Genomic DNA, 144,179 nt, shown 5'->3' on the forward strand with positions numbered 1-144,179 from the left:
TTATGTTATTGTATGTTAGTGTGTGCAAATGTGATAACAATTTTGCGCAAAAATTCCGTCATTTTCATTATTGATGGAGGGTATTATCCGACTCTCTCCCCCAAAAGGAAAAATAAAAAGGAAAAATAAAACGGAGAGAAAGGCTGATTTTTGAATTTTAATATAAAATCCAAAAAAGGAAATTAAAATTAACTAAAAATAATTGCTATATTTAATTAATTAAGAAAAGGATAGAAAGATATTTAGAAGAAATTAAAACGGGGCCATAAAGTCATTAACCGACTCCAATTTAATATCAAAACGCAAACTGAGCACGCGCGGCTGTCTTGCTGACTTGGCGCCAGCTGGCGCCAGGCGCTATTTCTAGCGTGTGGCGCCAAAAGCTGATGGGTGACGCCAATTCCCGGTGTGTGACGCCAATTGAAGCTGACTCCGTATTCCAGTCATATTGAAATTCCTCGCAATTTGTGCATAAATAGCCCCCTGCTCAGCCGATTCTTCACATAATTCCAGCGAAAATAATTATTCTTCTCTTTAGAAAAAATAATAATCATCATGTCTTTAGCCACTAAAACCTTCACCCAATATTCTCATGAATGGTGTCGATCTCTCAATGCTAGAGAAAGAAAAGAATTGGATTTATTTCACTTGGGGGGAATTTATGGTATTAAAGGGGTAGATCTAGACATAGACTTCATACATACCGCTTTAGAATATTGGAACATTGATACACATTGTTTTAGAATAGGGTATGATGAAATTAGCCCTTCGCCAGAGGAATTTGGTGCTATTTTAGGCTTCCCTACAATAGACCTGGTAATAATCCCTAGAGTAGATGCATATTACTATAAGGATTTTGAGCGCTTTTTTAACTTGAAGGAAAGGGATTTATCAAAGATAGTAGATGGCAACGTAGTGAACTTAAAAGAATTCGCACGCTATTATTTTGATAAACCGCTTTCTGAATCTTTTCACATATATAGAAGAAGGGCGTTCTTATTCTGCATGCTTAATCAATATTGTCTTAGTAGTGGTAAAATTAACGAGGGTCAATCAATTATAACCACTGTGCTAGAACAAATTGAATCAGGGAGAAATCCAATGCCATTGATAGTTGGAGAGACTATGATTAGTCTAGATGAGTTGAAAAGGGACCCAAAAGCACCTCTTCGCGGTTCTCCAATTTTATTACAGGTAGAAAAATAATATTTTTAATTACAGAAATCCAAAAAATATATTTTTGTATTGTAATATTAATTTATTTGCATTGGAATTTTTTATAGATGTGGCTAATGGAGAGGCTAGGATTAAGTAGCCCTCCGGACGACATTGAAAGTTATACGCCCTCTTGATTTGTGAGAAGAAAGAAGCGCATCCCTAAAATTGGGCGCCATGGGTGGAAGAAAGTCTTTGAATCACGTGATTTCCCTATCAAGTGGGTCATCCCATGGTGGAAAATAAAAAGGATGATTGGTGTTAACAAGCAACCTTTCTGCCGTCTTCCAAGCTTGTCTCGCATGACATATTATTACCCCTGCAGAGTAAAGAGACAATATGGCTTGCTTCAAAATATTCCTTCCGGGGATCTTCGTCCTCCCTATGAGTATACCACATCTCAAGAAGTAGATAAATTTGACACTTACTGGAGCGCTAGACCTTTATGGGAAGTGATTACCCAAAAGGTTCCCCCTTCTTTACCTAATGATGTAAAGAAGTGGTTGCTGAAGAAGTCTTCAATTGATCAGGGTAGAACCGATGTGAAGAATCGTCTAGGTGACAGGGTGACACCGGCTAAGGAACGCTTAGGTGCAAGAATTGAGTTCAAGACACCTACAATGCCTAAGAAGAAGAATACTACTAAAGACAAGGGGAAAAGGAAAGCTACAAACAAGAAGGCTTGGGTGGAAAAGAAGCATGGGGTGCTAGCTGAAGGAAAAACTATCTATTCTAAAATTGAATGTAGGTCCTCTAAAGGATGCCTACTGGCTAAAGTAATGGATGAAGAGGAGGAGGCGGAAAAGAATTGGAAAAGAGGAAAGAAGGAGAAGAAAGACTAGAACATTGCTTAGCTTTAGATTTATTAGATTCTTAATTTTTATTTAAAGTTAATTTATTTCAGCCTTTTTTAAATTCCATTAACAATGCAATTTTATTTCATTAATGAAATTTCAGCTTTCAATTAAATTGTTACTTTAAATTTATTTTATTAAAGCAATGAAAAACCGAAAAAAATTAATTTTCGGAAATCTTTCGAATACGGAAGTCGAAAATTTTCCGAAAAAACACCGAAATTCGCCCAGATTTTATGACTAAATTGGCGTCAGTAATTGCAGATTGGCGCCAGCTATTGAGGTCTGGCGCCAGGCGCCAATTCCATCGTCTGGCGCTAATGGCTTTTGGCTGGCGCCAGACTCTGTTCTGTGACGCCAGTTACTTTTCCGACTTTTGTTGACTTTTTGTTGATTCTGGAACGCGGAGATGTCAAAAAATAAAGTGGCCGCACCCGTAATGGGTTGCCTACGTATCCTTTCCTAAGGAATCAGGCCGAACGTAGCTCTCTTGAGTGTCCTACTCAAGTAATTATGGGTAGTATTTTTTAAGTTGGTCAATATTGGTCATGTTTGAGAATTCATTGCCATCCATGTCAGTTAATTTTGATGCACCACCTGACAGGATTGTTTTGACAATGTAGGGGCCAGACCAATTAGGTCTAAATTTTCCCCTTGGATCTAAAACATTTTTTCTCAGTGCTTTTAATACCAAATCTCCTACTTTGATATTTCTTGTCTTGACCTTCTTATTAAAATGTCTAGCCATACGAGTTTGATAGCACTGAGTGTGCTGTAGAGCTTCTAGTCGTTTTTCGTCGAGTAGGATCAATTATTAATATCGTGCCCTAGTCCATTCGACTTCATCGAGTTTACTTTCTAGCGCAATACGTAGAGATGGTATTTCTAGTTCGACAGGTTGTACGACATCCATTCCATATACCAAAGAAAATGGTGTATTTCCTGTTGACGTACAGATTGACGTGCGATAACCCCACAATGCAAAGTGAAGTTTGTCAGGCCAATCCTTATAATTTTCTGTCATTTTCTCGATGATAGTCTTCAAATTCTTATTAGCTGCCTCGACTGCTCCGTTTTCTTGAGGTCTATAAGGGGACGAATGATGATGTTGGATACCATATTTATGTAGCAATTCTTCACATTCGGCTTGAAAGCGAGTTTCATTGTCACTTATCATTTCATGTGGGACTCCATATCGACAAATGATATTTCTCTCGATAAAAAGTGCTACATGTTTTGCGGTGAGTTTAGCATATGATTGTGCTTCAACCCACTTTGTAAAGTAATCAATTGCTACTAGAATAAATTCATGGCCTCCTGTCCCTGGAGGAGCGATCTTGCCAATTATGTCAATTCCCCATGTAGAGAATGGCCATGGTGATGTGTAGGTGTAGAGCAAAGATGGGGGAACGTGTTGTAAATTGGCATAAATTTGACACTTAGGGCATCTTTTCACATATTGATGGCAGTCCCTATTCATGATAGTCCAATAATACCCTTCTCGCATTATTTTCTGGACTAACATTTTGCCATTTATATGAGTTCCACAGATTCCTTCGTGGACCATTCTCATTATTCTTTGTGCATCCACCTTCCCTACACATAGGAGGGCTCGACCTTTAGGTACCCTTTTATGTAGCTCGTTGTCTATGAGTACATATTGAGAAGCCAAAAGTCTCAAGGCTCGTTTTGCTCTTTTGTCAGCATGAGGAGGGTATTCTCCATTGGTGACATAGTTGAGAATGTCTGTGTACCATGGTTCTTCTTCTTGTTCTTCATCTTCGTCTTGGACTGGGTCGTCGTCTTCTATAGCCTGTATATATGTCGGTTTGTGCCTTTTTTCTATAGTTAGAGGCATTTGCTCGATATCTGTGGGAATCCTAACCATTGAAGCTAATCTTGCAAAGGCATCAACAAATTGATTTTCTTCTCTAGGTAGATATGTGTATTCCACCTTCTCTAACTGATCGGTAAGAGTTTCCAGATAAGTTTGGTAAGGGGCTAGGCTTTCGCTCCTTACTTTCCACCTTTTAGATATCTGATTGATGATTAGAGAAGTGTCTCCGAATATCCTTAACTTCTTTACTCCCAATGCCAGGGCTGTTTCAAGGCCTACCACACATGCCTCATATTCCGCAGTATTGTTGGTAACGTCGAAATCCAGCTTTATTGAGATTGGGACGTGTTCTTCTTTAGGTGATACTAGTAGCACTCCGACGCCACATCCCTTTTGGTTTGAGGCTCCGTCGAAATACAAGGTCCAAGTATCATCTTCGGTGACCATCAAATCTTCGTCTGGAAATTCATTGTCCTGTATTGGTGTCGAGTCTTCTATTGGAAACTCTGCCAGAAAGTCTGACACCACGGATCCTTTAATAGCTTTTTGTGGCATAAACCGCACATCGAACTGGGCTAAGTTGACTATCCATCTTGAAATACGTCCATTGAGTGTTGATTTCTCGAACAAGTATTTGAGTGGATCTAATCGGGATACCACGAAAACGGTATGCACCAACATGTAATGTCTCAACTTAGTTGTGGCCCATACCAAAGCGAGGCACAATTTCTCGAGTGGTGCATAGCGTGTTTCGTATTCGATCATCTTCTTACTTAAGTAATAGATTGCATTCTCTTTGTTTTCTACCTCTTGTGCTAGCATGGCTCCCATTGTCTCTTTGGTAACCGTCAAATATAACCTAAGAGGTATTCCGGGAAGTGCTGGCGCTAATACGGGTGGATTTGCAAGATAGGCTTTGATCCGGTCAAAGGCTTTTTGACACTCGTCATCCCATATTACTGGTACATTCTTCTTGAGCTTTTTGAAGATTGGTTCACATATCGTTGTTAGTTTTGATATGAACCTACTTATGTATTGCAACTGGCCAATGAATCCTCGAATCTGTTTCTCAGTCTTGGGCGGTGGCATTGACATGATTGCTTTAATCTTGGTTGGATCTATCTCTATTCCTCTAGAGCTTATGACGTACCCCAAGAGCTTGCCTGAGGTGACTCCAAAAGCACATTTTGATGGATTCAACCTCATATTGTATTTTCTTAACCTTTCGAAAAATTTCCTTAAGGCTACTTGATGACCTGGACGGTCCTTTGATTTCACAATCATGTCATCGACATATACTTCAACTTCTTTGTGCATCAAGTCATGAAGCAAGGCAGTTGCTGCACGTTGGTAAGTAGCACCTGCGTTTTTCAACCCAAATGGCATTACCGTGTAACAGTAAGTGCCCCATGGTGTGATGAAAGTTGTCTTCTCCATGTCTTCTTCCGCCATGAGAATCTGATTGTACCCTGCGTATCTGTCCATGAATGAGAGAAGCGCGTGATTTGCTGTGTTGTCTACCAGAATATCGATGTGTGGCAAAGGGAAGTCGTCCTTTGGACTTGCCTTATTTAGATCTCGATAGTCGACACACATCCTTACCCTTCCGTCTTTCTTTGGAACTAGGACGACGTTGGCGACCCATTCGGGGTATTTGGATACCTTGATGAAACCTGCAGTTATTTGTTTTTGAACTTCTTCTTTTATTTTAAATGCTACGTCGGGTTTCATTCGACGTAACTTTTGTTTTACAGGTTTCATTCCTGGGATTAATGGTATAGTGTGTTGAGCTATTTCTCTGTTAATGCCTGGCATATCTTCATATGACCAAGCAAATACATCGATAAATTATTTAAGCAAGTTAATTAAATCGGTTCTTTCTTGTTTATTCAATGTTAGTCCGATTTAACTTCTCTTTTATGAGTTGAATCATTTGAGATGTTAAGTGTTTCAGTCTCTTCAATTATCGGTGTTTTCTTTTCAAGCGTTTCCATTGCTTTAATAAATTCTTTATCTTTTTCATCGTTAGCTAAGCAATGTTCGTCATCTTGGGTTAGGGAAGAACACGAGAAGTAAGGAGAATGAGCGATATTATTATACTCTGAGATCATTACATCAAAGAGCGATATGTCCTCAGGGACTGGATGACTAACTATCCTAGGAGAGGAAATAGGAAGAGGAGGCGTTATAGCTAAAGACCCAGAAGTATCTACAGGGAAAGACTCTGACTCAGACTCTGACTCTAACTCTGACGATTCTTCAAACATTGGCCCTTGTCCTGTCGTGATTGATATCTTCCTCCCACTCAGAGTGGTCACCTTGATAGTCTTGTGCCACCCTTGCAGTGATCCTTTAGCTGGAGTAATTAGCTTTGAGGGGTCGAAGTTTTCGCTTTGTAGGACCGTTTGAATGAGTGAGAAGTTATCTTCCTCATAAACTGGCTCATTCTTTTCTTGCCCAAACAGTAATCCCATGACGTTAAAGTCAAAGCATGGTGGTGTATTCTCCTTATGGACAGGAGTTGGGATTTCGTCAGTGAAATAGAAATCCAAGTCGTATGCCATTTACAACAAATGGTTCGGGAAATTCATGGCATGGATAGTCCTCTCCTTCTTTTATAAACTGACCATTAAGCGTAAGGGGGTACTGATCCATTGGAATTGCTTTCTTTTGAACACGAGCGTCTCTACGCGCTTTCAATTTGTCCTGGGCTCGCTTGAGATCTTTCCGAGTTGGTTCGAAACCAAGTCCGAAAGTATCTAGTTTAGGGAGGCCAGGTGACTCTATCGATTTTGCTATCCCCTTCTTCTTCCCTAAGGTCATCCCAGGGAAGTGTCCTTGTTTCTTTAGCATAGTGTTGATAATCATGTTGGAATGGGGGTCGTGGCAAAGAGATGTCCTTTCATCCTCTTGGATTAAGGAGACTTCTTCGTTAAAGCCCCATAGGTCTTCATCATCTTCGTCATGCTCCACGTTGATGATTGGATTCTCTATTGATTTGATCCTCATTGGCGAAGCATCAATAGTGATGGGTATTCCTCCAACTATGGATTTCACTTGTTGGTGGAGAGATGAAGGGACGGCCTTTAGGTCATGGAGCCAAGGGCATCCTAACAACATATTGAATGAGGCTTTGATGTCTACCACTTGAAAAGTAGTAGCATGTTCTATTGCTCCCGCCGTCACATTTAGGGTTATTTTGCCAAGAGCTTGACGTCGAGTATTATCGTAAGCTCTTATTCCTTGTGTGGACGGAGTTAAATCCTCATCCTTTATGCCGAGCATCCTCGCAGTCCTAAGTGGATAGACATTAATAGCCGATCCATTGTCTATAAGAGTCATGGGAACATTCATTCTTTTGCAGACTACTGTAAGGTTTAACGCCTTGTAGTGTTTGTCACCTTCCGGGGGTAAATCTTTATCAGAGAAGGTGATTAGATTAATTGGACTAGGGAGATCACTCGTGAGGATTTTAGCTAGTCCCTCAGGAGTGGTGTCAGAATCTATCCCGATTTTATCCAAGGCATTCATCACAGCTAACCTATGTTCTCGAGATGTTGCTAGAAGCTTCCATACATTCATCTCCACTTTTGTCTTCTTGAATTGTTTAACGATGTCATTGTCTTCGATGACAGGTATGGGAACTTGTTGTATAGTAGGCATAGGTTGTGTTGAAACGGGAGGTTGTATTCTTCCGGATCTTGTGAGGACGTCTATTGATGAATCTTCTTCAGCCCAAATGTCGTCCATGGTGTATGATACAGAAGGTGAAGGTCCTAATATGTCTTTTAGATAGACATCTTCTTCATCACTGTCCCATACTCCATTAACATTTATGTCCTCTTCTTGTTGAACTTGGACTAATTCCTTTCTATCAATCATTTTCTGCACCAAATCCTTGAACTTGAAGCAGTTTTCTAGGGTGTGTCCTCCTGACTAATGGTATTGACAGTAATATCTATATGTCCTTTTTAATGATTCAAATGGTCTCGGTTCGAGAGGTTTGATCTTGCCATTCTCGGAGAGCATTTCAAACATTTGTGTATACGGGATCCCAATTGGAGTATAAACTTTATTGCTCTTCTTGGGTCTTTCGGTGACTTGTAAGGGAAAGTGTTTTGCCTCATAAGTCGTTTTTACTGGTGTGAAATTCTCTCTTAGGTTCTTCATCATATTCCTTGTGAAGTTCATTCAAAATTTTGAGAGTTTCATGTAACAGTTGTGATGTCTCCCTCAGATACAGTGTGAGTATTCGTATCTCTACCTCATTTGCTGGTTCTGGAAGATTATCTTCGACATCGAAAAAGGTCTCTTCTTCTTCCTCTTCGACGTTGGTTGCTTTGACAGGTTTAATGAGGGATGAGGGGTCAACTTCGCTTTCTTCATCGGAGATAGCCAATGTGTGAGCTAGAGGTGCATTGTCAATACTCGGTTTCTTACTGGCAGGAGGCAACGGCAGCTTGTTACTGTCAATTAGGTCTTGGATAGCTTCCTTAAGCTTCCAACAGCTTTCAGTAGAATGGCCCCTACCTTGATGATATTTGCAATGCGCATTGGGGTTCCAATTAGGCGACCTCTTCTCGACTGGTGGATCTCCAAATGGTCCAATGGGAGTTATAAGACCTTTTGCATTTAGCCGATCAAACGCGGTGTCATAACTCATGCCAATAGGAGTGAAGTTTCTCCTAAACGGTTTCTTTTGTCCTTGGTTGTTCATGGCGAGGACTTCTCCCAGATTAAAGGCGCTAACATTATTTGAGTGGGCGGTTTTGGAAGAAGAAGGATTGTCGTTCTTCTTTCCTTTCCAGCCACTGCTGGAAATATTGTTGGCAGCTTTAGATTTAGCTAAGTCATCTTCAATATTGATCCCAATATCATAAACAGCCTTAAAGGTATGAAGGTTATTTTGATATTTAAGATGTTTTGAATATTTTTCTTGGAGATTTTTAATGAACAATCTCACGGACTCTTTTTCACTTGGTACCTCAATCATTTTAGTTGAGGTTTCACTACACTTGTTATAGAAAGATGTGAAGCCTTCATTCTCCTTCTGTTTGAGGATTTCAAGTTCTCTATGGTCAGTTTCGACTTGAACGTTACACTTGTACCTATCGACGAAAGCGTTTGCTATGGATTCCCAGGTAGAGGTCTTTTCTTTTTCAAGAGAAAAGAACAATTGTTGGCAAACGGTCTCGAGAGATAGCGAGAACAGAGAAGGGAAAACTTTCTTATCGATACCCTTGATACTCATTATGGTTACAAACGCTCTTAGATGGAAGTATGGGTTGTCGATTGCCCTAAACTTTGGGATGTCGTTGGCGTTGAACTTCTGCGGAAGAAGATCCTTATCCACCGAGACCCCTTGGGATGTGAGTTCTTGAAACTTGTAGTCGCTGGACAACTTGCTTAGGCTTTCTTGCATGAGGTCCATTTGTTGTTGCTTCGCGGGATCCTCGATCTTAAGTGCGAGAAGCTTCAGTGTCTCAGTTATAGTAGCCAGTTGGTTCTTGAGATCGTTAACTTCTTCCTGAGTTGCCATTATAACTCTTGCTTTCCTCTTGCGAGCTATAGGTTTGTCAAAAAGTTGGACTTGTACGAAGAGGTTATCTTTGATTAATCGTCCTTCCTTTCTTGACCACGCGCTGTAAATTAAGCCAGCTTGCGTTTTAATTATTGACTCGAATCAAATTTACTTTATGGTTTTTATTTTAAAAAAAGGGTATGCAAAAAGTATGCATATTTTTAGGGAGCAATAATGTACATGTGTTTAGGGAACTTAAGTATTATTATTTATTGGAGGATTAATATCCGACTTACCCCCCTAAAAAATGACGAAAAATAACGCGCGCGCACACAAGACTCCCTTAATCATGGTCAAGACATGTGTATTGGTGTGTGTATTGAGTGTAAGTGACATGCTTGGACTCTTGTGTAAGACCATGGGACTTAGTGCCTAAACTCGAATATTGATTCAATTAAGCATTATTGCCGGCAAAATTAACCGAATTAAACAGGAAACTGATTAACTAGACATTAGGTGATGACTCGACAAATAATCCAAACTGTCGGCCAAGCGACAGGACTGGCGTCACAATATGGTGGTTGGCGCCAGACTGTTTAGTAAATGTCTGGCGCTACACACCATGCAGTGGCGCTACAGCCCAGATTTTGGCACCAATAATGGAGCCTCGGTCTGGGACTGTTTTCGAAATTATTAGTCACCTAGGGTATGCCTAAAGTCGTACTAGGTCAATTCCGATTAAAAGAAGAAAAAAAAAAACTTTATTGACTCGAATTAAATAATTAATTAGGCAAAGTTCTTTGAGTCATTAATTATAATCTCAACACAAATCAACAACGGTTAAGAAGATCATAGGATATATATGCACAACAAAAAAGGCACAATTAGGCAAGTAGGCACAATATGATGCAATGAGTTTGCAACCTAACCATGGCTCTAGTTCTCTAAAGTTCGGGATATGGTTTAGTCAAATAGGGTCCATGGTTAATTGTCCAGATGCACCGCATAAAAGCCTAACCGTGAAGGGTTAACGCGTGTGGATAGAACACCGCGAGTTTTTTTTAGAAAAACTCACTTCCATGGTTTGGTGAATTCAACCTCTCAGATGTACCCTTTGTTGCCAGGAGCGTTCAATCTGGTAGATAGAGCATGAATTCCCAGAGGGTTATGTCCATATGTAGAACACATATGGGTTTCAGAAAAGTGAGAAAAAAAAATTCAATCAGGAAGTAGGATCAAGCAAACAATACGAAAAACCGGTCGAAATTAGAAAGCATATTTCTGCTCAGTATTGGGGGAAATTGGCGCCAGAAAACAGAGACTGGCGCCAACTTTTAACTGTAGCGTCTGGCGCTACGGCAAAAAGTGTGGCGCCAAGCTCTGGCCCCTGACGCTACTTCCCACATGCCTCAGCAGCTTTCTGTGCTCAATAAAATCATCCAATTTCGCGCGGTGTTATTTCAGTCCTAGTTGTGAAAGACATTTCTCAAATTTCCTACGTGTAAAATCCTTATGTTTTTGACTCATTACGGATGGTCTTTCCAATGAGAACCTTTTTATGCATATGACAATAATGTTAATCAAAATTACGCACATGAAATACTTAGAACTTTTCGAGTCTCATCCACTCATTCTAAATCATTGCCGAAACAAATTCAGGAATTAAAATAGAAATCCTCCCCATTGAAGTCGCCAAAAACTGTAGGGAATATTTTCAAGCCTTTAAATCCCACTAGCTTGAACCCCACTGTGATCATACACTAAAGTACGGTGGCGTCCAAAAGGGAAGAAGATAAAGCAAAAGAGTCGCCAACAAGTTTTTAAGGAACTTGTAAACCGTTCACGAGGTCAAGGTTACACCCCTTAACGATCCAAGAGATCGTCAAATCCATAAGGTCATGAACCAAATAAGGGTCCGGGGATGATGGTACAAATCCAACCTAAAAGAGATTGAACCTGCCCTAATAATAGGCCTCTACTTTATTCTGCTCGTATTCATGTGCGCTTTATGACTAACATACAATCAATAGATTTAACCCTAAACCTGTTTATCTATGTTGGTTGAATATTAATGCACAAATAAACTATTATTGGCGATCACTTGAATTATAATCACAATTAACCTAACAAGATTATTAATTATCTTATTAAGCGTGTTTGCAAATACCAATTCCCTATAAACATGCAATAAAAGGTGATCAAGCAATAACAATAAAAAAATATCAAGCAACATAATAAATAATAATAATCAATCATAATCATAATAATCATAAATATTAGGGAGAATATAGGAAGCATCATACTTTTAATCATACTTAATATTAAAGATACCCTAGACATGATACTAGGAATCAAAATAACAATCTAAACATGATTTCTACATCATAATATCAATTAAAGCACTTACTTGGATGCCTCGTACCTCTTTCTAGATACAAAATACACGTGTTAGTAACTTCAAGGAAAATAATAATCAAAACAATTAAATTAAATAATTGAAAGAGAGATTTGGGACCAAACCCTCAGAAATTAAAACCTTTCACGTCTAGGGTGAAGGCAACTTCGAATATGGCTAGGTGTTTCTAGATCTTGTGAATGCGGAATTTTGTATTAAAAAGCAAAGAAAAGAAATAATGAATGAATTAATGTTATTGAAAATTGATGAATGAATGATGTAGATGATGAATGAAAAGAATTAATGAATGGTAATCGATGAATAATTTTGTGAATGAAGAGAGTTGATTATTGGTAATTGATGATGAAAACGGAGTATTTGATACGATATTTATAGAGAAAATCATCCAAAAAAAGATAATTTATCAAAACAGAGTCTGAAGACCACAAAAACACATTGGCGCCAGCCCTGGCTCATTGGCGCCAGGACCAATGGCTAGCGCCAGACGCCAATGGCTGGCGTCTAGCGCCAGTCCTGATTCCAGGCGCCAAGGCCTGGGGTTGGACGCCAATTTGTATTTCAACGCGTTTTCGAAAATCTGATAAATTTCCCGTACTGGAAGATAAAATAATATAATTTTAGTCGAAAATGCTATTTGATCTTGATTAAAACTCTGAAGAATCCTAATTGAATTAAGAATGATAAGACCTTCTAGAATTTTCTAGAAGACTAAAACCATTCCTAATTACATTAGGAATGATAAATCATATTAGGCCCTCCCCTAGATCATTAGGCCGTACTTAAAGCTCAAACCGGGCCCAGTTTAGTAAATTGGCCATAAATTCCTCAATATTCATCGGAATTGGGCTTATAATATATCGTTGGAAAGGTCTTTACAAGCCCCATCCAACTACACCACTATTGGACCCATATCATGGACCAACCAAACTGGATTGGTTGTTTTCTTAAAATAAAGTTTTCAAAAACAGAGAGAAGAGAAAAGAAAAGAAATAAAAACTTTCCGCAACACTAGACCTTTTCACACTTTCGTTTCATTAGCCATGTCTGGCGCCAAGGTTGTTTTGCGATCTTCAGACTCTGTTTTGTTAAATTATCTTTTTTGGCTGATTTTCTCTATAAATATTGTATTAAAAACTCCGTTTTCATCATCTACAATCATCATTCACCAATTTTCCTGATTTTTCATCAACTCTCTTTATTCACCAACATCCTTCATTATCTACATCAATTCTCATCAACTCTCTTCATTCATCAAGGCTTTTAATTAATTCTCTTTATTCATTCATCATCTTTCATTCATCAATTTTCAATAATTCTTTATTATTCTTTCTAAACTTTGCTTTTTAATACAAAATTCCGCATTCGCAAGATCTAGATACACCTAGCTATATTCGAAGTTGCCTTCTCCCTAGACGTGAAAGGTTTTAATTTCTGAGGGTTTGGTCCCAAATCTCTCTTTCAATTATTTAATTTAATTGTTTTGATTATTATTTTCCTTGAAGTTACTAACGTGTGTATTTTGTTATTAGAAAGAGGTACGAGGCATCGAAGTAAGTGCTTTAATTGATTAATTGATATTATGATGTAGAAATCATATTTATATTGTTATTATGATATTCCTAGTATCATGTCTAGGATATTTTTAATATTAAATATGATTGCTATGATGCTTCCTATGTTCTTCCTAATATTAATTCATGTTAGTATCATGTTAGGGCTAAAGATTTGATTTTTATCGCTTAGTGACATGCTAGGGATTGTTATTAATCTTGTTAGTATCATGCCTAGGATCTTGCTATTTTTATTATGCTTTAACATGATTATGAATATTATTATTGTTATTAATGATGTTGATTATTTATTATGTTGCTTGATATTATTTTATTCTTTATTGCTTGATCACCCTTTTATTGCATGTTTAAAGGGAATTTGTATTTGTAATCACGCTTAATAAGATAATTAATAATCTTGTTTAGGGTTAATTATGATTATAATTCAAGTGATCGCCAATAATAGATTTGTTTGTGCATTAAATTCAACCAACATAGATTAAACAGGTTTAGGATTAATCCTATTGATTGTATGTTAGTCAGAAAGCGCACATGAGTACGAGCAGAATAAAGTAGAGGCCTATTATTAGGGCAGGTTCAATCTCTTTTAGGTTGGATTTGTACCATCATCCCCGAACCCTTATTTGGTTCATGACCTTATGGAGTTGACGATCTCTTGGATCGTTAAGGGGTGTAACCTTGACCTCGTGAACGGTTTACAAGTTCCTTAAAAACTTGTTGGCGACTCTTTTGCTTTATCTTCTTCCCTTTTGGACGCCACCGTACTTTAGTGTATGATCACAGTGGGGTTCAAGCTAGTGGGATTTTAAAGGCTTGAAATTATTCCCTACAGAGGGTTAGAACAGAAAATGCTTTAGAATTGTGTGAAGGTGATATGAAAGATTTTTATCTAAAAAAAGGCATAGAACATCATAGGAGTTGTACAGACACCCCTCAACAAAATGGAGTTGTTGAGAGGAAGCACAAGCATTTGTTAGAGGTTTCTAGGGCCTTATTTTTTCAATCAAAGCTACCTGTTAAGTATTGGAATGAATGCATTCTTTGTGTTGTTCATCTCATTAAAAGGATGCCTCTAAGTGTTTTACAGAATTGTAGTCCTTATGAGAAGTTGTTTGGTCGTTCTCCTAATCCGGACTATCTTAGAGTTTTTGGGTGCTTGTGCTTTACTTCTACCCTCAAACAAGGAAGGAGTAAACTGGATCCTAGAGCTAAACCCTGTGTATTCATTGGTTACTCCCCTGGTCAGAAAGGGTACAAGGTTCTTGATCTTGATACTCATACAATTCATGTTTCTAGAGATGTTTCATTTAAAGAACATCATTTTCCCTTTCATTTTGCCTCTTCTCAAACACATTCTCAAACACATTCCAGTCCTACACCTTTCTTTCTTCCCACTCTCACTACTTTCACTCCTATTCATGATGATCATTTACCTGAAATTTTTCACTTTCATCATACTGTTCTTGATGATATTACTCCATCTATTACTGATTTCTCACCAATAAGTCATGACACACCTTCTTCTTCTCTTTCTCCCACTTCTTCTTCTTCTTCTTCTTCTTCTTCTTCTTCTTCTCCTATTTCTCTTCCCCATTCTACTCCTTCTCCATTACCTCAGGATTTATAGAGGTCTGATAGACCTAGAAAGCCACCTGCCTGGTTGGACAAGTATTATTGCAATACAACTCAGTCTGGTGATCAGATTCACTGCTGCAACTTTATTTGTTTCTCTGCTTTATCTGATGATACCAAACAATTCATTGAGAAAACTGAGTTGTTATCTGAGCCAGCTAGTTACAGCGAGGCTGCTTCAGATCCTAGGTGGATAGATGCTATGCAGAAAGAGCTTAAAGCCCTTGAAGACAATAGAACTTGGGTAGTTGTTGATTTACCAGCCAAAAAGAAATGCATCAGTTGCAAATGGGTTTTTAAGATTAAGTTGAATGCAGATGGGTCTGTGGAAAGATTTAAGGCTCGTTTGGTTGCCAAGGGCTTTACTCAGAAGTTTGGTATTGACTTCATTGAGACTTTCAACCCTGTTGTCAAAATGACAACTATCAGATGCATTATTGCTTTTGCAGTCAGTAAAGGGTGGTCTCTATTTCAACTTGATGATAACAATGCGTTTCTTCATGGTGATTTACATGAAGAAATCTACATGATATCTCCTGAAGGTTATTCAGTTCCCCCTGGTAAAGTGTGCAGACTTATGAAGTCTTTGTATGGTTTAAAACAGGCATCAAGGCAATGGTTTGCCAAATTGGTCAGTGAGCTTAGAGTCTTGGGTTTCACACAATCCAAGAATGACTATTCTGTCTTTCTCAGATCAGATAATTCTCTTCTCACCATAGCAGCTATTTATGTTGATGATGTGCTTCTCACTGGTGATGATGTTGCTGGTATTCAGCTTCTAAGAGCTCATTTGGACAGGGTTTTTAGCATCAAAGCCTTGGCAAATTAAGTTATTTTCTTGGTCTAGAAGTTGGTTCTTCAGGTGTTACTTTGTCACAAAAGAAGTTTACCAAGGAGTTACTGGCAGATTGTGGTGTTACACACTTCAGAACTGTAGTCACTCCTCTTCCATTAAACCTTAAGCTGAGTGCTTCTGATGGGGAGCTATTTAATGATCCCAGTTTGTGTAGATGTCTTGTTGGTAAGCTCAATTTTCTTACCCACACAAGACCTAAATTGAGTTACACTGTTCAACATCTCAGTCAGTTTATCACTAAGAATTCCTCATTACAATGCTTTGATTCATGTGATGCATTACTTGGCTTCTACTCTAGGTCAAGGGATCCTGCTGAATGGGTCAGATTCTCTTGTTCTTCAAGCTTTTACAGACTCTGACTGGGGGGCTTGTCTGGACTCTAGGAGGTCTATATCTGGCTATATCTTGCTGTTGGGTGGTTCCCCTGTCAATTGGAAGTCTAAGAAGCAGGGTATTGTTTCAAAAAGTTCTGCTGAGGCAGAATACAGGGCCATGTCCTCTGCTGCTGGAGAGGTAAAGTGGTTGGTCAGGCTACTGGAGGAGTTTGGGGTTACTGGTTTAAGGCCTGTAACTCTCTACTGTGATAACCAAAGCACGATTCACATTGCAAAGAACCCTGTGCAACATGAGCGTACAAAGCACATTGAGATTGATGTGCATTTCACTCGAGATAAGATTATTGAAGGTCTCCTTGAGGTTGTTTATCTCCCTACTTCTGCTCAGTTGGCAGATCTATTTACTAAGATACTTCCTTCAACTCAATTTAGGGACTTACTGTCCAAATTGGGTATGATTTCTACCATTCCCAATTTGCGGGGGGTGTTGGGGCATTGACTATTGAGCAAGTGGAAGACACGTCAGCAGAAGTTAGTTACAACTAACTTTGACAAATCATAATTAGTGTAATAAATATCTTTCTTTAAATTGTTGTTTTTATCAGATATATATAAATACTCTGATGTAATCATTATTACACTAAGTAATATCATAATTTTCTTCTTCTCTCCCAACAATACTTTCTCTCTCTTCTTTCTCTCTCTATAACTGATTTTCCTCCATTGATGAATGTTGAAGTTTCAGACTGCTAAAGTTGTCAAATAGTGATTGAAGTTTAGTGAAAATTGTATAGATTTGAAGATTCAAATCTGATCTAATTTGATTTCGAGAAATTTAGACCAAAATATCATAAATGGATAAAGAGAGCAAATCTCGAATAATAATAAATAATAATAATATCATAGTCAATTTAAATTGTTGCAATCTTAAGAAAACATGGACATTTGATGGTGATATAAATAGAGTTTAATACCAAGTTCTTACATGCAACCTTTTAAAACATTACCAACAAGATTAGTTGGCATCAACGTCGACTGCTCCGTATGACAACAAGATCTCCTTGCTCTTAGTTTGAGGAAGTACAAGTATGCCTATATATCAATTTCAACCCTTGTTGCAAGTGACATAAGAAACTTAACAAGATAAAAAGGGCCAATTTCCTTCCTTATTTTGTATTAGTTCAGTATCTGTCGTTTAGACTTTCCTCACATGTTAACATACCCCATCTCTTTCACTCTTCTTTGTGTTTCAAGCTGCCAAAACCAAAACTACACAATACCAATTGCTTCTCCCCTTTCCCTATGTTTCAAATCACTTGCTATTTTTAGTAATATGCCTTGTAAAACACGTGGAGTAATTCAAAAATAACGTACTACGGGCCCTCTTCGTTCCTAAGAGATGTTCTCATTTTCTTTTGGCACATTTGTAATAGTGCATAAAAATTGATTCTAAAATTTAACCATCAACTTAACATAAGCTTTATGTTGAGTTGGTATCTTGATAATTTGATTGGTCTTTAATATCGAAATGAGTCAAACAATATTTCACGTGAGTTTTTTTAAGTAGTGACGGGATTCTAAGATCAATTGATTAATTACAGTATGTTAGAGATATCGGAAAATATATGTGTGATATATTTTCCGTAGATATCATTTAAGAGAATAATATATTTAATTAGGATATTTATGTTAAGATATTATTTTGAGAATATATCTTTAGGGTTTATGGTTAGACATATATCTTTTAGGAAGATTGTTTCCTATCTTATTAGCTTAGGTTTTGTATAAATACTCAACTTATTGATGAATAATAATCAAGCAATACAAAAGCCATTCTATTCTCTATTTCTCTCTAATTTGTCATGGTATCAAGAGTAGGTTAAATCTTGGGACCGCTCACAAAAATTTCCCCCCTGCCGGTGGGTTAGAAAGTTAAACCCACCGGTGGGATTCAAAATTTTGCTTCTGCTATGCAATATTAATACTCTTTAAATTTTTTTTTTTTTTTGGGGTTGGTACACGTTAATCCATATGTATATGTGAATTTTTTTTATATGTGTGATATATTTTCCGTAGATATCATTTAAGAGAATAATATATTTAATTAGGATATTTATGTTAAGATATTATTTTGAGAATATATCTTTAGGGTTTATGGTTAGACGTATATCTTTTAGGAAAATTGTTTCCTATCTTATGAGCTTAGATTTTGTATAAATACTCAACCTATTGATGAATAATAATCGAGCAATACAAAAGTCATTCTATTCTCTATTTCTCTCTAATTTGTCACAATACTAGCTAGATTCTATATAGCTGGCTCCTGGCTGTTGGGAAATTGGTGGAGAACAAAAAATGGAGGCCTAAAAGAGGAGAACGCATCAGATGATTTGATAGGATAGCAAGGCTGGCATCTACCAATATTGCGGCATTGACGAAAACAAAGCTATCATAGTACTACTACGTGACTTAGCTAGCAATGTGTCCAATCTCCTCGTCTTCGAAAGGGAAATTGTCTATGAAATTTTCGTACGCCAACTTTTGCAAGTGGTGATATACTGATATAAGAATTTTTAAGTCATAATGTCTTAATTATTAATTTAGAGGCTTATGTAGTTATGTGATTGTATCGTGTTAGTATTGCGTATGTTATGAGCTTGAAATATAAATAAATTGATTTTACTAGATATAAGATATGATAGGGACTCTCAATTGAAGAAGATAAGTTATATGTTGGGTGTGATTACTTGCACAGTTGCACCCACGCCTAAATTACATGTGACATGCACAAAGATCATTATATTATAGTAGTATATATCTTAATAAGCAAATTACTAATTCAAAAATGTATAAGTACATCCGAATATAATTTTCGTGTTGGCATGATAACACTAATCTCAATTATCTAATCCTCTTACATACTAATCTTTCTCCATCAAAGCAATCATTTCATCCTAAACTCATAAATCAATCACTAATCATTCCCTTAAAGCAATCTAATTAATTAAATTATGCTAATCACACATCATCATCATTACCTAATTAAGAAGAAAAGATGACTAAAATAACAATAAAAGGAAATCTAAGCAACTTTGCTCAACTAGTTTGTACCTTTCATTTGTACTATCTCCTCTCCCCCGCCTAAAAAGGAAAACCCCCCCCCCCCAAAATTAAAAGAGATTGTAATAAATACCTGCCAAATTGCCAACTCATCAAATCTCTACGTGTCTGATCCCCAAATGACCGTCGATAAAGTGGACCCACTCAAAGATACCAATCTGACGGCTATTAAACCCAGATGTATCTCTCTCTATTGTAGCACTGTTGTAGCAGATCATGTCTAGTCTTGTAATCCCTCCGTTTTTAAATGTGAAATGCTAACCGCAGTCCAAATTTATCCCCACCGCCATCATTTCGAGCAAAGTGACAATTTTTCCCTTATTAAATCCAAATTCATTTTTCAGCCTTATTTTTTTCTCTCCCCTCAAACACCAACCACTCACCTTTCTTACCACACGACACATATTTGAGAATTACCGGGAAGCAATTGGCGGCGAGCTCAAGCAGTGATGGCGACTACGACGGCGGAATGGGTGGAAAGGAGGTAAATAGTTTCCATTTTTTTTATGTAATAGGTGGCTGGTAACCAAGGGTGAAAACCGGTTTCCAGATAACCGGCGACCAAATTCGGTTGACTGCAGCCGTTAACCGGTTTTCACCTCTGGTTACCAGCCACCATATTAAAAAAAAAATTGAAGAAAACTGACCCATTTTTTAATTAAGCTCCGGTAACCGGTTGTGGCCTCCGGTTACCGTGGATGGTAACCGGTTTTGGCCTCCGGTTACCGTCCACGGTAACCGGTTTTGACCTCCGGTTGACCGTGGTAACCGGAGCCCAAATCCGGTTACCATCCACGGTAACCGGTTTTGACCTCCGGTTGATTGTGGTAACCGGAGCCCAAATTCGATTACCATCCACAGTAACCGGAGGTCAAAACCGGTTAACGTGGAGTTGCGGTTGACCCCCGATTCTTTTTCCGTCGAGCCACCTCGATCACCATCCATTTCTCATCGACTTTCGCGGTCGTTGTGGCTGTTCGGTGTAGAAGGTGGTGGTTGACACGGTTGTGGTTGATGAACTAATGTTAGAGAATGAAATGGAAAAAAAAAAAGTTAGTAAGGGCAATATCGTCAGTTTGCTTGAAATGATGGCGGTGGCGATAAATTTGAACGGCGGTATTTAACACCCCCCTTTTAAATACTTAGGGTGAGTTTATCCCCGCACCCGGACCCAGACCATATATATATATATATATATATATATATATATATATATATATATATATATATATATATATATATATATATATATATTTAAAGGGGAGATTTTTCCCAAGTTTTTAGAGAGCCATATAGAATTTAATTTTCTTAACGCGCTACGTGAATTATAAATTTTAATTGTAGCCAATAAAATAAGAGATTATAATTTATTTTAAAATTAAATAATTCAAATGCCACGTAAGAAAAATTAACGAATGAGATTTTAAAGTTTAGATTAATTAAATACAAAATATTATCTTTTGAGATTAGGAATTTTATCTAATATTTTAAAACTAATATAATAACAATTTTAATCACATATATAAGAAAAATATTTTTTTTTTTAAAAAAAACTAACAAACCGTGCGATTTCATCTAGTACTTTTATATTATCCAGATTCATACAAGACTTTCTCCAAATTCACACATTATCCCAAGACTCACTCCAAACTCATTTAATACTTTTCAAAATATTTTTATTTTTTTGTAAAATATCTTTTTATTTTTTAAAAAATTATTGTAAACTTTTGGTTGGCAAGGTGGCTAATTTTCATTGGCCTTGCAAAGTCTTGACATGGGTTTGGATTTTCCAAACTCCATGTAAGACTTATGTGAGTCTTAAATGAGTTTATTGCAAGATTCTTGAGTAAGACTCATGTTGAGACTTTGCTCAAGGCTTGCAATAAACTTACCCTTAGTTCCATTTCTCCTAAAATTCTATGCATGGAGAAAAGAAAAGTGGAGCAAATATTTAAAAAGCGGAGAAATTAGAGAAAGTAATAAAAATAAAGATAGTGGGGTAGGTAGAAGAATAAAAAATTGTAAAAAGCAAAAGTAGTTGAGAGAATTGAAAAAGCGAGAATATAAAATTAATACTCCGTATAATTTATGTTGGATCCACTAGTCGATAGAAATGAATTAAATATTGTAACAACTTTCCAAATAAGGAAATAGGACAAATATTTAAAAACAGTCAGAAAAGGAAAGTGGAGCAAGTATTTAAAAACAGATATAGTATTATTTTTTTCCTCTTTCCCTATATACTCCAGACGAAGTAAACGCTACGTAGTACTTGTTTTGTTATGTAATAATCGCAACATTTTTTATTATTTGTTGTACAATAATTGCAACACTTTCTTATTTAGTACTACTATGGATCTAGTATTTATATTTTATTCCTTTTTATATATATATATGCTAGAGATTAGATTGTGCGGAGTTCTAGGAGATTTAATAAAATAAGATGTTAGTGGGGTAGATAAGGTTATTAGTTTATTGAAAAGTAAAGTGGTATGTGAGGGAGTGGAGAGTTGAAGACCATTAGAGGAGTGAGAAATAATAAAATAAGAAAGAGTGGGGACATTAGTGAGTGAAAATATATATTAAATTGTAAGAAATTTTTAAAAATGAAACTCTGCCTTATAAAAGAAAACGAATGAAAATGATAACTCCATTAAAAAAAGGTTATTCTATACAGTGCCCCTGGGGTATTGACTTTTCCAAGCTGTGCCCACCCATTTTCAAAATTCTACACTGTACCCTCAAGTTACTTTTAGCGTCTACGATGTAACCCTATCTTAATCCCTCCGTTAAATTTCCGTTAACTTCAAAATAAATAAATTAAAAAAAAAAACAAAAAAAACCCAAACACCTCTCTCTCCTCCCTCACAACTACCCACCACTACACCTCCACCGCACCACCACCGCACCACTGCCGCACCCCCAGCCGCACCACCAAGCCGTGCGCGCTCCTCTCTCCTCGACCCACCACCGCGCGCGTCACCCTCCTCTCTCCTCTCTCAACCGAGCCATGCACCTCTCTCCTCGACCCACCAGCCGCACCACCGCGCGCGACAGCCCAAATTTTCGACCAATTGAACTATATTCGTGTAGATTTTTATTGGAAAAATCAATTAAAACAAGTTTTGTGTATTGAATCTCAATCTAATTGAACCAAAATTAATGATTTAACAATTAAAATCAAATTGGGGAAAAAATTAGGGTTTTCTATTATTTTAAACCAAATTCTTTGATTTCAAAACAAAAACAACAATTAACAACTTAATTTTGCAATTAGAATCCAATGAAATAAAAGCCCTAAACCAATTTGTCAAAATTTCACTTCGAATTCGAATTCCTCCATTGCCTTGTCCAATAGTTTCTTTGGTGGTGCACTAGGTGGTGACGCGCGGTGGTGGGTCAAGGAGAGAGGAGCGCGGCTCGGTGGTGCGGCTGGGGGTGCGGCGGTGGTGCGGCTGGAGGTGCAGCGGTGGTGCGGCTGGAGGTGTAGTGGTGGCTGGTGGGTAGTTGTGAGGGAGGAAAGAGGTGTTTACGGTTTGTTGTCGTTTTTTTTTTAAGTTAACGGAAAGTTAACTTAAGTTAACGGAGGGATTAGGGCAGGGTTACATCGTAGACGCTAAAGATACTTCGGGGGTACAGTGTAGAATTTTGAAAATGGGTGGACACAACTTAGAAAAGTCAATACCTCAAGGGCACTGTATAGAATTAAAAAAAAAAAGAAAAAAAAGGAAGGAGTATTATTTTCCTCCCTTATCAACTCCACAATACTACTTCTTTTTTTTTTAATTTATTTATTTATTGTTTTCTCTTCTAGTAACAGTTACTCATAATTAAATACACTCCTAAAACTATACTTTATACTACTTACGAGTATTAATTCTCTTTTTGACCCTACCTTATAGTTTTCTAAAACTATGTGCAACACTTAGGGCATGTTCTGATTAACTGAATTGAACTGAATTGAACCTATTGGAGCTGAACTGAACTAAATATTTTATGAGAGAAGGAAATTAAGAACTAAACTGAACTGAACTTATTGGAGCTGAACTGAATTGGACTGAAAATAAGCTGAAGAGAACAGCCCCTTAATGTTGCAATTATTACAAAATAAAAGATGTAATTTATCTCTGTTTCATATTATGTGCAATATTTAATAAATTTAGACGATACAAAAGTATGTGAATTTGAACTTGTGACCTAATTATACAAGGTGTCAAGCTAAAGTATTAAGTCAAGGCTCGTTAGTATATCTTGTCTATACCTCTATATTTTTATAATATGAATGAACTTTTATAATTTGTACATTTTAGGTATCCCATTTTGACACACATAGGTGTTATGTTGTTATTCCAATGTGAAAACTTTGTACAATGAAACATGAAAATTTAAATTTGCATCAATTAATTACTCGAGTATTTAATTATCAGTAAGCTAAGTAAGGGGCAATTCTTACAAGTACTAGCATGATTATATTTTATATGAAAATTCAAAAATAGGATACAAAAAGGGAATGAATACTTATTGATGATTAATGAAATAATTGGTTATAATTTTGTATTATCAAATTAGAGCAATTTAAAAAATAAAACGAATATTCTTTAACTTTATTAAAGGCATTTCTCTTCCGCTTAATTTTTGTTCAATTCAGTTTCTAATTTTCTTCTCTCATAAACAATTCAGTTCAGTTTAATTCAGCTCAGCTCAGTTCAATAAATGAGAACATCCCCTTATTCTAGTGGAAAGAATTATGAGTACTTCGTATCTCCTCGACTCTCCAACTATGTAACATACATCTCGTTGTAGACACCTTTGGTGTTCCCTGAAGATCTAAGGAATATTATTTCTAGAGGTAATCATCACTGGTCTAACCTGTTAATCCAATCTGACTCCGTTTATAAAAAAAAAGGTTTAAACAAGCTTAAAAGCGTAACTTTAGTTCAAAGCCTGAGCTCGAGCCCGAACCAACAAAAACCAAAAGGTTTGCTTTGATATGATTAGTCCGACATTATTTTACAGGTTTGAACACAAATTTTATTCTTAAACCTTGCTCGGTCTAACTTTTTTTTTTTTTTTTTTTTTTCAGGAACGTGTATCACCTCTAAAAACACCATATTACGCTAATCCTGACCTTGGCCTAATTTGATTTGCTTTATACTCGGTATTAGATTCCGATTTGATAGGACGCCTTCTTAGTTTCTCCGTACCTACCCAAAAAGAAGGAACTAAAAAATTGTCTATAAGTAGTACTGTACTTTGTACAATTTTCTTTTAGCTTCCCAGAATACCTCACTCAAAAGTCACTCTTCTTCTTCTCACTCAACTCTTTCTTTAAGCTCAACTCCCGAGGACAACTTCCATTTTCTCTCTCCTCCCCATCCGTTGAAGTTTTAAGATATTGAACACCTTCGAATATCATATTCTTATATCATATAGTATTACATGTATGTTAAATTTATATTAATATATCTGGTATTGTAGCGAGATTTCGAATGGTGTTTTGAATTTAGCAGTTTTAATAAGGTGTAATGGATCCGCAGACGACGCTGATGAATGAAACGGCGTCGTTTAATCTGTCGGAGATCTGGCCAGTTCCGTTGAACGGTGTCGCTGCGTCAGGATTAGACCTCCGGAGAAACCCGTTCGGGCCGAGTTTGGCCCGGTTTGTTGACCCCGGCCCGAATCTCGAAGTTTCTGGAAGCGACGGCGGTGGTTGTGGTGCGGCCCGGAAGAGGAGAGAGAATGTTGCGGATGATGATTCCGTCAAGGGTGTGTGCAATGGCATGGTATTTCTATTTTTCCTTTTTAATTTGCTTAAATATCATCAACTCATTTTTAATTTACTTCTGATGATTTTGCTTATTTTTCGAAGATTTCTGATTTAATGACAGAGTTTACTTACCTGCAGATTAGTATGAACTGTTGATTTATACGAATTTTAATTGAGATAACTATTAATCACGTCCAAAATATTACTAGCAATATTTATTTGATTGAATTTTGAATTTTGGTTGATATTTTTGTACGTGCTAAATGTGATCAATGATAATCATATTGATTTTAGGCTACTTTAGGTTATCAATTATGATGGCAACAAGTTAAATTAGCATTAATTATAGAGTTTTGTAATAATATTGCACTGGGTTAGGTAGTCACTGTTATTTAGGTATTAGTTAGATATTTTCGAGATTTTGTTAGTTTTGGTTGATTTAATCAAAATGAAATTAGATGGAAAAATCGAGCAAATTGTTGGATTGGATAGGAATTTACATGATGATTGATGAATACTTGAAATCGATTGTGTCATCATTGTTGAACCTATTATCTATGGATTGCTGAACTGTTTTTATCTAGTATTTCTTGTTGTAGTTCTGTATGTAATGCAAATATGCAACAGAGAAGACTTTACACTCAATTTTCTGTTTTGACAGAGTGATTCTGATGGTAAAAGGCTCAAATCAACAGGATCCGGAGATGAAAATCAAAATCAGAAAGCTAATAACGAAACAACGTCTGGAAAAGGAGGTGAACAAAAGAGTAAGCCAGTTTCTGATCCATCAAAGGATTATATTCATGTTCGAGCAAGGAGAGGTCAAGCAACTGATAGCCATAGCCTTGCTGAAAGGGTATTTTCTTGCTAACTTGTTTTCGCTATTTTTAGGCCTTCATCATTTTTTGTAAGTCTAAATTTATAACCTCACAGTAAAATTGTCTATTATGTGATCATTTAAAGAGATTATGTCAAAAAATAAATATATATTGTATTTATCAATTTCTTGTAAACCATTTGCTGTCAGAGATCTAGGAATATGATACAGTTGATAAGATATCAGATATTTATTTTTTTTTGCTGGCAGGCTAGAAGAGAAAAGATCAGTGAGAGGATGAGAATACTACAAGATCTTGTCCCTGGGTGTAATAAGGTTCGACCTGCTGCTACGATTATTCCACGTATTGCTGTTGTCATTATTATTGTCATTTGAAGGGCTGATAAACTGTCATATTGATTTTTGCAATTGACATGAGTATTAATTGGACTGAATTCTCGGTCCACTTTTCTCTTATTGCATCTTATCAACTTATCTAGTTACGCAGTAAAATCCTACTAAGATTTTTGGTATTTGGCGGTGTTTGAGTTTTCGAATATGTTTGAAGAGGTTCATGATCAGTATCCTGACCAAACTTCTGGGTTCAGGTCATTGGCAAAGCACTGGTACTTGATGAGATCATAAATTATATCCAATCGTTACAGCGTCAAGTTGAGGTGTGTAATTGCTGAAGCTGTTGGTTGTATGTTCTTTCTGTTGCCTTCTTATTGAGCTGTAATGCTAACCCTGAATGCTCGTTGCAGTTTCTATCGATGAAATTAGAAGCTGTCAATACGAGAACTAGCCCTGGTGTTGAAGGATTTCCCTCAAAAGATGTAAGTAAAAAGACTACAAACTATTGTCTCTACAAAGAATGAGCTGTGGCAATGTATTTTTTTTTCCGTCATCGGATCCTTTTCCTACTGCTTTGTTAAATATGAAGTATGTGATACGTGTAACATTGGAATGTAAGTTTTGCAGCAGCTTGCAAGCTTCTGATTGGCCTTAGCTTCAGAAAATTAATCGGCCCTTCCTCTGACTGTGTTCCCCTGCCAATCTGCAATTCAGAATGGCATTTCTCCTTCTTCTGGCATATCCTGGTTTTTATCAGTGTTTTCAAGCTCAAGTTCCCAATTTTATTTTTTATGGGGGAAAATCAGTGACTGATTCTGCCAAGATACAGCTGGCTTTTGAAGAATACCAAATCAAGTTTTATTCTCCCTCCGCCCCTTAAAGTTTTCCCCATCCACATTTTTTCACTCTATTAAGAGTTGTGTTTTGTGATTAGGTAGAGCATAGACTTATGTGGGGTAGTAATTAAAGTAGAGACTGATTGTAGGGATCATATTAACATATAATGGGCCAATAGGGTAATCTTTAAATGATGGAGGGAGCATTTAAACATTAATTTTGGAAATTCAGTCTTATACGCCATTGAAGTGATCGTATTACTTGCTTGATTCATACCTTTATTGTATAGAAACAGGAATGGGGAAGTAAAAGTCGTGAAATGAGTTTTCATACTATTGGGGGGTGGGATGTGTAATGCAAAGTCTAAAACACATTTTAGTTAACTCATTCAACTCCATTTTTTTGGAGTTTTTATTAACAAATATTACTAAATAAATTAGAGGTTTTCATCTTTACTATACATGATGTTTAGAAAGAAGAGGTCATGTTGTTACTATGCAAATTTTTTGCTGGTCAATCATAGACACGGAATTGAGTTTCCATTTCTCCACTTCCTGTTTCGCTCTCTCTCTATGGTTTGTTTATTTTATTAAATGCTAATTCAGAGTACTAATGGTAGGGACAATTGCTACACATGCTCTGTCCTATAGGTAATCTTAAAAAGCTTCATCAGATGGAAGAATTTGTTATCTAACTTGCTAGGAAACCATTACGGAGTATTTGTTTAGCCTTATTCATGCAGATGTCACATATTTTTCTCATTAATGTTCTTACGATTGCTTCAGCTGTAGCGTCATTAGTTGGATTTTTTTTTTTTTTTTCCTACTCAAGTGTATCCATAGAGGAATTACCATTCATATGTTTACTTGGTTTTGCAACCTCTATGTGACTTTTCAGTTTGGCCAACAAGCTTTTGATACTTCTGGAATGGGATACGGTGCACAAACCCCAAGAGATCAGTATGGTCGCGATACATCACCAGAATGGTTACACATGCAGATTGGTGGTGGTTTTGACAGACAAACATGACAAAAGTCCACTGCTTTTCTCTCTAGCCCGGAAATAAGATCCATTTTAGCTAGAAGTAGCTCATACTCCTTCAATGACTGTAATATTGTATACCAGTCTACTAGTACCTTGATATAAACACAGACCTTACATCGATTACTGAATCAGGCGTGAAGTGTACTCTGTGTTTGTAAGAATACTTCAATTGAATTTACACATTCCCCTCTTTATCACTTTCCTCTTAAAGCATATGTAATACTCCGTACTTGTAAGAATGTTCCCAGATCAAAGGCTAAGCCTAAAAGTAGTCTTAGCGTCTCTTAGAACAAGACAGGGAGTCAGGGATACTGATGACTGACCGTCTGACCCTGGGTGTTTTCTGAATAATACGAAGTAATATGTTAACATGCAGGCCATATCCAAGTGGGGGTTATTGCTTGAAGGCCTTGAACCCTGATTAATAAGTTACAGACCATTGTCATACGTTAATCCTACTGCGACTGCCTTGTAGCTACTAAACTCCAACTAATCCGAGTTCTAAACGGGTTGGGCTATAAATAGCGGAAAAAAACTAAATTTCATGGCTTGTGGTTCTATGCTGTAACTACAAGACCTATATTCTTCACTTGACTGATTAAAAGGGTTAAATATTCTGAGGATCTTCTTATCGCTGTCAATGAAACTGTTAATTATGAATCTGCTAGTAACTGCTTTACAGGGTATTAATTTGGAAGTTCTCTCTTTTTTTTTTTTTTTTTTTTTGATGTTTAGAGAGCCACAAGGGCGGGACGAGAGTCAATCCCAGGATCTCTACAAACCGGGATGAAAGCTCTAACCACTTGAGCTATCCCTTACTCTCATAAAACTCTTGGAATCGATAGGGAAATTCTATAAAGTACGGAGTACTTTGCAACTAGTCCTTGTATACAGAATTACAGATGGAACTCCATGGAAGTGTTGCATAGTTTATAATTTTAGCCATCAGCAAAGCGGCTACCGGGACATGTTTGGTATATGGTTCAACTGTCCAACCAACCAATCTCGAATAGTAGCTCATCAGTCATCATTTCTTTGGCAGTCGTTCCTTAAATCTAGAATACACTTTTTTTTTTTTTTGACATAGAGAACTATAAATGAAAAGCAAAATTACAACCTAAACTAAGTAAAGAAAGCAAGATTACACGATAAAACATTGGGGGTCGGACCATACAATTTCTTATGATTGGGAAACCAAGTATACCCGATGGGACAAGAAGCTATTCTCTTAGAGCCGCTTAACCTGCAAAACAAAGAGTTAGTAAAAAGCACGGGAGACCTACTTTGCAGAGTGGCGTATTTTCGGGGAGACGAGACAACACCCAACAAATTTTCAGAGGAGGACGTTGTTGGGTGAACGGAAGCCTACAAAGGGGAAGAAACTGACGGAACTGGTAGGAGTGTCAACGTAGCCTCACATGATGAATCTTGACTTGCCATACCTATGGCTGGATCTACTTGCATCAGAACTGGAGTCGTTTCACACCTAACATGCCAGAACCTTCTTGAGTTTCACCACTATCCATCTTTCTCAAAGGATTGGCTACTCGGATGGTAATGAAATTCTTTTGGGAAGAACAATAGTATTGTACTGTTCTCCCTTTGGAAATCACTCCATACATTGTTGGAGTGAGATGCAAATAGGAATCATATCGCTTTCGGCTTGAGAACCGAAAACTTGACCCTGTCAGATTTGAGTTTTTTGTTTCTGAAGTTTCCTTCGGGACACAATTGTTATCTATAATGCCGGGCCTAAGATCTTGGTTGGTAGGGTTGACTTTACCCTCCAAATCCAAAGAATTGTCGTCAACATTCTTATCCATGTTGATGTTGTCTGTCACACCTGTACACCTTCAAACATTACCATCACCACGACCATCTTCTACCTTTCTTTTCCCTTTTTTCCTTAACTTCTTACTATTATCTTCTTTCCCCGAATGAATATAATCTCTAAACCTATCATTATCCCTTGTTACTGCAAGTGCCTCGTCAACGAAATCTAGAGTCCAATCCAATAAGGATATTACCTCCTTTAATTTTTGTTGGAACTTAGTGTTTTTAGGATCTAATTTAAGGGCTTGTGCAAGATCCATGAAAGCTAAGGAAGGTTTATTAAGCTCTAACGCTGCAATCGCTCTTTTGAAGTAAGCTTTCACATTAGTAGTATCAAAACACAAAACTGCTGAACATAATTGACCTACTCTGTCATAGTCTTTAACCTTGATGAAGCAAGCACCCAAGTTTAGATTAAGGGACACAGCTATGCTCGAAAACAATAATATATCCTCATCACTACAAACTGAAGCAAAGGACAATATTTTTAGAGCAAGAGAGTATTTCGCAATAGCAGACCCTATTTGGTTTTGCTTGTAGAGATTGTTTCTAATTGAGAATACCAAAAGGATTCTCCAATTGTCCAACTAAAAACTCCAACTCATGAGAAGAGACATCATTCTCTTCAACATGTGAAATACACAACATCCCCCTTAGTTCCTCAAAGCTAGCCATTAAAACTTAAACACACTTATTAAAACACCAAAGACAAAGTTAAACTAAACAATTATGCTTCCCTTAATTACACAAAAGGGTAGACCATACCAAGACGATGAGCAGGCCGACGATACGGAAACCCGAACTCCACTTCGTCGGTGGGACAAAGAGATAACCGGTGGCTCAAAGACAACGTCGAACTACCTGCGAACCTTGAAACAAGTCACCAAAGGTACCGAAGAAGAAACCCCCAATTGAAACCCTAACCTACCAAAACTCCGAAAAAAACCGAATCGTATGGATTGGTGGTAGGCGAAACAAGTCTAATCAAGCGCAACCCTTCAGAGACTGCTCGCCGGCGACCGTATAAGAGTAGCGACGCTCAGGTCACCGGCGGCAGGGGAAGATCATGGGGTGGTGAGTGTGGCTCTGTTTTGAGGAGAAAGGCAGAGCTTCTTTTTAGAGAGAGAAAGTGCAACCCTTTTTTTTCTTTTTTTGAAAGAGTAGTAACATTTACATGTTGCAGCTATTTTTGTAAGTAACCAAAATATTATAAAATTATTTTTGTCTAAGTATATATATCTCGTGCTTTAGCATGAGTACGTTCTAGTAACAATAAATAGGAGAGTGCTTGAACGCACGAGGAGCGAGTGTTAAAAGCTGCTCTTTAAACCTTTTCTATACGAGATCTCAATTGCCTATCCTAGATTGCTAGCCATAATGATCTTAACCCAGGTGATGAAATAAGTAACCCATGTGCACGAGTAGTGTCACTTAAGATCTCATTCGGTAGCACATTAAAAGTAGGAAAATTGAAAATTCCCATGAATTTATGAATGAACTTGTTGTGTCACAATAAAAATACAAAAACGGAGGAATTGAAAATGCGTGGGAATTCAAATGTCCTACAAAAACATGGAAATTAAACATGGAAATGTCAGCTTAATTTTAGTTTAGTTCAGTCAGTTCAGTTCTTAATTTCCTTCTCTCATAAAAAATTCATTTCAGTTCAGTGCAACTCCAATCACTTAAGTAAATCAGAAGAGGCCCTTAGTCTCCCTTAATATTTTTAATTTTCCCTCAAGTTTATCTTAGTACAAACCATACAAGATATGAAAATGGCCATGAATTTCATGTGGGATTTTTTTTTTTTTTTTGACGAGAAGAAAAAGGATTTCATTGATGAAAGATAGTTAAACGACACTTACAAACAATTTCTAGAAGCACTAATCTAGCCTTTCAAACCAATTACCATGTGTTGTGAGTTGTGACATCAATCTTACAAACTTGGATTTTTTTTTTTAGGATTTAAAACTTGGATTTTTCTTTTTCTTTTTATTTTTTTATGACGGGAAGAAAATATCATCATTTGTGATTAGGCATACAACATCTACAATAATAGTATTAATCTACAAACCACATATTTAGAGAAAATAACATAACTTTTACAATCAAAATCATAACTATTTTGCCGACATAGTTCACACTCCACTACCTTAAGCTTTGGCGTGAGTAATAATTTTTGATGTCTTTACGCTTTTTGAAATAGAAGCCTTCCAAATTTTCGCTGATATTTTGATTGTAAAGTTAATGACAAACCCTAAATCCATATGAATCCAAATCACCTTCCCAATTAACCAAACCCTAAAAATAATATTCTCTTCCCAATTAACCAAACCCTAAAAATAATATTCTCCTCCATGGATGAGAATCAAAATCCTAGAAAATTGGGACAAACTAGCTCTCACAAACGGAGAGAACAAAGCAAAGCGAAAAGAAAACAAAGCAAACACCTAAACTATATTCAAATGAATAGTTACAGCCTAAATAACCCCCTAAAAATTGAAAACCTTAAAAAGGAGAGAGCAAAAGGGCAAACATGCAAATAACTACTACCTCCGTTAAATGTTATGTACAACTTTTGAATTTTTTATATTCGCAAATAATACCTCAAAGTTGCACATAACATTTAACAGAGGTAGTAAAAAAATTAATTGGATTGAAGTTAAAAATTATTTCATATGCCCCAAAACATAATTTTCAATTCTATTTGACAGGTCATTAAGTTGTATAGTAAGACCCCCGTTCTTTAGAGCTACTCTGCTCTGCTGAGCCTTGCTCTGCTCAAATCAAATCTGCTCTGCTCTACTCAAAAGAAATCTGCTCTGCTCTATTTTCAAATAATAATTAATAATAACAATAATAATAATTAATATTCAATAATAATAATAATTAATATTGTATTGATGATAATAATTTATTATTTTGAATAATTATAATAATTATTAATATTAAAAATAATTTTAATAATTAATAATTATTAATAATAATTAATATTTATTAATTATAATAATAATTATTAATAATAGTTATTATCATTATTAATATTTAATAATTCAAACTATTAAGAATTAATATTTATGTTTTAAGTAAACCGTTGTCTTTTATCTTTCTACTATTAACATATCTTAAATATGACATACATATATTTACAACAACAACAACAAAAACAACAACAACAATATTAATAATAATAACATTGTTTGTCAAAAAAATAATAATCACATTAATACTAGTAATACTATCCCCGGTTTATAAGTGGAGCGGCTTTTAGTGGAGAGAGGGCCGTTTTTTTTTTTATATTAGGAAGTGATGTACACGTTCTATACCATATTTTACCCTCATTTTATAGCTATTTCCGTATGGTTTTTGAGCTCTACGGAGCTATTTCTTGCTAATATTTTGTTCTCTAGCGTGGCTTGGTCTATTTAATTGATGTTGTAGGCACATGAAGATTTTCGGATGATTTGGACTTATTTTGGATAGCCATGAGATCTTATTAAGATGGAGAGAATTTTACCCGTGTCCGCCCTGGAGGGCAACATTGCCATGGCAGCCAGGGTGAAGAAGGAAATTAAAGAAGAGAAGTCATAAGAGATGGAAGTGTGAAAATGTTCAACTTCCATCCGCCCGGACCGGGCAGCATTGCCCTGGCAGACTGGGCGGACAAATTATTGTGCGAGGAAGCTAGATAAAGAAGCATTGGGCGAATTTGCTTCTCGCGCCCGACCGGGCGGCTTTGCCCGGTCAGACCGGGCGGAGTGTCGAAGACCGCGTTTTCCGATTTTTTCGGGTTTTTCGGGTTTTCTTAATTAAGGGATATAAATACCCTTTGTAAACCCCGACTTAACATACTTAGTTATTATTTTCTAGCTTTAAAACCTTCATTAGAACCCTAATATTCTCTCTAAATCTAGATTAATTTGCACTTTCAAGTTTTGATCTTTGTTCATCAACAATTGGTACTTTTCTTCATTCAAGCAATTGGTATGCATCTTTATTTCTTCTTTTACTTTAATTACTTATTAATCATGTTTTCTTCATTGATTATTGTAGGCGTCGTTTGAAGTGCGCCTACGTTAAAAGCATGTGGTGAATATGCTTGGCACTCATAGGAAGTAGGAATTGACATAATACGATTAGAGACAAGGAAAGTAGGGAGCCGCCAACAAGTTTTTAAGGAACTTGTAAACCGTTCACGGATCATAAAAGGCAACCACGAATAAGGGACAACGAAGGCAACAACGATTGACCCGTGAAGGTTACACCCCATTCATAATCCATGAGATTACTAACTCCATATGGTTCGGAACCACGAAAGGAGGATCGGGGATGATGGTACGAAGTGAGTCATGGAGTCACATTCGCCCGTATTGGCCTCTACTCGATTCTTATATTGAAAAGCATTCCTGTGATCTCAAAGGCATACAAACAATAATTCAATTCGCTCCAAACTATTATTTAACTAAATTGGTGGAACATTAATGCACACATAATTCTAAAATATTTGTGATCACTTCAATTAATAATAAGATTAAAAGGATCCTAAACCGATTGTCCAAATTATCTTATTAGGCGTGATTTTCAATTACATATTCCCTTTAAACATGCAATACGGTGATCAATAATAGAATAGAACAACATTAATATTAAGACCAAATTAATCACAATTCCAACAACATAAAATCGTTAGAAAAATAATAAAAATAAAAGGAGCATGATCCTTACTTTGATTCTGTTTGTTTGCAACTTTCACGCCTTGGCTTAAGGATAGAACCACGAGTAAAGTATGGACTCCTTTGAGTACTTGAGGAAGGAATTTTGAAGTGAAAAGGGTAGGCTAGTGTTTAGGCTAAAGCATAGAAGAGAGAAAATAAAATAAGAGAATTACTCGGTGCCCCGTTCATCAGAAATGAGGGGGTATTTATAGGGAAAATGTGCTGAGGGAGCACACGGAACCCTAAAATGATAAAAACCCTAAAAAAGTATCCCGTGACACGGTCAAACTGTACCGTGACACGGGAAGCTCCACCGTCAGACGGTACACTTTCCCGTGACACGGTACATTTTTGGTGTGACGCGGGAAATTTTCAGAAAACGGGATAAAAAACGCGTTAAGGTTTTACGCGGAAAAGACACGGAATGTCCCGTGTCACGGCAAACCTCCCGTGTCACGGGAAATCCCACCTAGGGCTGGCAAACGGATCAGGTCGGGTCGGGTTCATGTTCGGGTCAGTTAAAATTCGGGTCAAGACCCCCTAACCTGGACCTGGTCCATTTAACTTTTCGGGTCAAAAAATTCAACCCTAACCTGATTTTTTCGGGTTCGGGTCAACCTGAATCTGACCTGATTTTTTTGGTCATTGATTTTTCGATTATGAATTATCTCAAAATTTCAGATCTAACATTTCCCATTTCAGTTTTTAATATTAGCATCTTAATTTTATAGAGAAATCATTGATTAAATAATCAAATTAATACAATCAACAAATTAAAAGTGTAGATATATAAGCTACAATAAGTTAATAACCAAATTAAATTACAATACATAAGATCTAAAATAAAATTGATCTCCAAGATCATTGATTTGCAGAAATATCCTTTAGTTATTGTTCACTTGATGACCTCGTGCTTGCTGATGCGAGATTGGTCAAGTAATATTGAAGCAACGAAGAAGTGAAGCTGGTGAAGCAAATTAAAGAGAGAGCGAAGATGCAACGGTGGTGGAGAAACGCCGAACAAAAATTAATGAGTGGGGTGAATAACCACCATGAATGAGAGTAATGAGAGAGAAAGGGTTGAAGAGAGAGAAAGTAGAAGTAAGAGTGAAAGAGGCAGAGACAAGAAATCTAGAATAAGCAATAATTTATACTTAGGGTTAGGAAAATTTAGGCTGGTTGGTGTAGTTGGACGGCTGGGAGACTCATATAGGATTTTAGGGTGTTACTTCTATTAGGTGGGTTTTGTCGTGTTTTACTTTCTTTATTTTTTAGATTATCAGATTTTTTTTCGGGTTATGTGGGTCAATTTCGGGTTGAGATTTTGAACCTTAACCTAACCCATTTAAATTTCAGGTCGGGTTCGTGTCAACCTAGTTAAGTTTTCGGGTCAAAAACCTCAACCCTAACCCGCTATTTTCAGGTCGGGTTCGGGTCGTGTTTTCGGGTCGGGTCATCTTTTGCCAGCCCTAATCCCACCGTCAGACGGGAAGGATTTCCGTGACACGGTAGGTATCTGCCGTGGCGCGGGAAATTCAAGCCTGTTTTTCCGTCTAAATACATTTTTAACCCTAATTTCCTTCGGCATTTTAAGTGCCGATTGATAATTTCGGGCCTTTCTGACTTTTTATTATTCGGGCTAAAATAAGAAAATAATTAAATAAAAATAAATAAAGGGTTTGGGCCAAAATAAATAATAAAACAATAAAATAAAAAGGCTTGGGCTAAAAATTAATTAATAAGTTTGGGCTGAAATTAAAACTATGCTTTTACCAAACATCAAGACTAATCCATGGACTGTTCAAAAATATGAATTTAATAAAATACGATTTTTTAAGCACTCTCGGGATTAAATACTAAACCCGACCAATAGTGGCGATGAAAGGTTGTTCATCATCGGGTTTGGTTTTGGGGAGACATTTTTAGATGTCTACAGAAGCCCCCATTTTGACTAAGTTTGTAGAAACGCCAGTTTCGAAAACGATAGTCAAAGTAGCCGATAGGGACGGAGAATGATTAAAGACGTTCTGCGATCCTAAATCATTCTGTATACGCCAATACCTGTAGAAAAATGTTAGTTCTACAGATAAAAGATTAAAGGGATATAATGCTTATCTAACACCAGTGTATTGGTGGCAAATGAGCTTGGTAGCTTCCTATGCTTGAAGGAATCCACCGGATGACGTCTGTTGAAACGCTTTCCATGCCTGAGGAAAGCCGACTGAGGAGTTTGGTAGTTTTCTAAGCCTGAAGAAACCTACCGGATAATACTTTCCATGCTTGAGGAAAGTCGACGTATGAATTTGGTGTCATTCTATGCTTGAAGAAATCCACCGATGATGCTTTCCATGCTTGAGGAAAGCCGACTTGGCGGTTTTCTATACTTGAAGAAAAATCCACCGATAACGCTTTCCAAGCTTGAGGAAAGCCGACTTGGCGGTTTTCTATACTTGAAGAAAAATCCACCGATAACGCTTTCCAAGCCTGAGGAAAGCCGACTGGTGAATATGGTGTCATTCTATGCTTGAAGAATTCCACCGATAATGCCTTCCATGCTTGAGGAAAGCCAATTTGGCGGTTTTCTATACTTGAAGAAAAATCCACCGGATAATACTTTCCATGCTTGAGGAAAGTCAAAAGATGATGAGATTGCAAGTCTCTGTGTATCGAGAACCTTGCGTCATGAAATGATGGTGGTCCGCTTGTCCTCGGAGTGGGCTGTAGATGGTCCGCTTGTCCCCTGACGTGGGCTGTAGATAAGACCTGCAAAAATAAATTTGCCAATGGACTCGTATATACTGTGATTGACTTGACCACTAACTTGACCAAGTTTGACTTGGTGTGACATGACATGTGTATGACTTATGAGTGTGTGTGTGTGCATACACAAGCAAACGAAGATGCAAAAGCAAAAATTTTCCGTCAATTTTTGTCATGAGTGGAGGGTACCGACTTTCTCCCGAAGAAGAAAGATGTGAAAACTGAACTTTTATTTTCGAACTTCCTTCGATGAAAACTTGGAAAAAGTTTTTTTGAACTTCCCTAAAATAAAATAATGAAAAGGGAGAGAAGTTTTGAACTTCCTCCTTGAGCAAGAAGAAATGAATCGTATGGATTGAATTGTTTGTCCTGAAAATAATGTATGCATGATGCATGTTCTTAGGCCAGGAGGCTAAGGACAATTACATCATGTGACACGATAGATGAATGAACTTAAGTCATGGAGCTAAACATCATATATGGTGTAAAGAAGCGATTTTGAACATCACATAGGTCTGGAAGCTAAGCACGTATAGTGATTATTGCATAATGAACGTTGCTTAGGTCAAGGAGCTAAGCACGATATGCTTTTTATGATTAAAAATCATTGATATATAAATGTTTCTTAGCACATTATGCGAAACAATGAACATTGCTCAGGTCAGGAAGCTAAGCAAGTATACAATGTTTCTTCTACTGAATGTTGTCTTTAAATATGATGAAACATGCACAGTGTTGAAACAAGATTTCATGATAAAGGGCTCTTAAAGGGAAGGATGATTGATATGGATATGGATGTGTGAGTGAAGTGTGTGAATGTGATACTAAGGCTGGCTGCAAGGGTTATAGCGATGGAAAGAGATGTGAGAAGAGTTAAAGATGATGACTCTTCAGGCTGGGTAAGCTAATGTGATTTGGGTTCAAGCCCCCAAGTCTAGCTCTAAATGGGTAGGGATAAGCATTGGATATTCTTTGACTTGATCATGCATGGATATGAATATGAATGTGGCCGCACCTCGATGTGAGGTTGCCTACGTATCCGTTAGGAATCAGGCCGAACGTAGCTCTAACCGAACTTTGCACAAGTGTATGTACACCTCAAAGAGGTCTTTCAAGGGTTGTAATGTGGTTAAGTTGATGGTTTAAGGAAGAAAGGGGTAAAAGGCTCAAGACCCGAGAGAATCCCCAAGATATGCAATTATGTATTTGAAAATTTTGAATTTTGCAAGTTTATTTTCAACATATTTTTTTTTTTGCTTTGAACTTTTTTTTTTCATTCTTTTGAATCAATGTAGGCAATCTCAGATCATGCGGTCCATCACTCACTTAGCATTCATGTTTCTCAGGCACGGTACCGAGCACTCGACGAGAAACGCAATTTGAGGCGTCGTTTGAAGTGCGCCTACATTAAAAGCATGTGGTGAATATGCTTGGCACTCATAGGAAGTAGGAATTGATATAATACGATTAGAGACAAGGAAAGTAGGGAGCCGCCAACAAGTTTTTAAGGAACTTGTAAACCGTTCACGGATCATAAAAGGCAACCACGAATAAGGGACAACGAAGGCAACAACGATTGACCCGTGAAGGTTACACCCCATTCATAATCCATGAGATTACTAACTCCATATGGTTCGGAACCACGAAAGGAGGATCGGGGATGATGGTACGAAGTGAGTCATGGAGTCACATTCGCCCGTATTGGCCTCTACTCGATTCTTATATTGAAAAGCATTCCTGTGATCTCAAAGGCATACAAACAATAATTCAATTCGCTCCAAACTATTATTTAACTAAATTGGTGGAACATTAATGCACACATAATTCTAAAATATTTGTGATCACTTCAATTAATAATAAGATTAAAAGGATCCTAAACCGATTGTCCAAATTATCTTATTAGGCGTGATTTTCAATTACATATTCCCTTTAAACATGCAATACGGTGATCAATAATAGAATAGAACAACATTAATATTAAGACCAAATTAATCACAATTCCAACAACATAAAATCGTTAGAAAAATAATAAAAATAAAAGGAGCATGATCCTTACTTTGATTCTGTTTGTTTGCAACTTTCACGCCTTGGCTTAAGGATAGAACCACGAGTAAAGTATGGACTCCTTTGAGTACTTGAGGAAGGAATTTTGAAGTGAAAAGGGTAGGCTAGTGTTTAGGCTAAAGCATAGAAGAGAGAAAATAAAATAAGAGAATTACTCGGTGCCCCGTTCATCAGAAATGAGGGGGTATTTATAGGGAAAATGTGCTGAGGGAGCACACGGAACCCTAAAATGATAAAAACCCTAAAAAAGTATCCCGTGACACGGTCAAACTGTACCGTGACACGGGAAGCTCCACCGTCAGACGGTACACTTTCCCGTGACACGGTACATTTTTGGTGTGACGCGGGAAATTTTTAGAAAACGGGATAAAAACGCGTTAAGGGTTTACGCGGAAAAGACACGGAATGTCCCGTGTCACGGCAGACCTCCCGTGTCACAGGAAATCCCACCGTCAGACGGGAAGGATTTCCGTGACACGGTAGGTATCTGCCGTGGCGCGGGAAATTCAAGCCTGTTTTTCCGTCTAAATACATTTTTAACCCTAATTTCCTTCGGCATTTTAAGTGCCGATTGATAATTTCGGGCCTTTCTGACTTTTTATTATTCGGGCTAAAATAAGAAAATAATTAAATAAAAATAAATAAAGGGTTTGGGCCAAAATAAATAATAAAACAATAAAATAAAAAGGCTTGGGCTAAAAATTAATTAATAAGTTTGGGCTGAAATTAAAACTATGCTTTTACCAAACATCAAGACTAATCCATGGACTGTTCAAAAATATGAATTTAATAAAATACGATTTTTTAAGCACTCTCGGGATTAAATACTAAACCCGACCAATAGTGGCGGTGAAAGGTTGTTCATCATCGGGTTTGGTTTTGGGGAGACATTTTTAGATGTCTACAATTATTGTTTTTGTTTTCATTAATATGTGTGAGTAGTTTCTTTATTCCAAGATCTAGCGGAACCCGAATATAATTAATGCATGATTTAATTCTTTAAATTCTCTAATAATAATTGTAATTGATATGCTTAATTGATTATACTTACGTAAATACTAGGTTAGGGATAATTGATATTGTTATTAATCCTTTGTTTTAATCGCAACGGGAGTTGGGTTTTGACGGATTTGAATAAATCAATTAAGGGTTTGAAGTTCATCACGAGAGTAGTTGAATGGATGATTAGGAAGTTAGAGTAATGTGCTTAAGGTCTTTAATTTACATGATTCTACGGAAGTAGGCTTGATTGTTATTAGAGAAGCCATTGATAACTCGGGAGAAACCATTGGTATTATTCATGGATTACTTTTCCTCATTAATCAATTGAATTATGTGTTAGGGGTAGAACGACTATTGCATTAATTGTATTCGTGGTGATGCTTGATCTTGGATGTTTTTAGCATTGATTTGTCACATTGCTTTGATTTAATCGTTTTAATTAGTTCTTTAGTAATTGATTCTCACTTATTTTATTTGATTACTTGCTTAGTAATTGCTTGAGTCTATTTAATTAGTTGAACCATAGTCTCTTGGGATCCGACCCTTGCTTGCCCGTCTACATAGTAGTGGTCTAGTTAGGTTTATTTTTGTTAGGTACGCGACACGCCTATCAAATTTTGGCGCCGTTGCCGGGGACTAACGGTTTTATTCTAGTTATTTGTGATTCGTTTTTACTAAGCATATATTTTGTTGCTTCGGCTATTGTTACTTGTGTCTTTGATCTCCCGTTTTAGTTTCTTTGTTGCATGAAAACTTGAAGTTCAGGTTCTGATGATTTAACACCTTTTGATTCTGAGATCGAAGCTACTGCGAGAAAACGAAGAGGTAGAAGAAGGAGAAATCGAAATACAAGAAACATGGTTGATCTGGGAACAAAATCTCTTTTGGAGTATGGTATTCCGGATACAACAACCGAATTTCTCTCCAGTATTGTTAGACCACCTGTCACAGCTCAGAGTTTTGAGTTGAAGCCCCAATTCATACAGTTCATCTCCAATGATTCTTTTGCGGGCTCATCGAATGATTGCCCTGTGCCTCACATTGATAGTTTCCTGGAGAAGTGTGACACTATGAAGCTCAATGGTGTCACTGATGATGTTATTAGACTACGCCTTTTCCCTTTTTCACTACGGGATAGAGCCAGGGAGTGGTTACAAGATGAAGGTATTGGTTCCTTTGATACGTGGGACAAGCTTGCTAAGGCCTTCCTAGTAAAATTCTTGGGGCAAGAGAAAACCGCGAAATTAAGGAACGAGCTATCTACCTTCCATCAATCTAATGATGAATCCTTATTTGAGGCATGGAGAAGGTTTAAGCGATTGCAGAGACAATGCCCTCACCATGGTATTCCAGAATGGATGTTGATCCAAACATTCTATAATGGTTTGGCCCATGAGTTTTGCATATATATTGATGCTGCGTCTGGAGTATCTATCATGACAAAGAACCCAACCGATGCAAAGGATTTGATTGAGAAGATGGCGGCTAATGATAATTACCATCCAAGGGGACGAAATTCTATCAACACACGTAATAAACATGATGTTGATGCTCTAACCATGTTGACTAGTTCTGTGCAGGCACTAACTCATAAAGTCAATCAACTCCAAGCTGAGTCCCCTCGACCCTCGATGGAAACTTGTCATATGTGTGGATTGCAAGGCCATAATGCACGGGAGTGTCAACCCAATTATGATGGAATGACAATTGAGCAAGCTAATGTTTTCTATACCACGACCTCCACAAGGCCATTTGATGAAGGGTGGATAAATCATCAAGGGTTCTCGTACAAGAACACTCAAGCTATAGCAAATCCTCCACCACCACCAGCTTTTCAAGCTATGGCACCTTTCAATCATCATCCCACGCACCAACCACCACCTCAATCTTCAAATCTTGAATCCATTATGGAGACTTTTGCTACCTCCCAACACCAACAACAAGAGCTTATATCAAAGCAATTTGAGTTACAAGAAAAGCAGAGTGAATATTTTGAAAACTCGATCCAACTGCTCGTTGCTCAAAATAAGAGGATAGAAACTCATCTTTCTCAACTATCACAACAAGTGAGTCATCTATCAACTCTTCAAGATCAATCAAAAGTCCAAACGAAACAATGTAATGCAATTTTTGTGAAGAAAGATGGATTGACTACGGGGGATTAGAGGAGAAAGTGTGCAATCTGGAGTCAAAAACTAAAATGCGTGAAAATGAAGGTCCCAAATATGTTGCTCCACAAGCCTATGAGGAACCGATGCCTTTCCCGCAAAGGTTATCAAAAGACGTGCTCGATAAGCATTTTGGGAAGTATTCTGAGACTCTTAAGAAGGTATATGCTACCATTCCTTTTTCCGATCTTGTAATTCAAATGCCTCAATTTGCAAATTTTGTGAAAGGAATTCTAGATCATGATCATAATGATAAGAAATTAGAAAGTTTGGTAGTAAAGGAGAAATGTCCTGATCTTTTACATGATAGCTTACCACCTAAATTGCATGATCCTGGTAGTTTTACTATCTCTTGTATGATAAACGAAACATATTTTGATAGGGTCTTGTGTGATTTAGGTGCTAGTGTTAATTTAATGCCTTCTTCAGTGTATGACAAATTAGGTTTGAAAAACCTTAAACCCTCTCCTATATCTCTTCATATGGCTGATAGAACTGTTAGACTCCCTAAGGGTGTAGTTGAAGATGTATTAGTTGGGATTGGTGAACTTGTTTTTCCTGTTGACTTTGTTGTGGTGGATATGAAAGAAGACCATAAGATCCCACTCATCTTTGGTCGCCCTTTTCTTGCTACAAGTCAAGCTTTAATAGATGTTCCTAAAGGACAAGTGACCATTAGAGCTCAGGATAAACAAGTTGTGTTTAAGCTTTTCAATGACCATAATTTTACTTTTGATGGTGGTACTTGTTTGAGAATCGATGCTACTAACCTTTTGGTTGATAAGTGTATTTCTAATAGAAATCATGTGAGCAAAAAGGACAATATTCCACCACATTATGGGTTTAGTTACATGAAGGTCCATTCGAATACAAAGCACATCAACTCTAATTTGAAGGAGTCGTTTGGAGGTGGATATATTGATGAGAAATACCACAGAGTATCTTCTCCGTGTGGTGACCCAGGTTGAGCTACTAAAGAGGGGTCGAGCTAAAGACCTTAAACAAGCGCTAAATGGGAGGCAACCCATTCCGTTTTTTATTTATTTTATTTTCCCTTTATTTATTCATTTATTTATTTTTCCTTTTTTTAGTGCCTTGGGGTTATGATGCGATGTTATTTTGAGGGCGGTCCCAGCTTCGCCCTTAGGTATGATCCCTCCTCTGTCATTAGGGCCTAGTTTTCTTTTTCCCTTGCTTGTTCTTATTCGATATATGTTCACATCGAGGACAATGTGAAGTTTAACTTGGGGGAGTAATTACTTTTGGCTTTGGGCGGTTACTTTATAAATCATGACGATGAATAGCTAGTAAACTACTTCACTGTGCCCCTATCCTTGATTATTTAAAGGTTTTTGGATTGATTTTGATTGAAAGACTTGCAATGCGGATTAAATGATCATGATCTGATTTTGGATTGTCTTGGCCTAATGGAAATCAACTTTGTGCAACTGTGTATGAATCTGGAGCTTGACTGTGTTAACTGTGAGGCTTGAGCCTTTATTTCTTATTTATGTGTGTTAGTTCCTAATGTGACATTGATCTTAGTTTTGTCTTGAGACTTCTAGTAGTGTGTCATGATACATTGCACATGCATGAGGAGGAGGATGAAGGCCATGTTTGCTAGGTAGCCTCCAGATGAATTTAGAAATGTATGTTCCCTTCTTGCTTACCCATGTTGTAGCCTTGTCCATGTTATTCATCTAAGTCACAAAATTAACCTATCGGCCCCAAATTAGTAACTTATCCCAAGTCTAGCTTGGGGGAGCCATCTATCTTGGTGTTCTCTATGGTTTGTGATGATGTTATGGAGAAGGTTAATTTGAAGCTTAAGGTTATTTTTTCTATATGATCTATTTTTTAAGCTCTTATAGTTTGTTATAAAAAAAAAAGAAAAAAGAAAAAAAAAATTCAGCTTCTTGAATGATAAATAAAAGAGCTTCAAAAATAAGAATCGATGAATTGTTATGTAGGGTGAATAAGGTGGTAGTTGCTCTTAATTCAAGTTATGTTTGGAATGTGTATTCTTGTGAATTAGTTCGATGGGATTTTGATGTGTATTGTTCATTTTTTATGGCTTCCCTGAAGGACTATATTTACCTACATTTTCCAAATTTTTCCTACCTATTTTCACCCGACTTTCATTACAAGCTTGAAAAAGTCCTTCTGACCTTTGTGCATAGTATTGTGTTCATGTGAAACGAGTCTTTTGTCAAAATGCTGGAGTATGTGTCACATTTCGAGTCGACTTTTGACTAGGTTGAGCGAAATTATTACCCTTTAAACACGCGAGTGTTGCGAGATAAGGGGGGTTGTCATCATTAGTGGGGATGGAGAGAGATCGGGCTCATTTTTAGCTCGCCACATTAAATTGTGCGGAGTGACCACTAAGTGAGATATTCTAGTCATCGATTCCTTATGTGTACATGGTTGACTCTGTTTGATGGCCATTCAGGTTGATTGATAGTGTGAATGAGGTGATTGGTTAGCTAAGATGCTTGTGTGTCCGATTTCGATTTTGAGTATGGTATTTTCAAATGTATTATGGGGTGAAGTATGTTTATTTGGTTGTTTCTAGTCATTGATTGTCTTGCTTGAGGGCAAGCAAGAAGTTAGCTTGGGGGAATTTGATGTAGACGTTCGATACCATATTTTACCCTCATTTTATAGCTATTTTCGTATGGTTTTTGAGCTCTACGGAGCTACTTCTTGCTAATATTTTCTTCTCTAGCGTGGCTTGGTCTATTTAATTGATTTTGTAGGCACATGAAGATTTTCGGATGATTTGGACTTGTTTTGGATAGCCATGAGAGCTTATTAAGATGGAGAGAATTTTACCCGTGTCCGCCCTGGAGGGCAACATTGCCCTGGCAGCCAGGGCGAAGAAGGAAATTAAAGAAGAGAAGTCACAAGAGATGGAAGTGTGAAAATGTTCAACTTCCATCCGCCCGGACCGGGCAGCATCGCCCTGGCAGACCGGGCGGAAAATGTATTGTGCGAGGAATCTAGATAAAGAAGCATTGGGCGAATTTGCTTCTCGTGCCCGACCGGGCGGCTTTGCCCGGTCAGACCGGGCGGCTTTGCCCGGTCAGACCGGGCGGAGTGTCGAAGACCGCGTTTTCCTATTTTTTTCGGGTTTTCTTAATTAAGGGATATAAATACCCTTTGTAAACCCCAACTTAACATACTTAGTTATTATTTTCTAGCTTTAAAACCTTCATTAGAACCCTAATATTCTCTTTAGATCGAGATTAATTTGCACTTTCAAGTTTTGATCTTTGTTCATCAACAATTTGTACTTTTCTTCATTCAAGCAATTGGTATGCATCTTTATTTCTTCTTTTACTTTTAATTACTTATTAATCATGTTTTCTTCATTGATTATTGTTTTTTTTTCATTAATATGTGTGAGTAGTTTCTTTATTCCAAGATCTAGCGGAACCCGAATATAATTAATGCATGATTTAATTCTTTAAATTCTCTAATAATAATTTTAATTGATATGCTTAATTGTTTATACTTATGTCAATACTAGATTAGGGATAATTGGTATTGTTATTAATCCTTTGTTTTAATCGCAACGGGAGTTGGGTTTTGACGGATTTGAATAAATCAATTAAGGGTTTGAAGTTCATCACGGGAGTAGTTGAATGGATGATTAGGAAGTTAGAGTAATGTGCTTAAGGTCTTTAATTTACATGATTCCACGGAAGTAGGCTTGATTGTTATTAGAGAAGCCATTGATAACTCGGGAGAGACCATTGGTATTATTCATGGATTACTTTTCCTCATTAATCAATTGAATTATGTGTTAGGGGTAGAACGACTATTGCATTAATTGTATTCGCGGTGATGCTTGATCTTGGATGTTTTTAGCATTGATTTGTCACATTGCTTTGATTTAATCGTTTTAATTAGTTCTTTAGTTATTGATTCTCAATTATTTTATTTGATTACTTGGTTAGTAATTGCTTGAGTCTATTTAATTAGTTGAACCATAGTCTCTTGGGATCCGACCCTTGCTTGCCCGTCTACATAGTAGTGGTCTAGTTAGGTTTATTTTTGTTAGGTACGCGACACGCCTATCAGGAAGCCACGGGTTTTGAACTAGTGGGAATAATTTTTCCCCGCCGGTTCGGTTTGAACCGGTGGCAATACTATCCCCGGCCATTTTTTCCTTTTTTTTGCCACTGGTTCTTAAAAACCGGTGGCAATTGAGCGGTGCATTTTTGCCTTTTTTTTACTAGTGTAGTAATAATAATAATAATAATAGTAGTAGTAGTAGTAGTAGTTGTAGTAGTAGTAGTAGTAGTAGTAGTAGTAGTAGTAGTAGTGTAGTGGTGTAGTAATAACATTAATTAATAATAATGTTGAAATCTGCTTTGCTCGGCTCGGCTCTGCTCTTCTATCCTGAAATCTGCTAGTAGTAGTAGTAGTAGTAGTAGTAGTAGTAGTAGTAACATTAATAATAATGTTGAAATCTGCTTTGCTCGGCTCGGCTCTGCTCTTCTATCCTGAAATCTGCTCTGCTCTACTCTGCTGAAATTTAATCTGATCTGATCTGCTCTACTGACCCCTGCTCTGCTCTGCCCAGAAGCTCAAAAGAACAGGGCCTAAGTCAGCTCTGCTGAAATTTAATTTGATCTGCTTTGCTGACCCCTGCTCTGCTCTGCCCAGAAGCTCAAAAGAACAGGGCCTAAGTCATTGACCATTTTACAAAATTATAATTATTATTTATTTTTATTTTTTTTATTTTTTATTTATTATTATTATTATTATTATTATTATTATTATTATTATTATTATTGTGTTTTGTGTTTTGTGTGTGTGTGTGTTGTTGTTGTTGTTGTTTAGGGAGCCACGAAGGGTGGGGTGACAATCGATCTCAACATCTCCTGAAATCGGAAGAGAATCTTTAACCACTTGAGTTATCTGATTGCCTTTCTAATACAATTATATTGCCACTTGAGATAACAAAAAATAATATAGCAATCAGAAGCTTTAACAACTATATTGTCTTTTCAATATAGCAATCAGAAGCTTTAACAACTATATTGCCTTTTCAATATAGCAATCAGAAGCTTTAACAACTATATTGCCTTTGTTATCTTAACCAACTATATTATTTTTTGTTATCTTAACCACTTGAGTTATCTGATTGCCTTTTCAATACAATTAGGTAAGAAATTGAGTATATGACGTGGCACAATGAGGAGTTTACGTGGCATATAGACGTTTTTAGAAACGTCTTTTAATATATTAAACTAGTGTGTACCCCGGGTGATGCCCTGGGTTACTAGTTTGTGTAGTTCTTTAATTTAATAATTATGTTTGACCATTTGTATAGTTAGTGTGTATAGTGGTTTAAGCGTTGTCTCGGGTGTCACTTTTTTTTACATTATATGTATTATATATTCTAATCTTATGAAAAATAAATTAATTATATTGCCTTTTTACTTAATAAATGAAAGGAATATATAATATTGAAATTAAAAACATTAATATAAGTTGGTTAAGATGGTAAATGTATCACTTGTATATATCAAAGATTAAGGGTTCAAATCTTGTACAAAGCATATTTTATCTTGCTAAATGAAGTAGCTAGCTTACGTGGCACATATACTTTGATTGGTGACGTGACATTGTGACATGACACACATATTGTGAAGAGTGCCACGTGGCACCGTTCCTTTAAAAGGAACGCCTTTTAATATATAGTATAGATATATAGTATAGATAAAAATAAATTGAAGTATAAATTAGGAGTACTAATGCTTCTTTTGACTTTTTGCAACTATAATTGATTGTTGTTGACCTTTTGCATCGCCCGGGGTACACACTAGTTTAATATATTAAAAGACGTTTCTAAAAACGTCTATATGCCACGTAAACTCCTCATTGCGCCACGTCATATACTCAATTTCTTAATAAGCCATGTAATCAACTCAATTCACCTTCAATATGCCACGTCACCCGTGTAACCAGCAATAACACTATATAATGCCTCAACTTAATAAAAAAAATGTGGACGAAGAGGTTCGAACACTCAACCTCTAAGAAAAAAAGTCATTGTTTAACCATCTAACTAATTCTCACTTATGTTACAGTCTTGCACACAAATTTATGTTATACTATAAAAGTATTGAAAACACATACAAACTATTAAATATCTTTAAAAAATTAACAGTTGCATAACTAAAAAAAGTAGCAAACGAGGCAACACCCGGGCTATACGCTAGTTTTAATGTTTAAAAGCACAAAACGAAGATGCCACGTGTGCTCCTCCCTTTATACCTTTCTATATAATTATTCCTTTTCCTTAAATTTATAGAATTTCTCTAGGTCTCTCCTTTATTTCTAAATAACTCTATATATTATATAAGCTCCACTCAAATTTCAACAATTTGAATTATTTTATCCTTTTCCTCTTTGCCCTCCATCTTTCAATTTAATTAAACAATAATGAAGATAATGATTGAAAAGGAAAAAAATGAGGGGGGACTTAATTTTGTAAAGAAAATAATGAGTTCTATAAGAATATTATAAAAATTCCACATCATCATATGTCTTCGAAGAGATGGAAATTTCATAACATAACATTGCTTGCATGTCATTGGATCATTATTTTCAAGATATTTAGCGCACTCTACTAGAAAAAGATTTAATAATAAAGGAGAATTTTATTTGATGTAAAACATATCTATTATATAATTGCAGAGTCACTTCACCACAACCCTCCAAATCAACAATACTCAAATCTCGTGCATTTGAGGTTTTTTTTTTTTTACTACTACTGTTGATACTGCTACTGCTACTGCTACTGCTACTGCTACTACTACTATCGCATTATTATTATAATCATTAAAAATTAATTATTATTATTATATTAATTATAATAATAATTATTATTAAATATTATTTAATTATTATTATTATTATTAAAAATTAATAATTAGTATTATCTTTAAATATTAGTTATTATCTTAATATTAATTGTTATTATAAAAACCAATTATTGTTATTATAATTAATATTATTAGTTATAAGTATTATTATTACTATTAGTATAATTACTATTATTATTATTATTATTAAATATTAATTATTATTATTATTATTAAATATTAATAATTAATTATTATTATTCTTTTTATTAAATATCAATAATTAATTATTGTTATTATTAATATTAAGTATTAATTATTATTATTAAATATTATTTATTTATTATTATTAAATATTAATTATTTATTATTATTCTTATTAAATATTAATTATTATTATTAAATATTAATTATTTATTATTATTATTAAATATGAATTATTATTATTATAATAATTCAATATTAAGTATTAATTTTAAGTAGAGCAGAGCAGATTGAAGCAGAGTAGACCAGAGCAAATTTCAGCAGAGCAGAGCAGAGCAAAGTAGCTCTAAAAAACGGGGCCTTAGTAGGTCTTCCACAAACAATCCCACCTTTTGAAATTCCGGAAACAATCCCACCTTTGACAGGGATCTTCCACTAATGATCCTTTTGACCTACAACTTGTTATACAGGTTATTTTTTTTCTTCTTATTTTTTTTTCACTAAATCTCTTCTCCGGCCACCAATTCACCACCATGGCCATCCCAACCATCACCCTTTATCGCCACCTCATCCTCCAGGCCACCACGAAACTCTCCAACGGTCCAACCACACCGAAAAACCCTATAACCATCCCCAAAACCCATCCCCCACCCTGAAAACTCCACCCATTGCCCCTAAACAACCCCACCTAGCTTTAAAAACTAAACCCCCAATAGTGGAAGATTCATGTTCGAGGTGGGATTGTTTCTGTAATTTCAAAAGGTGAGATTGTTCTTGGAAGAAAACTAAAGGTGGGATTGTTAATTTTCATTTTCCTATTTTTATATGTTAAAACATGAAGAAATGAAGTTAATCAAGTAATTTGTAAATTTTATGTATAAATGATAAGTTATACACAATTCGTGTGTAGAACGGGCAAAAAAGCTAGTTTATTTTGAAACGAAAAGAGGCTAAAGAGTGGAATATTTTCGAGTAAGTATAGGCCCATACCTGGTGTGGTCCATACCAAATTCTTTTTTTTTTGTTTCGATTTATACTGTTATTATTGATAAATATATTGTTATTTTATAATTTGTACTGTTATAATTCAAACGAGATTTCCAATGGAGAAAGTGGGAAAGAGGAAAGAGTGAATCTTTATATTATGCTGTTATTTGTTGTTTTACTGTTATTGTTGATTTTATACTGTTTTCACTTCTTGGTATGGACCATACCTGGTAGCGGCCCATCACGCCTCGAATATTTTCCTAGGGAGTATTTTTGTGTATCTCTACCTTAAAAAAAGTACAAGATTACTCTTATGAATAGTTGTATGCCAATTATATCCTTTAAAATGTGTATTAACATATATATCCTCACTAATATGTACAATTTTTTTTAATAAATAGTGTTTGGACAATTATACCACCTAAAATATTTATTTACTTATTTGCCTATATTATTGATAATTACCTTTTTTTTTAATTAACTCTTAATAATAATGTATGAACATTTGTACTCCCAAATATATTTGTTTATATATTTTCTCTCATTATGCTTTCAATAACTAAATCAATCAATCAATAATCATCATAACTATATACTAAAGACGAATTAAAAATGACACGTGGCAAAATCTGGTTAAATAATTTCCCCCCACTGTTTTTTTCCCTTTTTTTGTCAGATTTTATTAAGCAATCATCATAATCATAACTATATAGTAAAGGCGAATAAAAAATGACACGTGGCAAAATCTGGTTAAATAATTTCCCCCACTTTTTTTTCCCTTTTTTTGTCAGATTTTATTAGGCAATTTTAATACACTATAATATTTTCTTTCCTACTTAAACGCAATCTTTCCGTCTTAAATTCAATAAAACATTTTTGTAATAACTTATAGAAAATTTAAACAAAATAACATTATTTAAAAAGATATGCATAATTTTCAATATAATTAGCAGAATATCGAATTTTTTCATACTTGTTATAAAAAAAATCATAAAAAAGTTGTTGAAATAAAAATATTTATGAATTTTGGTAAATCCGAGCATTGCACGGGACCATAAGCTAGTTTGTGATATAAGACAAAGCCAAAAGAGATTATGTATATGACTAGTTATGGCGCGCGCATCGCTCGTGTTAGCTACCCATAAGAGAAAGGAGAGTGATACAAGTATTGTCTCCGTCTCTAAAAGAATGACCCTTATGACATAAATCTAGTTCCAAAATGATAATTCTCGCGCGTGTTAGCTTTTTCATTTTTTTAATACCTGCGAATCAGCCCAAAAAAGTCGTTCTTTAAGGGAGGGAGTAATAGATATATTCTCACGCGTAGAGAGTCGCGTCGGCGGTGAGATTAAACGCAGAAGATAAAATCCTCAACGCCGTTAAACAATTAGCGAAGACCGCAAATTCAAAGGACCTGAATCATAAAACCAAAAAAGAATAATAAAAAAAAAAAAGTCTGGGGAAGTTCTTCGAACTTGAAAACCAAAAACTTCAACCCGACCCATTCAACCCTGACGATCGAACTACCAACATACTCCCTAAATTAAATTAAAAATGGAGGGTGAATCTTTTGGTGTTCCCACTCATTTCTGAACAACATCCTTTCATCTTCCTCTTCAAATTTCCAAATTGAAATTTTAAAAAAAATTTAAAAAATATTGAAAATTGAAAAATTCCCATAAAGTTCCGCCATTGTTGAATTTGATTGGAAGCTGTTGAATTCGAAGAAGAAAGAGAGAGTGGGTGATGGCGGGATGGGATAGGATTGAATCGTCATCGAGATCGGGTTTCGGCAGGAATTCTTCTGGGTTGGATCGTTCTTCTTCCACTCGGACGGTTCGACTCGGTCGTGTTCAACCTCAGGCTCCTACTCATCGCACCATCTATTGCAATGACCGTGATACCAATTCCCTCGCCAAATTCAAGGTTTCATTTTGCTAGATTTTTTAAAATTTTATTTCATTTTTTGTGGTTTTAATTTGCAATTTTGTGATACGGAGTACATTTTATGATTTGCAATTGTGTTTTAAGTTCTTATTATGCTGGTTGAGATTGGATGATGAATTTAGGTTTGCATTTGTTTTAATTTTCGTTTATTAAAGTATTTTTTATATGGATGTCAAGTTGGCAATGCACCCTTTATAAAGCCTCTGGAATTGCTGATTTGAAGTCTGTTGGACATGTTTTTAACATTATTGGAACAAATAAATGGTGGTTGACCACTCGTGGCGAATTCGAGTGTGTTTTAGTTTTTGTTCGGCTCTCTTTTTTTGCTAAATGAGAAATGGGAGTGGATTGGAGGTTGAGTTTGGATTGTTATAAGACTATAATGTATGCACAGAAGTTTAAGAGAGTTCTATAAACTGATACTCACGTATTAAATGGGGAAAAACACGTTAGTTACATCCACCGAGCAGAAGAGAGGAGGTTTTATTAATCTTGAGGATTTAGATTGTAGAAAGAGGCTACGTGTAGAGTAAGGAGGTTTATGTATTACTTTTTGAAGCAGAAATTAATTAGGCACAAAAATTTGATGACTTAGCCCAACACAACAAGCTGAATTACAAGGCGTTGCCTGCAATACCTGAATTGATTATTGTGCTAGGTCATGCGGAGGCCAGAGTGCTAGATTCTATCCAAACTTCTCTGTTCTTTTAAAGGTAATGATTCTATTGTAAGATTTGCTGTTGACTCACGGACTCTTTGTTCTTCCTTAGCAAATGTGTTTTAGATCTTGGCTTTGGTCTCAATCACTAGTTTGTGAATCTCTTAATGGAAGCAGTTGGAGTTCGAGAAGAAACTTTTAATCATTCTTTTTATGGATTGATGATGCTACTTTATAAACCCCATACATCTTAATACAGCTGTTTGTGGGTCATAAGGTTTGCTAAATAAAAATCCAAAATTAAAACCTTGAAAGATGGAAATTGAATGGTGGTGAGTGTTAATTGTCTGTCACTTAGTACAAAGGAAAATGAATATGATTTAGTAACTCTTGTTGTGCTCTTTAAGAGATGCAAAGGAACGAGGATAAAGTTTTAGGTGTTAAAACTTTCAGGCTCTTGCTGACGAGAGTGCCTTTATATAATCTGTTAATCTTACACTTCGTTATTGTTATGATAAAGTGGCTGGTATCAATTAATTCTTAGAAGTTAGATTTATGGGTGTTGATTAATTCTTAGAAGTTAGATTTATGGGTGTTGAGTATAAGTTGATGACCTTGGGTGAGAAGTAATGTTTGCCCTAACATGTTAAGTGAGCAAACATGATGACTTTCAAGTTTTTTCAACTGATGTTACCTGCATTTTTTGTTGTCATGTGAGATGTGAAGTACTATGTCTAATATTTGGACATGAAGATATGTAATGAGACTTGGATGTACCAGTCAGCTATAAGAATTTACTGCATAAAAGTCTGTAAAGGTCACCTGCCCTACTTTTGGGAAGTAGGGACTAGTGGTATACGTGAACCATACCTCTTAAATGGCTTGTGTCAGGCATGTTGAATATCTTCAAATTCAACTATCTGGACTTTTGTTAGTTGCTTCTGGAATTCTTTTTATCATATTTTTTATACAAGAAAAGAAAAAATAAATCAGTTGATGGAAAGAGTAGAAAACCAAAAGGGAAATTAGAACTCTTTAACCTAATTTCTGGGAACCTCTCCAATCGAGTTACTCTCCTCAATTGCCTTAATGTTGACATGTAACCTATTTTCAATATTTAAATGATTTTTTGGACTTTTCATTATGTTTTATAGGCTTTGCCAATTGCCGTTCAATTGGGAAACTATGTAATTACGAAATATATCTCATTACGGAGTGATGATTTATGAATGAGAGTTATCTATTGTTATCTTGCTTTAATACTTGTGCTGTGTTTTAGGCTTTTATAGATTTTGTGGTGCCACTTGTTTTAAAGCACCTCAAATTCCGATAAACCCTCATAATAGATATATTCTCGTTATCAGCCATGGTTGTGCCTGCCCGTTGCTCATACAAGCACCCTGATTGACCTTCATCCCTTGCTCTTGTCGCCAATGGACAATTGTGTCCCTTCTAAATCAAACACTCAGTTGTGCTTTTACGAGCTCTAAGAGTTTTCTCATTATAAGGCTTGCGCCCTTTTCACCGGGTAGGCCAAAGCACGTTGCACAATTTAGTGACAAGACACGTAGACTGTGACTGTGGCGCTTAGCGATGAAGCTAAACAAGTGACTTCGTCCAAAACAGTTGAGAAGACAAAAAGACTTGTGAAAGGACCCTTGAGATCTGCTTTGCCATAGAGACCAAGCATGCTCTTTGAGAGTCCTGACAAAAACTTCTCTTACCTTTACTAAACCCCTTAAAATCTGAATTGCAGCCATTTTACAATCTCTAAAGGAAACCAAGATTGTTTATGCAATAGTTTAGAGGTTTCTTGCAATGCAATGTATAAATACCACAAGACTGATAGCAGTTTGATGGTGTTTGTAAGAACTGGTACCAAGTGATACAAAATGACTTGAACTGGACACGAAAAATTGGGTTAGTGTTAAGGGTTTTCAATCCGTCTAGGTAAATGAGTCAAAACGACACAACATTGCTTAATGAAGTAGATCGGATTAATGTTCGAGATTCCTGACGCGAAACTAACTCTTTTTAGGGTGGTTAATGTCTTCGAAACTAACTCCTTGTAAAAAAAAATGTTTTCGAAAAATGGAAAAAATTGTTACTCCCTCCTTTATTTTTTTTTTTTTTTTTTTTTTTTTTTTTGTAATAGATCAACCTAAGAGGGGTAGTATAGGTATTCTACTATTATTAGCTCACTAGGTTAATAGTCCTTAGTATAAATAGAGAGGGAAAGGAAGGAAATAGGTAGGAAGAATTTTGGAATAGTTCATTAGGAGAGTTGTGACCTCAAGTTACTCATTAGAGAGTTGTGAGCTAAACTTAGTAAAGAGCTTGATAGGCTAAACCTATCGATTGTGTTAACCGTTATTTATGTTAATTAAAGCCGTTATTTATGTTAATTAAAGCCTCAATCTTTCTTCTATAGCTTTCTTCTCTGTTATTGGTTGGTTGTGTCTGGTGAGTCCATAGCACGAAACTTTTGACTTTTTACACTATTCATTTAATCCGCTTTGACTAATGCCAGTGATTTATAGATAAGAGAAAAATATTGCTTTGTGGGTACTTGTTGGTATTGTTTCAATAAATAGTTTATTAATATTTTATTGTTATAAATTTTACATGTTGATAATTAAAGATGATATTGGTCAAAGTTTTGCATTAGCATGCCTGCCTACGAGAAACGTTTCACTTAAAAAAGCAGGGGAATACTTCGTTAGTGCTATATGTTCCGTGTATACACTGATTAACTTTAGTTATGGGGCTGTTTGGTTTGCTTATGAGGAAAGGAAACAAACCAACTAAGTTTATTCCTTTATTGGAATGATTTGGATCCACTCCATTGAGGCCATTGTAATTCAGAATTATTGTATGCATTTCCTAGTTAAATGTAGATCTTTTTTAATTAAGAAAAAGGGAATATATGGTCGTTTGTGTCAACTTCACATAAACCAATACTTCCTCATTCCCCTACTGTTTTCAACACAGTACGGATATCTTAAACTGCTTTTTAAATAGTTAAACCTACTTATACAAAAAAACAATAATGGGAACAAAACTCAATTTATGTTTTGTTTTATTTTTATTTTCATCCCTAAGATTGCCACGTGCCCCACTATCTATTTTTAAACATTTCAACTATCACATGGTGTGGCCTTAAAATTTGTGCCCAATTCTACTGTGGAAAACAATAGAGAAGAAGGGAGTATATCTTTTATACTGGTATGTATGTATCACTCATATTTTTAGATAAATGAAATAGTTGTCCCAATGTCTTTTGGCAAAAGAGATAATTTATGAATTTGTGTAAAGGAGAACATCGGTGTACGATATGCAATTATGAATGTTAGTTTTTGCAACTTGGAAAGTAACTCTCTATTGTTATGAGTACCTTGACTTCTTAGTTTGTCTCAGGAGTATATTTTGTTTTCTGTGAGGAGAAGGATAATTTTTTGACACTATTGCCGTGATTTTTTCAGGGGAATTCCGTGTCAACTACAAAGTACAATGTTCTTACCTTTTTGCCTAAAGGGTTGTTTGAACAGGTATATTATTACATCCTTACATGGAAGATTACTAATTGTTACTCTTATATGTCTTGTACAGTTCATTTTCTCTGACCTGATGAAGTGTTCTTTTATCACTATGACAGTTTAGACGGGTGGCCAATTTGTACTTCCTGACAATATCCATTTTATCTTGGACACCAATGAGGTACAGTCTTCATTGCAAACTGTGGAAACTTCCGCACATATGTACTATAAACCGTTGCAAGTGTCGTCATGAAATTGCCTGGCGATTACATTAGTTCTAATTGATGAGTATTGTTGATGTACTTTTTAACTATGTAATAATAATCAAAATATCTATGTGGAAAATAATATTAGACCTTCTATGATCAATTCAGCCTGCCTGAAGGATAAGAGATAGGCCTGACACATTTGCATTTTTATGACTGCCGTTTTCCTTCAAGTATTTCTCATTTGCCTTTTATGTCAACTGTTGTTTCCTTTATTTTCTTTGATTGATTTATTCTTTTATGCTTCTTTGTAATTTGCTTACCCAATTTTATATTTGGTACTTTCTAAATGACATTTATGAATTTCATATGGATGTGATGATTTCGTTTCTATTGTTGCAGTCCCGTGAGTCCAATTACAAATGTGGCCCCTTTAAGTATGGTGCTTTTCATTTCCCTTGTGAAAGAGGCATTTGAAGATTGGGTGAGTTTTCACTCAGTTTTTACTAAAACTACTTTGTCTTTCATAGTTCTGGGTTTCTGAAAAGATACCCATTAGATTAACCTGTGGTCAATCTTTTCTACTCCTGTTCTGTGTACTTGCATTTTACCTACTTGCTGTCACTGATTTTCATAATAAAATTTTCTTTGTTTTTTTGGATTATGTTTGACAGAAGCGATTTCAGAATGATTTGTCCGTAAACAATACCCTTGTAGATGTACTACAAGGACAGAGGTGGGAACGTATTCCTTGGAAAAGGTTGCAGGTTGGCGATATTGTCCGTGTAAGTGTTAATCGATTTTTTAAATTTTATAGGATTCAAATATATATATATATATATATATATATATATATATAGTATCAAAGACGACTGACCAATTAGAATGTGATAAGTACCCCCCCCCCTGACGAAGCACTTGATGGGTTCCCTTGAGGTTGTAGCAAAATTCTGAGTTACAAGATTTAAATAGCCATGGAGTCTTGTAAATTTACACATATATCTGTAATATCCAAGTGTCTTTTTTTATTTTTATTTTAGAAACTATATAATTGTGTCAGCATATGATCAAAGTATTGTCTTTCTGTGTCACTCTTAGATCCATACCTGTGTTTTACATCTGCTTACAAGTCCACACATCATAGATTTGACAACCACAAGCTGTCATTATCTTTGTCAAACCATACACTTCAAAATTATAAAATCAAAATAGATCCTGATGTTTAAATTAAGTGAGTTACTAAGACTGTAATAGACTAAGTAGTTTTAAATTTTCTGTTTGCAGGTTAAGCAAGATGGGTATTTCCCGGCAGATATTCTTTTTCTTGCAAGCACAAATGCAGACGGCGTGTGTTATGTTGAGGTAAAATTATGTTCATGAATCTAATAGTCAAGCAGTTATGTTGTTCTATATGAAATATGTGGGACTATATATTTTGTATAACCTCGTTAGTGGTCTGTCTTATCGCTTTCTTGGGTGTATATATTTTGTAAAGTACCATTTCTTTCTATTTCAGAACATTTAGATTAGTATTTTTTTATTGCAGACGTCAAATTTGGATGGTGAAACAAATTTGAAGATTCGGAAAGCTTTGGAGAAGACATGGGATTTCTTGACGCCTGAGAAGGCCTCTGAATTTAAAGGTTCAAAATGACATTTTTTCTTTGAAAGTTGAAAGTGTTAATATTTCTTATGCATGTTTTCTCTCAAACACTGAAGTAATGGTTGTGTTACTGATGCATGACTAAAAAAAAATATGAATTGTGCTATTAGCATGTTGCATGTTATTGCTGCGGACAAATTGAATCATACCCCCTTTGCATTACGCTTTTTTTATACTGTAAGATTTAGAATCTGTCAACTTTGAGTTGCTTGATGTGTTTCTTTAGCTTGTGTTTCAGAGCTGTCCCTGTTGCATGTTTGAACACTTTTTTTTTTCAGTACCATAGATTTAAGGTAGACGGTACACCTGATCATAGTTGGCCCAGCCTGAAAAATGTCGGGTTTGGGCATAATTATTGGGCCTGGCCTGGCTTGTTAGTGAATCATTTATTTACTTTAATAGAACCAAATGTCTGCTGCCTGGGATGTAGCTTTGCTGCCTTGGTGCATCCTTTTTGCATCTTATAATGTAGTGTGTTTGCTGCCTGGAAGGAATTAAACAGATCTAACAAATAGGTTATGATTTGTCTAGTCTTGTGTGTGAGTACTTTGTCTTGGTTGTTCACTTGCTTATCAGGTCATTTTTTTCCCAGGTGAAGTACAGTGTGAACAACCTAATAATTCCTTGTATACATTCACTGGCAACCTCATTATTGAAAAGCAGACTTTACCTCTGTCGCCGAACCAGCTTTTGCTCAGAGTATGACCTAATATATTGATCATATATGTTGTTGTACTGTATCTTTATGTTCAATGCCTTGATTTTTTTTACATGAGGAGTGGATATGTTTGGCCCTTTCTTCCCTGACAGAATGGGCATTGACTCTTTTATTTGATTATACAAAAGGGTTGCAGTTTGAGAAATACTGAATACATTGTTGGTGCTGTGATATACTCTGGGCATGAGACTAAGGTATGTGCTTGTGTCGCTTGTGTTTGAGATTCTTGGCAGATATGCTCATTCCTTTTCATATTATAAAGTTGGCTGTATTTCAAGAGAATTTTATTGGAATGTCACTATTTTCTTCACCTGCATGGTTTTCCATTTTCTCTTACAGATAGTGTATTGCTGTCTGTTGAGATCTATTAAGGGTAACCCTGGTTCAATTGACAGGTTATGATGAATACTATGAATGTTCCTTCGAAGAGAAGTACCTTGGAAAGGAAGCTTGACAAATTGATTCTTGCTCTTTTTGCTACATTATTTATGATGTGCCTCATTGGATCTATAGGCAGGTAGAGTATGCTGTGTATAAGGATTATTTTTTTTTTATTTTTTTTAATGAGTTAATGAACCTGTTTTCTCTTTGCCCTTCAACTTTTTAACTTGTAATTTTTCTGAAATCATTTTATGTTCATACCTTAAAACTTTTGTGGTGCCTCAGTGGTATTTTTGTAAACCGCAAGTATTTTTACTTGGGACTTCTTCAAGGAACTCTGGATAGAGCCGATGAACGTCAATTTGATCCAAGCAACAGATTTTTGGTGTGTTTTCTGCTTTAAATTACCATACATACACTTCAAAAAGAAGATTACTTTATGCTTTTGTGAGGGCACACTTGCATGTCATTTGTATCTATTAATCTGTTATTGTGATGTTCTTCTTTGCTTTCAATATTTCCTCTTTCCTGGCTTAATTTTTTAATTTTTTTAATTTTTTATATGCATGGTTATTGCAGGTTATGATCTTGACAATGTTTACATTGATCACCCTGTTTTCAACTATCATCCCTATATCACTTTATGTTTCAATTGAGGTAACTTGGATGATCTGTGAAATTTCTCTCCAAGATCTTATTACTTGTAGATGACTAAGCAAATCTTTTTCTTGGCATTTCAGGGGATTAAGTTTATACAGTCCCTTCAGTTTATCAATAATGATTTGAATATGTATCATGCTGAAACAAACACCCCTGCATTGGCTAGGACATCGAATCTTAATGAAGAACTTGGACAGGTATATGATCTTTGGAACTAGAAATTTTCTAAGATTTTATAGGATTTAACTCTTTACTTCTGTTCTATGCCATTTTGTTATTAGATCTTCTGAGTGGGCTAACTCTTCATCACTGTTGTGTAGGTAGAATACATATTTACTGATAAAACTGGGACTCTTACACAAAACTTGATGGAATTCTTTAAATGTTCCATTGGAGGTCAAATCTATGGAACTGGTATAACTGAAATAGAAAAGGGTTTGGCTGAGCGCATTGGCACTAAACTTCCGGAGGTATGATTTGCATATTCAAACTTCAAATATATATATCGATCAATCAAAGCCTTAATCCCATAAGTGGGATCGGCTACATGATCTTTTTTTTTTCCTTCCTCTAATTCAACACAGGACTGTTATGATAGGTGCAAAAGTCAGCTAATGCAATTCAAGAAAAAGGGTTCAATTTTGACGATGTTAAGCTTATGCGTGGTGCATGGAGAAATGAGCCTAATCCTGATCTTTGCAAGGTAATATTGATTATATGAAAAAACATAAACATGAATTTGTTTAATTTGAGTTGCATATTTTTTTTAATTTTTTTTTAATGGTGTCTAAATAGGCTATTTTGTTTTATGTGGATCAAGTTTTTAGCTTTGGGCACAAGACCTAGTTTGGCCATATTATATGTAGCTTGTCATCACCACTACAACTCCCATCTAGTGAATACATGGCCTTACTTTCATCAGTCCAAAGATTCTAAAAGAGTGTTTCCAATATAGCGGATATTTTTTATTGCTTAAGGAAACCATATGGAGCTATGGGACTTATGGCTCACTGTTTTTTAAGTTTCACACACCCCTTATGAAGCTCGCAATGGGAAGGAAAAGTAAATGATAAACACACTACCTGCATGTCTAACGTTAGGCGTTAGGAGATAGAATTTAACTGTTGGTGAACTGCCTGTATTTTTTAGCACGTGGCTGCTTCCCATCAAGAACCAAGTCCTCCCTTAGTTGTATATGAGCCAGATTCGGATTATATTAACTCTTCGTTTTTCTTTGAGTATACCTAATCTTAAAAGTTTTATTAGAAAGATATGTAGTTTCATTTGGGTTGTCGACTGCCTCTTGAGTGAAATGAGTACCCACAACTTTGAAGATGAATAGGACAAAGCGATCAGCTGTGGGATACTAATAATCCTGAACCTTTGAGGTCTCACTTTTCACATCTTTCCTTAAACGTACATATCTCTTCCTTGGGGTAATTGCTATCTTAACCACGGACTTAAAACAATCTAATACTAAGACTAAAAGGCTTAGGATAACTCTTTTGGCTTTGTAATTTGTATTGTAGTTTGTTCTTGTTGCTGCAAATGTATATCCAGTTCTTTGTGCAAATATGATAGGTTGTCGTACACCTATCAAAGATAAATTCCTAACAAAACCAACTAACAATGTAGTAGGGTAAGCAGAGTCGAATCCTATAGAGATGACTTTTAATCTAACCTCCCAAAAATTAGAGAAACTAAATTATATCACGAAATTAGGATAGAAAGTTTGAGCTAATGAAAATAAGAATACAATCAAGAAAAAGGCCGAGGGTTATGGTTCATCATGTTTATAGGTCTAAATCTATCAACCATTAACAATTCAATCAATCAAGTATGTAGAGCAATTACTAAGCCTACGATAGGATCTTAACACTCTTAATTCAACATACGTAGTTTAGTCGCTAACATAATCTATTAAAGAAAGCATAATTAAATGAAAGTATGATATTTTAATTTAAAGACTTAGTAGCAATAATTAATCAGAAATTGATCAAGTTGCAAGATTAACAATAAAAACACTATCAATAAGAGAAATCAATGATCAAATATTAATAATACCAATCAAGATTCATTGTATAAGCATAGATTCTCAAACCCTAGAAATAAACCACTAAAGTATGAAATAAATAATTAAAACTAAATCTATTAAAGAAAGCATAATTAAATGAAAGAAATAAAATACCTCGAAGAATTAACGTAACAAACTCAAGAGTAATCCATTGAATTGGCCAAGAGAAATTATGACTAGAGAGAAAAGAAAACAAACGTAGAAAAATAATAAAAAGCATAAGGAGAAAATAAATCACCTTGAATATTTATAATTCCCTAAATTCTAAAATAAAGATCAATAAATAAATGAAATAAGAAAATATAAATTACACAAGTTGTCAAACGATTGTACAATAGAAGATGTCATGGCAAGACGCTTGAAGACGGCCAACCGACCCAAGAACCAAGCCTTAACGAGCATATGTAATCATTGATACTTGTGTAAGCTTGTGGGCTTGGGAAGCAGTGAGCTATCGCTCGCGGCTGCTGTTGCTTTCGGCATATGCGAGCTAGCTTGCGACCTGTCGCCCACTCGCACTGCAGGCGCAATGTCAACTTCACGGGCTTATAACTTCTGATTTATATGTTGTAATATGCGTGTTGGAAAGCTCTTTAAGTCAAGTTTCCAACGCAACTTGAATCACTTCAATCCGCTTAGTAGAACTCAAGTTATGATCAAAAGAGTACCAAATGAGTGAACAAAGGTCAGTTTTGCCACTTTTTAAACCATCGTTTAACTTCGTTTCTAATCCAAAATCATTCCCTAAAGTTGCATATCGGCCCTTGTGGATGCTATTTTCATTCCTCATGCATACAATTCTCAAAATCAACATCCACAAACATATAATCTTCGATCAACAAACTCAGTCAATCGACTTTCCATCTGAATATCACCCGAATCAACTCTAAACACTTCGAAAGCATTCAAGTGATTATAAAATCACCTAAACTAGGGGTAAGCATAATAGGACACCCTGTTAAATTTCATGGAACCAGAACCGAAACCTGTGGTTACTTAAAATGAATGGAACTTGCAGGTTGCGGTTCTAATTTAGGATTACTTTGTCTTTTAATATATTTTGTACATTTTTGCAAAAATATATTTTGAAAAAAATCAGAGTCATAAATTTTTAACTCTTACAACTTGCAAATACAACATTTATTTTTATTTATTAAAAGTTGGGCCTAAATTGATACTGTATATGATTTGGGCTTAAGTAATACTTTTATTAGGTTCTAGGGTACCCTTAAGGTTCCGATTCCAAAAAATCGAGAACTTGAAGGCTGAACCTGAACCGAACCGTGTTGCAACAGGTTCCCCATTTTACTACCTGGAACCGGAACCTCTAATACATATTCCGATTTCAGAACCTGCGGTTCCCAATAGGTTCCGGTTCTGATTCAGGGTACCTTGATGTACCCTGATTTTTTGCTCACCCTTATCTAAAACATTTAGATAACACAAACAAAGCGTATTGGAGGACAAAATGGACAATTTATGATAAATGACAATAAAAAGCGACTAAAAGACTTAAAACTCAACTATAAAGTACATAAACGCGCCTATAAACTCTATATGAATATGATTCATCAAAATCAAGCATAGAAAAACCATCATACTTGAAGAGAGTTTGGATTGAGGGGAAGCTCCAGGATGGGAATTTCTTTGGGGGGGGGGGGTGGGTGGGAATCTGAACTTATAATTTTTGTTAGTGTTGGGCTGTGATGGTGGGAATGTTTGTCAACGACTATTACAGGAGATAAAATCTTGGTCCATGTAGCCAACTCCATCATTCTGGGATTAAGGCACTGTTGGTTGTTGTATTGTGCGGGTATGGTGAAATTGTTTGGAAGTAGTTTATTGATTGACATCTACTTTATCCTTCTTTGCATATGACTATGCATATTTTATTTTTCGTTATTAATAATGTTTGTGCTTCTTTTCTCTTCTTTTGTTTAGGAGTTCTTCAGGTGCCTCGCGATTTGTCATACAGTGCTCCCTGAAGGCGATGAATCTCCTGAGAAAATTGTCTACCAAGCCGCTTCTCCTGATGAGGCAGCTTTAGTTGTTGCAGCTAAGAATTTTGGTTTCTTCTTCTACAGGTTTTCTGTCTGTAACTTTATTTTAAATTACTCAAAACACTTTCCTTTTTGAGAAGTTTGAAAGTACTTGCAATGCATTTTATTTGGCAAGTGGTTTCTCTTTATCAATTTCCTCATCTCATATGCATTCCTTCCATCTCTCTCCTCACGACATGGGCTCCTAAAAACTTGTCTCTCCCACCCTTTTCTTGGAAGTTTAAAAACTTGTCTCTCCACCCTTCCCTTGGAAAATTAAAACTTGTCTTTCCCACTCTTCCCTTGGAAGTTTATTTGAGTAGCAGAAGCATTAGAGGTTTGCATCTACAGTAGGCTTAAGTCAGTTATCTCTTTATTGTGATAGTAAAAATTCCTTGGGGATTTGATATGCTGTTTGCCTTGGTCCTGCCATACTACTTGAAATTCACTGCTCAGTAAAATGATTTCACTCATCTTGGGAATGCTTGTCTGTTGTGATGAAGCATGAGAAACCTGTGTCTATAGCTCTTAACATTTTCTTCTTACATTACATTCAGGCGTACTCCAACAACCATATATGTGCGTGAGTCACATGTTGAAAGAATGGGTAAAATTGAGGATGTGCCTTATGAAATTTTGAACGTCCTTGAGTTTAATAGGTGATTTACTCTTTTACCTTTACTGTTTATATATATAATATTTTAAGAAGTTAATTTGCAATATCTAGCTTACTTGTTTTGTGCCCACCAGTACACGGAAACGCCAATCTGTTGTGTGCCGATATCCTGATGGGAGACTTATTTTGTACTGCAAGGTACTGCTTCATGGCTTCTATTGATCTAAATTTAAAAATTTGTTGGTACCATTTAACATTGCATTTAAACATTTGTCTCTCAGGGTGCTGATACTGTCATATACGAAAGATTAGGAGAAGGGAATGAGGATATAAAGAAATCTACCAGGGAGCATTTGGAACAGTTTGGATCATCTGGGTTACGAACACTGTGTCTGGCCTATAGAAATATAAGCTCAGATGTCTATGAGACCTGGAATGAAAAATTTATTCAGGCTAAATCTTCTTTGCGGGATCGGGAAAGAAAGCTGGATGAGGTATTTATCCAATCATAGATTCTTTATCGAGTAAATTAGTTATGTCAGTGGCTGGAATGAAATTTTTATTAAAATTTTATTTCAAATATTGACACGAATTTTCGTCCAAGATACATCAAATTAGTTATTCTTGTTGAAGTTCCTAATGTTGTTGTGTTGTTTATGTTTTTTCCAATTTAATACCAGTTTTAGATGTTACTACTATATGTGATGTTACTTGCTCTCATGCTAGACTAAATTACATGTGCTGGTCAACTGTTTTATATGACTAATTAAAACTTCAATGTAACCTTAAGAATTTATTTAGATGTTATCTCTATGCATAATCAGTTGTTCGCTGATTGTCCTCTTGGTTGTTATGGTTTGGGACTTTGTGTTCATGACAGCATGTAATGTGCCACAATAAGGATGGTTATTAGGAGATTCTAGGAGATCTTTTATAAATGGTAGAAATGTTTGGGGAATAAATGTAATAAGGGCATTATTAAGAGTTGATAATGATTTTTTAGCATTGGAGAGAATCCTCTCGAATGAGGGTGATTGTTTTGTTTAATTTCTCTGATTAAGCAATTCATCCCTATTTTAGTCTGCTTATTTACTGTGTCTTTGTTTTTTTTTTTCTTTTTCTTTTCTGCTTGCTGCAATTTAATCATTCGCTATTTTTCCTATGTGCTTTGAAATTGGCTTTCTTTATGTGATTCTTATTTTGTGCTTGCCTTCATTGTTCTTTGTGTTTTGTAAAAACTCTTAGTGTACAAGTTTGGTTAATTTTTCTGTGTCTTGAGCTGTACAGGTGGCTGAACTTATAGAAAAAGATCTTATATTGATTGGTTGCACCGCTATTGAAGATAAGCTTCAAGAAGGGGTACCTGCTTGTATCGAGACTTTAGCAAGGGCTGGAATCAAATTATGGGTGCTCACTGGGGATAAAATGGAAACAGCTATAAATATTGCGTATGGTGAGTTTGATTTATTGGGCATAATTTTGTGCAATTTCTAAGGGTGTTATGCTTTTATATCTAAGGTCTTGCTTCCTGAATGCCTTGCAGCGTGCAGCTTGATAAACAATGACATGAAACAATTTATTATCAGTTCTGAAACAGATGAAATTAGAGAAGTTGAAGATAGAGTAAGTAGCATTTGTTGGGTCCATTTTGTGTTGGACCTATCTTTATTATTATTATTTTTTATCTGTTTATCTTCAGTTCTTTATGATTTTTTTTTTATATATATATTTATTTATTTATTTATTATTCATGGGTGCTTTCCACCTGAAGAAGTTTATTCTTCACTTATATATTCTCATATGCTTCATGACGTTAGGGTGATCCTGTGGAAGCTGCTCGATTTATAAAAGATGCTGTCCAAACACAACTAAAGAATTGCATTGAGGAAGCCCAACAAACTCTTCGTACTGTCGTTGGACCAAAACTAGCACTTGTAATAGATGGGAAGTGCCTGATGTATGCACTAGATCCAAATTTGCGAGGAACACTTCTTAATTTGAGCTTAAATTGTGCTTCAGTGGTCTGTTGTCGAGTTTCTCCTCTTCAGAAAGCGCAGGTCAGTATCTAAGGAATTTGTTCTTTTAAATATTATAATTTGCAACCTCTTTAATTTTCCCTATGTTGTTGTAAGCATGTGTGTGTGAAAGAAGACTTGGCCTTTTGTTTTCTATGTTTTGTTTCATTATACATGGTCGTAAAAAAATATGCCCATTGTAAGTTGGCCTAAATAATTCTTGAATGTTTGCAGGTAACAAGCTTGGTGAAGAAAGGTGCCAAAAAGATTACATTGAGTATTGGTGATGGAGCCAATGATGTTAGCATGATTCAGGCAGCTCATGTTGGTGTTGGGATTAGTGGGCTGGAAGGCATGCAGGCTGTCATGGCTAGTGATTTCGCAATTGCACAGTTTCGCTTTCTCACAGACTTGTTGCTTGTGCATGGAAGGTGGTCGTATATAAGAATCAGCAAGGTTTGTGCCTGTTATGTCTCTTTACTATTTGTGCTTTTTCTAACCATTTTTGTTGGTTCTCACATTAAGGGCTCTTTCTTGCAGGTTGTAACATATTTCTTTTACAAAAATCTGACATTTACACTTACTCAATTTTGGTTCACCCTTCAAGCTGGGTTCTCTGGTCAAAGATATTATGATGATTGGTTTCAAGCATTTTACAATGTGTTTTTTACATCCCTGCCTGTTCTAATGCTTGGACTATTTGACAAGGTTGCGTTTCCTAACTATTATATTGAGTATGGAATTTCTTTTTAGAAATGACGTTTTTGTTGCTAATTTTTTTGTTCAATACCAGGATGTTAGTGCATCTCTTTCAAAGAAATATCCTCAGCTATACATGGAAGGATTGAGAAATGCCTTTTTTGAATGGAGAATTGTTGCTATTTGGACCTTCTTCTCCCTGTACCAGTCAATTATTTTCTTTTATTTTGTCACCACATCTGGTTCAAAGCCTCAAACTTCAGCTGGCAAGATGTTTGGTTTGTGGGACATTAGCACAATGGCATTCACCTGTGTCGTCGTCACTGTCAATTTACGTCTTCTCTTGTGCTGCAATAGTATTACAAGGTGGCACCATATAAGTGTTTGGGGGAGCATTATAGCATGGTTCCTTTTCATCTTTGGTTACTCTGGTATCATGACTAACGGCGATCGGCAGGTGAGTCAATCTTTTTTTTTTTTTAATCCACACAAATGAGTCAATCTTAAAGGTTTATTGATTGATTTCTTCAAGATGCTCAGTTGTCAAAATTTACTCCAAATTCATAACTTGTTCATTGCAAAAATCTCTGTTGGGAAAAGAACATGAATGGATTTGAGTCAATCTTAAAAGGTTTATTGATTGATTTCTTGAAGATGCTCATTTGTCAAAATTTACTCCAAACTCATAACTTGCTCATTGCAAAAATCTCTGTCGGAAAAGAACATAAATGGTGTTCATTGTTGCAGTTGTTAGTGTAAGTATCTAATATGTACAAAAATACTGATGAATGGAGTGGTGGATGAAAATTCCACCACTGGACATGCAAAATTCAACTTTTTTTTTTTTTTTTTCTATCCTAGGCTGTTTTTCCACATTTAGGTAAAAGGTTGTGAGACAAATTGTTGAGTAGATGGAGAAGTGCAGTGTTCTTATTTTCTTAGGAATCCACATTCTTGTATCTGATAGTGTCAAACCTTGATTAGTTGAACATACAAGTCTTTTTTTTTTTTTTTTTTTTTTTTTTTTTTTTTTTTTTTTTTTTTGGGGGTGGGGGTGGGGGGGGGGGGGGGTATGTTAATTAGTGGCCTTCTCTTGTTCTTGTATTGATCCCATTTGCCTGTGTACTAATGCCTTACATATCATGTTTCAGGAAAATATCTTCTTCGTCATATTTGTTTTAATGAGCACTCCATATTTTTATCTTGCACTATTTCTGGTTCCTGTTGTCGCTCTTGTCGGGGACTTCCTATACCAAGGGTGAGACACTGAGTTATTTTTCTTTGAAGCGTGATTCTTCTAGGTACAATGTATGGCTGGTGCAGATTTATTGATGATTAAGGTTGAATTTCTGAGTGTTTCAATTGTCTGATTTCAGTGTACAGAGATGGTTTTCTCCATATGATTATCAGATTATACAAGAGATTCATCGGCATGAACCTGATGATAATCACAGGGCACAGTTTTTAGAGATTCGGGATCATCTCACTGCGGAAGAGGCACGGAGCTATGCTCTGTCCCAACTCCCTGGGCAGAGATCAAAACATACAGGTTTTGCCTTTGATTCTCCTGGTTATGAGTCATTCTTCGCTGCTCAGGCTGGTGTGTTTGCTCCTCATAAGCCATGGGATGTAGCCCGGAGAGCAACCATGATGAAATCACGTGCAAAGCCACCAAAGAAATAGTTCATTTTCACTTTAGTCTTTTTGTACAAAGAATCCCTTCCCCTCCAGGCGTCATTAGGTGATTGTGTAGAATGTACTGCCCCTATCTTTTAGCCCTTCTTTCTTTCCTTATTCTCACTACGCCAAGGATCACATTTTTGATGTAGCCTACATGCAGACTTAGGTATAATAGTTGGTTATGAGAGTGTAAAATTGATGTAAAATTATATGGATGATTATAGTATACAGTCTTATCATTCTTTTGATTTTGTAATGATACACTTCAGGCCTTCTATGTGTACAATTTCTAAATTCTGATGCTGCAAGTACAAGTAGCATCAAATAACTTAAAATTTAGGGAACTCTGTTTGCCAAATTCAGATATGCGAAGTATTAAGTTTAATATCCCTTCCTCCCTCCCTTCCCCCCCCCCCCCCACACACAAAAAAAAAAAAAAAGGTTTGTACTAATGATTTTGCTATTAATGTCTGTTTCTTGCTTATTATTGCGTTTGTTCACCAATAGCTTTTCATATTTATTGTGGATTACTCCTATAGCTTTTTTCTCGTATTGTTTGTTACCATCACTTTACAAAGTTGTAACATAAGCAATGATGGAAGTAATATGCTCAACGAGTGAACGAGGTTATAATATTTGCCTACTAGGAGAATTAAAAAAATAAAAATAAAAAATGCTGCCATACTGAAATTAAGTACTAACACATTTATTTAAAGTTTTTAAATATATACTCTGTTCTTTTTTTTAGTTGCAACATTTCTCTTTTCATGCTTGTCAATGCATGTACTCAGACGTTAATATATTTAATTATCAATATGTAAAAATTATAAACATTTGATATTAAAATCGTATAAATTGAGACGAATCTAACAAGATTTTACATGGCTATATTTTTACTTAAGTATAAACTGTCAAATCTAGTCAAAGTGAAGCATATAAATAGTGTAAAAGTCAAAATATTACAACTATATACGAAGTATATAAATAAAAAAAAAGTATTTGTTAAATATATACTTCGTATCTAATAGCAATTAATGCACGCGATGTGTACATGATAATCTCCATTAAGAAATTCATATTTAATACTCCGTAAAAGGCGTAAATACGTTAGTTGGGTATGTACCTCTAATGTTACAGTGCGTCTTGTGTGTGACTGGCCACATCATATGACCACTTATTAAAAAACAAAGTAACCCCTGTAACATTGACCCGGTAACCCCTTGTAATACTGACCAAGTAACCCTTCTATACTCCCTTCTATACTGATGAAGTAACCCAGGTAAAACAGAACGAGTAACCCCAATAACACTAACAAATTAACCCTCATAATGGATGGCCACACCGTGTGGCCAGCCACATATAAGACTTTGTGCTAATCTTATAGGCTTCTATCACAAATAATTAGTTGAAGTTTTTTTAAATGTTAAAAATATCGGAATTTTTACCATATAGCACTGAGTTTTAACTTAATTTACCATATACTACCAAAAACTTTCTAATTTACCATGTACCACTAAATTCTTGTGCAATATTTATAACTGTCATTAGTCTGTCGTTTAGCTTACTTTATTAATTCACCATATACCCATGTTTATAAAGTTATTTCACCAGATACCATTAAATTAAAAGATATTTCACCATATACTAAGAATTTACAATGGCTATTTTAATTATTGCATCTACTATTTTTTGCTGCTTTACTACTCTTTTCTTGAGCTCTTTCAACATACTCTCATCTCCATGACATTGTGTGTCTATGTTTCCTCTGCTTTGAAATTCATAACCCGGGAGGACATTTTGCTCGGTATTACCCTTACACTATCGAAATTTATCTCATATATCCCACTTATAGTACAACTTTTATGGATATTTTGCCAAATCACAACTCCTTATTGCAAATTTCTTCTCACTTGTACAAGCTTTGTTTGGCATATGCATATTCGTAAGATGACGATGATGATTTCGAGTGTGTTTACATCTTTACAAATGCTTCTAGAAGGGTGAAGTGTTGCTTCAATCCCTCTAGTATTATGTTTATATACATAAACTATCCATTATAACAGTTAATGACTATTTTTTTTTTTGTTTTTTAATAACCGTTGTAATTTCTGGGTATATAGTAAAATATCTTTTAATTTAGTGGTATATGGTGAAATAACTTTATAAACATGGGTATATGGTGAATTAGTATAATACCCCAAACGGCAAGCTAGTAGGCTGACAGCAGTTACCAAAAAAGATATTTTGTAGTATTGCACAGGAACTCAATGGTATATGGTGAATTAGAAAGTTTTTGGTGGTATATGGTGAATTAAATTAAAACTCAATGATATATGGTGAAAAAACAGTAAAAAGATTGGTATATTAATTCAATAGTATGAAAATTGTCAGTCACATAGAAGTTAACAAACACTCCCATTGCTTTTAAATACTTGCTTTATTCTTTGACTAATGTTCGTAATCCAAAAAAAAAAATATATATATATATATATATAGTCTTGTGAGTATTTGTTAAATTTTGTCTCAATGAATAGATTATTAATTTTCAATTTTTATAATTTTTACTTATTAATAACTAAACCCCATTTAGGCCCTGCTGTTTAGAGCTGCTCTGCTTTTCTTAAATTATTTTTATTTATTTATATTTATTTCTCCTATTAACCATACTTTATAAATTTTTTTTTTTTTTTGCATCCCACCCTATAAAAATCCTTAAATTTTAGAGTTACTATCAATACAAAAGGAAGGGTGTATGTCATAACTGACGTAGTGACGTCCATAACCCAAGATTTATTATCTTTTCCTAATTAATTTATAATTATATCAACATGAATAATCCGTACATGAGATGAGAGTGACCTTATGTATTGACTCTAATTTATAATCCGTATCAATATTATATAAGTATTCATTGTTTCATTAAAATAAAAATTCTCAATATCTTAGATTTCATCCTCAAAACGCGAAAATGTGCAGCGTCGAAAAACGAGGCAACATCTTCATCCTGACACTTAAAAGCGACGATAACAACGACGAACACCGCCTTAATCCGACCCTCATCGCCACCATCCGCTCCGCCATCGCCGACATCAAATCCCAATCAATTTGCGAACCTCAAACCCCTTTTGCCTTGATCACAACCGCAACCGGAAAATTCTTCTCAAATGGGTTCGACTTAAAATGGGCGCAATCGCAACCCGGAAAGTTCGTGAACCACTTACACCAGATGGTGGAATCTTTCAAACCTTTGGTGGCTGATTTGGTGTCTCTTCCGATGCCAACGATCGCGGCTATTAATGGGCATGCCGCGGCAGGTGGGTTCGCGCTTGCGCTAGCGCACGATTATGTGGTGATGAGGAAGGATAGAGGGGTGTTGTATATGAGTGAGGTTGATATTGGGATGACTTTTCCCGAGTATTTTAATGTGTTGTTTAGGGAGAAAGTTGGGTGGAAATGGAGGAGAGAGATTATGATGAGAGGGATGAAATTGAAGGGGGAAGATGGTGTGAAAATGGGGGTTGTTGATCAAGTTGTGGTTGGGATTAATGGGGATGAAGTTCTGGAAAAAGGGTTGAAATTAGGGGAAGATTTGTTGAAGAAGAAGTGGAATGGTGAGGTTTATTGTGAAATTAGGAAAGGGTTGTATCCTGATTTGTGTAATGAGTTGGGGTTGATTAGGAAGAATGTCATCGTTCCGAGGCTTTGAATCGATTTTCTGTTGTGTTGGTGTTTGGTTTCGTGTATGTTTTTGTATTCGATTTGTTGTTGTGATCGATTTTATGTTGTTTTTGCGTTCAATTTGTTGTCTTTTAATGATGCAAGTATGTTGTTTAATTTGTAGTTTTTTGTTATGTTTTTTATGAATTTTAGAACGTTTAATCTATTTAATATATCATTGTTTCAGTTTTTACTATCTCCGTTACGTATTATTTACAACGATTAGACTATTTTCCTCTCTATTTTATGTCAAATCATTGTAAATAATAGATAATGGAGGTAGTATTTTTTTTAATGGAATCATTGTTTTTCAGTTTAGCCAAAATCTATCTTTAGTTCTATACACTATTTGTCGTCAACGCTAGTTAATTAATTGCTTAATAGTCATTACTCATTAGTCAATTCCTCTAATATTAAAAAAAGTTTTTTAAAGAAAAAAAAAAAACTCTCCACTTTCTATCATTTTATATACAAATTCTTAAATGGACCTGGTTCACACTAATTTATTGTGGACCACTAACATCAGGAAAACTATGGTTATTTTATTAGTTAAAAAAAGAGTCACTATAATACTTAAAAAGGCCTCTATGTTGAAATAAAAGTCATTTTGGTAATATATAGGCTATAAGAGGTTAATTTTTTAATAAAATATTTTATATACCGGTTAATTAATATGAATAATAAAAGTCACTATGTTAAAATTAGGGTCATAACGTTATACTTTAAGTTCACAATAATATTAAACGTTATACTAGTTTTAATAAAAGTTACTATGTTAAAAATAGGGTTACTATGTAAAAATTAAAGGTTACTATGTTTAATATAATGTCAGTTGTGTGTGTATAAACCTCGGGTCCACAATAACATTATTGTGGACCAGGTCCACGCAAGTCTTTTTGCATTTTATATACTGTAGTCTATCGATCCACTAGACCACTACATAGTTTTTATGAAAAATTACAACAAATACTCATGAAGTCATTATCCTGAAGACCTGTTCATCAAGCGACAGAGCTTGGTAATTAACGCGTATCCAAGTTGAGAGTTGGCGAAGGCCCAATATTCATGGGCCCTAAAGTTAAACTGGAGGGGCTCGCAATAGTTTTTCTTTTTTTTTAAAAAAAAAAAAAAATTTTAACGCAATAAGACCTCCGTTTTTTTATTATTGCACTATAAGAGTTGGGTACAAATATTTTGATAGTGGAAAAAAAAAAAAGAGAAAGGTAAAAATACAAAATTGCCCATGTGACATATTGATAAACTAAAAAGTAAGTGTGAAAAAGGAAGGGTATGTTGGGTATTTGTAGTGTGAACGCGAATATTTTTTTTCCTAAGAAGAAAATGGTGCAATATTTGTGAAACTTCCTAAAAAGGTAAGTGGTGTAATAATAAAAAAATGGAGGAAGTATATGTATATAGGACTAAACAAGGCCCTAACCATTACAACCTAAGGTTCAATATTTCAAGGTTTGACAAAATAGAAATATGAACCAAAACCGCCACAGAGTTTTCATTTTTTCAAGCAAAAGATAGAAATAGATACAACCCAACGTCCGAGAAAGCGAAAGTAGAAAGCTAAGAAGCAGAGGTGCTTCCAATTCCAGAGATATCAGCTTCAAAAGCAGCCACAACACTTGTTGGAATGACATAGTGAGGCTTATGACCAACAGACATATCCATTGCATATTGGCCCAAATAATGAACTAGCTGGTTGCCCTCCCTAGGAATATGGGTGAAAATGACTACCAAATCCTTTTTCAAGAGCAACCTTCCTATGTCAATGATTACATCAGCTAGTTCATGATGAGTATTGTCAGCCTCCTTATCCATCAGAGAAGTTAAAGCCTTGGCATCAGTTTCCACCTCCAGATACTTGACTGGGAAAATCTTGCATAATTCATCCCCCTCACGTAAAGCATATAACTTTGAAGTTAGGGCACAAGGGACATTATATTTGCTTGAGTACCCAAAATACCAAGCACCCTTTTCATTTCTAAAGACACCACCACCTCCACCTTCTGAAGAACTCTTCCATGCACCATCAATGTTAAGCTTCAAAAAGCCCGACCTAGGTGGTTTCCATCCTGAAGAAATAGAGGATACTGAAGTTCCTGTTTCCCTAACTTTCTCCTTACCCTTTGAATTACCCTGTAAAACAAAAAAGTTGATTTGGTAATCCAAAATAAACCTGTTGAACAAAGAGTTACAATTATAGACTTCATTCTTGAAAATGATCCCATTTCTAAGCTTTCAAATTTGCCACATCCCCATAAGAAAGATGCTCTTCCATTTTTGAGTCTTCGAAAAATTGAAAACCAATCAATCCTCCCAATTGGAGTTCATAAACACTGAGTAATCAAAAGAAGCAGGAGGTTTGAGTTTGACAAGAATCATCTTCCAGAGAATAATAGAGGAAAGGAAATCTCTAAACAGATGAATGGAAGTTTCTGGTTATGAGCTACATCTTGAGCAAATAGGGTCAAATTTTGGGTACTTAGAAGCAAGAAGGGAAGCTGTGAGAATAATAAAAAGGACACAATTCCACATAAAGACTTTATATTTAAAAGGAACCTTAAGCTTCCAGATAATATTCCAATGAAAATCAAAATTCAAGGATATAAAAGAAGGTTTGGTAGAAGGAAAATAAGCAGATTTGATGGTGAAGGAACCTGATTTATGAGGATGCCATCTAATCTGATCAGGAGACAAATGGGAATCAATAATAGATAGAGGGGTACAGATGGTCAAATTATAAATATAATCAGGAAGAAGATACTTGACATCATTAAGATACCAAGTTCCATTCCTAATAATATTTGAAACTCTCCAATGACATTTGGATTGAGGAATGTCCCTATCAAGAATGTTATATAAAGGGGCTATACCAATCCAATGATGATACCATAAAGAAGTGTCCTGTAACACCCTAGAAATTCATTTCTTTTAAAATACCTGTTTTACCCTGTTTAAAACTTTAAATAGGAATATTTAAGACATTACCGCCACCATGAAAACGGCTAAGACAACTATCAAAGACACACAGCGGAAGAATAATTTCAAAACCATTCAAAACAAGTTAACTTAAAAAGTCAACCAACGAAAGCAAAGTCAAACCAAAGTCAAACGAAGTAAAATAAAATCAACGTACAACTTGGAACCATTATAGGCCCTTATTAAAACCAAACCAACTTCAAAACTTTTGCGTTAAGCATGCATGATGATAATATCATAAATAATTAAAGCATTAAACACATCATATACTTATAGAAACTAGCATGATTTGCTCTTTACTCATGCCCATTCATGAATATGCTTCATCACCTGAAAAACTTCTCTCTACCTGTTTCCACTACTCTCCATTAAAAATTGGTCATCATAAGGCCAAGGTAAAGACACGACCAATAAACATACAAAACACACAAACAGGAAAGCGGAGTACTTAAGCGTAATTAACACACTGACATGGAATTACCTATCAACACACGATTTACCTTGTTGTACCTGTTTTTCAAGCATACAACATTCAACAAAACTTTTCACTAGACAACTACATAATTTATTTAGCATTAATTACACATCAAACGGGTTTCCCTACTAACCTCTCCCAATAAATTGAGGTTACTGACACGGGAGCTAACCATGCTAGCATCAATAATCACTCGTAAGTGGCGGAATTCCTGCGCATAATAATAATAAAAGGAATGTACATCGTCCTGTACTCCAGTAGAAGTTATGATCAAATATAAAGTCACATAACTCCCCCCATAAGTTCATACTCAAGGTATATACGTTCCAAGAGTTTTGGTGCGTAATCTCTTTCACTTTACGTTATTTATAGATTGTTAGACTTGGTGATGACTCTCAAACCATAATCATTCGATCAAAAATAATTATTCAAACAATCAAACATACCAATTTAATTCTTGAAAAATTAGTTACCACATAAGATTTAATGTTGAACCCTTTTTAATTCTACCTCGGTGCCAATGACACCATAAACGCATAAAGTGCCACAAATCCTATCCCTCGGTGTTAAAAACACCTTAAGTGCACTAAGGCACCAACATATAATTTATTCCTTGTGTACTGAGACACTTACATAGCTCATTTCCCATGCTTAAAACATCAATAAAAATTATATGAACCATAATGTAGGGAATAATTTCAAGAGTTAATCCCCTAGCTTGAACCCCACTGTGATCATACACTAAAGTACGGTGGCGTCCAAAAGGGAAGAAGATAGAGCAAAAGGGTCGCCAACAAGTTTTAGGAACTTGTAAACTGTTCACAGGGTGAAGGTTACACCCCTTAACGATCCAAGAGATCGTCAACTCCATAAGGCCTTGAACCAAATAAGGGTTCGGGGATGAAGGTACAAATCCAACCTAAAAGAGATTGAACTTGCCCTAATAATAGGCCTCTACTTTATTCTGATCGTATTCATGTGCGCTTTTTGACTAACATACAATCAATAGGATTAACCCTAAACCTATTTAATCTATGTTGGTTGAATTTAATGCACAAATAAACTATGATCATATTAACCTTAAATAAGATTATTAATTATCTTATTAAGCGTGATTACAAGTACCAATTCCCTTTAAACATGCATAAAAGGCGTGATCAAGCAATAAATAAATATCAAGCAACATAATGATAATCATAATAAAAATAATAATCATAATCAAAACAATAATCATAATAATAATCATCATAATAATAATTATAATAATCATAATCATAATAACGATCAAGACAATAATCATCATAATAACAATCATATTAATCATAAAATAATCATGTTAAAGCATAGCAAGATCCTAGGCATGATACTAACAAGATTAATAACAAATCCTAGCATGTCACTAAGCAATAAAAATCAAATCTTTAACCCTAACATGATACTAACAATCATAAATATTAGGAAGAACATAAAAGACATCATAGAAATCATAATAAGCATATTTGATATTAAAGTTACCCTAAACATGATAATAGGAATCAAAATAACAATCTAAGCATGAACTCTATATCATAACATCAATAAAAACATTAAAGCACTTACTTTGATGCCTCGTACCTCTTTCTAATAACAAAATACACACGTTAGTAACTTCAGGGAAAATATAAAACAAAACAATTAAATTAAATAATTGAAATAGAGATTTGGGACCAAACCCTCAGAAATTAAACCTTTCACGTCTAGGGCGAAGGCAACTTCAAATTATGCTAGGTGTTTCTAGATCTTGAGAATGCGGAATTTTGTATGTAAAAAGCAAGTTTAGAAAAGAGAGAGAGAAAATAATCAAGGAAAACTTGATAAGAATTGGTGAATGATTAGAAAAAGAATTGAAAACTGATTGTAGGTGAATATTGGTGCAAAACTGGTTTTAGAAAACGGAGTTTTTAATACGTTATTTATAAAGAAAATCAGCCAAAAAGATAAAACATCAAAACAGAGTCTGACGCACCTAAAACAGAGCTGGCGCCAGGCGCCAACATTAGCGTCAGGCGCCAATGCTAGCGCCAGGCGCCAATGTCTGGCGTTAGGCGTTAATCCTGTTTTTGACGCGTTTTCTAAAATCAAATAAATTTTTCCGTACAGGAGGATAAAATCGTATCTTTTCCTCAAAAATGTTCTTTGATTTTAATTAAAACTCTGAAAAGTCAATAAAAGTCAATTTATCAATGCTAATTAAATTAGAAATGAAAAGAATCTTCTAGAAGAATCTAGAAGACTAAAACCATTCCTAATTGCATAGGCCCTCCCCTAGATCATTGGGCCGCACATAAGGCTCAAACCGGGCCCAGTTTAGTAAATTGGCCATAACTTTCTCAATATTCATCGGAATTGGGCTTATAATATATCGTTGGAAAGCTCTTGTCAAGCCCCATCCAACTACACTATTATTGGACCCATATCATGGACCAACCAAACTGGATTGACTATTTTCTTAAAATAAGTTTTCAAAAACAGAGAGAAGAGAAAAAAAAATTAAAACTATCCGCAACACTAAACTTTCCACACTTTGACTTCATTCGATTATGATTCGACGTGAAAGGTACTCATCACTGGGTTTGGTTTTGGGGAGACACAAATGGGTGTCTACACATAATAAAATTCTCTTTTAATATTCCAAACCAAATTAAACATGCTCTCTAACATGCCCTAAATAAAAGTGTGGTTCATAAACAATATTCCAAACTATAATTTTCCATCCATTAGTCCATCACAAATAAATCATGCTTCATAATTCAATCACCAATAACATCCAAATCATAATTTCCATTCCAAATCTAGCATGATACTACTTGTAATCAATTAAACACACTTAGCATGCTACTACATCAATAAAATTATGCTAAGCACGCGAACGTACCTTGCATACGATCTTAAAATCGCCACGACTAATATAAATCACTCAATTAGAAGTCTCCTAGAATTTAAAATCATAGAAGAGTATTAAAATCCTCTCTACACAAATTTCCAGCAATATATACTAGTATAAAACCCCTCATAATTTAATTAAAATAAGCTTATATTATATTTAAAACATCATACTTTAATCCCAATTAATGGGTAATTGGAATTCCTTAAAGAAACTTGATTTTTAATGCACTACTAAATATTCCAGCATTATATTTTAATGAAAACTTGCTGTAATTAGACCTTAAAACACCTAAATCAAAGGTTTAAGCCATTGTATATCATAATCCTTTAATAATTCATAATTAAAGAACCTAGGGTTTAAAAAATTGGGGATTTTCAATTCAAAATAAAATCTGAAAATTAATTTACATGATATTCACAATCAAACATCATAATTAAATCACAAAACTCATAAATACTAATTAGATCTAGGATTAAACTAGTTTTAAAACAAAAAGATTTAATTTTTTTATGTTCAAAAAGGGAGGGCAGCCGACAGCCACCACGGCTGCTGCCATCGCCGGTGGCTGCCTACTGCCGGCGACTGGCGTTTCTGGTGATCGGCGGCCCACAAGTGGTGGTGGTGGTCGTGGTGAGGGTGAGGCCGAGAAGGGGCAGGGGTTAAAAGAAAAAGAAAAAGAAAAATAAAGAGAAAGGGAGAGAAGTTTACCTTGGGTTTTCTCCACTATGGGCAAAGTTTGATTTGCCTCAAGTGTTGAATATTTATACCTCTTCGATCTCTAGAAACCCTTCCCCCTAAACTTTCCTCTTTTTTTTTTATTTTTTTATTTAATATTTCCTAATCCCTTCCCTAATAATAAAACTTTACTAAAATAAAACTTTCTTAAATTAAACCCTGTTTTGGGTAATTTTACCATGCCACGTGGGCCAATCATGTTGTGACACGTTTCATACTCTGATTGGTCCGAATTGGACCAATCTCCATTTGACACGTGTCTCTCCTAGAACTTGGGAGAAAAAGGCGGTCTTTAAGGGCCCAAATCCTGAGAATGACGTAATTCAGCGCAACCTAGCAGGGTTAGGTCAGAATGACCTAATCAAGGGCACATTCCCCGACTACCCTATAAATAGGGAGATTTCCCCCATTTTGGGGACATCTACAATTTATTACAGCATTCACTACATTCTCTTACATAAGATAAACACCTGATCTCGGAATCCGAGAAGATATCACCTAAATTTCCGCACCTTTTTCCTACTTTTGTTCAAGTACTAACTTAACTGTCGAACCAACCACCCAGAGTCTCCGTTGTTTTGCAAGTACAGGCCGCACGCAACCATTCTTCGAGCAATAACTTTCCCAAGGGACAAAAATACCCAAAACATTTGGCGCTGCCTATGGGGAGAGTACCTCAAGGATGGTTCAAGAGTCTGTACCGCCTCATGACTTGAAGGTTCATCAACCAGAGGTCTTTACAGACCATGAGGAGGATGATCTTCAGGTAGAAACATACATGGCTAGAGATGGATCACTCATCTCTAGGCGCATCCGTCCCAGAGATACTCTGGAACGAGGTGAAAGCTAGGCGGGTATAAGCAGGCCCCCTGGTCAGCCGGAAGGGGAAACCCAGTTGGCAAGAGGTCAGGCTCCAGTCACTAGAGACGAGCTCATGAAATTCATGAATAGTTTCAAGGGTGAGATCAAGGACCTGATCGAAAAGAAAACGACTTTCTCTAGCAAGGATCAGCCGGCCAAAAATTCCCTTCGAACGGAGAGGAAGAAGCCTTTTAAGGACAGGCAGCCTACTCCACACCCCAAGGATAAGACTGCGCCTGCCATTGACTGGTCTAAGATCTTTCTGCTCAGACTAGCATAAGGAAGGTCATCTGTGTTGTTGAGCCGGATGGCACCAAGAAGACTTACACTGACACTCGGCATGTCATCGAGCGAAATCGGAGCCAGTAGCTGTCTAAGTCAGCCTCTATCTCGAGCTTTCCAAACAGCTTTAAGAATACATCTGCAAGGAATACTCAATCCTTGCATGAGAGCCATACAGGCAGTAATACTGTCCATTCTGGCCCTCAGATGATTGGGAATGCACCGTAATACCCCCCATAGTCTATGTACGGTCCGTATTCTCCTCATTTCATGCAGCCGACCCTCTTTAGGGGTCAGGCGTCTTACAATGTCCAACCTTTGGACTGACAGCTCCGTCTGCTCAAACTTGGTGAACAAACTTTTGCGTTCACCAAGGAGATAACCGAGGCGACACAACCAGCCAAGATAAAGAATGTGTTGGTGGGTGCCTATGATGGTACCACCAACCCAGAGGACCACCTCATGGCCTACTCCAATCTCATGTTCATTCAGGGGTTGGAGGACACTATGTGGTGTCGGTGCTTCCCGGCTACATGGAAGGGCATTGCCTAACAATGGTTTGGCAACCTGCCGGCCGGATCCATTGACAGCTTTATGAAGCTCGTCTTCTTATTTTCCTCCAACTTCTCAGTGAACGTCCCTGCCAAGAAAACAAGTCTAGACTTGAGCACCATCCGGCAGGGAGAGAGAGAAGGGCTCCGCTCCTATGTCAGGCGGTTCAACCTGGTGAGAATTCAAATCCAGGGGCTGTCTGACGAGGTAGCATATACCGACTTCTTCAAGGGTCTGAAGAACGGGTCGACCTTTAAGTTCGACCTTGTTCGAAAGAGGGTATTCACCCTTTAAGAGGCGTTGATAGAGGCAGAGAGCTTTATTGAGGCTACTGACCTTTGCTCGTCCAGCCATCAGTCGGTCTCCAAGAAGTCTGACAAGCAAAAAGACAGTCGGTCTGCTCAGCCGGCTTAGAAATCTGAAGAGAGCAAAGAGAGAAAAGAAGTTTGGGCGGTTGAGGAACCCGATCAGCCGTCCAAAAAGAAAAAGAAATAATTCAAACCGTATGTATCACGGTATGAATTCAATAAAGACTGTTACACCATCTTTACAGAAGTGAAGGACCAAATGACTATTGAGAAGCCGAATCCTATGAAGAGTTCCGTTCAGTTGCGGAACAAGAATAAATTATGTCACTTCCATCAGGAAGTGGGCCATGACACCAATTATTGCCATAGTCTCAAGAAGACGTTAAACCGTCTGGCTGACAAGGGCTTGTTGAAGTCCTATGTCTTGAAGTCCAAAGCGACTTCTAAGACGAATCCGCTCCAGTCATCAAAAACTGTCCAGCCTACTAGTAGCTCAGATACCGAAAAGGATCCGGTCTACACTATAGTAGGCGAATTCGCATACGGTGGCCCAATCATTCGAGGCACCAAGGATCATCTGAAGAAGGATCACCTGCGTCTTCTAGCAGGACATTCCTAGACGTCCTCATCGCTGAGAAGGATCATGGCAAATTGCGCCGGTCGCATGACGACCCAATCGTCATTGAATGAAAGGTTGCCATATGTAGACACCCATTTGTGTCTCCCCAAAATCAAACCCAGTGATGAGTACCTTTCACGTCAAATCATAATCGAATGAAATGAAAGTGTGGAAAGCCTATTTTATGAAAACAGTTAATCCAGTTTAGTTTTTTCCATGGTAAGGGTCCAATAATAGTGTAGTTGGGCTGGGTTCAAAAAGATCTTTCCAACGATATATTATAAGCCCAATTCTAATGAATAACGAGGAAGTTATGGCCAAATTACTAAGCTGGGCCCGGTTTGATCTTTATATGCGGCCCAATGATCTAGAGGAGGGCCTATTATTATTTATCATTCTTAATGCGATTAGAATTGATTATAGTCTTCTAGAATCTTCTAGAAGGTTCTTTGGAATCCTAATTTAATTAACATTGATAAATTGACTTTAATTGACTTTTAAGAGTTTTAATTGGAATAAAAGAAGTGTTTTTAAGGAAAATGCAGTTTTACCCTCTCGTACTCTTAAATTTTATCAAAATAAGAAAACGCGTGGAAAAACTGGTTTGCAGCGCCATACGACACGCCTGTCGCCTGGCGACACACCTGGCGTTTGGCGACAGGCGCGTGTTTGACGCTGCAGTCATGTTTATTCTTTTTGAAACTTTGATTCGTTTTTTATCATATCCGGATGCTTTTCTTTATAAATAGCCTCCTAAAATTCTTTTTTCGATCATCAACAATCATCAATTCTTCTCATCAATTTTCCATCTAATTCTCACCAACTCTCATCAAGAAATTCTTGATTCTCTCTTATTCTAAACTAGCCCTTTTCTAATACAAAATTCCGCATTAACAAGATCTAGACACACCTAGCCAAGTTCGAAGTTTCCTTCGCCCTAGACGTGAAAAGTTTGATATTTCTTAGGGTTTGGTCCCAAATCTCTATTTTAATTATTTATTTTAATTGTTTGTTTTTATATTTTCCTTGAAGTTACTAACGTGTGTATTTTGTTATTAGAAAGAGATACGAGGCATCCAAGTAAGCGCTTTAATTGTTTTATTGATATTTTGATATAGAAATCATGCTTAGATTTTTATTTTGATTCCTAGTATCATGTTAGGATGTTTTATTACTTCCTAGTATCATGTTTAGGGTAATAACTAAAATTTCTAATATCAAGTATGATTGTTATGATGCTTCCTATTTTCAATTCTTTCCTAATAGCATGTTAGTATCATGTTAGGGCTAAAGCTTTAATTTTTATTGTTTAGTGTCATGCTAGGGTTTGTTATTAATATTGTTAGTATCATGCCTAGGATCTTGATATTATTATGTTTAACATGATTATGTTAATTATGATTGTTATAATTATAATTATGATTATTTTTATAATTAATTATTATTATGATTATTATTATGTTGCTTGACATATATTTATTGTTATTGCTTGATCACGCCTTTTATGCATGTTTAAAGGGAATTTGTACTTGTAATCACGCTTAATAAGATAATTAATAATCTAGTTTAGGGCTAATATGATTATAATTCAAGTGATCCCCAATAATAGATTTGTTTGTGCATAATATTCAACCAACATAAAATAAACAGGTTTAGGGTTAATCCGAATGATTGCATGTTAGTCAGAAAGCGCACATGAATACGAGAAGAATATTCCTGACATACCATGTGGGACGCCAATTCACTTTATCTGGTGGATCCTCCTTGACTTGGATTGGGGGCTCTTCAATTCTACGCACTAAAGATCCCTCTCTGATCGAGGGTTGCTTCAAATTGTCATTGCATTTAGCACTTGCAACTCGATCTGGCAGAACACTCATCGTAGGCTCAATTTCCACAACTTGCTTGATTGATTCCACCTTTTCGTCCTCAAAACCAAGACCGACAGTATAGAGGGCTCTTTCTATCGCATCAACTTCCTTCTTCCATTTGTCTATCTCATCTGAAAGGGATGCAATACAAGATACCGCCTCCAAGGGATCTTTTACAAGAGCTTGGGGCTTGTTAGAATAATTATGAACCACATTAACACTAAAGCATTTTTCCTCTGTCATGGGGCTTTCAGGGGTATTATTAAGATTAAAAATAATTTTATCATATCGTCCCCTACTGATAGTGTTAATTTGCCACTTCTCATATCTATAATTGCTCCTGCAGTGTTGAGGAATGGTCTATCCAAAATAATTGGGGTTTGCGTATCCTCAGCCATATCAAGAACAACAAAATTAACAGGTATATAAAATTTACCTACTCTAATAGGAACATCCTCTAAAACACCTAAGGGGCATTTGAAAGAACGGTCGGCCATTTGTAGAGTAATATTAGTATCTTTTAATTTACCCATATTTAACTTGGAACACACTGATAATGGCATAACACTAACGCTAGCACCCAAATCACACAATGCATTATCGATCAATAGATTGCCAATATGACAAGGGATAGAAAAACTACCCGGATCTTTTAATTTAGGTGGAGATTTATTTTGAAGTATGGCACTACACTCTGCAGTGAAAGCTACTATCTCTACCTCACTAATAGACCTTTTTCTTGTCAATATTTCCTTCATAAATTTTGCATATGCAGGAATTTGTGTGATTAATTCAGTGAAGGGAACTGTTACCTTCAAATTTTTTACCATCTCCAGAAACTTACCAAACTGCTTATCCAAATTTGTTTTCAAGTGACGATTGGGGAATAGAAGTTTGATAACTGGCTTTGGAGCATTATTGCTCTTATCTGGAGTGGCCACCTTCTCTGGAGTCGTACCCTGCGATGTAGAATTAGATATATTAGTACTATGCTTTAGCCCTGCAGGGCTATTAGCTACATTGTCAGGTTTAACGGAATCAATATTAGCATTATTTATTAAAAAAGGTTCATCGTCTCTGGGCATAGGGGGCCCTTCATAGTTTGAACCACTCCTTAGAGTAATTGCATAGGCTTGATCCGTAGGCCTGGTCGGCTGTGCTGGCAGGACTCCCGGTTGACGGGCTTGTAGAGTAGCGGAAAGTTGCGCAATTTGATTATCTACATTTTTATTGTGTGCTAGAATTGAATCAATTTGGGCATCTTAACTCTCCATTTGCTTCTGCATATTAACCAGCATCGCTCTAATTTCTACCAAAGCAGGGTCGGAAGATGAGGAGGATTGTTGTGGTTGGTTCTTCTAACCAGCATTGGGATGGTAATATTTCTGCTGTTGTTGTTGTGGCACCTGTTCTTGTGGTGGATTTTGGACATTGGTGCTCCGGTAGGAAAGGTACGGATGATTCCGGTACCCAGGATTGTAGGTGTTGGAGTATGGGTTATTCTGTCTATAAGCTTGAAAGGCATTAACTTGCTCCACGGAACTCCTGCAATCTTGCTCCCAATGACCTAAAATTCCAGAATTTTCACAGAAAGCCTTATTATCATTATTATTAATTGCAGAAACATTAGCTACATTAGCAGTGCTAAGATTATCTAATTTCTGGAAGATAGAGGTTAATTGAGCTTGCAAAAAGGATACAGAGTCAACACTATGCTTCCCCTTGTTAGAAAAGCCTCTAGGATTCCCATATTGGGAATTGTGTATCGCCATATCTTCGATAACTTGACCTGCATCATCAACATTAAGATTCATAAACCTCCCACTAGCTGTAGAGTCCAAGATTATTCTAGATGAATTTTCAATGCCATTGTAAAAGGCTTGGATTAACTGCCATTGTGCCAGATTATGGTGGGGGCATTCTCTTTGTAGGTCCTTGAATCTCTCCCAAGCCTCATATAAAGTTTCATCGGCTTCTTGGGCAAAGTTCTGAATTGCACTTCGTAGTACGACTATTCTCTCTGCAGGATAATATTTGTTATAAAAATTCAAAACAAGAGTTTCCCAGTCAGTTATACCAAGTGCAGTTCTATTTAATCCATTAAACCATAATTTGGCTTTTCCAGTCAAAGAAAAAGGAAAGAGAATCTCCCTGATTTGGTCTTATGTGACCCCAACTTGCCTGATGATATTACAATATTGACAATAGTCTGCAATATGAAGATTTGGGTCTTCACCCTTAAGCTCCACTAAATTGCTTCCTTTCTATCATCGTTATAAATTGGGGTTTAATCTCAAACTGTACCCCATCAAAAGCCGGAGTGGGAGTAAGGTGTGGAAAATCTGTAAGCTTTGGTTGTGAGTAATCACTAAGCTTCTTTGGAGCCTTCATCTCTGATTCTGGATTTGTAGATACCTCGGAATCGCTAGAATCAGTTGGAGGATCTCGGTGATTATTATTATCACCAGGATCCGCTAGAATTTGCTTGTAGAAATTCTTCTGTCTATGGAAGGATCGTTCGATCTCAGGATCGAATGGGATGTACCCTGATCTGGAACACCTGGGCATAAACAAAAAACAACTAAAAGTAAATATGAAACTTGCCTCAAAGAACTAACGTTCTATGAGATAAAAAGAAATAACCTAGACTACAAAAATAATCAGAAACAAAAATAAAATCGTTTCCCTGGCAACGGCGCCAAATTTTGACAGGCTAAAGTCGTATCACCTAATCAAAAGTAATTCCTAAATCCTCTAACTAATGTAGATAGGGAAGTAGGGTCGAATCCACAGAGAAACGAGTCTTTCTATTCCTAATTAATTAATATAATCTAGATTATGAAGTAACCAAAATATAATGATTAAAGGAAACTAAACTACGAAGATTAAGAATAAGGAGAAAACCATGAATAAAAGGCCTAGGGAATAGGTTCACCAATAAATAATATTCTAGGGTAAATCATAATAATCAATCATCAATGCATACATTAATCAGATCATAAAGGGCTTTCGCTACGTATTATTACAATCACACAATTAATCTACCGGTATTAAATCTCATCTCTCGAATCTCGACTTAACCATTTATAAATTAACCTGCCTATTGAAACTAGACCTAAACATTAATTCTCATCTTTTGAATCTTGAATCAATATTGTTAAACTCATGCATAAAAGATCTGCGCAAATCTAGTCACAGAGCATTAAATCAATCAATAGGAAATTAATCTAGCGTTGATAATCAACAACAATAAATTACCCCTTCATATTATTTATGGATCCCCACAAACCCTAGAAATAGAACTACTCACACATAATAAAAACTAAACTAATCAAAGCAATAAAACAAGACATGATCAAAGGAATAAAATAAATAACTAAGATTAAGAGAAGAGAAATCGTTACCAAAGAAATCTGGAATTAAGAATAGAGTTAAGAACAAAATATATGAGAGAGAAACTAATCTAAAAGCTAAGTAGAGAGAGAAAATCTAAGAAATAATTAAGAAAGAGTAAAAGAAGATCCTAAACTCGCTTAACGGAAAAGTATTTATACTAAGCAAGAATCCTAAACTAAAACAAACTTAAACGACGCTAAACGTCTCTTAATAATAACACGCGCCCGATCGGGCGCGCCTTTTTTTCCTCAGATGTACTTCTTCGCGCCCGGACGGGCGCGAGATCGGGCGCCAGCCTTGCTTCCCTCGCCCGGCCGGGCGCGCCTCCGGGCGCCAGCCTCTTTGGTCGGGCAACACTCTTGGGCCACTATTTGGACTACGATTGGGCTCCAATTCTTCCAGCCAATCTGGGCTTTGTCTTTGGGTTTTGAATACTCGGTCCAAATGTCCCGGTATCACATATACCGAGCCCTTAATCACTGGTTCGATGACTCTAACCGGTCCTGGGCTATAGAATCTGGTCGTGCTTCTCCAATGCTCGTAATTGCTCCATAATATCTCGAAAAAATGCTCCAAAAGTGCAAATCCCTGCAAAAGTCAACCAAATCTACGAAAACACTAGAAAACATCAATTAGTAATAAAAGTGGCTCTAAAGAGCCAAAAACACTACTAATTATGATCAAGGGACGGGGGTAAAATACTATATAAATTGGACATATCATTATGCCTAACAAGTGTCGAACTATGATTGGTTATGATTGTTTTTACATTCTTTTAAAAATAAGGAAACTTTGTAAATTGCAACCATTTAAATTTGTAATTTGTAAATTGCATCCATTTAAAAAAATTGCAAATTACAGCCCAAAATTACTAATAAATTGTAAATTGCAACCCAAATGGATCAGTTAATTACGGATATACCATTATTAATAAGTATATTTGATAAATTTTGTACTAATAATCTAGTAAATACAAAACAATTATACCCTTGATGATGATTGATTTTCCTCATTTTTACATCGTATCGTATTATAGCCAATAAAGAATATTGTAATAATTTTTTTTTTGAAGAATAATAAATACTACATGGTGGCCTTCAGGTTTTAAAAATTTTACATGGAAGACAAACTTTCTTTCAATTCTATCAAGTGGCACTCTGGTTTTACAAAATTAAGTTTCGTGCCCTTTTTTTGTCTTACTTTTATTATTAAAATGGTTAACTTTAAGTTTTTTTGTTTAAAAATTAAACAAATTACATTTTAAAATTTAAATAATAATAAAAAAAATAATAATAAGAACCACCATCACCTCTTCCCAGCCACTGCTACCCTGACCCTCACCGGCCAGCCACCTCTACCCTTTCCCCTTTTCCATCGCGCGACCCTACCGGCACCCTAAGCCCTCTAATTCCCTCGCTAACGACCCTTAACCTATCTCTTAAACTCTAAATCCCCCCACTTCTTCCCTCACCACTAAAACAACTACCCCTTCCTTCCGTCGGCGTTTTGGTGGTGAGGGGAAGAGGTGCAGGGTTCAGGTGTTTGGTTGGGCTGTCGGCAAAGGAAGAAGAGGGCTGAGGAAAAGGGGATCGACATTCAGAGGTCGAGATAAAAAGGAAAATGGAGGCTGGGGAGGCTGGGTAGGTCGCCGGCAACACATGGAATCTGTTCGCCAGCGAGGGTAGGGCTAGCTAGGTAGAGAAATTAAGGTCGGGTGGTAGGGTTGCGGCGGCGGCGAATCTGATGGCTGGGAAGAGCCGAGGAGGAAAAGGGTGGTGGTGGTTTTTCCTTTTTTTTTTTTTTAATTTTATTATTTTAAAATATAATTTAATTAATTTTTAAATAATAATAATAATAAAATTATAAAAAAAAACCCTAAGATTAACCCTTTTAATTATAAAAGTTAGCCAAAAAAAAACTAATAAAAGGGCACTATACTTAATTTTGCAAAACTAGAGAGCCACTTGATAGATTTGAAAAAAGTTTGTCTTCCATGTAGAATTTTTAAAATCGAGGCCAGCATATAGAATATCCCATTGTTATTTAATAACAATATAATTTGACAACATCATAAACTACAACACAAAATATAAAGATTAAATGTAATTTGATCTTATTATTTACTAACAAAGCGATAAAATATTCCTAAAAAAAAAAGCGATAAAATATACTTCGTATAACACAATTGATTGACCGACTTGATAAGCAACAAGGGTCTTGATTCTTTTTTTTTTTTTTTTGTGAAGACACGAGGGTCTTGATTCTAATGTCATGACGATCAATAAATATCTCAAAAGCATTAATGGTATTTGCCGATCATGCTATAAAATTCTATACTAATTCAAAGTCATAGTAGTATCAAAAAATAACTAACCAATACGATACTATGCAATATAAATAGAACATAATTTGTGTTCAGTAATTTAGAGTATTGAGATTATTTCCATGATCGTTATATTAATTTGCTTAGGATAAGGTGTAGCAAATTAATTAGCAAAAGATAGAGCAAAGACAAGCCCAAATTTGCAGCAACAAATGTCACTCGATGGAGCCTTAGAAGCCCGATCGTACGTGAGGACAAACAAGTAAGATGTTGTTGTGCAATTCGATCGGGCTATGGCAGCTTGATCAGGCCCGTGTGTGTGGCGTTTTATTCCCACCCAGCCACCCGATCGGGCAGCAGCCTCTTGATCGGGCCCGCACACATGAAATCATATTGAATTATGCTCGCCCGATCGAAAGGTAGTCGCCCGATCGGGCCCGTCATATTTCTGGGACGTATTCTTTGATACTTCCTCCGTTCTGTTAATATTGCAACAAGGAGGAAATTACGCATTCCAAAACACAATTTATATGCTAAATATCTATTATTGTGTAAGCGTAAAAATTATAAAAACTTGATATTGTGAAAGTATTTTATAAGACGAATCCAACAATATCCCACTTGACTATATTTTGTTTAACGTATAACTCATATTATATGGTCAAACAAGAGTGATGAATAGTGCAAAAAGTCCATTGTTGCAATATTAATAGAACAGAGGAAGTATTATGAAAGTGAGAGATGGAAAAGGGCGATCAGTACTACCTCCGGTCCAAATTACTTACAGCTTTGGGGTATTATTATTTGTGAGATATAAAATATTACAAAGTTGCGAGTAATTTGGATCGGAGGTAGTATTTTACTTTTTCATTCTCTTTGTTTTGCAAAGGTTCTTTAATTATCATTATCACAAATCACATACACTTATTTGCATTGTATTGTAATCATCCTACTTGTGATTGCAATTTTTCTTCGTGGTATCTCCTAAGTAAATTTCCGTGATACCCAATTATAGTATAGGGTCGGAATTATACTTTTGGGAAAGTGATCCCGTTACGCCTCGAAGTTTTTACCGGTTTATTTTGTTTGCTTTCTTTGTGACCCTTGTTAATACATAAAAATCCCCAACAATTTGTGCACATGTGAACCGGATAACCACAAATTTATTATAAAATTGCTTTAATAATCATTGTTGAACAAAATAAAGTGGTGGAAGGATAAATCTTAAATTGTAGTAGAAGTAGTATTTGTGTGGTTCATACTTTAAGTGATGTTATGGAATCAGTGATCGCTCGTAGATGGAGTTATTTATATTATAAAACAATATGACAGTATCTGCGTACTTATAATTGAGATCTAAATTAAACCGTTGGCCGTCTAGAGTTTTGGTGTTGATCACGTGTTATAAAATAGAGAGAATATATGAGAGATTGAAAGAGAAATATATATATATATATATATTGAACAGTAAACCTAAACCTAAAATACTCATGAGAATATAAGGGTATAATTGACATTCATAAATATTTCATAACAAATGAAGCAATACAAAAGTCCTTTTTTTTTTTTTTTTTTTTTTTTTTGAAAGAGAAATATTTCTGAAAACTATCACTTTTTGGTTGGGTAAAAAGTGAAAGAAAAACCAGCTTCCTTGAGTTTTTCAAGAATTTGATCAAATTGCTTAGCCATTGAGCTAGTCAAATGATTGCTCCAATCTCCAACCTCTCCTTTCCTAAATAAAGCTTTATTCTCAACCCAAACATAAAATTTTCCATTTTTATTAACCTCCATTTCTTTCATACTCTTAAGACTACACAACTCGATTATCTTATCTATAACATTCTCCTTCTCCTCCTCTTCAGAAAACGGGCAACCCACAAACTCGGCCAATTTCTTCAAATGATCTTTTGGTTCCTTCTTTAGCCCTTCATATTCTATGAACAACACATGTTTTGGATTTTCTTTGCTCTCCTTCCAATACCCTAACACATGATCTTCGTAAGGGCCGAACGGGGAGACACCAGCGCAATACTTGTTTACATATCCTTCCATCATTTCCTTATCCGGGCTAGTACCCTTACTCACTTCGAACTGAAGATAAAAATGCCATAACGACACAAAAGTGTCAAAAGGATTTCGACAAACATAAACAATTCGACATTTCGAGGTTTTGATTGAATCTGGTAACGAATGGTACGGCATGTGGGTAGCAAAGAGTCGAGGTGAGGGTAATTGTGTTAAATCTGGTGGGTTTGTTAGGCTATTTTTGAAAACTTCTATCTCGAGGTGGAGGACGAGCTCATGAGGGTTTTTGGTGTTAAAAGGGAGCTCAGAAAGGTGGGATAATTTATTTCGATTTAGAAGGGCAAAAAGGAGGGATTTTAACCATGTTGTACCAGTTTTAGGAAGGCTGGCTAAGATGATATCGGTATCATGAGGTTGAAAGTGGGTTTGGAATGCGATTATGCCCTCTAAAAGTACACTTAAACACCAATAACCCTGATAAAGTTGCATTGGAAACCCAAACCATAACTCTTTAGGAAGAGAGAGTTCAAGATCTTTGATTTTCTCACTTAATTGCTCTTGAGTGTTTGATGAGTTTTTGGGTTCTGATGGTGAAGCCATGTTAAACAAAATAAAATATTGAGTGGGTTAAATTATGTATATCTCTTATTCTACATACTAATCATATCATGTTTATATATAGGCAGTTAAGGCTTAAGGGGTTATTTCCTTTTTATGCTATATGTAATCTTTAAGGGTTAAGAATAAGTTTATAATGTCTTTCTAATTTAGGGTCTGTTCACATTTACTTAATTTTAGTTCAGTGTAAGTCATAATTTCCCTCTTTCATAAAATATTCAGTTCAGCTCCAATCAGTTCAGTTCTGTTCTGTTTAGCTCCAATCAGTTCAGTTTAGTTTAGTAAATGTGAACAGACCCACACGTGTAAATAAGTGTAATTGGTAATATTTTTTTATTTAATTTTTTCCCATTTTAACTCCTTGTATGTAACTCTAAGAATCATGTACCATATAGTTTTGTGTTTTTTTTTTTTTTTTAATTTTCTTTTTTTTTTTCTAAATAATGGTTGCGTGTGTAGACTTTTACGAAGATGTGTTGTCCCTGTCCGTGTGGAATTTAACTCACAAAACGTGTGTAGCCTGTAGGTTTTTGTTGGTATGTAATGTAATGTATGGGTGTGATTAGAGTTCTTATCCAAAACAGATAATCACATGTACGGCAGCACAGAATGATGGAAACGTGTGTGATTTCCAGATACCAGTAGATAATTACCATGATTTCATTATCTATATACCAGTAAATATTACCACATATACTGGTGGTTGTTTGTTGCTTTGATTATTTCCACAACAATTATCACTTTATAGCATCCCCATCAATGAGGAGAATTTTGCTCATGAGCAAAAATGGTGAGCAAGATTGCAATAATAACTTCCCCATCAATGAGCAAATGGAAAAATGCTCATGAGCATAATTGATTTTGCTCATCCTATGAGCAAAAATGAAGTTGAATAGTAAAATGGTGGGGCCCAACAACTCTACAAACTGCCGTTTTTTTTTGCTTTTGAGACCCTCAAAACGACGCGTTTTGGGTTTGCCTTGTGAAGAGGAATCCCCAAAACGACGCGTTTTGAAGGGAGGAAAGAAAAAAAAAAATTAAGTACAGCTGCTGACAGGGGCGCGTTAGTCCAGCCCATGGGAAGCTGACACGCGTCCCTGTCAGCTTGTTCCTCCAATCAGCAATTGTTACCGTTTTGCAACGGTAATTAATTTTAAACGGTAATTTGGCCGTTTAATAATTAAAAAAATAATCAACGGTTGTAATTTTTTTTTTTCTCTACAAATAGAGATCCATTTTGACATATTTTGGTATAATGTCAAAAATCACTAAAACACTCTATATTACTCTTAATCCCATTTCTAGTGAGATTTATTTTATATTTTCTAATATAAAGTTGAGATAGGTTTTTTTTTTGGTTTATTATTTTTAATTAATATTTTTAGTACTCTAATATTTTTTAAAACATTATAAATGATATTTTAAGTAGCAATATTTTGTTTTACTTTAAAAAATCCAAAAAAACTCTTTATTATTTTTACTCCCAAGTCTAGTTAGATTAATTTTTCATTTCCTAATATAAAGTTCAAAATGGTTCTTATTTTATAGTTTAACTACTTTTTTCCTCAAAAAAAAAATAGTTATTTACTTTTTGTAGTACTCAAATAATTTTTATAATGTTATTTTTATTTTAATTTCGATGCGCCTCTTAAGTATTAATTATTGTTTTTAATTTATTATACAATTTAATGGATCCAAACAACCCTAATTACAATCAACTTGCTCAACATTTTTCTGATTTAGGTGATGATTTCATCACTAGTCCAAATTTTCAATTATTCCTAGAAAGATTAGGAAACCCTTCTTCTCAAAATTCCGTTAATCAACCAACACCTCCACAAATTCCTAATAATGAAAACACTTATTTTGAGCAACAAACTCCTTCCGTTACCGAAGGGAGCAACTCTGAGTACGATGCCAGCCAAGAAGAAGCTGTTCCAGAGACACCACAGTACCCTCCACCACCTCCAAGGATTCCGGCCAATCAACCACTTGCCAAAGCGAGTCGCATTTGGTCGGTTGCTGAGGATGAAGCTCTAATTGGGTCCTACCTAGAACTAAGTGATGATGCGCTTCGTGGTACGAGGCAAAAGGCATCCGAACTATGGCAAAAAGTTCATGCAGCTTACTGTAAACTACAAGCTGAGAAACCACATATTCTCCCGCCAAGACCTATGAAGAGTTTGGAGACACATTGGAGAAGAATGGAAGCTGATTTGCTACAGTGGACTAATTGCTATGAGGAGGCGGGCAAACTCCCTGAAAGCGGAAGTGGTTACAACAAATCCGATCGAATTAAAAACGCTTCCAAGTTGTTTTATATCTCCTCTAATCCACAACATAATTTTGCATTTCCACATGGAATGGAAATGGTTAATAAAGATCCGAGGTGGAGGACTAAACTAAGATGGGATCTGTCAAAGGAGGAAAGTCAGGGTTGCGGTGTCGATGATGAGGAAGATAGCAGTGGAAGTGGGAAAAGGTCTAGGGTAGAGAGTGAGAATGAAATCCGTACTAATGGATTTATGTCCGGAAGATTACCACGACCAGACGGTGTAAAAAAAACGAAGGCTAAACGTAAGGGAAAAGCAGTTGCTTCCGAAAGTGCAATATTGAGCATTAGTGAACAGATAAAGACGTGTACTGAGGTTAGAGTAAGGGAGGCGAATTTACGACAACGGTTGAAACTTGATAGAGAAAAGGAAAAGAGGAAGCAAAAACAAGTTGATTTAGCAGAGAAGAAGATGAATTTTAATATGCTTCAATCACTTTTAGCAAGGACAACACCACTCACTCCAGCTGAAGAGGCCCACAAGGACGAGGTACTTCAATTAGTCTACGGTAGAAAATGATTGTATTTCTTTAATGAGTTTATTTTTAATTAGTTGTATTCTGTGGTTAAATTGTTTCATTATTTTATCTTTAATTAGTTTATCTTTAATTTGTTCAATTTTAATTAGTAGTATTCATGTCCCTTGTCTTATTAGACATTGAGTAGTCATATGTCTTTCATGTCAGTTGTCTTTTTGTATTTTGAATAATCAAGATTCTTTTCTGTCTTACTATCTTTAATCACTCATGGAATTGTCAATCATGTTTCATCACTCATGGAATTGTCATTCATATTTTTTACCTCTCGTTGAGAGAGAATGAGGAGGATTTTTTTTGCTCACTAATGGGGATGCTCTCATAATGCTGTGTTTTTAGCTCATTGTTTTCCTAAGTAAGTTGAATGCTACTACATATCTAATAACTATTACTAAAACAGAAATATGCTGACATCATCCTCTCTCAAATGTATATGTGTCACTTTGTCATGAAAATTTTTCCCACCAAAAGCACTTATGATGTCATATATATATATATATTGAAGAATTGATTTTTTTTATTTTTAATCATTTTCATTTAAATCTTTTGACTGTGTCAATTAATAAATAATTAATTTTTATTTTTGGTTGAAATAAATAATTTGATATCTAGAAATTGGCTTTCATTTTTATATTTTGTTACTCATGTAATTTATGATGATAGTTGTATATATTTTATGATTTAACTTAAATAATAGAAATAAGCAATTTCATTCAATAATTTTTGTAATCTGTGCATCGCACAGATCTAATCTAGTATATTATATTCATGAAATAAGAAATATCGCACTATCATCTACATAAGTACATAGGCCTTAATTTAGTTAATGAAATTAAAAAAAAAAAAAAAAAAAAAAAAAAAAAAAAAAAAAAAAAAACATGCTTGTGTAGCTTAGATATTATACTCCTATATCACTAATAAATATAATCGGATTTCAAAGCCAGACCCCAAGACGACAACACATAACATCATAATTTTTCCTAGGAATTGGTGACAACTATAAAAGTTATTTCAGAGTTTTAATTTCAATAAATTTTTAATCTTTCACATACATAAATAATTTATATTTTTTATATGCATCTTATAAAATATTATTTTTGTATTAATGAAGTTCGTTTTAAAAAATGTTTTTTCTCATGAACAAGATTAATTTATGATATATGTCGGTTTGTAAATTATTATTAAAGTAATTTCTTTAACACTAATCCCTATAATATTAACAAAGTAATCAAAACCTTAAATAGGGGTGTACAAGATGTCTCCTTGCACAGGGCCCTGGATATAAAAGCCCAAACACATGGCCTAAATTTTTTTAATCAATGACATACGTATACTAATAATGATATAGCCGGTTTTTTTTGGGTTTTAAATCCTTTTAATAAATTTAATACTTTGTCTCTCATCCCATTAATATGCTATTTATCATTCAGCTTTGTTTCTCACGCTTCTTCTTTGTTTCTTTAGATATTTCTCTTTATTAAATTTTTTCAGACTATAGTAGGAGTAACTCCTCTACCTTATAAAGTGGAACCACCTCTTATCTTTCTCCAATGTGGTGTATTTCACTTGTGAGTGTCCTTAGAACTTAGAGCACACCAGAAGGTATAATATAATCCTCATTGGGAATGAACAACACTCCCCTCACTTGTGAGTGTCCTTAGAACTTAGAGCACACCAGAAGGTATAATATAATTCTCATTGGGAATGAACATCTAATAGAGACCCCTTAACCAGTGGCTTGACAAATACCCAGTTTTTAAACGGCCCAACAAACCTTGGCTCTGATACCATGATAAACGGGTCTGGGCCACAGCCGTAACAACTGTCCACTTTATACGACTAAGGAGGTTCCACCTCAAAACCATATGACAATGAGGGAAGTAGCCCTTTAGCCTTATAAAGTGAACACATCATTCTTATATCTTCAATGTGGGATACACTTCCCCATACAAACTCTTACTTATAAACTAAACCAATGTGGGACAACACACCACTCACATGTAGTTTTTCTCATGGGCTTAACACTTAAACATATACTTGTATTACTTTGTGTGTGTATAAATAACATGATGAATTACTATTTCTAAGATGGTAAGAATGTTATCTGATATTCATGAGTCTCACATGTTGGAGACTTGTGGGATTTTTTTTCTCATAAAATAGTGACATGAAATCATTGTTAAAATGCTAGTGGTGACGTGGCGCAATATTAGTGTAGATCTACATACAATATAAACCTTTTTAGAAATTTAGGAATGCTTTTTTTTTTTAAGGAAAGATATAGCAATTTTATTAAAAATTAACCAATTCCGCCAAAGTTAAAATACTTTGAGGGAAAGAACCAAGTCGTACATACTCCAAATGTGCACCAATATCCCATCTAGCTACTAGAGGAGCGACGGTGTTACAAGAACGTTTTACATGAGTAACAATACAAATATCAAACCAAGCTCTATCACACTTAATATCATCATATATAAATCACAAATAGAGGAGATAGCCCCTCTGTATTCGCATTCACCTGCTTCACCACGTTCACGGCATCACATTCCACCCATAAGTTCTTATAACCCAGCCTTCTTGCGAGTTTTAAAGCAAACAACACAGCCATGGTCTCAATATATTCAGGCTTATTACCGTATGCTCTCTTCGTTGCTGCACGTAACAAGTCTCCCCCCGCATCAGGAGCAACAACTCCAAGTCCAGCAATTCCTGAGTTCGGTACATGAGCATCCGTATTAAATTTCACAAATCCAGCTGGAGGGGGATGCCAAGCATTGAAACTCGTATGGCTCGAGATTTCAATAGGTCACTGTATCACCTTATGAGTATAGGAGTTGTAGTCTTGTACGAATTTGCAGAATCCTGAAGCTAGCATGACAAAGTTCGGTCTATCATTATCATGAACTAGTAGATTTCGACATCTCCATGCTGCCCACATCAGACCAGCCATAGAGCAAACAATATCAGAGAAAAATTTTCGCACAAGCCAATCCCAGAGTGAAACAAAAGACTCCTTAGGGGCATAAACCAGATTAACATTTAGCTCACTATGGTCCCTTATCTCCTTTGCAGCTTCACATTCGAATAGTGTGTGAATAATAGTCTCCTCCAAGGCACCACAAATCTGACACGATCTCTCACTCACGATATGACAATGGTGCAGCCTCTATCTCTTTAACTGCCAAATTTCCCTTCATAGCACTCCACATAAAGTGTTGGAGATTTCCAGACCGGTATCCACACATCTTCACTCAACCCTCCATTGTGACCCACAAAGCTGCCCATCTTAGCTAGCCAATACCCCGATCTCACAGCATACACCCCTGACTTCGTCCACCCCCAATACCTCATATTAGCGCAAGGTACAGTAGGTAAGGGAGTGGCGAGAATTGCAGCACACCACTCAGCACCCACCACACTTAAAACTTTTGACGCATCCCAACCGCTTCTATCATCATACATAAGCTCACAAACTTTCATCCCACCCAACACATCAACATTTGTGGGGATTCTACAAGGCTTACCATCAATAAGCAACCAAGTGTCATCCCATATGTCAATGCTAGAGTCATTCCCTACTCTCCACACTAAACCATCCCGCGATAAGCATTTAGCACCCCAGATACTTCGCCAAGACAAGCTAGGCTCAAGACCCCAATTTGCATCAATAATTGAAGAGTACTAAGTACTTTGCCTTTAAAATCTTGTGAAGGTTGACTCATTAGTCTGTAAACGCCAAAGTTACTTGGCTAGGAGGGCTTGATTAAAACATTTTAGGTCCCTAAAATTCATAAACCCCCCCCCCCAGCCTTCGGTAAGCACAACTTATCCCAATTTTGCCATGCATTCCTCGCATCTTCCCTCGGTCCCCACCAAAATTTACATAGAAGCGAATGAATCCCATCAATAAGACCCTCTGGCACCTTAAAAATACTCATCATGTAAGTTGGGATAGCTTGAGCAACTGCCTTGATAAGAACTTCTTTGCCCTGTCTCGACATCAATCTCTCCTTCCACCCATTCACCTTCTTTCAAACCCTCTCCTTTAATCAGGTAAAAATCGCCTTTTTGGACTTACCAATTATTTTTTGTAATCCCAAATACTTCTCATGTATCTCCACTTCCCTAACACCAAGCATCTCAATAATCAAATTTCTCCTTTCCACCGAAACAACATTTACAAAAGCCACTTCTGTCTTATCTAAATTGACCGAGAGACAAAAGCATGAGAAGGGGAATACAATGAGGATTGATAAGTGGGAAAAAAAGGAGTCCATTATTTCTAGCTTGAAAATAACAGAAAACAGGATTGAAATGGGAGACAATTATTTTTTTGGGCCTTAAATAAGGTTGAGCCCATAATTTAAGTATGTCACAAACATACCGCATACAAAAATTTGTGATATTTTTAACTATGTCTCTTTTTCTTTTTCTTAATTTTTTTTTTTTTTTTTTTTTTTTTTTTACAAGAATTATGTACAATCTAAACTTGTAGTGACTTATATTCTAAATATAATAAGATACGTAACTTAATACATGTAAGTTCCCGTCAAAAAAAAAAAATACAAGTTAAAAAATCCTAAACAAAGTAGCCATAGTTATGTAATGATATGCTTGATTGTAGATTACAACTATCAGGGCGAGAGTAAAAGAGTGAAATTGGTTAGGAAACGAATTTGACATGTAAATTCATATCGAAAATGCTTATTCGTGGAAGAATTTTATATACACCCGTCTCATAAACCTACTCAACGAATTTTCCAAAAGTAGCTATAGACATTAGATGACTCATATATATGTACAAATTACAAAATAACTTTAACTTTAATGTGGCAAATGTTGCTTAAGCATTGCTCCACAACATTATAAAACGTGGTAAATAGACAACATAACCATAACCTTAACTTAAACACCATCAACATTTTGAAGGCCTCTGATAATGTGGAGGCAAGGACGGACAATTTTCATTCATGTGGGCATATGGCTCTACGCTGTTGTATTCCGGGAGTTCCATGCGATACTCTCCGAGAATCTGGCAAAACGGAACCTTCCCGTTCTCAGTGTTACACCAGCCAGGCAAACGTGTTGTGTTGCTCTCGAAAATTTTGAGCATATATGCATCGCGGATCTGCAGTTTTGTTCATAAATTCAGGCATTAAAAAGGGACCAAAACAGGAAGACGTGAGAAATAATAAATTATTTGGACAAAGTAAATAGTACTCACTGTGAACTCTGTTACTTGGACAGAGTCATAGAAAGGATCAAAGACTCCAGCCTCTTTATACATTGCAAGGATGAAGGCAACACATGTTGTGGATTTACCGTCACTGTATATCCATTCATCTTGCTCTGGGATGGTTAGCAACTGCTCAAATGCTATGCCTCGGTTTTCGATCTCCAACAGGATTTCATACAAGTCCAAGCCCTAAAGTAAAAGGTGCTACAATTAAACTACAGTATTTTGAAGGGATAATGTAAAAAAATGTCGATCTAAAGATTATCTATAAACCTCCCCAACATTAGTTAACATGTTGAAAGCTGTTGACATAATTATCCAAAGTTGTATATAGCCATTGTTGTCAGCATACAGATATAGCGACTAAAGGATAGAAGCCGGTAAGTTTGAAGTTATTCCACTTCATATGACTATAAAATCCAAATAGTAACTTTTAAAATAGGGCATAGACTAGTATTGTCAATTTTATTTCGCTTGTCCTAGCTAGTTTTCATCAAGTTTCTAGTTAGTCAATTGCAGCCATCTACACATGCTTTATTATTGTTATTAATATTATTTCATTCTTCCAAAAGAGTATCCATGATCCAAACCCAAATACGTCACAGTTGGAAACTACAATAAGAATCCTTGAGAAAAGACAACTGATTGAAATATGGAGTATATTAATAACAGGTCAGAACACGGGATACCATTAGAATAATCACATTTAAACCTTTGAAGAGCTTATCTGACAGACAATTACAAAGGCTATCAATTTGCTAAACAGATGGCAATTTTATTTCGCTTGTCCTAGCTAGTTTTCATCAAGTTTCTAGTTAGTCAATTGCAGCCATCTACACATGCTTCTTTTATCATTGTTATTAATATTATTTCATTCTTCCAAAAGAGTATCCATGATCCAAACCGAAGATACGTCAAAGTTGGAAACTACAATAAGAATCCTTGAGAAAAGACAACTGATTGAAATATGGAGTATATTAATAACAGGTCAGAACACGGGATACCATTAGAATAATCACATTTAAACCTTTGAAGAGCTTATCTGACAGACAATTACAAAGGCTTCAATTTCAGATGGCAAATTCAAGATTCTGACTTTACAATTAAACTATTGACCATTAAAAAAAATTTATATGCACCATCTTTTCCTGATTCATTTATATCAAGGTGAATTAATAAATCATAAGCATGAATAACATGTTGAATAATGAAATATCATTCCTAATTGAATACTTAAAGCAACCACTCATTGACACATTGACAAAAATAACTCCTATAAATGTGTTCCTCTTCATGTTACTATTATTCATAAGCTGCAACACTGACCAATTAAACAAATCCTCATCTCTTTCAAATATCATTTGAAAGTTGAACATAAAAACCCGCTCTTAATTCTCATCTGAAAACGTCAGAATGTGTAGTGTCGAAAAACGAGGCAACATTTTCATCTTAACTTTAACAAGCAGCGGCGAAAACGACGAACACCGTCTTAACCCAACCCTAATCACTGCCATCCGCTCTGCCATTTCCGACATTAAATCCCAAACAATTTCTGCACCTCAAACCTCCTCCGCCTTGATCACTACCGCAACAGGCAAGTTCTTCTCAAATGGGTTTGACTTACGGTGGGCGCAATCCCAGCCCGGAAATGATATAAATCATTCACATCATATTGTAGAATCCTTCAAATCTTTAATCGCCGATTTTATCTCTCTTCCAATGCCAACAATCGCGGCTATCAACGGGCACGCGGCAGCAGCAGGGTTTGCGCTTGCGCTGTCGCACGACTATGTGCTGATGAGGAAAGATAAAGGAGTATTGTATATGAGTGAAGTTGATATTGGAATGACATTTCCAGAGTATTTCAATGTGTTGTATAGGGAGAAAGTTGGGTGGAAAGAGAGGAGAGAGATTATGATGAGAGGGAAGAAACTGAAGGGAGAAGGTCTGAAAATGGGAGTTATTGATGAGGTTGTGGTTGGGAATAATGGGGATGAAGTTCTTGTAAAGGGATTGAAATTGGGGCAGGATTTGTTGAAGAAGAAGCGGAATGGTGAGGTTTATTGTGAGATCAGGAAAGGGCTGTATCCTGAATTGTGTCGTGAGTTGGGTTGAAAAGGAAACATGTGATTGCTCCAAGGCTTTGAATTGTTTGTACGTTTGATTTTGTGTTTGTATTTGGATTCAATTTCGAGTTGTTTTAGCATTCGATTTGTTGTTGCATTTGTGTGCAATTCATGTTGTTTTTGTGTTCAGTTTTTTTTGTTTGTATATTTAATTTCTTGTTGGTTTTTGCTGTTAATAGATTAAAATGTTTGAAAGGTATATTGATAACAAGTTCTAGAAGGAAACAATTTGAATCATATATCTAGACCATTGAAGAGCTAAACATATCTACAATTTGAAGGGCTTACTAATAGCTAATAAGATGTAACATTGATTATAATTCCAAAACAATCTACCCATCTTGAAACCTGGCCATTTAGACATCATTTTAAACATCAGTCTTGTGCCTTGAAATTTTTTTTTTTTGACATGTAATAATGCCTGGTATCATAAGGAATAGGGTACTATTTTTTCACAAAAGCAATGTGCAGAAAAAATCATAGTGTTATTGACACCCAAGAAAATTAAACTATTCCGTATGCCATTCTACTGTCTTCCTCTATTTCAACCATAAACACAATATGGGTCAAGGGATAGGGAGAGGGGGGGGGGGGGGGGGGGTGGCCATCATGCTTACCTCAGTTCCAAGTCGCTTATTTAAAGCCTCATTCCACATATTTGCTGCATACGCTGGCTGTACTCTAGTCCACATAGACATGACAGAAATGACCTGCAATATTACAGTATTTATTGAAACTGAATGAGCCACCCTAATAGATCAGATAGCAATAAGATTCAAAACAATCAAAAGTGGCACCAAATAATTCAACTAAGTTACACTGCTACAATAAATTTTTGCAGCAAGATATGGAAAATTATAATAAAATAGATGGAGATCAACAATTTTCTGAATCAAATTAACAAAGAAGATGAAACAGTTCAGAATCCAGGCAAAAGGTATACCAAGTGAGCATCAAGAGGAGGCGGAAAGTTGTCGCCTATGGTATCAATCCAACTAAATATCATGTTATGGTAACCATATGGTTTTCCAGACATGCTTCGTGCAAATTCCCAAGCAGCAGTAGTATTGAACTTTGCTCGTACGTCAGGATGCAAGGGAAGCAAAGCTATCTGTGGATTTGATTTGTCCTTCAGCGCCAGTTTCCACCATTCGTCCCATGGAATGATCGCAATAACTTCTTCACCCTACAATTGCAAAGGAGTGAATCCAAGCATTGGACACAAGGATCAAACTAGCAAAACTTTCAGAAAATACCTTTTCATTCTCATGCCCTGATTCACCAACCCAAAGATTACCATCCTCATCTTTTAGGCAAACTGCCGTATGACCAGCAAATGCCCCAGTGACCCATTTCTCCAGTGTCTCAAATCCTCCCCAACGACCACGGATCTTTGAAACAGCCAGAAAATCCCCAGAATGGACATCCTCTGGATTAATTATTGTCTGCCAAGGCTGAGGACGCTTCTCAAATGTTGCACCCATGTGCTTCTCAAGAAAAGCTAAATTAGCATGCTGACCCCAGGCTGAATCAGAAAATAGAGGCAAAACATCCACCAAAGAAAGGAAAGTCCCCAACATTCCAGATGGCATTAAAAACACTGATATCCCATGTTGCTTTACCTGCTCCATGGAGAGTAAGAAAACCAATTGTTTATCTCAACAATAGAAGAAATTCTATAAACTAAAATATATATATATATATATATATATATATATATATATATATATATATATATATATATAACACTAAACCGTACATATTCCAATTCAGCAGCTTCTTCCCACGATTCAAACTTAAGTGTATGCTCACTGGAGGCAAAATAATAATCCCAAGTAACTCTGTAGGGTGTTGCAAAAACATAAAGATCCATACAGGTCCAACTGTGGGCTGATGACGTCTGCAAAGAGAGCAAGTAACATAAGGAGGTCAACACAGAAGATCGACCACAAAACTCAGTCTTCTACTCTTCCATTGCTGATGGCCTATCAATGGTCCATATCACTAACATTTCTTCCTTTTTTTCAGATAATAAATCTACACAATCACTGATAATAGTGCAAGGTTTTTCAAAAAGAAAGGGACACAGAATCCTAAATTAGGAGGGAAAAAAAAAAAAAAAAAAAAAATGGACTTCCCAACTTCCATGATCATCAACTTCAGTAGGATGAATGCTCTAGTAAAATCATATAGTAATCACCAAGGCTTCTTTAATTCATGATCACGTAATAATAAGAAGAAATATACTATCTCAAACATACCAGCATAAATAATTCAAAATGAATACAACAGTGCCAGAAAATTGAAAGGCGCAAAATTTCAGCACATAATTCGACCCAAATCATAAGCAGCTTACACAAACTTCAGACCCAGCACATTATTTGAAGTAATTTAATCCAACTAAATTCTATGCCAACAAAACAAGAAATATACATATAAAAAGAAAAAACCATCTAATCACAAACTTGGCAAATAAACGCAACATAGAAGCTTAAAAATAGAAACTTTAAACATTAATAACACCAATCAACACGTGATTTTGACATAGAAATAATAAATATACCGTAAGATGAAGAACACCACCACCCAAGCCCTTATCGCCGGAATCAGTGAACTCAAGACGAGCAGTATTCTCAAAAAAGCAAGCCCCTTTCCACTGAATTGACTCATTATTTTGAGGGGTGATTGAACCCACAAAAGAAGGCATCAAATCAACTGCATTATGAAGATTATTAAGTACAGGCCATGAAATTTGCCGGGGTAAAACAGGCAGAACATCATTCACCCTAAAGGGTACTTTAATTGCATCGCCCAAATTCAAACAAAACCCTAACCCTAGAAAAATTATGAACAGCAGATTGAATTGGGGTTTTTTAGTTTGAATCATACTGTAAATTAGGGTTTCTGGGGATTAATGGAGATGAAAATTTGAGATTGGAATAGGTCAAAATTGACAAATTTGGGGGTTTTAGTCGTATTATCGATCCATTTTGGATTAGAGAGAGAAAGAAAACGTGTGTGGTTGATCGGGATGATACTATTCAACTCTATTAATGATTGATGTGTTGTTACTTGTTAACCTGGTCCAAGTTACTGTAGGAAAAACCACAAGATATCTGTCATTAAAAGAAATTCTCACTGGTAATACAGAACTTTTGTTTTTTGTCAGAGGTAAAAAGCAATGAATTAGATTGTCATTGATAATCACCAATTAGTGATACTAATTTATTGGTGACATTAATGAAACTTTTACTTAATTATTGACTAACCATGGGTTTACGAATAACACAATTACAAACTTACCCTTAAAAAAAAATACTTCCCTCCAAAATTTTATGCTCCTTTCCCTCCTAAATCAATTACCTCTTTATATAAACCCTAAACCCCCCCCCCCAATTCTTATTCGTAATCCCTCTTCTTATTCTTATTCTCAATTTCTCTTAACAATTCCATGGCCAACTCTCGATCTTCTTCTTCAGTGCGAGCTATCACCATTGCTGACAACATTGTTTGGGTGAAATATGTTCGATGCAACTAATATTCCCCCAAGGTGGTTTCAGTCAAGATTTCAGAAACTACAAAGAACCCAAAAAGGCTATTATGCAAGTGCAGGGCTTGCGTTTTTTTGGCATGGCTGAATGAGGGAGATGTAATCAGGTCTGGGGATGAATTGGAACTGGAATAGGGACCAATTGCTATTGTGAAAGGAAAATTAGATGAAATATTGAAGCTTATCAAAATTGCTGCGAAAATGGCCCTAATTCTGTAATTTAATATGTTATTTGTGGTTTCAAAGTGATATGAACAATGTAATCTAAACTGATGTAATATGCAATTTAGTGAATGTATGCAATGGTTTCAGTATGAATAAAACAAGTGTTTGTTTTATGATATAACTTGCATCCCATTTTTGTTCATAATTTTTACTGTTAATTTGCTTCAAAAAAGAAAAAAAAAAAGAAAAAAAAGAAGCACTGTTCCAAAATAACATACATAAACTTTGTCAAATAACATCAAATTCAACATAAACTTAGTCCAAAATCTCTAACCATACAATGTAATCCAAAACACATAATCCATTTAAGAAAGATTTAAAAAATTCAACAAAATAAACTAAGTCAAATAACAACAAATTGAACTAATTCGGTGATCGATGAATTACATCCTCTATTGGAATTGTAGAGGTTTAGGGAATACCTCGGCGATTAATGCGTTAAAAAATATTGTTTTTCTCAAAAAACCCCAAATTATGTTTTTGTCGGAAACTAGATTAAAGTGTCATGAAATGGAGAAAATAAAAACAAAAACCAATTTCAATAATCTGTTGGTAATGAGTTGTGTAGGTGAAGGGAGAAAGAGGAGTGGGGGTCTTGCTTTGTTGTGGAAGGATAACCTTGATGTTGAAATATTATCGTACTCTTTGAATCACATTGATTCATGGGTGCGTATGAAGTCAAACGAGGGATGGAGATTTACATGGCTGTACGGATTCCCGGAGGAAGAAAATAAACACAAAACAGGTTTGCTACTTGAAATTCTGCACAACCTGGGAGGTTTGTGGGTTTGTGGTGGTGACCTGAATTTGATGCTGATGTCGAATGAAAAAAAAAAGGGGGGGAGGGAATTTAATTTAGTGGAAGCTGATTATTTAAGAAGGGCAGTTGATACGTGTGAGCTTGAGGATATGGGATTTATTGGACATGAATTTACATGGAACAATAATAGGGGGGGAGAGGAATGTGCACGAGCGACTTGATCGTTTTTTGGCAAATAAAGAATGGAAGGAAAGATTCTCAGGTTCTTTTGTGTCTCATTTATCAAAACGGAAATCAGACCACTTACCAATATTGTTGTGCATTAATGAGGGAATAGGAAGGCAGAAAAAGAACAAAAAAAGAGGAAAAAATACAGATTTGAGGAAATGTGGCTACGGGATGAATCGTGTGGGGATATTGTTGCTAATGCATGACTTGGAGGGGGAGATTTATGTTCAAAAATTGCTCACACATCGTTGAATTTGAGTGCTTGGAGTCGAAACAAATTTGGAGATTTTATCAAAGAGTTGAATGATTGTAGAGCTCAAATGGAGATTTTGATGAAGGAAGAATAAACTGATGAAGTTATTGCTCAAATGCGAGCTTTAGATGACAGGATGGACGAGTTGGAAAATAGAGAAGACTTGTATTGGAGACAAAGGAGTAGACATGATTGGCTTAGAAATGGGGACAAAAATACAACCTTTTTTCATCAAAAAGCTAGTCAGCGGAAGGCGGGAGAAACCACATATGAGAAATAAGGGATGGAGCGGGCAATGTGTATGATGAGGAAGAGGAAATTGAGGAGGTTAAACACTTTGAGGAGCTTTTCTCGACAGGAGGTCATGCTGAAACCGCAAGTGTCATAGACAAAGTGGATACAATGATTTCAGAATTGCAATTTTCTGAGTTGGTGGCTCATTTTAATGGTGAAGAAGTTCGTGATGTGCTCTTTCAAATGCACTCAACCAAGGCGCCTGGACCCGATGGTATTTCTGTAATTTTTTTTTCAGAAATTCTGGAATGTTGTTGGTGAAGATGTGATCAATAATACCCTTAATATTCTTAATAATGGAGGTGATATTGGCTCTATTAATCAGACTCATGTAGTTTTAATCCCGAAAAAAAAAAAAAGAATGCGAGTCTACTGTTGTTTATAGGCCTATTAGTCTGTGCAATGTTTTGTATAAAATAGTGTTAAAAGTTCTAGCTAACAGACTTAAGAATATTTTACCTTCCATTATTAGTGAGTCTCGGAGTGGATTTGTACCGGGTAGATTAATCACAGATAATATCTTGGTAGCGTATGAATGTTTCCATTATTTACGAAAAAAGAAAATTGGAAAGAAGGGTTATTTGGGGTTAAAATTAGATATGAGAAAAGCCTACGACAAAGTAGAATGGGACTTTTTGGAGAAAATGATGAGAAAATTTGGTCTGTCGGAATCCTTTGTGAACAATATTATGAGGCGTGTTTCGACTGCTTCTTTTGATGTTCTAGTGAATGGTCAACCCTCCCAGAAGTTTAGATCTAGTAGGGGGCTGCGACAAGGTGATCCACTATCCCCCTTTCTCTTTATTATGTGTGCACAGGGATTATAAGCTCTTCTTCGAGATGCAGAGAAAAAACAGGTCATCCATGGCACAAAAATTGGAAGACATGTTGAGCCGATTTCACATCTGTTTTTCGCGGATGATAGTCTTCTTTTTTCCGGGCAAATGAAGAAGAAACCGACAGAGTCCTTAATATTCTTTCAACCTATGAGTTGGCATCGGGCCAAAAATTGAATATGGAGATATCAGAAGTGTCTTTTAGCCGAAACATTGATCGTGAGAAGAAAAATATGCTCAGATGAAGTTTTCTTTTAAGGCTGTCGATGGACATGAAAAATATTTAGGACTTCCAACTTACATTGGAGGCTCTAAAAAAATTGTATTTCAGAATATTCAAGATCGGGTGTGGAAGAAACTCAAAGGGTGGAAAGAAATTTTTTTGTCACAAGCAGGTCGGGAGATTCTCATTAAATCGGTGGCCCAAGCTATCCCCACTTATGCAATGCAATGCTTTACTATTCCCCTTAGCATTTTGAATGAAGTGGAACGAATGTGCAGGAACTTATTTTGGGGTCAAAAAGGTGAGGAGAGGAAGACTTGTTGGATAGCTTGGAACAAGTTATACCGAACCAAAAATCAGGGAGGCTTAGGTTTTAGAAATATGCAGACCTTTAACAAGGCGATGCTAGAAAAACAAGCATGGAGGATTTTGACTATGGAGAAATCACTTATGTCACGTGTTCTTAAAGGCAAGTATTTCCCGAATTCGAATTTTTTTAATGTCAAGCCTGTTTCTAATATGAGCTATACATGGAGATCTATATTGAGTGTGAAGAATGTGATTGTAAAGGGGGCACGAAAGATTGTTGGTAGGGCTGCAACATTAATATTTGGGATGACCCATGGGTGCCCAAACTTCCTGAGTTTCGTATTCTCTCTTCAAGGGGGGATGGGGTAAACGTGCCAACTTAATTATGTTTGTGAGCTGTGGACTGATAAGCAGTGGAACAGGAATTTGCTAAATGATCTTTTCACGCAAAAGGAAGTTAGAGACATAAGCAGTATACCAATTCCTTTTTTTGATGAGGATGACAGATGGTCTTGGCATTTTTCGAAGGGTGGACAATACAATGTGAGAGGTGCCTAGAACATGATGATAGAAGAAGAGGAAAGAGCAAAAGCATCTGCTTCAAATGGGAATTCTTATTTCAACTGGAAATCAATATGGCATGCCCAAATTCCACCAAAGGTGAAAATGTTTGCGCGGAGATGTGTGAAAAATAGTCTTCCTGTGAGAAGAAATCTGGCCAATAGAGGCATGTGTATTGATCAAAGATGCCCAATGTGTGGGGAGGAGCGAGGAAGAAACCACTAATCATATGCTGCTATTTTTCTCCGCGGTTGGCTCGATTTGGAGGTACTCAGCGCTGCGTCTTGACACTCAAATGGGGGGTTTCGGAGATTTTAGGGATTGGTGTAGCGTGATGAGAGGAAAAATTAAAGAGCAGTCCTGGTGGAACATTTGGTTGAACCGTAACGCGTGGGTGTTTGAAAAGAAAAGAAAAATTGTTTCTGAAGTCATTCACAAGGCAATATGTTTAGTTGGGGAGTATGAAAAGGCATTGGAAAAGGCTTCAATTGAACAACCTCTGCAACAGTTCAGCTCGCTTTGGAAGGCCCCTGCTATTGGAGTCTATAAACTGAACACAGACGCGGCTTTTTTGGACAACAGCAACAACTTGGTATTGGCCGGGGGGTGTTGAGGGATGAAGTGGGAGATGTTTTGATGGCCTGTTGTTCGTGTGTGAGGGGTATTTTGAGGTGGATGTGGGGGAGGCAATGGCAATGAGACAAAGTATTTTGTATGCAAGAGAAGTTGGTTTCAGAGACTTAGTGCTAGAGACAGATAATCTCAAGCTTTTTCATCATTTGAAGAAGGGTATTACTCCTCCTAATACCTTTGGTAACCTGGTGTGGGACATTCTGTGACTCACTAGCGACTGCCAGTCTTTGTCTTTCTCTTTCGTTAAAAGATTCGGAAATGGTGCCGCGCATAGCCTAGCTAACATAAGTTGTAAGTTCGATGAGAATCGTATTTGGTTGGAAGAGCACCCTCTTGAGATCCAAGAGGCTATTTGTAATGACCTTACAAACTTAATTGATTAATAAATGGCTATGTTTTGGTTTGTGTCAAAAAAAATGGTTGAGATGATGAAACACCCTTCTTAGCTCTCTCTGAAACTCTAGGTGGCTCTAATGTAATTGTAGTGGGTTCAGGTGTGATAAAGACACCCCCTTTGTTGGTTGTTTTCTCTTATCTTGTTGATGACTGTTGTTGCACTTGATGTTGCTGCCTTTTCTTTCCTGGTTAACTCCCTAGCATGTTTGTGAATTATGTCCAAAACACTGACATTTGCTGCATTTGACAATCTTTGATCTCTTTTCCTTAGCCTGCTCTCCTTCTTCTATTTCCGGAAGAACTTCTAATTCCCCTTTTCATTATTAGTGGGGCTAGTTGTGGGTGATTACTCTCAGGCCACTATTCTTGGTAAGGGATAGACTTGATGTTGTTAACATATGTCAGCTTGTATCTGCTAACTGGATACCATTCACTGATATATTTTGCTTCAATAACCCAGTGAATCCCCAAAAAACCCGATGAGAATCGCTCCCAATATAATCCTAGAAAATGTTTGCAAACCCTAGTAATTTGTGTAGTATTTTTGCCGTGAAAATTTTCCCATGAATTTCTCTAATGAAGTTCGAAATGAGGAGTGAAGAGGAATATGAAGCGTTGAAGTTATTTGATTAGACATAAGTGGTTAATGGAAATAAATAGAGGCAATTAAGTCATTTCACAGATTATTTCCCACTTAACATGTTAACCGTGATTAAGGTATAATTTTAAGTAAAAGTTTCATTAATGTTATCAATGTATTAGTATCACTAATTGGTGATTACCAAATGAAAATCCAAAATTTTGCATTTTAATTTTAACAATGTCAAAAAATAAAAGTTTGGTGTTACCAGTGAGAATTTCCCAAAAAAAAAAAAAAAAAAAAAAAAAAAACCTACTTATGTAGGGTGTCAATTTGAGTATTGAGTTCAGTAAATTCGGGTTAAGTTGGGTCTGTTTTAATTTGAGTTATATTAAATAATTGTTCATATAAGTAGAAATTTGATTTTGTTTTTTTTAATATGTTTTAAGTTGGGTCGATTGGGTACATGTACACTTTGTATATGAATAGATATGTTATGATTGGAGTTAGGCATGGGTCAGGCATGAGTGATGTTTAAGCATGCTGTAAAAAATAGCGTGCTTAAACAACACTCGTAGGTAGCATGGCTGTAAACAATACACGACATGTGATAAAGAACCCAATATGGTACAAGTCTACAAGAGCAACAAAATTTAGCCTACATCATTATGCAACCTTCATCCCCAAAATAAATTCGTTTTATTGTTTGTTGAATTGTTGATTTTTCAGTTTCCTATTATAAAAAAATACTAAAAAAAAAAAAGTTTCACGTTATCATAAATATGTTCATTTTTGTACACAACATATACATGCATTTATTTAATTTTTTTTAATGAATAGGGAGGAGTGATTTCATTATTGAATGGAATAAGGAGGAGTGATTTCATTTAATAATAATAGTCCTTCGTAACTTACAATCATCCCTTAAGAGATCTAAATTCTCAACACAAGAATTAAACACCCCTAAACTAATGGTATCACTTCTGAACTTCTCCTGAATAATTTTAAATGTCTTTGCATCGTTCTTAATAGAGCTCCATTGATGTATTGTCGCAAAAATAATAAAACTTGATTGGCCATCAAGATCTACAAATTTGTTAGACAAATATTCTAAATCTGCACCCCTATACCAACAAACCCACAATTCCACAAATTTGCAAGACGAATCTTCCAAATTTATATCCCTGCAAAAGAAAAAACAAACAAACAATACTAAACATCCCACAATTAGGGAACTGACTAAATCTTACATTGAGTGACTGACTATAATCTTCATTTTGTTGGTGATGTTTATTGACTATAAATATTATAATGAAGAAGAATTTGGGTTACCATCGATAAAATTCGATGGCAGCCCTAAGTTTTACTATGGTGGCTAGGTTTGGCGAGAGAGAATAGAGAAATTTTTAGGGTATTTTTTTCAATAATAACATCAAAATTTTGCTTTTTATATATACTAGTTTTGTACACCATACGATACCCGGGTTTTTTTTTATTGAATTTTAATATAAATTTTTAATCTATACATCAAATTTAAAATATATATCATTGATACAAAATTAGTTAGGAATTGATGTGCTTTTGTGACAATTTTCTATCTAGTAGACATGTAATGACTAATACTAATGTTGGTGGAAAGGTTCGATTTAATACATTAAAAAAATTAGTAAAAAATAAATGATAAAATAAATGTTCAAAACCCGTTGGGTTGACCCGAACCCAAAACTTTGGCAAGGGTTAAACATTTATTGACTCGTAACCTGAAGTGGCCCAATCCGAGATGACTTATGATCCGACACTAATTGACAGGTCTACATAATAGTAAAATTCTATTAGATTATGAAGTATATTATTTTAACCGATTAGTATATATTATAAATGGATGTTTTACGCTTTAAACTACTTCCTCCGTTCCAAAAAATATTATGACATAAAAAAAATTTATATCATACTTCTTTAGAATTATAATCTAATAATTTTTTTGAATAAAATTATAATTCAATTTGTACATCTGTAACATTGGTATTTTATTGAAAATAAAACTCTAAACCAACAACTTTATCCTGATATTCTATTCAAATAGAATTCTAAACTAACATTTTTATCTTATGAAGTCTATTTAAATACATCCAACGTGACACGACAGCTGGCGAAAAGTTGGAACGCCAAGTGTTGTTGTCTCGTGGCCTGGTTAAAAGTTTAGCTTTATATATTAGTTATATGATTATATGCTTTGGTGACCTATCTTCTCTCTCTTCAAACCTAGCCATCATAGTAAATCTTATGGGCTATCATCAATTTTTATCGATGGTGAGCCCCAAATTCTTCTTTAATTCAATGAATTTAGCCAATAAAGACACCAATAGTATAGTTATTATAGTCAGTCCTTCTATGTAGGGTCTAGTCGGTTCCCTAGTGGTAAAATTATTAGTATTGTTCGTTTGTTTATTTTTCGTGTTGGTAGGGATACAAGTTTGGTATATTCATCTTAAAAAATTGTGGAATTGCGGGTTTATTAGTTTAGGGTGCAAATTTAGTAGATTCGTCTTGCAAATTTGATGATCTTGATGACCAAAAAGTTTTACCACTTTCGCAACTATACATCAATGGAGCTCCGTCAAGAATAACGCAAAGACATCTAAAATTATTCAGGAGGTGTTCAAAAGCAATGCCATTAGTTTAGAGGTGTAAAATACTTGTATTGAGGATTTAGATCACTTAAGGGATTATAAATGCCGAATGCCTATTATTATTAGATAAAATCACCTCTTCCGATGTATGATTTAAAGGTTACAAATTCGAGTCCCTTCACTTATGTATAATTGGGAGTAATTGACCCTAAAAAAAATAAAAAAAAAAAATAAAATAAACGGAGCAAAACTCAGAACAATAACCTAAGACATTTTACTAAATTCTTTTGAGCATGAACTTTTAGGTTGTGGTCCATGTTATCACGAAGAAAATCTCTAATATAATGCCAAATCAAATAATCAATTATGTACTTGTTAAAAAAAAACATTTGAGAGTGAGGGATAGCTTGAGTGGTTAGAGCTCTTCTTTCGGTTTCAGGTGATCATAGAATCGATTATCATCCCTTGCCCTTGTGGCTCTCTTAAAAAAACAAAAATAATAATAATGATAATGATCGATAACAATAACAATAATAATAATAATAATAATAACTTTATTCCTGGGCAGGTTGTGGCTGATGCTGTTCATCGGAAGCGGGTTAAGTATGAAGCTCAATGTCATGTGATTTCAGAGGTTCTCGACGACGCAAGACATTGGGGCTCGTGCTGCAGCTCATATCTTCACTAGGGTATGATTTGCTATAGCTAGAGGAGTGGGGGCCCAGATTGTATCTCGGCTTTCCACTAATTTATTGTAGGTTGTATGACTTTTGTTTTTGAGATATAATAATAATAATAATAATAATAATAATAATAATAATAATAATAATAATAATAATAATAATAATAATAATAATAATTTCACGTATAATAATAATAATAAATTCCACCAATTGTGAGTCTTACAATCATTGGGGATTGGTTGCTGCGCATAAAAGACTTCCTAGACTATTTAGATCAACAATAAGGCAAAATATATGTAATGTAACATAACTTTTTCGTGACAAAGTGAGACATGCAGATGTGAATTAACTTTCAATCAGGTTTTCTTTAGACCCCAGCTCCAAATCTTCCTATTTCAGCTTTTAAATCTTGAACTAAAAGCACAAAATTGGACATATATTATAAAATCTATCGGCTTGCTTGCTCAAGTCATTATTCACAGGGATTATAATTATGATGCTTAATAAGAAATGAATCTACATCATGACTATATTCTTGACATGATGAAACAATATCCTTGACCTTAGCACTGTGCCTTTCTCTAGTTGAGAGCAACCTTGACGAGGCAATTAGCTAGTATCATTAATTCAATCAAGTTCGTAAGATGGTACACCACAAGGGGAAATCACAAGCTAGTTCTCCTACCAGTTTCCCACCAACAGCTCACTTGTGGGGAACCCATGCCCCTTCCGACAACAAAAACACTAGGAAAGTGTATAGTTGCAGCAGCATATATCAACTCTTCTTGTTAACAGCATCAGCCACACTATGTAATCACACTTTACCATGACATTCACAACCCCAAACTCAGCAGTCAACAGCAATGGAATGAACTCACTGTGCATTATTTCCTGAAATAGGGAATAATCAACAGAATGAACATGAGAAACACAATCCAAATGCCTTAATCAACCCAATTCCTCTTGGTCTTTCGGTTCCACATAATGAGTTCTCTTCTTTCCTTCTTTTCTCTCAAGGCTTCACTTTCGATGGTACCATTTTATATCCCAAACAGGAAGCAATTGGAATAGCAAGGGACATGCAATGCAGTCTCTTCTACAGCTATTGGTTGCCTAAATGGATTTAACTGGACCTGAAAATACAAAAAACGAGTGTCAAATGTTTGACTCTTTGGAAGAAGGATGAGCAAGCGTACTTACAGGAAGTGCCAGCTTGCAGCCTGTTGCGCTGCTCAGACAGCAAGCAGCTAGATGAGCAGCTTCTTCACAGAAGTCGGTAAAAACAGCTGGAGTATTCAGCCCATGAATCAACTCCTGAGAAACTCACGTAAGATATTAAACCATATTAAAAATTGCATATTATCTCAAAGAAGGCTCTTCGTAGGAAAATTCCAGGATATAAAGAGATTCTTGTAGTATAAGCCTTACAACTGTTTCCATCCAGCTTGGATAAGCTGCAACTCCAGCATTTGGGGCGATGATCAGATGTGGAAAGGAATCCTGAAGATCAAGAAGTGAAAAATTCAGGAGCAGTGCCTTGAAGATTAAGATTATTAAAAAAAAAAAAAAAAAAAAAAAAAAAAAATTAAATAAATAAATAAATAAATCTTATCAAGCTTAGTTTTATTTAAGTATTATCTTTCTATATGCTGATAAGTCATAACATCTATTCAAGTCATTTTACCATGCATACAATTAACTTCCATAAAAAAAATAAAAATGAAAAAAAAAAAAAAAAGTGATATTTTAAGTAGGTTATTTCAGACAGTGTGTGAAAATAATACAGTTAGCCATGAACCCCGCATCTAAAATACACCCTAAGTATTATGTTTCTATATGCTGATAAGTCATATACATATAAGTGGGTAGACAGTGGGAGTTAAGACCTTCATTAGATCTTTAAACCTATCATGATAAAAACCTTTAAGAAGCTGCAACGTCACCACACTACCACAACTAGCCTCACTAGGATACTTGCACTCGCAATCTCTATCATCACAACACACATAGCTATGGAGATAAGTCTTTTCACCATCCCTGCTGATCCAAAGGCAAAAGAAGTTAGAAACAGGAACCCACATATATTTGGAGACAGATGGAAAATACATGCTGCAAACAGTCACACTCAACATGAAGTGTTAGGCAGAAATTAGAAAACTAAAGCTCTGCATCGACTGCCTGGTAAGTAGAGAGCATATAGGGGGGCAATTGAACACATATTAAGACCAGTGGGGGCAGTTGAAAACATGGCATGACTAGATGAAATTAAATAATAATCTCTTGTCTTGAATCCCTAACACCATCCGAATGTTAAACTATGCAAGCAATACAAATTCATACAGTTGCACATATGAAACTTTGTTGTCACAACCCACAAGCATCTTAAGTTTGACAAACAAGCAACCTAGAGAATACATTTTGGATATCAAGCATTTCAAGGGCAGCTAACCACTACACATTCATCTATCCGATCTTAATGACGGAGGTTGACCTTAAACTTTTCCAAAGCCCCCTCAACTGAAATTAGCCTGAAAAATATTTGTCTCCAGTCCTAGGCCTAACTTAAAGCTGCAACTAAGAAGTCACTGACCTATACTCTGGAATTGCCGGTCCAACAAAATCTATACGTACGTCATAGTCCGGGAGAAGCGCAAGCAATTCCCCAAAGACAGCAAGTTGAATAAGCTCCTTATCAGGTCCTGAAGAATGCCATAAATCAAAGAATAAGTTAAAGCAAAAGGAGTTAAGAAGTAAAACAAATAATTGCCATCATTATACAATTGCTAGAGAATCAAACAAAAAAGTACAAATAGACTTATAGACAATTGCAAGCAAGTGCATTGTTTCTACAAGTGGCAGCAAATAAAAACTATTAGGCAATACACAACTACTGGTTATCAATAATAAATCCACGATTCAACATTGCTTATTATGCTTCTAAAGGACACTCAATCTCACTCATTAGGAGGCACACAGTTGGAATGTTGGATTTGGTAAATATACATTGGATCAGTAAAACCACTCTAGCATTCAATTACTAATCTTTTCATGGAAAAAAAAAAAAAAAAAAAAAAAACCAGGAGGAACTTACAAAACAAAAGCCTATCTAAATCATCCTTTGGAATGGAACTCCCGAGAGACAAATCATGATAAAATAGAGCACCATGAACCCTAGTCCCTAGTCCTACAGTGGCATACAAATCTATATAACCCAAGACCAGCTGAATAGATCTTCCTATAGCCCTTAAAACGGTGCAGAAAGCAGCTGATAAATCTCGCAGACAGAAACATATCCCGAGAGCCTAAGACACCTAAAACCATAAGGAATTAAGGCTGACAAAGACTAAGCAAAAGCTTGACCAAAATGTACAAAATATGAAACAAACACACCATTTTTTTTTTTTTTTTTGATATAGAAACAAACACAAATTAATAGAAATAATACCAAAACAAAATATCCCCATATGAAATAATAAACAGCCAATGCAAGAAAAACTCCCCCAGTGGAAAAAGCTAATTTCAACAATGACTGAAGTGCTGTAAAATTGATAAACACGACAGCAAAGAACAGGCTACTAAAATTGAAGTGCTGTGAAGTTGGCTATATCTAGGTAAAGACAAATAGCAACCGTGGATGTTGAAGTGCCGTGAAGTTGCTTCAAGAAATCAGAATAGCTAAAAAGCCAATATCACAGCATCATCTTTTTAAACACCAATCTCCATGTTTCTCTCACAAGATATTTATAGCTAAGAACATGACCAATCACAGACATCCTCTATAAGTGTTGCGGTGACATAAGATAATAGAAAATAAACCTAATGTCGCTGCACTGCTACTGAAATTCATAAATATCCAGAGAAATACTCATAGCATGCCAGAGGAAGGTAACAGGTTTATTTCATTTTAAGTGCAGTCTGCTATTAATGAAAGTAAAGGCAAAGTGCAGATTTCTCAACAAATCTGGGAAGAGAACTGTTAGGAGAAAAAAAAAAAAAACACACACACACACACACACCCAAAAGATTTAAAGACAAGCTTCCCTAAACTATTAGCAATGGAACACAGCACCATCAAAGCAAAAATGGATAGTAGTGAAGAATAGAATTCATTATTGTCATCTATATAATAATTGCTGAGTCAATTTTCTAACTTTTACAACAGTGTACATACCCTTAATACTCAAATCTTATTAAAATCTCTATTTAATTTTATTTCATTTAATTAACATCAATTCTCATCATAACTTCCACTATTATCCTCATATTCAAATATATACAATACACAAATCACATTCCCTAAAAAAACAGTTCTAATCATATTTGAAAAATAATAAAAATAATAATAATAACAAAAACAGTACTAAAGCACGGGTATGCTCTAGTTATTTCAAATAGAACAGGTTCACATTGTCCCTTTGCACACATTTAATACAAGGACCAAAGCACCAGACTGCCTAAACAGTTTGCAACATTAAATCATATTCCTACTCTTAGATTTTGGGTTAAAACAAAAGCACCCGTGGCATACAAACCACATGTGCTTAATTTCAGAACTACAAATTTCTCAGCAGTCCTGAGATAAAAATGAAGACAAATAATTTACATAAGACAAATGCATACCAAGATAATGGATGTTGATATGTTTACTAACATCTCTACTCCGTATTCTACTATCATTAAGTTGGAGAGCATGGTAAATTGTTAAGGGCTGCCATGAACAAAAAACATAGGTCAATACAAGAAAGATCAACAATACCAGATTGCCAGTATGCAATTGTAAACCAATGATGTGTTGCATTTTAACCAAAGAGCACTGAGTGCAGATAAGCGTGTGAGCAATGGACATGTATTGGTTGAATCTTCTTCGACAGAGCAATGAACTTCTGAGATATAATATTTCAAACCTCAAACATATATAGCTCAATGCAATTAATTAGATACAGATTCAGAACTAAAAGAAAGGGTAATAGCTGGAAGTAGGATTTAGGAAATGAAACACAAGTAGCATATACAAATTGTACATTATTAGTAGGATAAAAGTAGCATATTAGTCAACTTAGGACTACAGATTGTACATTATTCACATTTATATGGTTTAATATACAAATTCTTTGAAATTACTTTTTAACAAGGTACGGAGTACAAAATAGTTTTATATTGACCTTTTATCAGGGGTGGAAAATCCTTTCATCCATATTTGGAAAAAGACCATTACAAACTAAAAAGTAAATACTAAAAGAAAAATAAAGGCAAATGTTTTTCAGTACAATAATAATACAAAGTCATTATCAGATTTTTCTAGCAGTAGAGCTCACATGTTTTTAAGAACCCTGATAACCTAGTATCCATATTTATCTATAAGATAAAGTTGCACAAGTAATTGAAACAATAATATGACCCTATCACACATTTTAATTTGAAACTCAAGCTCCACAACCACCCTAAAGCCATAAACATATATACGAGTATAAATCAACATACTTTTTAATCATTTTTTTTCTTTCTCAACTATAATTTATCAAAACTAGTCAAAGTGGAATATATAAATAGTGTAAAAGTCAAAGTGTTGCATTTAAAGGAAAACGGAGGAAACACATAGGTTGGTTTAGCTAGCATTAGTTGTTTATAATAATGTTTGGTAAAACTAACAACTTAATATATAAAATGACCAATAAGATGCTCCGGTTATCATAACAGCCGCTCAAAATTGTTTCTACCAAAGTTTAATAATAGTCAAAAGGCAATTTAAAATTGGAAGTTTTAGAAAAATGGCTAGAGGATATATTTCAAACAAGAGTTCAAAGTGGATATGATTATTCACAATAACATCTAACATTGGCCAAAGTCATCATAACTTTTTATGTGTATCTTCATACATTTAGTTCCTTTTCATACTACAGATTTGCCCAAGTCATAAATGAAATGAAACATATAACATTTTCCCAACGAAAATTTGGCCTACTACATATACAAGCTAAATTACTTTCATTGTATAAGGAGTATAAATAGAAGAACAAAACACTCCATACCCAATGAAGCAGCAAAGCAACAGGTGAATCTAACGAGATGGATCTCCATTCATAGTATTCCTTCCAACAGCTTAACTGTTTTGACAATGGAGATATAGGATCTGCATCAGATGTCATCACATATGTCCCATTACAAGTTAATAAGCTTAAAAATTGACACAAGGGTATTATAGTTCCAAAACAAAACTAGAGATTCAACAGTTCGGTATTATTGCCCAAACTAGAGATTGACACACACGCACGCACGCACGCACGCACACGCAAACACACACGCGCGCGCACATACACACGCACACGCACGCAGACACACGCATACAAACACATGCACGCACGCGCACGCACACACGCGCGCGCGCGCGCACACACACACACACATGCTCGTTGGTACATGAGCTCCTAGTGGATGTATCTGTTAGGGTTGCAAGCCCAACAAAAGGAAAAATGTTCGGTGGTACATGTGGATGGTAAGTTGAGTTTAAGGGAAGTTATGTTAGGAAATAAACTAAACTTACCAAATACCAACAAGATTTGTTTTGGAAAAAGATATAATGTATCTTTTATTTATTTCTATCTTTTATTTCTTAATTAGATAAGATTTGTAATTAGGAAACTAGATAGATTTTAGGTATATATAACAATAGACACATGATTGTGTCTCCCCAAAAACCAAACCCAATGATGAGTATCTATCACGTCTTTGGTTAAAGAGTTGCATGAAGTTCCCTTAAACATTGACCATACCCTTAGCCTTTCCTAAAAAGTTTTAATCCAAAATCATTCATTTTATGTCTTTAAACCCAAAATTATTAATTTCATGTCCAACTCATAAAAACGTCCAAACCAGATTATTTTGGTCCATAATCTTGGTCCAATTATTGTTTAGTTGGATGGGGTTTGAAAAAAGCTTTCCAACGACAATCCGACTTAAAACGAATAAGTTATGGCCAAAATACTAAATCGAGCCCAAACCGAGCCATTTTGAATTTCGTGTTTCATAATTTTTATCTAAATCTTGTTCCACCATTTCGATCATATCTTAAATTCTACAAAAGATATCTGATTCTAATTGGGTTGGAAAGTAGACTTCTAAAGCTTTTCAACGATATACTTTATTTTAAATCTATATTTCAATTCATATTTGATTTATTTACTCTATTGATTTGGTAAGTTTACATATAAGCATTAAAACACACTAATTACATTAATTTGCGCATGTTTTTGTCATGAATTAATATATACGATTTTCAAGAGTGTATTTAAGGCTTATATGTAGCCCTAAGGGCTATGTATAGCATGACCCATAAAAAAATAAAAAATAAAATAAAATAAAATAAACCATCATCCCCATTCCCCAACCCATCATCGCCTAATCACCCGCAACTGAAATCGAAACCCCTGCTCCCCACCCACAAGCAGGAAACCCAACACCGTACCCAGACATCCAGTAAATCCCACCCCTGCCTCCACCATCTCGGACGAAACCCTCACCTTAGCCTTCCACCACGAGCTCGCTCGAAATGGCAAAACCCCTAACCCTCAACGAAGTCCCCCATCAAAACCCTTTCCCCACCAACACATACTCCCAACAACAACATCAACATATATCACCACAACCTTACCTCCTTCCACCAAACAGTCGCACGTTTGCAACACATACCAAACCACCAATCGAACCTCTATCACCAACATACAACAACTAGAGTTCATTAGCCCACAATCTGTCACTTCAAATTCTTTAAACATTGCCGCTTTGAAATCATCAAACATACTTTGACTGTGAATAATAGATCATCAACATATAAGCTATGGAGTATAATTTCACCATTAATCTTCACATAAAGTGCATGTTCATACGGACACTTGATAAAACCATTTTAAATCAAGTATCCGTATAAACGTGTATTTCAAGTTCGTGGGGCTTGCTTTAGACCATAGAGTGCCTTTTTCAAACGAAGCACTTTATCTTCTTTTCCCTTGATGACAAAACCTTCTAATTGTTCCACGTAAACTTTTTCTTCTAAAATTCCATTTAAAAATGTTGACTTAACATCAAGTTGATATATCTTCCCTTCGTGATGTGCAATGCAGCAAGTGAGATCATCATTCTTATATCCTTTTGCTACATGTCTTGCCTTGTATCTTTCAATGCTTCCATCTACACCTCTTTTTATCTTGTAAACCTATTATACACCTATGGCCTTATGGCCCTTTGGCAATGTGGCAAACTCCAATAGTCCCATGTATCATTTTTCTGTATTGACCAGATCTCCTCTTTCATAGAAGATATCCATTTCTCTTCTCCTAATGCTTCTTCAAAATTACTGGGTTTGTGGTCTGCATATAAGCAGATAAATCAACTTCATTAACTTCATTTGTCTCTTCATATATTTCTGTGAGACTTCTCATATTAACAGGTGTTTTTGATGTAGATTCAGATCCTTCATTTGATGCTGATTAACAGGTTGTTACTGAATTTTAGAGAAATTCTTCTAAAATGCATGTCATGAGTGATGAATTTTCAAGGGCTTAAAATAATAGGACGCGGTAAAACCAATGGTAAAAATGCAGTGTCTCTTGTCGTGCCCACATTCGAATTCAATTAAACACAATTTAAGTCACTACTTTAAAATTGCATGCTAAATTCTTTCCTCATATACCATCCAGAAGGCATTAATCTTAGTAGAGAGGCATATTGGAAGAGGACGGGTTTTTGCTGCCCCATTAACTAACCCCACACCACATGCACCTATGTACATTCAACTAGGCATCTTGAGATAAGCCCAATCCCATAAAGGACCTGCCATCTTCACCTAAAAACATACTCCCTCCGTCAACAAATAATTTGCCTATTAGATTTGTACACGCATATAAGGTATTTAGTAGGTTTGGACACGCATATAAAGATATTTAGTAGGACGGAGTGAGAGTGTGAAAGAAAAGTAGTGAAGGGGTGAATATCACAGGAATTAAGAGTTAAAAAATCAATTAAAAAAATTAATAACCAACGGGCTAGAGAAATCCACTTCATACCCCCTTACAGCTAAAAATATAAGAGTACTTCTTCAAATTTCGTAAATGCATGTAGCAGTTTACCAAAGATATGGAGAGCTACAAGGATCCTGCAATATTGGAGGAAGAGCACCTAGGTCCCGGTCCATAAAAACAAAGGAGACGCTTAAGACTATAGAGGGATCATGCTTATAAACCACACAATGAAGTTGTGGGAAAAAGTGATTAAATATAGGTTAAGGGCATGCACAAGCATTTCGGATAACCAATTTGGTTTTATGCTAGGGAGATCTACTATGGAAGCAATTCATTTGATAAGACATATGATGAAGTTTTATAGGGTAAAGAAAAAGGATCTGCATATGGTCTTCATTGATTTAGAAAAGGCATATGACAAGGTACCAAAAGAGGTGCTTTGGTGGGCAATGTTGAAGAAAGGCATCCACGAAGATACGTGGACTTAGTTAAGGAGATGTATCGGGATGTGTCAAAAAATGTGAGGACATGTGGAGGGTTGAAAAAAGATTTTCCTATTACAATTGGAATGCATCAAGGATTTGCATTAAACCCTTTCCTTTTTTGCAATGGTTTTAGATGAAGTAACAAGACCAATTCAAGGTGAAGTTCCATGGCGTATGTTGTTTGCGGATGATATCATTTTGGTGGATGAAACTAAAGATGGGGTTAATGCCAAGTTGGAGTAATGGAGGCAAAGATTGGAATCCAAAGGGTTTAAGCTAAGTCAGAGTAAGTTGTTTAGTGGTCAAAAGCCAGCAAGAAAGAGACTCAGAATCTTATGTAGGCCTGGCCACCTGCCATTAGCTTGGCCTCAGGGAAGGTGTTGACTGGAAAGTCACCCCCAAAGAGAAAAACATGTGTCAACTGCTGGCAGGACTACACCTCAAATAAGCACAGCTTTGGTCTGCACCAGAAGCTCAGAATCTAGGATCAAAAATTAAAAATTAAAAATAAACAAAAAATAAAGAAGATATCTTTTTGGATTGCTGAGGAGCGAATATAAAGCAAAGGATTACCGGAAGTCTGGAATGTTAAAAAAAAAAATAAAAAATAAAAAATAAAATAAATAAAACTTGAGAGCCTGCACTACAAACATTTTAGTCTTATTTTTGAAAATTGAACATGTAAAGAGGGTGGTTGCTTTCCAAATTAGGAGTGTATGAAGAAATAGGAAGACTTGTGGACATAACCCAGAGAATTATTACTAATTAAGACTGATGATAACTCGTGAGTCAAACCTAAACAAGTGTACTCCTCGACCATCATCTAAGTCAATCACCCTCCTCTACCTACCCCTATCACCACAAAGAAAAGAAAAGAAAAGAACAATAATTCTTAAGTATTAATATTCTTGTTAAGACAAGCATTGCCAGCGTGAGGATTTTGATTTTCAGTTCATTCAGTACCCAGTCAAGTTTTGGACTGACAAATACCCTATCTGGTACTCCGAACTAGAGAAAAGCAGAAAGTAATACCAGAACAAGGGACCAATGTGCTTGGAAGGTTCCAACAATTGATTGACCTATGAAAAGGGATCCAACTGAACTACTTTAGTGATGAAAAATTTAACGGTTCCAATCACAAATAAGGAAAATTACACTATTCAAGGAATCATAAGATCAAAGGGATGAAACTTGCACTGGGCACTTATGATTGGTGTTGGAAACCCCACAAGAGCATTCACATGACCAAATTCCTCTCTGATGTATGTTCCTTTTTGACAAAAATGTACATCTACTCTCCTTTTCTTTCAAAATCTACATGCAATAATGAACACAACAGATAAGAAGGCAAGTACAGTTTCATAAAGCCACTGTAATGTAATTTAAGAATAACAGTTATTAAACACAAACATGGTACCTGAAGTGTAGCTTCCTCAGAAAATGTGAACGGAAATGTGTTCAGTATATCAGCATCTCTCATTTGTACCTCTAACCTCTCACATTCTTGCTCGTGATCACTCCAATGAGAAATCTGAACACAAGTGGCAGAATGTCAAAATCAAGGACATGGTGTGTGTCCTTAGTTAAGGTTGGACCCTAATAATGTGCCTTGTGCACATACACAGGAAATAATAGATCAGCTGTTTCCACAACATAAAAACCCAAACTCTAGAAATATGAATGTAATAGAATTATGCACCTTTAAAAAAAAATCAATTTTCTAATAACGAATGGTTACATGTAAGACTTTGTAGATCATGATATCTCCAATCGGTTTTCAAGCATCTTCCCACATCAGTAATAACATTCTACTGAAGACAAGAAGCATTAAAGGAGACGGGCAGAATTTGTGAGCTAAACAAAACATTCTAATCATACCATATCCGATACTCAAGTACAATAAGCCTACATACCGCTGTGTTTAAGAGGTGTGACCCATTTCCACATATCATCCACATAAGGAATATATATGTGTGTGTATAACTTCCTAGTTCCTATAATTATAAATAACCAAACATCCTTTATTGACCATCAATTCCTTTTGTGCACAAGAATTCACCCAAAAAAAACACAAAGGACCACAGATAAGCAATAATGCAGACCTGATTAACAATGTTTCTTGCTCATTTCAGTCCCAACTTGGAGACTTGTGATCATATGATGATACTTCTTCCGGCCTAATGTGCACCACATTACGAGTCCTTGATTGATTGATTAAGTCACCGAATGACCAAAACCAATACTTTTAACTTTCATAATTCAACCACGAATTCGAGCACCCAAAACAATTTGATACGTATTCAAGATTCCATTAACTACCCTCAATCCTCATTCAAAAATACTTGATATAAATTTACTCTCTCACCCACTTATTAACTTCTTGAAATAGAATTTAGAAAAATAAAACCCAACTCCTGAAACAAAGGCTTTTCAGAATTCTTATATTTGCTCCCAAATATTGCACAACAACAGTGTATAATCCTCATTAGCAGTTCTAATACCATACAAAATCAAAGCAATCAACGCAATTTTAAAATCATCAAAAGTTCTAACACCCAAATTATAACAATAAAAAGTAACAAAATGCTAAATTCATGAAATACCCAGAAAAAATAAGGGTATGTTATAGATTATGGAATCAACCCACTACCAAAAACCTAATTACAGGAAGATGAAATTGATGATGAAGATGATTAAGAAGAGAGAGAAATGTAAAACCTGGTGAGAGAGTGAACAATAGGCTACAGCACCGCAACGAGCACAGCGCCTTATTGCTGGGCCAACGCATCGAGTGCCTCGCCCTTTTGCCGCGCACTCCATTTTTGCTGCAGTCGAAGTGTCCCCTTCTCTTCCTTCTATGGCTTAAACAGTAAATGGAAATTTGGACTTTTTTGGACGGGTTCACTGAACTTCTGTAGTCCTATGGGTTTCTTTGCCCATCAAACAAACCAATTACAAGTTTACAACCAATCCATATTCAAAACCATACAAAGATAAATCGTACCTACCCGCTAATTATCAGAACTAACCTAACCCAAGATGTCAGCCTAACAAGGTCAATCGAAACCAAACCATCAACCCAAATTTACAAGGTTAGGGTTAGGGTTAGGGTTAGGTGTTATAGATAACTTACATAGGACTCAGATAAACTTAATAGTTAATACTACCAATGTTTACACTTAAACGGTTGTACCTAAACTAATACTTTCAATGAAGTTAATGCTTTGCTCCATATTTGCAACTTCCTAGATGTGATTAATACGGAATATTTTATGAAAGTACTCATATGTACTATTTAACATGAAAATTAGAAAATCACCATCCATCAAATGTGCGCTTATTGGTCACATGTTGATCGTGAGGTCAAATGCAGTCTTTGCAGACCTTAGGAACAATATTGTACGCAATAAGTACTGTGGTTGGAAAAGCTAAGTATCTAAGATATGTCATTCTTTATTCCAAAGTTTGTTAGCAATAAAGTGTTAGCTCAATTAATAAGATGGTTACTTCAAATCAAATCTACCAAATGAGGGTACTTGGGGGTAGAGATTTTCTTACCTTTTTAAGTGTCTAGCCTGTAAACACTAGACCCAAACCAGAATAGTTAGAGTTCGATTTGTGTTGATCCTTTTGCTCGCCAAATTTCTCTCATTAAGCAATAAGAGATTAGTGCCTTAAGACTTTAATAGAGACGCACACCCATACACTTCTTGTAAAAACCCTATTTTTTTATTTTTCTTTGGAGATAATGTAAAAACTCTTATTTAAGTACATAGTCATTGTGAAAATTTCTTGATGCATGGTTTAAGATGCCAAATCCCAGTAATTTTTAATTTTTTCGTAATACGTAGTACTAATTTTAATCATATAATAATACATAGGATGTAGTGGATTTAACCACACTAAGGACTATTAGCAATTAAGGTAAGCCTAATTCAATAAAGTTTGATCTTTTTGACTTAAGCAAGAAGAAAAACAACGTAAATTTATTTTGAAATATTCGAAAGAAAAGCAACGTGTTAAAATCAATTCAATTCAATTTAACTAAATTACAATTTTCATGTTTTCATAAATTCAAAGACATTCTATGTTCTCATTATTGAAAATAAATATTTATTGACATACAATCTCATGCCTGATAGAAAAAGGCAAACCTAGATTTTTTTTTTTATTTTTTATTTTTTTGAAAACTAGAAGATAAAATTAAATCCTAACAAATTAATAAAATTAATCCAACAAATAAATAAGGAAAAATAAATCCTAAAGGAAAAAAAAAAAAAAAAAAAAAGGACCAACATCCTTGATCTTCGATGCTTAATCCGCATCATTCTCCTCCTCTTGAAAAAAACTTGCCCCAATTAAGGTTTTTCAAATTAAGAAATCATCCAAATCAAACGAACAAACATGAAAATATATTCTCTTGAAGATCATTCTTTCCACCAAAAGTTATCCCAATTTTTAGTGTGGTTGCTTCCATATTCAAACAATTAGGAAAGATATATCATGAACAACCAAGTCTAATTTTTGCATAGAAATATGTTTTATAGCTTGATTCTTCTGTTCATCTTGATTAATTGTTTGGGTTGCATCAATTAATGGATAAGACAAAGCTAGCTAAATCTAATTCATCTTTGTTTCAAAAAAGAAAAAAAAAATCTAATTCATATTCTAGCACCTCGATTTATTTCTTCTTCATCTTGCACAAGTAGATTTGAAACATTATCAACCTTGTTCAGAGAATTAGATTCAACCACCTCGATCTCATGAGCTTTTGTTCTTTCAAACTCTTGCATATGCTCTTAACCAAAATTTCTAATAATGTTTGTGTTACTTATTGCAATTATTGATTCATTCCAAATATGTGTTATAAGCTCAATTTGGTCGCCCATATTAAATAACAAATTACAATAGCAAAGAACACGTTCAGTACCTATCAATCACATAATAGACTTAAAATTGGCACATTGGAAGAATATCAACCTTTTTTTGAAAATTTCTGAAATATTGTATGTGAAACTAGACAAAAAAAACACCTGGAATCAAACAAAGAATTGTTGAAAAATCTTTTTGTAATAAAGGAGATATAGCCACTGGAAGTTGACCCTCAAAACGGTTCAAAACTGATGAAAAATAAAGGACTTCTAAATCCGATGAACCGATAAAATTTTCAAAAACCTTTGGCTCTGATACCAATTTGATGTGGATTAAACTACAATAAGTATAACTAGCAATTAGGGTAAAACTAATTCAATAAAGTTTTGATCTTCTCGACTTAAACAAGAATAAAAGCAACATAAATTTATTTTGATATTTTCGAAAGAAAAACAATGTTTTGAAATCAATTCAATCGAACTAACTTACAATTTTCATGTTTTCATAAACTCAAAGACATTCCATGTTCTCATTAATGAAAACAAATATTTATAGGCATACAATCCCATGCTTGATAGGATAAGCAAACCTAGAAGATAAAATAAATCCTAACAAATTGATAAATAAAATTCAACCAACAAAATAAATAAGAAAAAATAATTAAATCTTATAGAAAATAAATCTAGACCGACAACCTTGATCTTTGATGCTTAATTCGCACCAGTAGTAAAAACTAAGAAATCATAAAAGTTACTATAAGAAAAACATAACCTTCAGCACATACATCAGTTTAATTTATTGGCATATAGAAAAAAAAATTATTAATAGGATTAATTTGAAAGTTTGAAAATATGCTCTGAATAATAAAAAAATAAAAAATAAAAGACTCTAAAGAGTGAGGAATAGCTAAAGTGGTTAGAGCTTTCCTTCTAATTTCAAGAGATTTTAGGATCCATTCTCATCACAGGGCTTTGAACACCTACTCATTAAACATGTTACTTTAGTAAAATGGCAATAAATCCCTTTAATAGCACTTTTTACCCCAAAATTTTGGGTCGTTTGATTCAATCCCTTGTGATTAGGGGATTTTGCTCCCACCAATCGGAATGCGTCACGTGGGCCAATCAGGTCCTGCCAAGTGTCCCCCAGTTGGAACTGTCAGGGCTTGCCACGTGGCACGCGCTTATTCGTCCACCTTGGACCTATTATGTCATGACATGTGGCATACTCCATGCCTAATGGAGAAACCGGCCACCCAGGCCCAACTTCCGAGGGAAGCCCAATCAGCCCTAGGTTAACCTAAACCTAGGATGGGCACGTTTCCCAAGGTTATAAATACCTCCCTTAATCCTCATTAAGGGGGATTACGAAAAAACACATTAATTACACACGGTAATAACCGGCTGATCTCGCTAACAAAGCTGATTACCTACATTAAACACTCTCACCTAGAGAGACCCAATCACTTTAATTTCCGCATTAATTACTCCTTAATCAAGTACTAACTTGACCGTTGGAGGCGGAGCTCCCACCACCAGGAGTCTCCGTTATTTTGCAGGTACAGGCGTCCGGTTCCAGTCTCGGAATTGTAACTCTCCCGCAGGACATCAGAAAACCCCGAAACATTTGGCGCCGTCTGTGGGGAGAGTACTTCTGAGATGGCATCCAAGTCTGTACCGACTCCTGAAGAGAGGCGTCCCCTAGACGACCCTCAAGTTCAGTCGGACCATGATACCGAGAGTGAATTTGAAGTTGAAGCTCACACAGATTCAGACGGGACCCTTAGGGCCCGACGTACCCGTCATACCGAAAGGAGGGAACGGGAACATCTTCAAACTGGAAGTGAGCCAGCAGGCGCACCGCCTGTTCGGCAACAGCCGACTGATGGGTCTGCTCCCATCACAAGGAACGAACTCATGACCTTCATGAGGAACTTCAAGGGAGAGATTCAAGAGTTGATCAACAAGAAGCCGCCTGCTCCAGTCAAGGAGCAGTCGGCTAAGAAACCCTCCACTTCACTGAAGAGGAAGCCAGTTCAAGGGCGAGAGGCGAGTCCTCATCCTAAATCTAGGAAGCGGGAGCCACCTGCCCTTGATTTCACAAAATTCCGTTTTCCTACAGGAAATAGGAAACCTGTTCGTCATATTCAGGCGGACGGGTTGAAGCAAACATTCACAGACGCTCGGCTACTGCTAGAGCAGAAGAAGAGTGACCGATTGTCAGAGTCGGCCTCTACTTCAAACTTTCAAGACAGTCTGCGAAATGCCTCGATGAGGCATACTCAGTCGTATCATGAGAGTCACTCAGGCGGCACCTCCCGTCAGTCCGGCTTTCATAGCGACCAAGCGGTACCAAACTTACCATTTGTGCCGCAACAACAGTATTTTTTGCAGCCACCTCCGTTTGGTGGACCTGCAGCAAAAAACGTCCAACCTATGGACTGGAAGCTACGGTTGCTTAGACTTGGTGAACAGCCGTCGGCCTTCTCCAAGGAAATTACTGAAGCCGCTCAGCCGGCCAAAGTGAAAAATGTACTAGTAGGCGCCTATGACGGCACTACTAACCCAGAAGACCATCTGATGGCATTCACCAACCTGATGTACCTTCAAGGGTTGGATGATCCCACTTGGTGCAAGTGTTTCCCAGCGACTCTCAAAGGAATCGCACAACAATGGTTCGGCAACCTGCCGACTGGTTGTGTAAATAGCTTCAGGACGCTTGCTTACTTATTCACCTCCAACTTCGCCATGAACATCCCTGCGAAGAAAACGACCCTTGATTTAGGAACAATTCAGCAGGGCGAGAAGGAGGGGCTTCGTTCTTACATCAGGCGGTTTAACCTGATGAGAATACAGATTCAAGGGTTACCGGATGAGGTAGCCTATACTGATTTTTTCAGAGGTCTCAAAGACGGGTCTACCTTCAAATTTGATTTGGTTCGAAAGAGGGTGGCGACTCTTCAAGAGGCCTTGATTGAAGCAGAAGCCTATATACAGGCGACTGATCTTTGTACGGTAAAACAGTCGGACGGGAAAAGGTTCGACAAAAGAGAAGGACGACAGAAACAGTCGTCAAACAAAGATGAGAAGAGAAAAGAGGTCTGGGCGGCTGATTCCTCTAAACAGCCGGCCCAGAAAAAGAAAAAAGAATTCAAACCATACTCCCCAAAGTATGCGTTTAACAAAGATAACCATTTTATCCTAAAAGAAATCAAGGGACGGATCTCAATTGAGAAGCCGGTCCCCATGAAGGGTTCTGCAAACAACCGGAACCAAGATAAATTTTGTGGCTTATCATGATGATGTTGGTCATCACACCAATGACTGCATCAGTCTCATGCGGTATCTGGACCACCTGGCTGAGCAAGGTGATCTTGACACTTATGTCAAGAAATCTACGGGGAACACTTCCTCAAAAAAGCAGTCGGCCAAAAAGAATCAGCAGGCCGACAGCTCCGATACAGATGATGCAGTCGTCTACACCATTGCAGGCGGCTTCTCAGGAGGCGGCCCCACTATTAGGGGCAACAAAGACAATATCAGGCGGTTAGATGTAAATTCCGTTCACCAAGAACGGCCGTCCAAATATTCATTTCCTGAGATTGTCATCACTGAAGAAGATCTAGGAGGGGTAAGAGGGCCGCATGACGACCCTATCGTTATTGAATGTAAAGTGGCCAACCAGAGAGTTGGCCGAATCCTCATAGATACCGGAATCTCCTCATATCTCATCAGTAGCAAATGTCTGTCGAAACTAAAATATCAGACTGATTGCATACATCCGGCCTCCCACCCTTTAGTAGGGTTTGGAGGAGGAGTCGTCCACCCACTGGGACGAGTGGATTTACCCATCCGCCTGGGCGAAAAAGGGGAAGGACGACACATGGTAGTCCGGTTCCTGGTAGTAGAAGAACTCTCGGCCTACAACATGATTCTGGGTCGACCAACCCTGAATAATTCCAAGGCTGTTATAATCCCATCTCTTATGTTGCTCAAGTTTGAGAGGGATAATGGAACAGTCGGCTCCCTAAGGAGAGATCAGAGGATGGCCCGAGAGTGCTATCTCTCGGATGTCAAGCCCACTGTTATGGCCACTGGGTCAAGCGGTGAAAAAACAGACCTTGACAATGTCAAGGAGAGTGCGCCTGTTCAAGAAGTAGGCGGCAAGAAGAGAAAGGCATCCCAGACAGGGGCCGCAAGAAAAGAAAGAAAATAGCAATCATTGGCAGAGGAGCGGTTGGATGAGTTCCGCCCTCAGCCGGCTGGTGAGCATGCGGACCTGATCTTAGACGACTCACTTCCTGACCGAACAGTCAAAGTTGGGACGACTGCTCTGAGAGACCTTGGTGACGACTTTCACAAACTATTGAAAGAATACAAGGACATCTTTGCATTCGAAGTCCATGAAATGCCAGGCATTAGTCCTGATCTGGCGGTACATAAACTGGCCGTGGATCCGAAAAAGAAGCCGGTACGGCAAAAGAAGCGGAACCATGGCGAAGAAAGAAGTCAGGCGGCAGCCGCCGAAGTTAAAAAATTACTTGATGCAGGGTTCATTCGGCAATGTTACTTCCCAGACTGGGTTGCAAATGTGGTGCTTGTTAAAAAGCCGAATGGCACCTGGCGAATGTGTGTAGATCTGGCGGCCTTGGGAAGATTTCTAAGCCGATCAGGCGACAAATGCCTATACTTTTTCCATGCAATTAAGAAAAAGGCAAGGTTTGAATGGGGGCCGGATGCTGAGGCCGCCTTCCAGAAATTGAAAGTTCACTTGCATTCCTTGCCAAGGCTGGTCAGCCCTTTGCCCAAAGAAGTACTCTACATGTACCTGGCCGTCTCTGATCATGCGTTAAGCCCTGTTCTCCTTGCTGAAAGAGACGGCTGTCAGCTCCCGGTCTACTTTGTCAGTCACGTACTGAAAAATGCTGAGTTGAGGTATCCCCTAGTGGAGAAATTTGGTCTTGCACTCTTCATGGCTGTTAAAAAATTGAAGCCCTACTTTTTGGCACATGCAGTCGTCGTGTATACAGACCAACCTATCAAGCGGCCACTTACCATCATGGAGTCGTCAGGCCGAATGATCAAATGGGCCATAGAAATACAGAGCCTCGAAGTTACTTTCGAGCCTAGAAAAGCAGTGAAGGGGCAAGCCTTTGCTGACTTTATTGTAGAGATGACTCGTCCTCCTGACTCTCAAGTTCCAGACCAAGTATGGAAGGTATATGTGGACGGAAGCTCTACTTCAAATGGTTGTGGAGCAGGCGTCATATGTCAGTCGCCAGAGGGCGACAGGTACGAGTATGCTCTACGCTTCAGTTTTCAGGCCTCAAACAATGAGGCAGAATATGAAGCTTTACTAGCCGGGATCCGCATGTGCAAGGCGGCAGGGGCAAGAAAAATAGACGCCTGTTCCGATTCACAATTGATAGTGAGTCAGTACAATGGCAAATACGAAGCAACCCATCCGGCCATGATCAAGTATTTACAGGCGGTCCGACAAGCAGTCGGCTCCCTTGAGGATTTCCATCTGATCCAAGTGCCGAGATCAGAAAACAACCAAGCGGATGCACTGTCAAAATTAGCATCATCCGCCTCCTCTGATACTCCTCGAACTGTTTTTTGGGAAGTAATGGAGAAGAGAAGCATCGAGGAAAACCCTATTGGAATCCTAGACAGAAGCTCAACCTGGATGGATTCAATCAGGGAATATCTGACAAACGGTACACTGCCGGATGATCCTCAACAGGCGGCAGCACTGAAAAAACGAGCCACCTGTTTTGAAATGATAAAGGGAGAACTTCACAAAAGGGGGTACCTTCAACCCTTCTTAAAGTGTGTTACTCCAGAAAAGGGACGAGAGATACTAGACGATCTTCACTCTGGTTACTGTGCTTCTCATATAGGCGGTAGGACGCTTGCTCAAAGGGCAAGGCGGCAGGGCTACTTTTGGCCTACTTTGGAAGCAGATGCAATAGAGATGGTGAAGAAATGTGACAAGTGCCAAAGGTTTGACAAACTAATTCACCGTCCGGCTACTGACCTCACTACCATTCATAGCCCACTACCGTTTGCTAAGTGGGGCATGGACATTCTGGGTCCATATACGCCTGCTACAGGCGGAGGAGGTACATACTTGTTGCCGTTGACTACTTCACTAAATGGGTAGAGGCGGAGGCTGTAAAGGGAATCAAGACGAAAGATGTAATTTCATTCATTTGGAAAAATGTCATCACTCGGTTCGGGGTTCCCATGTCTATGGTTTTTGATAATGGTCCCCAATTTGAGACGCCTGTTCTCAAAAGCTGGTTGGGTGACCAAGGAATTGCAAACTACTTTGCATCTATCGGCCGTCCACAAGCAAACGGCCAGGTAGAAGCCTTTAATAAAATCATCTCAGACGGTCTCAAGAAAAAGATTGAACGAGCAGGCGGCCTATGGGCGGATGAACTACCACATGTTCTCTGGGCCATTAGGACGACTGAAAAATGGGCGACTGGAGAAACTCCATTCCTCCTAACTTACGGTGCGGAAGCTGTTCTTCCAATAGAACACTACGAGCCGACTCTTCGAGTAATGTTATATGACGAAGAGGCAAACTGGGAAGCCATGCGCCTGGCATTAGACTCACTTCCTGAAAAGAGGGGCAATGCTGTCTTGCGCCATGAAATCTATCGCCTGAGAATGACTAGATCATACAACAAAAAAGTACACAGGCGTCCACTCAAAGTAGGGGACTTTGTACTTAGAAAAATGGAAGCAGTTGGTAGGGCTAATGAGTCTGGCAAACTAACTCCCAACTGGGAAGGACCCTACCGAATCTGTGAGGAAGTCAGGGACGGTACCTACCGTCTGGAAACACCAGACGGACAACCGTTGCCTCGAACTTGGAATGTAGATAATCTTAAGAAATATTTCTTTTGAATGATGTAAATAGTCAAGAGCTACTTAATAAAAGTTTGCATACTTACTATTCAATTTTGTACTAAGAGGGACACGCCTACTAACAAACAGTCGGCTACTCTCCATTGAGTATTTTACTCTATTTTCAGAGGGGCATGCCGTCTGTACCTTTACAGTCGGCTACTCTCCATTGAGTATTTTTACTCTCTTCAGAGGGGCATGCCGTCTGTACCTTTACAGTCGGCTACTCTCCATTGAGTTTTTCACTCTATCTTCAGAGGGGCATGCCGTCTGTACCTTTACAGTCGGCTACTCTCCATTGAGTATTTTACTCACAATAGGGGCATGTCGTCTGGACATATAGTCGGCTACTCTCCATAAGAAGATGGCTGACTGGTTCCAAACACATAGCCACCCCCCTAATACTTAGCTAAAAAGATTAGGGCCTGGCCGACCCTGTGCCTAACAGGCGGCTACCCTCCTTTTACTTAGCACCTACGTTCACCAAGAACTTACCAAGGCCACATGCCGAATGATCAGACCAGGCGCCAAGCCAACTGATCAAATCTACAAAACTAATACGACCTGTCCCAACATCATAGCAGGCGTCCGGCGGCATCCCTCCGGATGAATTTCGTCGCAGAGAGCAGCTCCCTTTTGGGTGGAACATTGCTCTATAAACTAATTACACGGCACCTATACGACTGTCCCCAAGGGCAACCACGTAGCCGTTTTTGAGACAAGGATAACTCTATCACTAACCAAACCAGTGGTAGCAGTTGACATCTGAGTCAGATGACCGCCTGTATTACTTGGGATAAATGTAGGGGGTACCTCTTGAGTTAATAGCCAACAAACATTGGCGAATCAAGGGGTCTAGCCGGCCTCCGCCGCCTGGTACCTCTACTTCTCAAGCAAGAGTGACGGCGACTGAGTAACTCCAATGTTAACTCATAGTCACTCCCTCAAATTTGGCATGGAACCTAAAAGGTTTGAGTAGACCGCCTGTTTTTTGGCAAACAGGGGCACTCAAACCCCTATTCCTACTAGGTAACCTATTGAGTTAATAGCCAACAAACATTGGCGAATCAAGGGGATCAGCCGGTCTCCGCCGCCTGGTACCTCTACTACTCAATCTAGAGTGCGACGAAGACTAAGTAACTCTTATGTTAACTTATAGTCACTCAAACTTAGTATGGAGCCTAAAAGGTATGAGTCGTCCGCCTGTTTTTAGCAAACAGGGGCTCTCAACCACTACTCCTGCTAGGTTAACAAATTATGAGTTAAAAGCCAACAAACATTGGCGAATAAAGGGAAACAACCGGTACCCGCCGCTTGTTATCTCTACTACTCAGTTCCTTGGCTACTAGGTAACACTCATGTTTACTTGGTCAGACCACTTTCCTACTTGGTTAAATTTACAAATGACAGGACCGCCTGCCTAAAAAGGATCCAGACCTTAAAATAGTTCGAATACCGATTGGATAAATGGCCGACTGATCGTCTATCCTGGAAACAGACAACCAGTCGTCCAGGGGCATAGGCGGCGTGACTAACTATCCGTACCTGTCTGCAACTATCGGCCATGTAAAACAGTCGGTCTAGTGAACAATTGGATATTAGAATATTCAATACTTAGACAAATTTGAAGCAAAACAAAAATTCATTAAAAAGAAGCCGGTCATTAAAGACCGGCAAAATATTCAAAGCCCCGGCCCCCTGGCCGGGTAAATACAAAACAAACGGCACGCAGGCCGTGGAAAGAATACATAAAGCTTAAGAAGGGGGCAGATCTTCAATATTAGCAGCTGCCGCCTGGTCAGCACTTTTCTTGCTGGGCTCGGCTTCAGCTGCATCCTTTTTTGATGCATTACCCCCAAGCGGCACAAGCGCCACTAACCGGCTCCTCCTCCTCCAACGCTTCCTCCAACGCCTCCTCCTCAGCAGCCGCCAGGATCTCTTGATTATATGTATTAGAACACTGGCGGTACGTTTTTTCCCAAGAGGCAAAGTCGGCATTGGGGAAGAGGCGGCCCCAAGTCATGCGCTGGATTTGAGCGGAGTCTTCCATCATCTCCCGGACCAGCTCTTTCTTCTCTTGCTCGGCCTTTTTCGAGAGCTCCTGGGTAAGACTCTTCTCTTGGGTCACCAGTCGTTCCTTTACGTTGGCCAAGGATTTCTCCAAGGCTTCGTATGAGTACATCTTTAGGCGAAGAGGTTTCAGCTCGGCCTTGAGATTGGTGATGGTCGCCTCCAGCTCGTCATTCCTCTTCTGGGCCGCCTCTAACTGAGCCCGAACAGCGGCGGTAGCCTGCGCCTGATAATAAAGAATATCAATGGTCAGAACTTCATTTTGGGCAATTTGAAACATTGCCTTATCACAGTTGGAGGCGGCCATAGCTTTTGCTGCCTTTACCTCTTTGTTCTTCCGGTCAAGCGGCTTGCGAAGGCCGTTCACTCGGAGCAGGGCCTAAGTAAAAAGAAACAGGCGTCAGTTTCCAAACAAAAAAGAAAACAGGCGTCCAGAAATTCAAATACTCAAAAATATGCTAAGTATACCTCAGCAAGGACCCCTGCAATCCCGTCTAGGTCAAGGGTGCCGACACCCCTGACCACCTCCCTTTCAGCTGGAGGAACTGCCCTGATCATAGACTTGGCCATCTCTACCAAGTCAGGCTCCTGAGGGCCGGCTGCATCAAGCATAAACAAACGGATTAGACCTAGTAAAAAAGGGAGCGAGTCTAAAATTTACAAGGACAACTTCTTACTTCTAGGCGGCCCAGTTGGAGTTTTAGAAGAAGTGGCCGGCTGTTTCTCAGCCGCCACATGTTTCCTGGCAGAACCAGGAGAGCTCCCAACAGTCGTCCTCCGGGCCTTGGGGTCCGGCTGTTGGGAAGATGAAGCTCTTGGAGCACCCGTCTAAAAAAGAAGAAAAAAAGTCAGTATATGCATAAACACAACTCCAAAAAGAGGGTGAAAGGTTCGGAGCTCACCAAGGGTGCCCCCTTCTTGGGGGAGTCGGTTGAAGTTTGTTGCATGATGGAGGCCCGCAACATGGCCGCCGCAGTCTTGGAGGCGGTGATTTTGCTCATGGCGTCAGCTGCAAAAAAAAAACAGCAAAGTTAATAAAAGATAACAACAAATGTATGGAACAACAGAGTATTCGACAGGCGGACTACCTCTTGAGCACCGACTGCTGAGGCCACAGGCGGCCAAAAAGTACTCGTCGTAGAGCCATTTGAAGCTCGGGACGCAGTGCAGGGGTACTTGCTCTCGTACCCCTGAAGTAGAGTCGACCCTCGACTCTACTTTAAAGAGTCCTTTATCAAGGATCTCTTTCTTAGCCTTGGGGGGAACAGGCGGCATGCTACGGCCGCCTGCAAGAAGGGGCGGATTCCTGTTCCACCTATTGAAGCGCTTGTTCAGCTCAATGTCTGAACTCTCAATGATGAGGAAGGTGCTCCGCCAGTCCTTCCACTTGTTTGCTTTACCTCTCGTCATGAGGTAGCCCCTGTGGCTTGTCAATTGATACCAGCCGGTACCGCCTGTCTTAGGGGTCCGGCTGAGATAGTTCATATGGGCGAAAGCCTCGAAGCTCGGCTCCACCCCGTGCAGTTCGCACCCGGCCACATAGCCGAGTACGTTGACCTAGGAGTTTGGGGCTAACTGCCATAACCCCAACTCATACCCATCCAAGATCCGCTGAACAGCCGGATGTAATGGGAAGCGCAGCCCTGCCTTGATGGTCGCCTCGTAGCAGCCAAAGCAGGCGCTATCATAACTAGAACCAGCCGGCCAGATGACTGTGTCTTCTGGATCCGGCACAAACACTAGAAAGTCGGGGCCCATGGTGTGGTTTGCAATAAAGCTCTCCACTTTCTCTTGCATGGCTGTGATCCGGCCCCGAGGTACCGTGCAGTAGTAGGGGGTATTTAGCTCTCGGTAAGAGGCGGATGGCTCCGCCCAATTGTCCCCCTTCTCAACTGCGTGAGAAAGTCTCGCCTCTTGCAGGCGGCTGTTTTTCTCTTCTGTGTCCAAAGAAGCATGGCCAGAAGAGCTTGACTCGGAATCGTCCTCTGACGAGTCCGAAGAGGACGACTCCTCCCCTCTCCCGGAGGGGCCCGCCTCCTCTCTTTGAAAAGGAGCATAATTGTTAACTGTTAAATGGGAAGGGGTCACTATGACTCCTCCCTCAGAATTGCCGGCTTTCAGGCCGCCTTGTTTCACTTCCACATCTGGCGCCTGGTCAGATGTTTCACTAAGCGGCACCCTGTGGGAGGAGCCGTCTGAATTTGAGATCCTAGCAGTCTTTTTCGTTCTGGCCATCCTGCTCTGCATAGACACAGATACAGTCGGACTTTGTATAAAGGGCAAAGATGGGTCCGGAAAAGGGCAGGCGGCACTCCTAGTCCTAGATTCAGCCGTCCCCGGTGACCGGCTGATCACTAACCTAGGTCGTGTCGTGTGCTTCCGTGGTGCCATTTCAAAAATAAAAAGAAAATTAAGAGTAAGAGAACCGACAGTTACCTGAACGAGTGACGATTGATGAAGTGCTGAAAATCCTGTGCAGTCGGCTTGTCAGAACAGGCGGTAGGCAGAAAAGGTCCAAAATGTCAGAGCAAGTTCAGGGGTCCGAATGTTCTCTCTCAAAGTTCTCAAGTGTGAAAATTACTCAAGACAATCCTCCCTTATATAGGCGAAGTGAGAAGGCGAAGGGTCACTTTCAGAATTCAAAATTTGGGCGGGAAAATCTCTCGTCCTTTCGCCGACTGACACCTGTAGAAGGTCGTCGCCTGTTACAGTGCGACACCTGTCACAGGTAACACGTGACCAGTCACGTGCCACCGTGAGGGGCAAATGATTAGGGGATTTTGCTCCCACCAATCGGAATGCGCCACGTGGGCCAATCAGGTCCTGCCAAGTGTCCCCCAGTTGGAACTGTCAGGGCTTGCCACGTGGCACGCGCTTATTCGTCCACCTTGGACCTATTATGTCATGACATGTGGCATACTCCATGCCTAATGGAGAAACCGGCCACCCAGGCCCAACTTCCGAGGGAAGCCCAATCAGCCCTAGGTTAACCTAAACCTAGGATGGGCACGTTTCCCAAGGTTATAAATACCTCCCTTAATCCTCATTAAGGGGGATTACGAAAAAACACATTAATTACACACAGTAATAACCGGCTGATCTCGCTAACAAAGCAGATTACCTACATTAAACACTCTCACCTAGAGAGACCCAATCACTTTAATTTCCGCATTAATTACTCCTTAATCAAGTACTAACTTGACCGTTGGAGGCGGAGCTCCCACCACCAGGAGTCTCCGTTATTTTGCAGGTACAGGCGTCCGGTTCCAGTCTCGGAATTGTAACTCTCCCGCAGGACATCAGAAAACCCCGAAACACCTTGTCTTTCTTTTGTGCCACACGATCTATAAAAGATGGAACATATAATTACATTTTATTTTTCTTGATTTTCGTACTTTTATTAAGCACGCATGCATCCAAATTATTTATCTTCTTTATTCTTTTAGAAAAATAATCAAACATTATCCAAAGTAGTTATATCAAATCATAAGACCAAAATCGAATAATCACCAACTCTTACGAGTCAAATTATATTAACATTGTCATATGGTATAAAACAATAATGTTGGGTAAATATTGTTAACTTTATATTTAAGAATGATGAAAGCATTTACGTAATTCAACTTTGTTGACAATCTTTAGCACATGAAATGAATCCTCTCAACATGGGGGAAAACTATTAATTATTAGTTAAAAAAATAAAGGATGGTTGATTGTCTGAAAAAGAGAGATTTGCAAGTATTTTGGTGATCTTAATTTGCAAATAGTAAACATTCCTAAAACAACGTACGAAATTAAGCCCCTTTTTTTTCCAAGACAAGGAGATGGGAAAGTTCTTGATTTCAGACAACACAATATATATTTCTAAAAGAGAGATTTACCAAATCTTTTGGTAATATTAGAGATTATTAGCACGTTTAAGTTGTTACTTTTGCTTTTATTGAAAGAGAGACCTAAGAAAATTTACGTAAATATGATCACACTACTACATACTTCGGGCCTGTTCACTTTAGCTTAATTTCAGTTTAGTTCATTTTAGTTTAGCTTCTAATTTCCTTCTCTCATAAAAAATTAATTTCAGCTCAATTTAGTTCAATTCAGTTAAGCTCCAATCAGTTCAGTTCAGTTCAGTTCAGTAAATGTGACACAAGCCCTTCGTATATATCAAGTTATGAGTTATGCTCAATAAAATGAGTTGGCTATTGTAATGGCTGTCAAGTCCTCTATTAACCCTGCTTTATATTCAATTGTTATATATAATTAAGTATAAAATAGTTGAAAATAGTAGCATAGACAAATGACAATATTGCATGTGTATGTTCAACATGACTAACTAATGATATACTTAAGTGAAAATCATATCTTTCATAAATTGCTAATTTTGATAAATTTTGCATAGTGTTACTCTATAATCTAGTAATTGTAGCTTTTACAAAAGAAAATGAATTGGATATATATATATATATATATATATATATATATATATATATATATATATATATATATATATATATATATATATATATATATATATATATATATATATGATGCACCTAGTTTTTCCTTAATAAACAAAATTATATGTAATTTATCATTCCTAAAGGCATACCAATTCACTATTTGAACATGACACTATCAACTCCTATGCTGCCATAAACTCTATGCAAAAGCCAAAGCGTAGCCTCCCAAGTTAAAAAATATTGTCTAGCCACTATTTTATCAAGCACTAATACAAGTATAAATTAAATCAGAATAAGTAATATTTTGTATATATCTTTGAACTAACTAATCATACTTCAAAATCTATTGTCAAACAATTTAATTCACACACAAATATATACGTATTTTTATAGTCGTCTCCTCTCATTCTCACTCCCAAGCTCTCAAGCCTCAAATTTATTTCCTTTTTTTTTCCCATGATATTGTGCTTTGTTTTAATTTACTTTTCTTTGGAACTATTCAAAATCATGAGCTATGATGTTAAGTTAGAACTAAACCACTAACTACCAATTTTGACATATTCAATGAACATGAAATATTTTC

The 144,179-nt window shown here is 36.5% G+C and overlaps 9 protein-coding genes across 11 annotated transcripts; 6 read left to right on the top strand and 3 right to left on the bottom strand.

Moving 5' to 3' along the window:
- Positions 1 to 24,319: 24,319 nt before the first annotated feature.
- Positions 24,320 to 28,373, top strand: LOC110713643 (transcription factor BHLH089-like). Of its 2 annotated transcripts, XM_021892103.1 has the most exons (7): positions 24,321 to 24,798; positions 24,895 to 25,140; positions 25,786 to 25,980; positions 26,212 to 26,277; positions 26,550 to 26,618; positions 26,706 to 26,777; positions 28,030 to 28,373. In XM_021892103.1, the coding sequence occupies exons 2-7, from the start codon at positions 24,904 to 24,906 to the stop codon at positions 28,159 to 28,161; spliced, it is 771 nt and encodes a 256-aa protein (XP_021747795.1). In that variant the 5' UTR covers positions 24,321 to 24,798; positions 24,895 to 24,903; the 3' UTR covers positions 28,162 to 28,373. The 2 variants fall into 2 exon arrangements, with proteins under 2 accessions (XP_021747794.1, XP_021747795.1); XM_021892102.1 differs by having other exon boundaries at positions 24,320 to 25,140.
- Positions 28,374 to 41,407: 13,034 nt separating this feature from the next.
- LOC110713746 lies at positions 41,408 to 42,715 on the top strand. Its single transcript, XM_021892194.1, has one exon. It carries the CDS (start codon positions 41,408 to 41,410, stop codon positions 42,713 to 42,715), a length of 1,308 nt encoding a protein of 435 aa, XP_021747886.1.
- A 9,289-nt stretch (positions 42,716 to 52,004) lies between these two features.
- Positions 52,005 to 70,069, top strand: LOC110713845 (phospholipid-transporting ATPase 3-like). The gene is made up of 27 exons (XM_021892280.1): positions 52,005 to 52,716; positions 56,878 to 56,943; positions 57,051 to 57,112; positions 57,540 to 57,621; positions 57,812 to 57,922; positions 58,422 to 58,499; positions 58,684 to 58,780; positions 59,393 to 59,499; positions 59,647 to 59,712; positions 59,914 to 60,035; positions 60,185 to 60,284; positions 60,479 to 60,556; positions 60,640 to 60,756; positions 60,880 to 61,029; positions 61,158 to 61,262; positions 64,575 to 64,717; positions 65,230 to 65,331; positions 65,423 to 65,486; positions 65,570 to 65,782; positions 66,576 to 66,741; positions 66,832 to 66,911; positions 67,106 to 67,345; positions 67,538 to 67,759; positions 67,844 to 68,011; positions 68,097 to 68,459; positions 69,154 to 69,260; positions 69,379 to 70,069. The coding sequence occupies exons 1-27, from the start codon at positions 52,537 to 52,539 to the stop codon at positions 69,683 to 69,685; spliced, it is 3,696 nt and encodes a 1,231-aa protein (XP_021747972.1). The 5' UTR covers positions 52,005 to 52,536; the 3' UTR covers positions 69,686 to 70,069.
- Positions 70,070 to 72,472: 2,403 nt separating this feature from the next.
- LOC110713691 (enoyl-CoA delta isomerase 2, peroxisomal-like) lies at positions 72,473 to 73,522 on the top strand. Its single transcript, XM_021892148.1, has one exon. The coding sequence runs from the start codon at positions 72,651 to 72,653 to the stop codon at positions 73,386 to 73,388; it is 738 nt and encodes a 245-aa protein (XP_021747840.1). The 5' UTR covers positions 72,473 to 72,650; the 3' UTR covers positions 73,389 to 73,522.
- Positions 73,523 to 92,223: 18,701 nt separating this feature from the next.
- Positions 92,224 to 93,475, bottom strand: LOC110713554 (cytosolic sulfotransferase 5-like). The gene has a single exon (XM_021892004.1). It carries the CDS (start codon positions 93,361 to 93,363, stop codon positions 92,347 to 92,349), a length of 1,017 nt encoding a protein of 338 aa, XP_021747696.1. The 5' UTR covers positions 93,364 to 93,475; the 3' UTR covers positions 92,224 to 92,346.
- A 1,594-nt stretch (positions 93,476 to 95,069) lies between these two features.
- Positions 95,070 to 96,233, top strand: LOC110713747 (glutathione S-transferase T3-like). The gene has a single exon (XM_021892195.1). The coding sequence runs from the start codon at positions 95,070 to 95,072 to the stop codon at positions 96,231 to 96,233; it is 1,164 nt and encodes a 387-aa protein (XP_021747887.1).
- Positions 96,234 to 100,911: 4,678 nt separating this feature from the next.
- Positions 100,912 to 106,666, bottom strand: LOC110713850. Its single transcript, XM_021892287.1, has 7 exons — positions 106,178 to 106,666; positions 105,374 to 105,514; positions 104,871 to 105,236; positions 104,558 to 104,800; positions 104,232 to 104,324; positions 101,477 to 101,677; positions 100,912 to 101,380 (listed from the first exon to the last, which is right to left on the bottom strand). Exons 1-7 carry the CDS (start codon positions 106,499 to 106,501, stop codon positions 101,168 to 101,170), a joined length of 1,581 nt encoding a protein of 526 aa, XP_021747979.1. The 5' UTR covers positions 106,502 to 106,666; the 3' UTR covers positions 100,912 to 101,167.
- LOC110713851 (enoyl-CoA delta isomerase 2, peroxisomal-like) lies at positions 102,534 to 104,008 on the top strand. Its single transcript, XM_021892288.1, has one exon. The coding sequence runs from the start codon at positions 102,902 to 102,904 to the stop codon at positions 103,601 to 103,603; it is 702 nt and encodes a 233-aa protein (XP_021747980.1). The 5' UTR covers positions 102,534 to 102,901; the 3' UTR covers positions 103,604 to 104,008.
- A 9,450-nt stretch (positions 106,667 to 116,116) lies between the features above and the next one.
- Positions 116,117 to 128,430, bottom strand: LOC110713614 (zinc finger MYND domain-containing protein 15-like). 2 transcript variants are annotated; one of them, XM_021892065.1, is made up of 11 exons: positions 127,993 to 128,430; positions 126,692 to 126,805; positions 126,479 to 126,588; positions 126,307 to 126,353; positions 121,805 to 121,905; positions 120,396 to 120,483; positions 118,366 to 118,474; positions 117,662 to 117,812; positions 117,204 to 117,275; positions 116,976 to 117,089; positions 116,117 to 116,908 (listed from the first exon to the last, which is right to left on the bottom strand). In XM_021892065.1, exons 1-11 carry the CDS (start codon positions 128,092 to 128,094, stop codon positions 116,816 to 116,818), a joined length of 1,101 nt encoding a protein of 366 aa, XP_021747757.1. In that variant the 5' UTR covers positions 128,095 to 128,430; the 3' UTR covers positions 116,117 to 116,815. The 2 variants fall into 2 exon arrangements, with proteins under 2 accessions (XP_021747757.1, XP_021747756.1); XM_021892064.1 differs by lacking the exons at positions 126,307 to 126,353; positions 126,479 to 126,588 and having other exon boundaries at positions 121,805 to 121,879; positions 127,993 to 128,425.
- Between the last annotated feature and the right edge of the window lie 15,749 nt (positions 128,431 to 144,179).

This window comes from Chenopodium quinoa, unplaced genomic scaffold, assembly GCF_001683475.1.
Source record: "Chenopodium quinoa cultivar QQ74 unplaced genomic scaffold, ASM168347v1, whole genome shotgun sequence".
Classification (NCBI taxonomy): Eukaryota; Viridiplantae; Streptophyta; class Magnoliopsida; order Caryophyllales; family Amaranthaceae; genus Chenopodium; species Chenopodium quinoa.

Excerpts from the sequence above, each read along its gene's own strand:
- LOC110713643 (XM_021892102.1), top strand. The coding sequence starts at position 24,883 with ATGGATCCGCAGACGACGCTGATGAATGAAACGGCGTCGTTTAATCTG. Across the intron at positions 25,981-26,211 it reads GCCATAGCCTTGCTGAAAGG|GCTAGAAGAGAAAAGATCAG; the intron begins GTATTTTCTTGC and ends TTTTGCTGGCAG. Across the intron at positions 26,278-26,549 it reads TTGTCCCTGGGTGTAATAAG|GTCATTGGCAAAGCACTGGT; the intron begins GTTCGACCTGCT and ends TTCTGGGTTCAG.
- LOC110713851 (XM_021892288.1), top strand. The coding sequence starts at position 102,902 with ATGTGTAGTGTCGAAAAACGAGGCAACATTTTCATCTTAACTTTAACA.
- LOC110713554 (XM_021892004.1), bottom strand. The coding sequence starts at position 93,363 with ATGGCTTCACCATCAGAACCCAAAAACTCATCAAACACTCAAGAGCAA.
- LOC110713746 (XM_021892194.1), top strand. The coding sequence starts at position 41,408 with ATGGTTGATCTGGGAACAAAATCTCTTTTGGAGTATGGTATTCCGGAT.
- LOC110713691 (XM_021892148.1), top strand. The coding sequence starts at position 72,651 with ATGTGCAGCGTCGAAAAACGAGGCAACATCTTCATCCTGACACTTAAA.
- LOC110713850 (XM_021892287.1), bottom strand. The coding sequence starts at position 106,501 with ATGATTCAAACTAAAAAACCCCAATTCAATCTGCTGTTCATAATTTTT. Across the intron at positions 105,515-106,177 it reads GTGGTGTTCTTCATCTTACG|ACGTCATCAGCCCACAGTTG; the intron begins GTATATTTATTA and ends CTCTCTTTGCAG. Across the intron at positions 101,381-101,476 it reads TCCAAGTAACAGAGTTCACA|ATCCGCGATGCATATATGCT; the intron begins GTGAGTACTATT and ends ACAAAACTGCAG.
- LOC110713747 (XM_021892195.1), top strand. The coding sequence starts at position 95,070 with ATGGATCCAAACAACCCTAATTACAATCAACTTGCTCAACATTTTTCT.
- LOC110713845 (XM_021892280.1), top strand. The coding sequence starts at position 52,537 with ATGGCGGGATGGGATAGGATTGAATCGTCATCGAGATCGGGTTTCGGC. Across the intron at positions 57,622-57,811 it reads AAGAGGCATTTGAAGATTGG|AAGCGATTTCAGAATGATTT; the intron begins GTGAGTTTTCAC and ends TATGTTTGACAG. Across the intron at positions 69,261-69,378 it reads GGGGACTTCCTATACCAAGG|TGTACAGAGATGGTTTTCTC; the intron begins GTGAGACACTGA and ends GTCTGATTTCAG.
- LOC110713614 (XM_021892065.1), bottom strand. The coding sequence starts at position 128,094 with ATGGAGTGCGCGGCAAAAGGGCGAGGCACTCGATGCGTTGGCCCAGCA. Across the intron at positions 126,589-126,691 it reads CTGAGGAAGCTACACTTCAG|ATTTTGAAAGAAAAGGAGAG; the intron begins GTACCATGTTTG and ends TATTGCATGTAG. Across the intron at positions 116,909-116,975 it reads GCTGCAAGCTGGCACTTCCT|GTCCAGTTAAATCCATTTAG; the intron begins GTAAGTACGCTT and ends TTGTATTTTCAG.